This window comes from Solanum verrucosum, unplaced genomic scaffold, assembly GCF_900185275.1.
Source record: "Solanum verrucosum unplaced genomic scaffold, falcon-dt-bn FXZP01000218.1, whole genome shotgun sequence".
NCBI classification, from domain to species: domain Eukaryota; kingdom Viridiplantae; phylum Streptophyta; class Magnoliopsida; order Solanales; family Solanaceae; genus Solanum; species Solanum verrucosum.
Genome location: NW_026020464.1, coordinates 154827 through 280118, shown reverse-complemented (window position 1 = coordinate 280118; position 125292 = coordinate 154827). Strand labels below are relative to the sequence as shown.

The 125292-nt window shown below is 30.7% G+C and overlaps 6 protein-coding genes and 3 pseudogenes across 7 annotated transcripts; 6 read left to right on the top strand and 3 right to left on the bottom strand.

The window, feature by feature from the left end:
• Positions 1-5744: 5744 nt before the first annotated feature.
• LOC125808830 (sesquiterpene synthase 14b-like) lies at positions 5745-8801 on the bottom strand. The gene is given in 8 exon segments (XM_049488494.1): positions 5745-6084; positions 6175-6363; positions 6366-6425; positions 6540-6678; positions 6835-7053; positions 7143-7515; positions 7737-8016; positions 8712-8801. Coding segments are annotated over 8 exon segments (1650 nt in total). The 3' UTR covers positions 5745-5784.
• A 20739-nt stretch (positions 8802-29540) lies between these two features.
• LOC125808836 (UDP-glycosyltransferase 75C1-like) lies at positions 29541-31056 on the top strand. The gene has a single exon (XM_049488502.1). The coding sequence runs from the start codon at positions 29591-29593 to the stop codon at positions 30989-30991; it is 1401 nt and encodes a 466-aa protein (XP_049344459.1). The 5' UTR covers positions 29541-29590; the 3' UTR covers positions 30992-31056.
• Positions 31057-31934: 878 nt separating this feature from the next.
• On the top strand, positions 31935-33173 carry LOC125808676 (UDP-glycosyltransferase 75C1-like; annotated as a pseudogene).
• Positions 33174-40338: 7165 nt separating this feature from the next.
• LOC125808835 (UDP-glycosyltransferase 75C1) lies at positions 40339-79979 on the top strand. Of its 2 annotated transcripts, XM_049488501.1 has the most exons (2): positions 40339-41596; positions 79615-79979. In XM_049488501.1, the coding sequence occupies exons 1-2, from the start codon at positions 40471-40473 to the stop codon at positions 79896-79898; spliced, it is 1410 nt and encodes a 469-aa protein (XP_049344458.1). In that variant the 5' UTR covers positions 40339-40470; the 3' UTR covers positions 79899-79979. The 2 variants fall into 2 exon arrangements, with proteins under 2 accessions (XP_049344458.1, XP_049344457.1); XM_049488500.1 differs by lacking the exon at positions 40339-41596 and having other exon boundaries at positions 78368-79979.
• LOC125808837 (UDP-glycosyltransferase 75C1-like) lies at positions 62355-63766 on the top strand (annotated as a pseudogene).
• Positions 79980-93217: 13238 nt separating the features above from the next.
• On the bottom strand, positions 93218-94304 carry LOC125808839 (crocetin glucosyltransferase, chloroplastic-like; annotated as a pseudogene).
• Positions 94305-99843: 5539 nt separating this feature from the next.
• LOC125808675 (sesquiterpene synthase 14b-like) lies at positions 99844-103178 on the top strand. The gene is made up of 7 exons (XM_049488336.1): positions 99844-99984; positions 100697-100973; positions 101076-101448; positions 101592-101810; positions 101959-102100; positions 102413-102661; positions 102873-103178. The coding sequence occupies exons 1-7, from the start codon at positions 99859-99861 to the stop codon at positions 103176-103178; spliced, it is 1692 nt and encodes a 563-aa protein (XP_049344293.1). The 5' UTR covers positions 99844-99858.
• Positions 103179-104532: 1354 nt separating this feature from the next.
• LOC125808826 (uncharacterized) lies at positions 104533-108440 on the top strand. The gene is made up of 7 exons (XM_049488489.1): positions 104533-105063; positions 105575-105677; positions 105794-106287; positions 106404-106509; positions 106601-107829; positions 108003-108107; positions 108241-108440. The coding sequence occupies exons 1-7, from the start codon at positions 104533-104535 to the stop codon at positions 108376-108378; spliced, it is 2706 nt and encodes a 901-aa protein (XP_049344446.1). The 3' UTR covers positions 108379-108440.
• Positions 108441-109393: 953 nt separating this feature from the next.
• On the bottom strand, positions 109394-111677 carry LOC125808840 (xyloglucan endotransglucosylase protein 1-like). The gene is made up of 3 exons (XM_049488503.1): positions 111302-111677; positions 110293-110486; positions 109394-109928 (listed from the first exon to the last, which is right to left on the bottom strand). Exons 1-3 carry the CDS (start codon positions 111566-111568, stop codon positions 109565-109567), a joined length of 825 nt encoding a protein of 274 aa, XP_049344460.1. The 5' UTR covers positions 111569-111677; the 3' UTR covers positions 109394-109564.
• Between the last annotated feature and the right edge of the window lie 13615 nt (positions 111678-125292).

Sequence of the window (125292 nt, the reverse complement as noted above, 5' to 3'; positions counted from 1 at the left end):
TTTGGTTGAATGACATTTAGTTGTTCATTTGAATTGGTTGAGTCTGGCTCGCAGGAGTTCTTAGGGTAAAGGGAAGGGAGTTCATGTTTGCAGTTTGCCTTTTCTGTTGAGCTAAAAAGGGGAGTCTTGTCATTTTCCTTAAGATTTGGTAGCATTTTAGATATGGAGTTGATAGGGATAGTTAATTGTAAATGTTGTACTAGGAATATTTTGGTTTCTATACTTTGAACTTTCTGTGGCTTTTTCCATAAATGAGGGGGGTGGGGGCTATGTTTAGTAGGGGGTCCCTACTTGGAAAGTTTAGAGGTAGAGAGGTATTGCCGTCGATATCCATATTTGTTATTTTATTTTTAATTATACAGTTGTTATTTGTTGTGGAGTGTATTTTGTCCACATAGTTAGGAGTGGACAGTGAGGGATTTACCTTGGATAAGTGGACATAATTTATTGTTCATTTCCATAGGGGTATTAGGGGGCGTGTAGGTTACTGTGTCTACCGCCATACTGTTTGTTTGTTTGGGGATAAAGTTATTAGGGTTTTCTTTCTATTGTTTATTATTTATTAATGTCGTATTGGTGACGTTAGTTCTTGTGACGTATAAGGATTTGTTATTTTGGTTAAGCACGGATCGAGCCCCCATTGGGTCATCCATAAAATCCCCTGAAGTATTGGCCTTCTGCTTCTGAGTTCGAGACTCATCTGCTGCATCAACATTTTTCATAGGAGTATTTTGGGGGACCCATGCTAAGTTATTCGGTAGACTCTTTTTGTACTTGAATATTTTTTATTCGAGATACTTACCTATGCTTGCTTCGAACAATTTAACGCTTATACCTGGGTCAGCTCCATCACTTTCCTCTATAGCTCGCTTTAATTGCCTGTGTCGTTTCTGGAATTTGACTATTTGCCACTGCTCCTCTGTATCGTCCATCGTGGTGTTAGCTGTTTTTGTCATTGACGTCGATGTTCCCTCACACTGCTCTTGATGAGTTCCTGCCCTTCCAACTTGTTTTGCCATAGAGGTTTCACAGTATAATCCATTATGCCTAGTACTCCACATTTACTACAGAAGATATCCGACCCTTCATATATGATGGGTTGTTTGTGGTTTCCTATGTATATGGCTTTTTTAACTGGAACACCTATTGCTACTTCAATGCATATGCGTGCATATCGACCCCTCAGTGTTTCGGACGTGCACACGTCTGTTTTGACTAGTTTGCCTACTTTGGCCAGGACGGTGTGGTTGTAGAACTCTGTTGGAAGCTCTGGGAGTCTTATCCATATGGCATAAACGTTTTCTTTCGCTTCAGATGCGACAAAATTTGGTTGCCACCTCTTTACCGATAAAAAATATCCGTTGATGAACCATTGTCCGTTTTGGAGGGTACGTTGCAAGTTCTCCTCTTTGAGGAATTTAACTATGTAGTAGTCGTACCCTAGATTGATTAGAACAATTTCCTCAGTGGTCTTCCAGAGTAAGGCTAACTTCTTCTTGAGGTATTGGTGGTTTATTTCTTTCCCAAGTAGTTTGATGATTATGGAGAAAGCCCATGGTCTGTAGATCCTCCTTTTTTTCTTCTTCTGATAGCACGATGTTGTCCTCAAGATGGCGTGCTCCTCCTACTCCCAGCTTATTTTGCTCTGTTTCGTCTAGGAGCATGTCGACTGTGCAATTTGGTTCATTGTGGGATAATCCGTCTTGAGCTGGGTATGGTGCCACCAAAATGTTCTTGAAAGTCGGTCTGATTACCTCCGTTTGTTCCGAGTTTGTTGGGCCGCCTTCGTCCGGCGATGCAGGTGGATTGAGTTCCGTAACTATCACTCATTAGTTAGTTTGAGAAATACACATTGGACCTTTAATTTTCATCCACTTGGTTTTATTTATGCTGACACATTTTTTTAATCATTATTATCCGAGGACCAAAATATGGTAAGATTTAGTAATATCAAATCCAATTATTCAATCTCTACTTATATTTAAAACCTTCACTTTATGTCATGAAAGTTTGTTTTGATTGATGGTCAAATTTCAGTTGCAAAATGAGTATTAAAAATTTTCTCATCATTTTATAAACTTCATATTTCTAGCAAACTATATAATTACATATAATGAAATATCCTAAATTTTGAGTAACTTTCTCATCTCGTTCTCATGCTTCTATTATTGACTTGCATGGTTTGAAAAATTAAAAGAGAAATAGTGTAGTTTCTTAAGTTCCTTTAATTAACTGATTTCAACATGAAGTTATCTACATTTTTTCCGTGTTTCAAATAAAAAAAGGAAAAAGGAAAAAGGAAAAAGGAAAAGTAGGCAAGAGTTTATACAATCTACAACAACAAAAATTATTAAATCGTTTAAATAAAACACAATGACCTTAAAATAGGTGGCCTCAAATTTTTGACCCCTACTTGTTCGAAGGACAAAACTTTAAGTTTAAAAGTCAAAATTTAGTGAACTTGAAGTTTCGCCTATGGGACAAGTGAAATCAAAAGTTCAAAATCCCGTAAACCAATCAAGTAATTAATATAGTCCGAAGATCATCAAAAAGGAGATGTGACAAATTTAATTTTATCCCTCTTTTTTCATGAACAAAATTTCGAATTTAACATGTTTTAACTTTCAACATTCAAAAATTAATTATACGCTACATCAAATTTACCGCCAAGCCTATCTTACAAGACATATATAAGTATGTGTGCATAACATACCGTGAGTTGAAGAGTGTAAGAGAGGAAATAGTCTCCCCAAACACTTGAATGATAGTTTGCCAATAGACGTGTGTAGTAGTATCAACCATTGCTTATTGATTCTTAATTTTTTTCTTTTTCTCTCTAAAATGTTTTAATTATTGCAATTTGATATTTACTGCTATATTTAGTGAGGTATTTTATAGTGCAATTAGGACGATAAGTGTCAAAGTGATAAATATCATGCACTACAATAAAAATAATTTTTAGTGGTAATAAATATACACGAGTGCTATCGACATTAATTAATTTATCATTAGATCCAAAGTCGCTATAGGCTTTAAGAATAGTTACAAAAAGTGTTAATTGATTGCCACTAAAAATACATATTTAATGATAATTAAATTATTGACTTATCGTTGTTAATTAATTGTCACTAAAGATCATTTTTTATGTAGCGCTGGAAGTTATCCAAATGACTTTAGGAGTTTAGTACTTTTCCTGTCTCAAATTATTTGTTGTGGTTTTTAAAATTAATCATCCTTTTAAAAGTTCATGTATTTTCTCTCTCATTTTACCATTAGCAATATTTTTGAAATTTACAAATATCTAAATTATGGAATGATACATATTCTAAATCTCCTTACTAAAATTTTTGACTCCAATTATATTCGTTCATGTATTTTCTCTCTCATTTTACCCTTAGCAATATTTTTTAAATTTATAAATATCTAAATTATGGAATGATACATATTCTAAATCTCCTTACTAAATTTTTTTACTCCAATTATATTCGTGAATTAATCAATGTAAACATAAAATAAAAGTTCCGTGTCAAGCATAAAAATTATATTTATAGGATCTTATCATTACAATCATAGAATTAATGCGACAAATTCTCTTTCGAATCTTAGACTTTTCTAAAGCATTGGACATGTCACATGAGTGCAGATATTATTGAATATAATCATGAATTTATTGTTGGTATATACACCAATATTTTATGAGACTATATAAAAGGTAATATATTCCCTTCAAGAGTTATCATATTGTTCATGAGTTCATGAAGTTAATTATTACTTAAATGTAAAATCTTCATACATAATTGAACCAACCAAGAATCAAAAGAAGCTACAATAATGGAGGTATAGGTGTGTGCAAAATGAATGAAACAATTATTACATGTTTTCATAGAGGTAATTGTTAATGACAACTACATGTTAACACGTTTTATGAATGGTATATAAAACCTTAACAACAGTGAATTTAATATCTGTAAAAACTTTAATGTACATATTTATTTCCGCTAAAAGTTGTTTTTTTATAGTATATCGTACGTTTAATATATGTATTAAAAAAAAGTTTAACCTTATATATACCATGTAATTTATCGACAAATGAGGTTCATTGCTTCTAGCTCCTAGATCCTTCCATGTACTATAGTCTTTTGATTTATTGGCCACTATGTACACATCCTATTCCAACAGGGAACCTATGATTTGCGTTCATTCACTGCTGCAACAATTTATAACGTTTTATAGTTCAATTTGCACTTAATATTTACATGTCTTAGACCACTACATGCACGGATCATATACTCTTATCTCTATGTTTCAATTTATTTATCTTACTTTTTTTTAAAAAAAAAAAAATCTTTTTTGGATAATTTTTTAAATTTTAGTTGTCTACATGACATGACATATATTATCAAATATTAGTAGAGAGATTTTGACAAACAAATTGAAACGAATGGAGTAATATATTATCAAGTATTAGTAGAAAGAATCACTCTAATACAAGCAACAATCACTTTGAAATGCATGTAGGCATCAACACGATTATCCTGATCATATATTGACACGTTCAACAAGCATCATGGTAATCACGTCTTTAAGAAACTTTGTGGAGTCTGTAAAATCATCACCTTGGAAAATATCTACGAGGCGTGCAAACTTCATAGCAAGTTTGAGGACAGACGTTGGTACTTCAATATAAATAGAATAGAGGAATTCTGTGTTTATTTCCTTCCATGCATTTGTGATTTTTCTTCGTGCCTCAACATATGCCTCTAACTTCGAAGCTTTATATTCTTTCATGTATGTAGCATTCTACGAATGAAGTCGTATGGTGTCTTTGTTGTTCCGTCTACACCAAAGATTGAATTCAATTAGTTATATATATATGTGTGTGTGTGTTCCTACGTACTAAGTTCTAAACCCCACCCTTTCTCCTTTGATTTCATGGTTAAAGTCTTACCATGACTCTGTGAGAGGACGAATCAAAATTTGAAGTTTATATATATATTTTTAATGATTGTATATTTTAGATAGATATACTATATAGACTTGACATGAATAATATTACTATCTAAAGTATTGAGCTCGTGCTGGCACATGACATGGATCTTTTCACTTATATTTTTCTTTTAATAAAAATTGCAATGTTGTCGTATTGAATCCTCTTTCTTTGATTTCAATTTTTGCCACTCAGAGGTGGAGTTCTAGTTATAATTATGAATTTGGCCGAACTCAATAGTTTTCGTCTAAATTTTGTATTTGTACTAAAAATTATTGAATGTATACACTTTATTACTTTGAAATTCACGAATTTTCAAAGAACGAAATCCTAAATTCGTAAGCTTTAGAGACTTTGGATATATTTGTTACGATATATACCTTCAAAAAGCCCAAAACATTTTTCTCAAAGGACTAACAAAGTATGGGAGATTTAAAATTTCCTTTTAGGAAAAATGAAACACCAAATTTATGGTAAATATGTAACCCCTCCTTCAAGAAAAATAAAAATCAAATATGGTAAAAACAAATCAAAATAAACACCTAACAATAACACCAGGTAATATATAGAACATAAAAACTTGAATTGATTGATACAATAATCCAACTACTAGGAGTGACATATCCTAGTTTCAATACAAACTACAATATGAATGAAAATACAACACACAAAAAGTCGAGAACTCATGCAAACATCGATAGAATTATATATAAAGCAACCCCCCCACACACACACATTATTTCATCAACCACTTAGAAATGTTGAAACCATTAATCACAATTTGATGAATGATACGATTATCCACATGATGTACTATTGACAGAGTCAACAAATAACAAGGTTATTGTGTCTTTAAGGAAGTTTTGTGAATCCGTAAAATCATCCTCTTGGAGAATATCTACGATGCGTGAAAGATTTAAGGCAGGTTCGAGAACAAACGTTGGTACTTGAGTAGCATGTAAATAATCAGTGTTTATATCTTTCCATGCATTTGCAATTTGCCTTCGAGCCTCAACATATGCCTCTTGTTTTGAAGCTCTATATTCTTTCATGTAACATTCAATGAATGAAGCTCCATGTTCTCTTTGTTGTTCATGCTACATCAAATACAGTATGACATTTAAATTAAATGTCTATTTTTATAAATTCAAACAATATAATATGTTAGCGTATTTATATATACTTACTTCATGTCCAATAATATCGTCCTTTAATCGATTGATTAGTGATGAAGCTGGAGCGACCAAAGACTCATTTATCATCCATTCGAAAGTCTCGTTGGGTATAAATTCCCCCGCAACAATCAAACAAGTAATCAAAATCATTTGATTGGAAACAGTTATAGTAGCGTTTCTCTTATATTCCTCACATTTTGGAGTATAATGCCATCTTTCAACCATTCTGCTTCCTTAAGATAGCTTTTGATCCACTTATTCATCTAAAATAAATAAATAAATATATATCAGAAGCGTTGTTTCTAAAATAAATGATATCGATTTATGATTTAACTGATTAATGGAGCCAAGTTATATTCATAGCAAACTTAGCTTACCTCAATTTTTGCATAGTAGACATAGTGTGCTTTACCATCTTTGGTCAATTCTTCTTCCATTTCATCAAAATAATCTAAAAGGACTTGATAAAGAGGTCTCATATAGGACGATATCAAATCCATAGCGCTAATGTCACATCTGTACATACATAAATAATGAGTCCGAAGCTGAAACGGTAATTTTTTCCCTCAAACAAACATAAACGGTATATAAAAAAAAAAATTAAACCAAAAGTTTTACTCAACGTAACAACGTTGTACATTTAATTATTAATTAAATTTATATAAGTTTTACCTCTCAACTGCGTCGGTGTAAGGCACAAGTTCGTCGTAAGTTGCATAAGCATCATATAGATCATCAGTAATTGTAATGATAACGATTAATTTTGTTAACGTTCTTCTTGCACGTTTGTATTGTGGCCCAAAATACACCCCTGTTGCCCAAAAATAATATTCCACTAGTTTGTCTCTTGCATATGGATATTTGTTTGAATGATCAAGATCTTTCCACCACCTATATATGTATATTATACGTATAATATATCATACGAAGAATATATATACATATGACTATGATTAATTAAAGAGGATACATATATTTACCTTGTTAGTTCACTAAGCTCTCTTTGGTGCATTTTTTGCAAAATGTGGAAATCCAATTTTGCAAATTTCAAAAGCAAATCATCATGCGATTCAATATTTTCGTAAATACGTATGTATTTACGAGCTACCACTCTTGGTACATTTGTATGAATGGGCTGGAACAAGGCTTCACTAACCTGGGCCTTGCGTGAATTGTCAAATTTAGGGCTCATGGACTTGAGATGAGCAACGGTAAAAGATAGAGCTTCTTCAAGAATTTCATCTCCGTGTACTCTTAGATGTGTTGCTTCGTATAAACTTAATAAGCCTTGAACATCTTTAGTAAGAGTTTCCTTGAATTTTCCATCGTCATTGATAAATTTTTTGAACACATCTGATTAATTATTGTCATAGTTAGATATTCAACAACTTTTTCGAGATATATACATAAGTTTTAACTTATAAGCCTCATCTAAGTACTATAAATATTATATTTTGAATTCGTAAAGATTAAATTCTAAATTCATCTCGTTAAACATTTTACTTTTGACCATAAAGGAATTAGTAATCAACATCAATAAGCTGCATAGGATAATTAGAGAAGAGATACGATACCAGAAGTCATGTAATGCCTTTGTCGTCTCACTAGTCTAAAACGAAGAGCAATAACGCAAAGATCATCATTGTTATCTTCATTTTTATTTTGTTCAAATTCATCAAAAATATTCTGAATGGATGTTTTGATTTCGTTTTCGAAATGATATGCCACTCCCAATCGTTGGATGGTGTCAATCAAGACAAGTTTTTGTGTACTATTATCAGGAGTTTCCACTAACATTTGCCTGACTTTTTCTTTCAATTCTTCAAGTTCAAGTTTCTCTTGGCTACTAATTTCCTGCACAGTGCCGGCTCTACAGCTTTGAGAAAAACGCAACTGCCTTAGGCCCCAAAATTTGAGGGGCCTCATTTTTTAAAAATACAATAGGTTATACATATTTTTTAAAAAAATATCACGTATAATTTGTAGAAAATATAATTTTTTCATAAAAGAGCAAGGAAATAATAGAAGTTTGATAAATTATGAATACTATGTCTCAAGAAAGATTAAATAATTGGCTATAATAAACTTCATAAAAAATATATATTCGAATTTAAAGCCTCCATTCGGATTTTGTTTTAGGCCACCGATTTATTAGAGCCGCCCCTGTTCCTGCACCAAATGTTAAGTGTTATTATTGTTCTACTATAGCAACAAGTGCAATAAAACAACAACAATATAGTTGGTATAACTCTATAGGTGGGATTAGAAGAAGGTAGAGTGCATCTTACCTCTACCTCGTGGAGGTACAACCGTACATGTACTATTTCAGTAGTAAAAATGACATATCATATAATAGGAACATGGAACAATAACAATAATTAAACAATATGATAACCAAAGCACATAAAATATCGAGAGGTAATAGAAATTGTAGGACGAGAAATTATGAAAATAATGCTAGCTACTACTGATCATGATATGAACAAAGAAACAAATACGATATATCAAATTTATCACCAAGCCTATCTCACAGAAAAAACGAAACATACCGTGAGTTGAGGAGTGTAGGAAAGGAAATAATCTCCCCAAACACTTGAATGATAATTTACCAATGGACGTGTGATAGTAGTATCAGCCATTGCTTATTTTTTTTCTTTCTCTCTCTAAAATGCTTTAATTATTACAATTTGAGATATGTTGCTATATTTGGTGAGGTATTTTATAGGGATTTAATTTGGCTCGACATCATTATCGTTCATTTTTTTCATGTTTTTATTTGGACGGAGACATGTTTTAAATTTAAATCAATAATTGAGATTTATTTTAATAAAATAAAGATACGTTTCAACTACGACTAAGATAATAAATTACTTCCATATACTTATTAATAAAATATATTTTAAGCCCACAATTTTAGTTGCACGTGATACTTTCGATAAATATATTAATAACTTTTCTTACTTGCCTTTAGTGAAAAAAAATATCATACTTCCAAATTTAGAGTAATTTTTTCTTCAGTCGAACAGGTAAGGTAAATAATGTAACAATCAAATACTTGAATATTTGAAAAAATAAATATTAATATAATAAAGAATAATTTGTACTTATAGTGCTGCTTTAAAAAGAAAAAAAGAATAAATTTAGTGATTAGAATTGCGGGATTTTCTTATATTTTGGGAGTAATTATATAAAATTTCTAATATCTTAATCATGTTAAAGGCTTTTCTTTCATTTATTAAATCTCAATCCTTGATTTAAATCTATAACATGTGTATCTTATCCAAATAAATACTTGAAAAAAATGAAGAAAAAGAAAATAGAGAGGAGCAAAATCCTTTTTGGATTCAGGACCCGTTTGGTAGGAGGTATTAATTAAAATAGTCCATGGATTAAAATTTAGTCCAACAAAAATATTATTTGGTTACTTTATTTAACCTAATCCATGGTTTAGTTATACCTCATACAAGGTCTTATCTAATCCTTAGAAAAGGGAGGGATAAGTAATCCAAGGTTTAACAATCCTTAGATAAGACCCCTAAATGACTAAACTATCCCCAAATCTTTTTTCCTAATTTTTTTTTTGTAATTTAATGTTTTTTATTTATTTATATGAGAATATTTATAAATATTCTTTTAAATTCTCCAAATTCGTTCCATGTGATTTGATGATTTCACAAATTAATATTTTTTTTCTCCATGTTTGATTTGTTATATTGGGTTGGTTCTTTCGTTTTTTTAAAATGTAGTTCGTCAATTGACCACTTGAGCTATTTTTTTTTAAAAAAAAGCTTTGTGTATTTGAACAATTTAAGTAGCCTTAAATCTATGTTAAGTTCAAGGTATTTGACCAACAAAAAAATTAGAAATATACCGTGCTATCAAGGATCTCTATGGTGGCAAATCACACCTCAAAATTAATAATAATTTTTTAAATATATTTTAGTATTTAACTTGACAAATTAAATGAAATATAAAATCTCATAATAACTCAATGGTATAATAGGAAAGAAACTTTTTCTAGAATTTTAAACCAAACATAAGATTAAATGGGAAACAACGAACCAAACACTTGATAAAAAATAATCCATGCATTACTAATCCCTGCATTATTAATCCATGCATTAGTAATCTCTGCGTTATGCATCTTTGTACCAAACGACCCCTAATAGTTATCCAAATGACTCTCCGACTTTAGTGGTTCTTCCGTCTCAAGTTATATGTCATGAATTTTTAAAAGTAGTCGTTTATTTTAGAAGTTTAAATAAAATTAATTATTTTCTCTCTCATTTTACCCTTAGTAATATTTTTGAAATTTACAAACATCTAAATTATGGAGAGATGATACATACTTTAAATCTCTTTAGTGAAAATTTAACATTGAATCTATCTGTGAATTGCTCGGTGTGATCCCATAAAATTAGAGTTTCGTGTCAAACATAAAAATTGAATTTATAGGATCATATAATTACAATCATAGAAATGTAGTACAAACCTTTTATCCAAACATCTTGACTTTCTTATGTGAAGCATTGGACATGAATCATGAATATTGAGTATACTAGGGAATTTGGCCGTGCTTCGCGCAATTAAGAAATATATATATAAATTTATTTTAAAAAATAATTATGATACAAGAAATAAAAAATCAATTATAGAAATAAGAAAACTGATGAAATCACAATACAATTTTTTTTGTAGAATTAGAGCTAGAGTGAATTACATTTTATTATCAAATATTTTTCAAAATTAAAAGACTAATTTATTAAGAAAAAAAATTCATATATTATTATGTTAATACATAAAATTCGGATAAACATATTTAAGGACTTGATTTTTTTTCTTATTTTTGTCAAATGATAAATTTACTATCCGACGAATCTTCCTTTAATTCCAAAAAATAAATGATGAAACTAAAAATAGGAGGAAAAAGAGATAAATATTTCTATTTCATTTCTTCTTTGATATTTGATTCTTTCTTTGTCCTTGTTTTTTCTCTTATTCATCATCGTTTAAATAATTATTTTTCTCTATTTTTTAATATCATCTAAATAAAACTCTATTGCTAATTTTTCGTATATATCTTATATTATTCTGGTAATTCTTTAGAAGTAGAAGAAATGAACAAATTTAAATGGTTCTTCACCATAAGAAATACCTCAGAATTGCGTATTTCAATACTTAATATGCATTTCTTTTGAGCCATGAGTAATAAAAGTAAGTAAAAAGAGAAAAATAATAACACTTTGTCAAGCTCTTAATCACAAAAACAAAGATGATAAAAAATCAGATAATCAATGTAATTATTTTTGAGCTTTTCTCAGGCACCCCTTCTATCCATATCCAAGAGCCTTTTCATGGAGTCAAACTAAAGTATAAATATGATACTACAACAATAAAATAGAATATCACTATTTTAAATATGAAATATAAATAATAATCTTGAGTAGGAATCTAATGAAACAAAAAATAAGAATTTATATAGACAAAATTGAAGAAATTAATATCATAAGGTACCTTAAATTTTGAAATTAAATAGTTGGGGGTTATGAATATGAAAATTTTAAAAAAAGAGTTAATAATATTAATTAAAGTAAAAGTTCAATTAGGTATAAGTTATGGAGATAAGAATTTTAAAATAAATAAAAGAAGGAAAAAATAAAATAATGAAGACAAAAAAAAAACTCATGTACTATTCAACATTTGTTGGGTGTTTAAGTTTTATTAGGAAAACAATCAAATAAACTTCTTCTCCTTTTGTGTTCAACAAATTAAATTGAAAGAGGAAAAAAATACAATAAAAAAAGAGAAAAATATCTTGAAATATTAAAGTGGTAAATATTGACACTTTTAATTTTTTGTAACAAAGAATAATAATGAGTGTAAATAATTTTTCAGACATTTAAGTATAACAATAAATAGAGGAGTAGTAGTTGATATATTTATTTTTTGTATAATAATAAGTAAGTAGAAAAATATGGAAAATTGTCAAAAAATTGAGGAAAAAGGATAAATAGAATCTTTGGCCAAAGAGAGGTGCAACTTCACTTCTCTAACATTTAGCTTGTATTATATATAGATTTTTAAGTACAACAATATGTAATAGCTAAGAGAAATGTACCATAGCTAATATAATATACCTTTCAAGCATGGCAAAATTTTAGAATATTGAAATCAAAACAATACATTAATGAATCTTTAAAATATTGATAACATTCAAACTTTATACTAATATGATCATCTCTCTTTTTGATGATCTTGTACTAAATTAATGTGAACATCTCTTTATAATGAATCTTTAAAGTTTGAAGAATATATCTTTGATCTTCATCAAAGTGAAGAACATATCATGTCACTATCTTTTCTATGATTTCTTATGGAAACGAAGAAGATAATTTATTTATTTTTCTTAAAAAAGAGAAAAAAAACTACACTATTAGAAAGAAAGAATGAGAAAAAAAACTACACTAATAGAAAGAAAAAATGAGAAAAAAACTATACTAATGGAAAGAAAGAATGAGAAAATGAAAAATGAATATTGAACATCTCCATGGGTAATTGTAATTTATAGATTTGATAATCCATAAGAATAAGTTGAAGAGACATGTTATTTAAATAGAGAATATGAATAGATAGATGTTTTTTGTAACTCATTAGATATAATTAGAATAGTAAATATGATTTTTTTAATTTAATAAATAAAATATTTAATGAATTTTTTTTAAAAAAATCTCGATAAAAGGAGAATTAATATAAATATGAATGGAGGCCATAGAGGGATGCCACATCATATTTTCTATGTTTCTCCTTTATATTATTATTTTACTATATAAGAAGAGGGAATAAGTATTCACCATAAGTCAACATGTGTTCCAATAAGAAGAGGGAATAACCAATATATTTTTTTACTATATAAGAAGAGGGAATAAGTATTCACCACAAGTCAACATGTGTTCCAATAAGAAGAGAGAATAACCAATATATTTATAAAAAAAAATGACATATAAAATAAAATGGAGAGAGTATTGATTTTTCAAAATGGAAAAGGACAAAACACATATAAAATTAAAAGACATATAAAAAAAAGTTGGTTTAACTCTCAAACATAAAAAGTAACATATGTTATTAAAAACTTTAATAAAAAGTACTATAATTTACAATAAATAATAACTTAAAATATCTACAAGACAACAAAAAAAAGACTAATTTTTGTACTGCTTCTGTCACATAAATTAGGATTGGGATGATTTTAAAATTTTAATTTTGGTTATACATTATAAAATAGCCGAAAAATTGAATGATATATATACTTTTTTAAATAATCGAATGAATTACTATATAAGAAGAGGGAATAAGTATTCACCACAAGTCAACATTTGTTCCAATAAGAAGAGGGAATAACCAATATATTTATAAAAAGAAATGACATATAAAATAAAATGGAGAGAGTATTGGTTTTTCAAAATGGAAAAGGACAAAACACATATAAAATTAAAAGACATATAAAAAAAGTTGGTTTAACTCTCAAACATAAAAAGTAACATATGTTATTAAAAACTTTAATAAAAAGTACTATAATTTACAATAAATAATAACTTAAAATATCTACAAGACAACAAAAAAAAGACTAATTTTTGTACTGCTTCTGTCACATAAATTAGGATTGGGATGATTTTAAAATTTTAATTTTGGTTATACATTATAAAATAGCCGAAAAATTGAATGATATAATTTTTTTTAAAATAACCGAATGAATCGTCCTATCGATAACCCTAATGTTACTTCTACTCTGTTTATTTTTACTTAAATTTAGAAAGATATGCTTCATTTCTACCCTCAACCTTATCGCTACATTTATTTGCTATTTAAAATTGAAATTAAAAAGGAAAATGACAAATAAGTTTCTGTATTAGCTCACTTATGAGCAAAATATATTATAACAATCTTTACTAATTTTATAACAATACATAAACTATACTCCCTCCATCCCATATTAGATGGGCACTTCCAACTTTACACGGTGATTAAGAAATCATTAATACATTGGAAGACTTCACCATTTTACCCTTTGTTTATATCAATGCACATTGAAATGAGTTACAAAAAATACACATACAATATAGGAATGGTCATATTAATTGTAGGGGTAAAATGGAAAAGAATTAATTAATTCTATCCTAATTTAATAAGTGCTCAAATAATATGAAAAAAATATTTTTAGTAAGATTCTCATCTAATATGGGACGGAGAGACAATATAACTTTATTAATGTTGGGCCCGAGCAGCGCCCGAGCTTTCTTTACTAGTATATATAGATTATTGAATGACACTCATGAATGAGTATAATAATATTGAATGACATGACTCATGAATGAATATATAATTGAAGGAAAAAGGCATAATTTTTTTTATGAACTTGTATCGAAAACTCAGTTATATATTTAAATTATCATTACAATTTATCACATATATGTACTATTTAAAAGTTAATTTAATATTATTCCGATACATGTAACATCACTCTCACAGTATGTGGTGTATTACACTCGCCGCCATATCATTGATATCGTTATGTGATAAATTATAATTTTATATCTTTAATGTTTTTTTTATTAATTATCTCTATTTTTATTAACTACAGTTTACCGGAGGGAGGTTTTCCGATGTTTCGTTGTCTCACACTTAGTGGTTTGTGATGAAAAATAAAGAATTGTGATGAAAAATAAAGAATGAACAAGAAGAGGATAATGGATGAGGTGTGAAGAAGAAACGTGGGGTTGGGGTGAAAGGAGGATTTTGATTTTTTAATTTTTTTTTTTAACTTTAATTTTTATTTGACGCACTTATTTTTATTTTCTTGTCACATCAGTTGTAGTAAAGATGTATAACAAATCACCATAATATTTTAAGTATGTAACTGACTTTTCGAGACAAAGATATATGTATCTTTCCTCATTATTGAATGAAACGACTAATGAATGAATATATTATTGAATGGCATGATTCATGAATGAGTATATTATTGAATGGCATGACTTATGAATGAGTATATTATTGATTCTAATGAGTTCATATGCTGGCGAGGAAATACATAAAATCACCCTCAAACTTGTTCACAAAATTCACTTTAGCATCGTAACTTTACAGGTGTTTAAACACCCCCTTAAAGAAATATCAGGTGAATTAAATAACACCTTATACATACAATACCAATTTCGTGGTTGGGAGGTGATATACACGATCTCCACATCAGCACCACCTCAGTGACACGTTGACAACAGGTGAAAAAAATAGTTTTAATTTCTTTTTTCTTTTTCCATGTCATTTTTTGTTTTTAGTTTTCATTTTTTTTCTTTTTTCATATATTTTTGTTCTCTTTTTCACTGTGTACTCATCTTCTTCGTTCCATCTTCTCCATTACAAGCCTAGGATAGAAAACTAACACACACAACATATTTCTAATAAATTGACGAATATTGTGTGTCAAATAGAGAAACAGAGCGATACATATATTATCATCATTGAAGCTGGAATTGCTAGAGCTTCGACGGCAACAGTCGGCGACCGCTTCAACGGCAAGTGCCGGAGTCATTTTTATTATATTAGGCTCAAAATTGATAGATCTGAAGGTTTTCAGACCATTTACCGTGGTTGTCGAAAAAATGAAAACACATAAAAAGAAAAAAAATAGAAAAAATGGAAGAAAGTCGAGGAAACGAGTATGGCCAGCGTTTTGTCCAAGTCGCCGGCGTGGTGAATTTTTTTGACGAGATTGGGTGATTTCACGGCACTTGATCTCTTATGGAGCAGTAATGAACGAGGAAAAAAGGGGTGGCGGTGATGTCCTTCATGATTGAGCAACATTGAATTTGTTAGCCCATAATTTCCATCAAGAATTTTTTTCGTCGAGGGAATAGAGACGGTTAACAATTTGAGAGAGAGGATATGAAACAAGGAGTAGTTGAAGTAGACAAAGTGGGATCCACTTGTTTTTCTTTTTAATTTTTTTTCCTCTTTACGCGCCTAAAACTTTTTAATTTGTCACGTCAGCCATTAAGGTGAAATTTAATTCACTTACAAGTAATTTAAGGGGGTATTTAAATGCACGTAAAGTTATAGTGCTAAAGTAAGTTTTGGTGACAAGTTTGAGGGGGATTTTATGTATTTCCTCTATGCTGGCTGGCAAGTATCTAAATGTCAAATCTGCTCACATAATTAGACCACCCAATAATAGAGGCATAGGCGTGTTCAAATGCAACTATCTTATCTTTAATATGTGTATTTAAAATAATATTTAATTCTATATATACTATATAATTTATCGATAAATAGGGGTATATATGTACACAACACCCTTCAAGTAATCTATATATATATATATATATATATAGGAGAGGTGAAAACGCTTACGTGTCAGCACCATAAAAAATAACATTTATTAATTCTTAAAATTAATTAAAATCAAAAGAAAAGAAAAAGAACGGAAAACTGAAAATAATGGAAACATTTTCCACTCATCCAAATAATAATACATATTTAGATTAATTAATAAATAGTTATTAGTTATCATTTAATATTCACAATTTTTTATTTTTAAAAAATCAATATTAATAATTGTTTTTATTGATCTCAAATGAAATTTAAGAAAGGTGGGTTGTGCAAGAGAGAAATATGGGGAGTTGTTATAAACTAAATTATATTTTAAATAATTAGTTAAAAATGATTTCAAAAATAATATATATATATATATATATAAAATTTTAAAAAATATATAATACCAAGCCAAAATAAAAGAAACTACATCATTAGGTTTTAAAAAATAATACAAAATAATTGTCAAATAAAATTGCCAAAACATGTGTATTCTGTTTTTGCCAAAACATGTGTATTCCGTTTTCAGATTTTTTTAAAATCATAAACTTATTAATAAAAAAACTAACTTTAACTTCAGCTACTACAACATGTAGCCAGGGGTGTGCATTCGGTTTTTCGGTTTGGTTTTGCACTATTTAATTTGGATTTTTTGATTTTTGGTTTTGTAAAAGTGTAACCCAATCCGATCTAAAATAAATTTGGTTTGGTTTGGTTTTCCTCTATTCGATTCGGCTTTTTTCGGTTTGGTTATTCGGTTATGTCAATAATTAATAACATAACCAAAGTAATAATATGTAATCTCTTAAATATACTTTCTAATATAAATCATAAGTAAAACTATAAGTATACCTATTATAGATGTTCAAACATCAAATATAAATGTAATCATCATCAAAGGCAATAACCAAAAAAGGACAAAAGTGGTTAACTCCAACTTAATTCTAAACCTAAGCATTATATATATATATATATATATATATATATATAAAATCGGTTTTTTTGGATCTTTATTTTTTTAAATCTGAAACCAAACCAGAAAACCAAACAAAGTAATTTATTAATCCAAAACCAATCCGAAAAAACAAAAAACCAATCCAAATAAAAATTCGGTTTGATTATTCGGTTTAATCCGAATAGTGCACACCCCTAGTTCAAATGCAACTATCTTACCTTTAATATGTGTATCTAAAACAATATTTAATTCTATATATACCGTATAATTTAATGATAAATAGGACAATATATGTACACAAAACCCTTCAAGTAATCTATATCTATATATATATATAATAGGAGAGGTGAAAACGCTTACGTGTCAGCACCAGAAAAAACAACATTTATTAATTCTTAAAATTAATTAAAATCAAAAGAAAAGAAAAAGAACGGAAAACTGAAAATAATGGAAACATTTTCCATTCATCCAAATACTAATACATATTTAGATTAATTAATAAATAGTTATTAGTTATCATTTAATATTCACATTTTTTTATTTTTAAAAAATCAATATTAATAATTGTTTTTATTGATGTCAAATGAAATTTAAGATAGGTGGGTTGTGCAACGAGAGAAATATGGGGAGTTGTTATAAATTGAATTATATTTTAAATAATTAGTTAAAAATGATTTCAAAAATAATATATATATATATAAAATTTTAAAAAATATATAATACCAAGCCAAAATAAAAGAAACTACATCATTAGGTTTTAAAAAATAATACAAAATAATTGTCAAATAAAATTGCCAAAAACATGTGTATTCTGTTTTTGCCAAAACATGTGTATTCCGTTTTCGGATTTTTTTAAAATCATAAACTTATTAATAAAAAACTAACTTTAACTTCAGCTACTAGTCGGGGTGCGCATTCGGTTTTTCGGTTTGGTTTTGCACTATTCAATTTGGATTTTTTTATTTTTGGTTTTGTAAAAGTGTAACCCAATCCGATCTAAAATAAATTTGGTTTGGTTTGGTTTTCCTCTATTCGGTTCGGCTTTTTTCGGTTTGGTTATTCGGTTATGTCAATAATTAATAACATAACCAAAGTAATAATATGTAACTCTTAAATATACTTTCTAATATAAACATAAGTAAAACTTAAAACACAATACTTATAAGTATACCTATTATAGATGTTCAAACAATAAATCTAAATGTAATCATCATCAAAATGCAATAACCAAAAAAGGACAAAAGTGGTTAACTCCAACTTAATTCTAAACCTAAGCATTATATATATATATATATATATAATCATTATTTTTTTGTTTTTATTTTTTTAAATCTGAAACCAAACCAGAAAACCAAACAAAGTAATTTATTAATCCAAAACCAATTTGAAAAGACAAAAAACCAATCCAAATAAATATTCGGTTTGATTTGGTTTGGTTATTCGGTTTAATCCGAATAGTGCACACCCCTAGTTCAAATGCAACTATCTTACCTTTAATATGTGTATCTAAAACAATATTTAATTTTGTATATACCGTATAATTTATCGATAAATAGGGCTATATATGTACACAACACCCTTCAAGTAATCTATATATATATATATATAATAGGAGAGGTGAAAACGCTTACGTGTCAGCACCAGAAAAAACAACATTTATTAATTCTTAAAATTAATTACAATCAAAAGAAAAGAAAAAGAACGGAAAACTGAAAATAATGGAAACATTTTCCATTCATCCAAATAATAATACATATTTAGATTAGTTAATAAATAGTTATTAGTTATCATTTAATATTCACAATTTTTTATTTTAAAAAAATCAATAGTAATAATTGTTTTTATTGATCTCAAATGAAATTTAAGATAGGTAGGTTGTGCAACAAGAGAAATATGGGGAGTTGTTATAAACTGAATTATATTTTAAATAATTAGTTAAAAATGATTTAAAAAATAATGTGTATATATATATATATATATATATATATATATATATATATATATATAATATTTTAAAAGAAATATAATACCAAACCAAAATAAAAGAAACTACATCATTACGTTTTAAAAAATAATACAAAATAATTGTCAAATAAAATAGCCAAAACATGTGTATTCTGTTTTTGCCAAAAGATGTGTATTCCGTTTTCAGAATTTTTTAAAATCATAAACTTATTAATAAAAAACTAACTTTAACTTCAGCTACTACAACACGTAGCCCACTTTCCTCTCCCCACGTCAATTAATTTGCAGACTTTTAACTGTTTAAATTTATCAATAAAACAACAAAAATTAATCAAACTTTTAAATTAAAAAAATTGATTTTTTTTTTTTTTGAAATAAGGTGGTTACAATTTAGTTTATCAATCTCAACATTAAATATATATCCTGACCGTCCACATTTGTGGAGAAGTAGACGAGAGAACAAGAGAGAAAATAGCAAAAAATGAAGTGCAATCGAAACAGTATTCTTATACGGAATTAAGAGAAGAAAGACTTATTTCATGGTACTATCAAACGAGCGGCATATATTGATGAAATTGCTTGAGTTAGATTTAAATACTATGAGTTTCAGATTATTTGCGAGACTTATGAAGGTTGTGATAGAAAATTCATCCGAGCATACCGTAAAAAATAAGTGATTATTCTAATAGTCACTTGAATTTTGTACGTCTAAGTTCTGAGTATATCAAGACAGTCGATTGACTTTCTCACTCCTTCTGTTTGGTATTGCTATTATAGCTAAAGGTAATTGGATTTTTTTTAAAGTTTTTGTTTTTGCTTAAAATAATGGCTACTCTTTTTCTTTGTTCTTTGAATAAGTGATAAATAATTTATGATGATTTCACAATGAATTGACTCTATTTGATGAAACTTAATATCTGATTGATTTGTTTTTCATGTTTTTGCAGGGATAAATTCATTGGATAATTTATATTGGCATGGCACAGATTATATCCCATCTTAAAATCATGCAATAAATTAAGAAAAAAAAATCATTTTTTTGAAAGATATTCTAAAGGTGCTAAATTTTATTTGTCCATCTTGCAATTTTCCCCAACCAGATATTCAAGCTATTGAAGAAAAACGAGAAGAAGAGACTGATTTGCAGAGATAAAATCTCTATTTTTCTACGTATATTTCTATTCAAGAGCTGGTGCATTTATACAGACTAAAACTTGGAGCGCAATCCACTAATCTAGCATACTCTCTAACTGACTGAATAATAATCTAACAAACTCTCTAACTTTGACTCTCTACTATCTAACAAACTCTTTAACTTGACTAAACAAATAAAATGCTGAAAAGAAAAATATATACAAGCTGCAAATACTGTTCTGCCCTTGGCACAAATTAAGTAAATCCACTTTTTTGAATATGTGCTTGAGATTCTGTTGGAGGTGAAGATTTTCCGGCAACACCCCCTTCAAGTTGGAGGTCCCGGAGCTGATACCCAACTTGCCTAACAAATGCCGATGTAAAGGTCCAGATAAAACTTTCGTAAAAATGTCGGCTATCTGTGAAGAGGAAGGCACAAATAAGAGGGAAATCAAACCATCCAAAAGCTTCTCACGGACAAAGTGACAATCAAACTCGATATGCTTAGTTCTCTCGTGAAAAACTGGACTTTTGGCGATATGAGTGGCCGCTTGATTGTCACAATGGAGAGGAATAGGCAACAATGGTGGAGCAGATAGATCTTGAAGAAGATGCACAATCCAAGCAATTTCAGTTACCAGTCGACGCATTGAACGATACTCCGCCTCTGCGGAGGAAAGAGATACAACTGGTTGCTTCTTTGATTTCCACGAGATGGGAGATCCACCTAAACTCAAAAAGAAACCACTGACTGACCGACGAGATTCAGGGCATGTAGCCCAATCGGAGTTGCAATAAGCAAGAATTTGAAATGAGGAAGCAGGAGACATGAACAAACCAATCCCGGGGTCATGACAAAGATATCGCAAAGTATGTAGTGTTGCTTGGTAGTGCCTAGAACATGGCGATTGCATAAATTCACTGAGAGATTGTACAGCAAATGAGAGATTTGGCGATAAAAAATTCAACTTTCCAGTCAGTCGACGATAAATAGTAGGATCTGAAAGGGGAGGACCGCAGGTGGAAGTGAGTTTAAGAGTTGGATCCAAAGGAGAAGAGGCAGGTCTGGCATCCAAGCAATCAAATTCAGCCAACAAGTCCAAAGTAAACTGGCGTTGTGTGATAAGCAGGCCTCTTTTATGACGAATCAGTTCCCATCCCAAAAAATATAATTAAAAACTTGTTTGTTAAGAAGATTTAAGATCCTGTAACCTTTCTGCCCAAATGGATAGCCAAGAAAAACACCAGGTATGGGTCTAGGATCCAACTTATCCCTTTGTCGAGGAAGTGAAGAAGCAAAACAAAGGCATCCAAAACATCTTAGCAACTCATAATTAGGTTGCCGACCAAAAAGAATATGATAAGGAGATCTGTTATGAAGAATTTTGGAAGGGAACCTATTGATCAAATAGGTAGCAGTCAATAAAGCATCACCCCAATACCTCTTAGGTGCATGAGACTGAAATAAAAGTGCCCGATAAGTCTCTAAAATATGTCGATGTTTGCGCTCTACAAAACCATTTTGTTGTGGAGTTCCTAGACATGAAGTTTGATGAATAATACCTTGAGAAGAAAAAAATTCCTTAGGAACATTTCCAGTCCCTAATTCAAAAGCATTGTTCGACCTTATTATCTTGACCTTGGTAGAAAATTGTCTTTCTACGAGAGATAGGAATGTTTGGAGTGTAGGAAAAGCACTAGATTTGGTATTGAGAAGAAAAGTTCAAGTACTCCTAGAAAAATCATCCACAATTGTAAGGAAATATTTTTCACCTTTATAGGTTGGTGTATGACATGGTCCCCAAGTATCTATATGAATTAACTCAAAACAATGCTTATAGGAGGTTGAACTAATAGGAAATGGTAGCTTAGTTTGCCTAGCCAAAAGACATAGTACAGGGCAAATCTTTTTGAGTTGCAATCTTAACAGGAAGCCCTTTAATGTATTTCATAGCATGAAAAGGTAGACAATGCCACAATTGCTCTAACTCAGAAACGTTAAAAACTGAAACTGTTTCATTGATATCAACTATTTCATTACAAACAGAATTCTGAGACTTAGAGCTAAAAACTCTTGGAAGAACAGAATAGGAAAAGAAAAAGATTTCAAATAACTTGATTGCGGAAAATCAATAAAAGAAGACATTGGTGCACTGGATTTGTCAGATTTGTCTTGTAGTAGGCAAGGTTTATCTTTCAACAGGTAGAGATCAGTAGAAGCATCACCAAATGCCTGACCCTTCATCAATGAAGGGGCATGTATATAACACCCAATTTTAGTAAAAGTCAGACCACAATTGAATTGCTCACATAATTTCTTGACTGAAAGTAAATTGTGCCGAAATATAGGAACAAAGAGTACATTATGAAGCACAATTTGAGATGTAATATAGATCTTTCCTATCTTATGGACTGGAAATTTATATGAATTAGGGAGATGGACCATTACAAGTGTCTTAAGAACAATAACATCGTGTAACAAGGATTTATCAAAAGTCATATGTTGTGTAGCCCCTGAATCAATGATCCATGAGTTATTTGGAGTTTTGGAACAAAAAAAGGAAAAACATTGGTAGTCAGTATTCATACCAGCCAGGTTTGCAGTTGCATTTGGTTCAGAAATTGAAGCATTTGAACTACCTCCATGTACGTTGGAATTAACTTCCTGCATAGACTGAAACAACTGAATTAGATTGTCACATTGTTCTTTTGAAAAACTCTGATTATTAACTAGGTCAGACAAAGCATTTCCTCCTGCTCCATTAATGAATGACTCACTGGATTCTGCAATATGGACTTGTTGATGTTCATAGCTCCCTCGATTTCGTTTGTTGATATTGAAATGTGATGGATACCCGACCAATTTATAGCATTGTTCCTTCTCATGTCCAAACTTCTTACAATAACTTCTCCTTTTATATTTTGAAATATATTCTTGAGTAATACAGATCTGGAATGGGTGACAATACAGATGACAGTACAGATCCAAAAGCTTCTAACACAGGTATAGAAGATCCCAACAAGATTGATGTATCCCATCCTTATTATCTTTCTGCTTCTGATGTACCAGGTATGCATCTTGTAAACGCCATATTTGATGGATCCAGTTATGGTAACTGGAAAAGAGGAATCCTAATTTCCTTGTCTGCAAAGAACAAGTTAAGGTTCATAAATGGATCTTGTCCAGCACCACTGAAAGGTTCAAACATGCTAAAGCAATGGATTCGTTGCAACGATATGGTTATTTCTTGGCTACTCAATTCTCTCAGTACAGAAATAGCTGAGAGTGTGATATACTCTCAGACTGCATCGGATCTTTGGAATGAGCTTGAAGAGAGGTATGGTCAAGCTGATATGTAAACTGTTAGTATTAGAGAAAGGGATAGTTTGATTTTAATAATATTTTTCTAACAAAATATTTTAATATACACAAAAGCTTAACCAAATAATTCATAAATTATATACAGTATAATAAAAAAATCGTATCGTAATATGTATATTATATATAAAAAAAATAAACAATAATGAAATAAAAGTAGAAGAAATATCAAATGATAATATTTATTTTAATTAATCATTTTTAAAAAATAATAGTGTAAAAAAGTCATGTTGTGGGTGATACAAATGAGGCACAACTAAAGAATGTCAAGTAACATAATAAATTTTTGAAAGAAAACATGAATAATTTTTTCATACAATATTGCGCCTATGTGTCAGAATCAAGAAAAAATAGTATTTAAAAAAAAAAATTGTATTTGAAAATAAATAAATAATACACATGTGTGTGTAAACTTACGCAACAATTTATATGTATATATATATATTACCTTAAAAGCATGAACTCCTAACTTGAATGTTAAATTACTATAGGTTGTGACTTTTTCGATGAATTTTGACTTTTTTTAAAGGATTGTGATTTTTCGATGAGTTGTGACTTTTCAAAAGAGTTGTGACTTTTCCAAATAGTTGTGACTTTTTCAAAGGGTTGTAACTTCTTGAAAATGTCATGACTTTTCACGTAAGACACAAAAATACTAGCTCATACTACCCTTTGTTGACTACAAATAGAGGGGCTTCCTCTCATTTTTCAACCACAATTTTTTTTATCTTCTATTCTTCTTCTTCTTCTTGAATTTTAAAAATTTCGTGTGATTTATTGTCGTTGAGTGAGTTCAAAGTTTAGCGGAATATGAGGTACCAATATTCTAATGAAGTAAAATTTTCTATCGTAAGAGGGTATATTCCTTAACCTCGGGTACGTGAGGAAAATAATTCTGATGATATAATATATATTTTTTTCTTTGTATATACAGTAGTATGTAATTTTTCAATATATGAAGTTAACATGATGTAGTCTAAATTTATTTGTTTTTGTTAACAATTTCTTTTGTGATGTAGATAGATGCTTCTGAATATCTTTTTTAAAATCATTAAGCTTCTCAAGATTTAGAGAATTGTCACGATTTATTTTTTGATGCTCAAGACAAAAGAACAACTTTAATTATCAATGCTACTTATGTGATTTAGATTGTCAGGTTGTTTGCTTCAAAATAATTATTACTCTATAAACATTCCCCTTTTTATTTTATTGATTTATTGTTCCTTAATATTTAAGTATTTTCGACGAAGAAAAGTTTATATGACTTGTAATAACGCCAGTTTAAGTTTGTATTAGTTTAATTTTTATTTTAGTCTAAATTCTTTTGCTTTTGTTAACAATTTCTCTTCTGATGTAGATATATGCTTTTGAATATCTTTTTCGAAAATTATTCAACTTCTCAAGAGTTAGAGAATTGTCACGATTTATTTTTCGGATGCCCAAGATAAGAGAATGACATTATTTATCAATGCTACTTATGTGATTTAGATCGTCAGGAAGTTTGCTTCAAAATAATTATTACTATATAAACATTGCTTTTTTGTGTTACTAATTTACTATTTCTTAATATTTCAATATTTTCAACGAATAAAAGTTCATATGACTTATAATAACGTCAGTTGAAGTTTTTATTTGTTTAATTTTTATTGTAGTATAAATTCATATATCTCTAACTTAGGTTGTGATTTTTTCGATTAGTTGTGACTTTTCTGATAAGTTGTGACTTTTTTCAAAGGGTTGTGATTTTTCAATGAGTTGTGACTTTTCCAAAGAGTTGTTACCTTTCCAAATAGTTGTGACATTTCCAAAGGATTGTGACTTCTTGTAAAAGTCTTGACTTTTTAGATAAGACACAAAAAATGCTTGCTCATACTACCCTTTGTTGACTATAAATAGAGGGGCGCTCTCATTTTTCAACCACAATTGTTTTTAATCTTCTACTCTTCTTCTTTGTCTTGCATTTTAATAAATTTCGTCTGATTTATTGTCGTTGAGTGAGTTCGAAGTTTAGCGGAATATGAGGTACCATGTATGAATAAGAGATATATATGATGATCCACATTGAACATTCACAAAAGAATCAGAAATATTATTTTATGCAAAGCTTATTATTAAAATCTTCGCTTAAATTTTCTAAATTGATAATCACGTGCGTGTCAAAAAAACTAGTATATATATATATATATATATATATATATATATGCGTGTGTGTAAACTTACGCAGCAGTAACTATGATAAAAAATTAATTTTTTTTTATTAAAAATAATCCTACGAAAAGATTTAAGGAAGACAAAAAATATTTAAATTAAATTTCAAAATAGAAATGCTAATTTATTGTAGTTTTCAAGGTTAAAATAAAACATTTAAACTTTGAAATTATAAAAAATAAAAATAAAAAACACACGGAAGTTCTACATCTAAAATTTAGTTTTTGAGCCTAACTATCTCTCTCTCTCTCTATATATATAGTGCCTATGTGTCAGCGCCAGAAAAGCAGTATTTTTAAAAAATAAAAAATTGTATTTGAAAAAAAAAAACAAATACACGTGTATTGGTAGTTAATTATTTCCAAATTAGTACGATCATTTTAAAAATAAATAAATAAATAAATATATATATATATATATATATATATATATATATATATATATATATATATATTGTGTGTGTGTGTAAACTTACACATTAGTAACTACCATAAAATTTCGACTAAGAAAAGATTTTTTTAAAAAAACAGAAATATTTAAATTAAATTTCAAAATAGAAATGCTAATTTATTTGTGGTTTTCAAGTTTAAAGTAAAACATTTAAACTTTGAAAAGATAAAAAAAAAAAAAAAAAAAAAAACACACGGAAGTTATGCATCTGAAACTTAGTTTTTAAGCATAATTTTGTGGAACTATCAAGTATTATCCTTTTAAATATCTTAATTTAAAAATTATATATATATATATATATATATATATATATATATATATAATAAATTACTATTTTATTTTTAAATGATTTTAAAAATATAAGATCAACTATTTGTAATTATGTTAAATTCAAAATTAAACTATTAAATTTATTAGTTAAAGAATTACTTAAAATTAACGTGATATAATCATTTTATAATTTTTAAAATTTATATAAGATAATAATTAAAAACATTAATTATGTGAATCTGAAAAATAAAAATTGTTTCACAAGCAAAAAGTGAGTGTGATTTTTAATTTTGAAATAAAAAAATTGAAAATTTTAAGGAACAATTTCAACACTTGAGAATTTTAAGGAACAATATCAATTAGTGGAGAATTTTAAGGAATAGTTTCAAATTTAAAATTAATATAAACTCTAAAAATAAAAATTACAAACATAATTTTCTTAATAATAATAACAACAACAACAACAATAATAACAATAACAATAAATAACAGTATTATTATTAATTAATAATCTATATAAAATATTTATATAGATTATTGGAAATTACCAATAATTTTCAGACTTTTAAAAAAAAATAGTTTATTAATTAAAAAAACTAAGAAATTACAAATCAACTAAATGCACGTAGTCTACTCTCCCATTTCTCTCCCACTTCATGTAAACTTTATTTATTAATTAATTTGTAGATTTTCAAATCTTTTAAGCTTATCAATAAAAATAATAATTTTAACTTCTTTTTTTTTGTTATATAAAGATAAGATGAGTGCTAAAAAGGTTGCAACATGCTTTGTAAATTATATTTAGATTTTAGCTAAAAGTAGAGACAAAGTTTTTAATACTAGATTTTAGATTGATCTATGAATTTGTAAATCTAATTAGTTAGCACAAATTTCAATTGAACACACATCAGATATGCTATATATTCATCTTCATTATACTAGAAGAAAGAGAAATTGTTAGAATAACGTTTATTGTCTTTGAAGAACATACACTTATAGCACATAAATTAGTGTAAAATTTTGTTAGCATTAATTGTATATGTAAAATTGAAACGCTATTTTTTTATTATACATGCACTTTTGTTACCCAATAATAATTTGTTTTAGTTATTTCTAAATTTTAAAAAATATTATATTTTAAACATCCGCGTACAAATATTAATAGAAAGAAGCACCCTACTTTAAACAATGATCACTTGGAAATGCATTTAGGCATCAACATGATTATCCTGATCATATATTGACACATTCAACAAGCATCATGATAATCATGTCTTTAAAGAGCCTATCGAATCCGTATACTCATTCCCTTGGAAAATATCTACGAGGCGTGCAAAATTCATGGCAAGTTTGAGGACATACGTTGGTACTTCAGTATGACTAGAATAGAGGAATTTTGTGTTCATGTCCTTCCATGCATTTGAGATTTTCCTTCATGCCTCAGCATATGCCTCTGCCTTCGAAGCTTCATATTCTTTTATGTAGCATTCTATGAATGAAGTTGTATGGTGTGATCTTTGTTGTTCTGTCTACACCAAAGATAGAATCCAATTAATTATCTAATTTGATTTTCACTACTAATTGCCTCTAATAAACTTATTTAGCATTAATTTTCGCTAAAAAACATTTTTAGTAAAGTGATATATATTTTAATATTACTACATAAGGGCATCGGTATGATATCTACCTGTAATTTTCCTTATAATATTAGATTGTAATTTTGAAAGGATTTAAGCTTATATAGGTTGAAATCTATAAATTTTATATAGCAAGTAAATTTAACCGATTATAGCATGTTGCCCTTTTATTTTACAAATTACCATGCATGTAAGTCTTTTTACGAAGATTACTAAAATTACATAAATACACAACTTAAGATATCATAATCTCTAAAATTCCCTATCATTTAAAAAATTACAAAATCCCCTCTCGAATACATCCCTATCATTTGCAAGGTATCAGACAACCAAGGAATGTATTCGAGAACAAAGAAAAATCCGAGATTTTTGTAATTGAGAAAACTTCTGAAATATAATGTGATTAGCCTCCAAATGTATGAGATTTCTGTACGTTATACTTCAATGTTACATATATTTCATGATCCAAATTTGAATCCAAGAGCCAAAAGTTAGGGTCACATGAAGACCAAGAAGAGGGCCAAAATTTCAGTCCAAAGTGTGTTGAATTCTCACCTAATAAGCCCAATTATGAGATGAAGTCGCATATTGATTAATAGTTTTCTAGATAGGAATATTGACTGTATACAATAATCTACAATGTAAACGTTTTTATAAAACTATACCGAATATGTTATTATTACCTTTTCTAGTATTAATTGATAGTAGGTACTTCCTCTCTCCCTCTTTTGCTATTTTTTCTTTTAAATTCGAAACATTGAGCATAATCTATACAACTTTTTCATGGCTATCATTGTCTAAAAGGATATAAAATGATTTAACATATTTCTTGGTAACTTCTTGTTGTTTAATTCTACAAGAATTCTTATCCTATATGAATTATTGGCTACACTTCTTTGAAATAATCGATGAATTAATTTTATTATATAATGCATTTTGTCACCATAAACGTCATCAATCGGTCACATTTCAATAATTTTCTCTTATATAAACTCTCATTAATTAAAACCTTACATTCTACCATAAATTAATTAGTAAAATTATATCTTACACCAAAGAATTATGGAGAACTTGAAGAATGATTGTCATGTTCTTCTTGTAACATTTCCAGGTCAAGGTCATATTAATCCATCTCTTCAATTTGCCAAAAAATTAGTTAATTTAGGAATAAAAGTCACTTTTTCCACTAGCCTAACAGCTTTTAATCGTATTTCCAAGCTTCCAAATATTGAAGGATTAAGCTTTACTCCTTTTTCTGATGGCTATGATGGAAAATTTAAAGGATCGCTAGATGAGTTCGAGTCATTTTATTCTTCCCTAGTAAGTCATGGTTCTAAATTCGTGGCTCAAATCATAGAATCTAGGGTGGTTGAGGGCCGCCCTTTCAAACGTGTCATTTACACAACCCTTATGGCATGGGTTGGTATAGTGGCTAAGGGCATTAATATCCCGTCTACATTTTTTTGGATCCAACCCGCCACGGTCTTGGACATTTATTATTATTGCTTCACTGACTATGCTGATTGTTTCAAGAATTGTTCTCAGGATCAAGTTGTAAATCTTCCAGGATTACCTCGACTAAGTCCTCGTGATTTTCCCTCATTTGTGTTCACCGATGTGAATTCTAAGTATGGTTGGGGAGTTAAGTCTATCATAGACCAAATTGAGTTATTGAATAGTGAAGAAAATCCAAGAGTACTCGTGAACACTTTTGATGATTTGGAATTTGATGCTTTGAGGGCATTGAAGAATTTAACTATGGTTGGAATTGGTCCTTCAATTCCTTCAGCTTTTCTTGATGGAAATGATCCTTTAGATAAGTCTTTTGGAGCTGATTTAAGATGGAGTTCGGAAAATTACATGGATTGGTTGGATACAATAACTAAAGAATCGGTTATTTACATAGCATTTGGTAGTTACTCTGAGATATCAAGTCAATTGATGGAGGAAATAGGTCAAGGATTGGTAAAATGTGGAAGGCCATTTTTGTGGGTGATTAGGGAAGAAAAAGAAGGGGGATATCCGGAGGAAAAATTGACTTGTAAAGAGGAACTAGAAAAACAAGGGAAAATCGTGCGTTGGTGCTCGCAAGTGGAAGTGTTACAACACCCGTCTTTAGGTTGTTTTTTGACTCACTGTGGATGGAATTCGACTTTAGAGAGCCTATCTTCTGGAATGCCGATCGTGGCGTGTCCGTTGTGGACCGATCAAGGTTGCAATGCTAAGCTCATTCAAGATGTTTGGAAGATTGGCGTCAGAGTGAATTCCAATGAAGAAGGTGTCGTCGAAAGAGATGAGTTCAAGAGGTGTATAGATATCGTGATGGAAGATGGAGAAAAAAGGGAGGAGCTTAAGAAGAATGCCAAGAAATGGAAGGATTTGGCTAAGGAAGCTATGAAGGAAAATGGTTCATCAAATGTAAATCTCAAAGCTTATGTTAATGAGATTTTACTCGTTTATTAAAGACAGTTCGATGCACAAAAGTTCAAAATTCCCATTCATGCAAAATCCGAATCATTATAAAAAAAAAATACGTATCGTTCTTATCTTGTAATACCTTAGCCTATATATGTTACATGTATTACGTACGCATAATTATTTAAATAATTATGCAAATTAAAGAGTAATTAAGCATCATATTTTGGTTAATGACATTAGTTAAGTTTTAGTTGTTGTTTGTATTTGAATTGTTAGTACTTTGAGAATGATGGACACGTGATAAAGTCCGTAGAAATGTGTTAGGTATAATGCCAGATTCAAGTAATTTTTTATCAAAAAAATAAATAAAATACACATTGATGTGTTAGGTATAATGCCAGATTCAAGTAATTTTTTATCAAAAAAATAAATAAAATACACATTGATTAATTAATTAGTGACAAAAAGTAAAGGCTTAGAATTCTCCTGAAACAAGATAAATGGCTCGGATGGTAAATATTCTTTACCTTCAATTCTAATATTGTGAAGTTCGAGTCACTAAAAAATCAAAAAAGGTGAAAACTTTTAAGGAGTAATAAAAAAATATTACTACCTGAATACTTATCTTTTACAAATTGAGGGGCAACCTTTTATTTTTTTATGAATAAACAATATATAAATTGAATTAGTACAGGATGATGTTGTCATCACAAATGTCATCAATTACTATGTTCAAATATTTTTTATCTTATATATAAACTCCAAAACCATACACATACCAAATGCAAAACACTTCATTAGCATCAATAGAAAAATTCTCTCTTTTCCCTACCAAAAAATGGAAAATCTGAAGAATGAAAAATCTCATGTTCTTATTGTAATATTTTCAGGTCAAGGTCATATTAATCCATCTCTTCAACTATCTAAACGATTAATTAGTTTAGGCATTAAAGTTACTTTATCTACAAGTTTATTAGCTTTTAATAAAATAAAAACACTTCCAAATATTAAAGGATTAAGCTTTGCTCCTTTCTCTGATGGCTATGATGGCAATTTCAAAGGCTCATTTAATGAGTTTCATTCATATTATTCTTCTATAAAGTCTCATGGGTCATAATTTATTTTCAGTTTAATTAAATCAAATGCAAAAAATAGTACTCCTTTTACACATATTATCTACAATGTTATTATGGAATGGGCTGGTTTAGTAGCAAAAGAATTACATATTCCATCTACATTATTTTGGATCCAACCAGCCACAGTTTTTGATATTTATTATTATAGATATACAGATTATTCTGATTATTTCAAGAATTGTGATTCTAAGGATAAAATAATAGAGTTACCAGGATTGCCCCCACTTAGTCCAATTGATTTTCCTTCTTTTGTGTTTGATGATGTGGAGTGTAACAATTGGGCAGCTGAGTCTATTAAAAGGCAAATTGATATATTGAATAGTGAAGAAAATCCAAAAATTCTTGTGAATACTTTTGATGATTTGGAATTTGATGCTTTGAGGATTTTGAAGAATGTGACTATATATGATTGGAATTGGGCCTTCAATTCCATCAATTTTTCTTTATGATAATTCTTTTCGAGCTGATATGATTGAGATTAGTTCAAAGAATTATATGACTTGGTTGGATATAATGACAAAAGGATTAGTTATTTATGTAGCATTTGGTAGTTACACTGGGCATCAAGTCAATTGATGGAGGAGATTGGTCAAGCGTTGAACAAATTGGGAAGACCATTTTTGTGGGTGACTAGAGAAGGACAAATTGAGGAAAAGTTGACTTGCAAAGATGAATTAGAAAAGCAGGGAAAGTTAGTGAGTTGGTGCTCACAAGTGGAAGTTTTGAAACACCCTTCTGTTGGTTGCTTTCTGACTCATTGTGGGTGGAATTCCACTCTAGAGAGCATAGCTTCTGGAGTGCCCATCGTGGCATGTCCAATTTGGAACGATCAACTTTGTAACGCGAAGCTTGTTCAAGATGTTTGGAAGAATGGCGTCAGAGTAGATACTGGTGATGGAGGTATTGTTGAAAGAGATGAGTTTGAGAGGTGTATAGAGATCGTGATGGGAAGTGGTGATGACGGGGGGAAATTGAGAAAGAATGCCAAGAAATGGAGCGACTTAGCTAAAGAAGCTATGAAGAAAAATGGTTCATCAGTTGTGAATCTCAAGACTTATGCTAATGAATTTTTACTTGCTGGTAGTTGGTAAAACAAATAAAAATAAATAAAAATCAAGTATTTTTTTATTAAATAAAATCAAGTGTTTTATTTTTCTGTTTATATAATAGAATGGTCTATTTTCATCTAGAGAGTGAATAATGTCACTCAATCGATGACGTTATTATATTTTTTTAAGAAAATGGTGATTTTGAAGGTAAAGATTGAGAAGTAAGGGATAACTTACTTTATCCTCCGTTTTATTTTTTGTATAAAAATATTTTTATAATTGAAACGTAATTAAAAAAGTATCCTACTCGTTAGTGAAACTAACATAAAATTAAGAGCATTTATCTATTCTTTGAAGGAGGGGGGAATTAAAAATTTCAAAATTTTAACTTCGCTCACGTGAATAATGTGTGTGTTACTGTATGTGTGTTGTTGGTGTAACATTTTTTGGTTTTTACGTTGGTTTAATATATTCATCTTTATTCATATGGTCACACCTACTCTTTGTCACTTTAGCCGATATTCCAATGCCCAAAGTAATACCAATTAACTTGAATGACGTATTGAAAACCCTCTTAAATTAGGTGTGAATTATTAGTTTTATCTTCGAATTATTGACAATTTAAAAAATTTCTTTACTCAACTAACTGAACTTAAATATACCTCAATCTTGCATCATGAGTGAAATACATTCCTAAATTCTTGCCAAGTATAAGAGTGTTTTCAATACTTCTTTCGGCTTTTTATCAAGAGTCACATGCTCCTATAAGAGTGTGAAACCACTTGTTATGTCATGTGATTGGTCGGGAGTGATCGGACGTGTATCTAAATTTAGTTAGTCAAGTAGATGAGTGTTTTTAAGGCTATCAATAGTTTAGGAACGAAATTAATAATTTATACATAATTTGTTCAATACTTCTGTCAATTAACTTATATTTATTTGTTTGATATGATAAAAAAAATTGGTGAGCGAAAATGTATATAATCTTTTTTGGAAAATATATTTTAATTAATTAATAATAATAATAATAGCCTATCGAAAACTGTTTCGACCTAATTATTCTTTAGCATTAAAGATGATGAGAATTAAATATTGTTGAAGTGAATAGTATGAAGTTAATACTATTCTCATTAATTTTAATAACTTCTGTGTCTTATTTTTTAACTTCTAATATGACAAGGAAAGTACATCAATTGTGCACTTCCTTTCACATGCGGTTTTAATTTTTTTTTTATATATATATATATATATGAATCTCCTTTTTTAATAATGAGTGACCGTGAAATTCGAGTAATATATAATTACTAGTGAACTTATCCGCGCTTCGCGCGGTTCCATTAATGTAATAAAGGCGTACAATTTTAACCCTTTCATTTTGATTATTTTCTTAAGATTTCAAGTTATAAATGTAATTTTACAAATTTAGAAATTTGGTTTTTTAAAAAAAAATATTTTTGCTTGATCATATTCTCATTACCATGAAAATAACATATTTTGTTGTATTAATGTTTTTTTGAGATCTTCTATTTTCCTTTTTGTTATGTTTCTTGATTATCTACCCTTCTTTGTGTATCTTTTTTCTCATATTGTTTTTCACTAAAATAATCTTTTCTCGTGTAATCTCATTCTTCTTTGTATTTATCTTAATATTATTTTTCGATTATCCTTTATTTCTACTCTTATTTGCATTTCTTTACCCCTGTTTAATTATTCAATTCCTCTAAAATCTATAACTATTTCCTCTTTCCTAAAATAATCAAAATATTGTATCAATAATTGCACCTACGAATTTACTCTGTTATTTTAAAAAATTATTCTTAATAAGGATATAAGCATTTTTATTGTTGTTATTAAAAAAATGACTAACTCACTTTAGAATCGAAACTCAAACAAGGCGAGGTTATGAAGGAGTCTATAAAGGTAACCTCAATGGTCGTCTTATTGTGAAAATGGTTATAAATTCGAGTAAGTAAGCAAATAAAAAAGAATTTATGGACGAAGCAAAACTTTCCATGTTAACATATTGTTGCCCCATTGAGATTTTATTTAATGGCCGAGAAAGAGTTCTTGTTTTCGAATTTATGCCCAATGGAATGACATTTTTGTGGTACTTTATGTGTTATTTTAAAATGCCATAAATTTGTATATTAAATAATTGAGAGTTATGACAATGGATGATTTGAATATTATTATAAATACTATTAAGAGCAGAATTTATGAAGATGAACCTGTGTGAGCTAGCTCACGGAGATAACATTTTACAATAAAAGAAAAGTCAACAAAAACAAAGAGAAAGAAAAAAATAGATAAATAATTAAGATCATTGTCCATAGAAATGTGGCAACTCTACCATTTCTATTACCACACTTTGTCCGAGTAAATATATCACATACAAATTTTCAATAAATTTAATTCGTAGTGAATATAGAAACAATAAACTATCAACACAGATATATGTATTAGATTGCAGCACGAATTTTAATACCCATTACAATGAAAAGCGAAAGTACATACGTATGTTCATGATTCTTTAATTATTTCTCATATAAATCTGCTTGACAATGTGACAAATATTGCAGTTACACAATAATATAACTCACTTGAGTAACATATATTTGAACTTGAATAAGAAAAATATATTAAAATGATAACATTTTTTCTGAAAAAAATGGTTATGTAATTGCTTAAGGATCAAGAATAGGAGTCAACTTCTCTACACTATTTAGGTACATACTTGTGGATCATAAAGGACTGTACTTCCTTTATAAATCAAATAGAAGACACTACTTAATTGTAGATACTTTATAATGCAGAAACTATTTAAACATATAAATATTCGATAGCATGAAAATAGAAGTGCTAGATTTACTATACGAGATGATGTTTATGAGAAATATGCACACAAATATATATAAAGAATAAATAAGAAATATTGTCAATTATGACCTAATATTTTTTTACTCCTCCCTAGTAGTATCCATCCTTTTTGCTATGAGAAATACACACAAATATAAAGAATAAATAAGAAATATTGTCAATTATGACCTAATATTTTTTTACTCCTCCCTAGTAGTACCCATTCTTTTTGCTATGTTGTGACTCAACTCTCAACCTTTGAATTGAAAGTGAGAGTGTTTACACATGGATACATGCATAAATCTATTATTCGATTTTCTATCCTTTTATTTTCCTTATAATTGTATTTCCTTTCTTACCTCTCCTCCTCAGTCCTCAGTCACCCATCATTTACACTCACCAAATGCAACATATACGTCCAAAAGTACTACTGGGAGAGAAAAAAGAGAAGGATCTCAAGTACAGAAAGAAATTCTCTAAAAAATTAGCCTTTTATAAAAAAGGATAATCTTGAAAAAAAATGTAAAGTAAAATAACATGAAACAATTATGACACAACGAATTAGTAAATGTAAAAGCCAAATTATAAGAAAATAAAAGAAGAAGATACCTTTGGCATGTATCTTAGTACGTACACTATATGAGTTTGAAATATAAGACCAAAACCTATTTTGGTACTCCTTTTTATAACCTGTCAAACGGTTAGAAGAAGAGGAGAAGGTGTATGAAAGGATGGTTTTTTCATCTCCCATTTATTTGATTTAAATGTGTTTTAATTCTAATAGATGTCTCAAACAGAACGTGTTTCCTCACTAACTGCTCCATTAGAAATTTTCAGTTTTGTTTCTTCATTAATTGATTAATGCATTTAGAAATAAGATAAATAAAAAAACAAACATAAAAAGTTAAAAAAAAAAGAAGGGAAAATAGATAAATAGGAATGGAGGTCATAGAGAGGTGCCACATCACCCCCTCTATGATCCTCCTTTATATATATATATGATTCTTATACTATATATATTGAAGTATATGTTATCTCATCAAAGAACTTAACTACGTGTCGTATATGTTATCTCATCAAAGAACTTAACTACTCCCTCTATCCACAATTGTTTGTCAGGGTAAGGTCATGCACATCCCTTAAGAAAAATTTAATACAAGGTGTAATTTGACTAATGTAACCCTACTATATCAAGAATACCAAAAGTCCACATAACTTTTCAATTGAACTACACAATCATTAAGGGCAGAATTGGAAAAAAGTGACTAATTATTTCTTGATTGTTTAAATTGACAATTAATCTTGGACATATATTTTTAGTATATCTGCCAAACAATTGTGGACGGAGGGAGTATGCTATTAAAAAGAACATATTTTATTGATTTAATTATATTTTCAAATAATATTATGTTTAAGTTTTTGATTTATTATTTTGGTAACAACTAAATTCCTATTCATTACTTTTTGTAATTTGCTCAAAATAAATCTTGCTCTAATATAATAATACACAAATTATTTATAAGTATAAATTACACTAAACACACCATATAACAAATTTGATGGAGAAACACATGCAGATGACATTGAAGTACGACCTCCTTTATCACGATGAATATATTAACTTTACACGGCACTACGTACGTACCTTTTACAACTGCGACAAATTCACAAGTTGCAAAATTAAACAAATTATTATTCCTCATTAAAATATTCTTTGAAATACTTTAAAAATCAATAAATTTTTTAAGTTTTTGATATAAAATTTAAATACTTAAAAACTTACTTGAATTTTAAAATTCGATAAGTATCACATCAATTAAGATGAAAGAAACAACCACTTAAAAGTTGAAAATTTGACATCAACTAAGATGAAAGAAACAACCACTTAAAAGTTGAAAATTTGACTAATGAAGTAATTACTTGGAAGCTGAAAATTCTCTTGAATATTCCCACATCATCTTGTCAACCTCGAAGAGCAACTTTGTAATTAGTGGTATAAAATACTATTTACTTCATTCCATATTAATTAAATTTTTGAGGTATTTTTCATTTTTCAAATTAATTTAATTGTTCAGTTTTCAAGATTACTTTTAGAGTGTTCTTCTAATTTTACCCTTCATTTGGATTTTCAATGTGATGACTTCAATAAATTTGACAATAATTAATAAGGGTAAAAATGGAAAACTATGTTCAATTTATGTATTAATCTATTTTTCTTAAGGGTGTGAAACACCGCAAAAATTCAACTAATATGGATTGGAGGGAGTATAAGATAATGCATTTATTTTATTAAAAATAAATAAAATGACAGCTATTTACGTTACCCAGAAAAGAACAAATTGGCTTTAGTCAGCACAGACGTCGTTAATCTAATTATTAGTAAATACAAAAATAAAAATACATACTCCAATCAAGTAGTGCTATATATATACACACACTATTGGCCATGCAAACGCAAATCATGTAACAAAAATAAAATAAAATAGAATTCTCTTCCTTTACTTTTGAACCATATAAAGATAGATTTAGAACTTAAATTTTTAATTGATAATATTTACATATTAAATAAATTTCGTAAGATAAATATAAATATATAAAATCGATTTGAATAATGCTATTCAAGTCATAGTGGCAAGATTGAAGTAAAAGAAAAAAAAAATTGCATTTTATTTTATTTAGTTTTTAAATTTAGTTCATTTTTTAGCTCAAATTATATCCAAATTAAATTAAAATTTACAGTGTCAATAACTAAAATATAAAGTTTTTTTTAAAAAAAAAGAGAGAACATTATATATATTGATGATCCATAGCATTTAATGCCATAAAATTTCCGTTAATAAAAGAAAGAGAACAACATTCCATGTGGTGGTCAATACATATTCAGTATATCATGTGACAATTATTAATGACGAATTTAAAATTTAAATGTTATAAATTTGAAACTAATTTATTATATTGGATAAATGTATAAGTACCCCCAGCCTATGTTCGAAATTCCTGAGACACACCTAACCTTTACTAAGGTCCTATTACTCCCCGAACTTATTTTTTAATTAATTTTCTACCCCTTTTGGCCTACGTGGCACTATCCTTGAAGAAATTGTCAACACGCGCTGAGCCCACAAGATAGTGCCACGTAGGCCGAAAAGGGATAGAAAATTATATAAAAAATAAGTTTGGGGGGTAATAGGACCTTAATAAAGGTTAGGTGTGTCTCAGGGATTTTGGGCATAGGCTAGGGGGGTACTTATGCATTTTCCCTATTATATTTTTAAAGTTACAAATCCATAATTACTAGTATATTTATTACAATTTGAATAATATTTTATATATAAATTAATTTTTTACGTTAAAAATATTAGATTCAGATGAACTCGATACTATAACGTTAGATCTGCCCGTGATAGATGCATCAAAATCCATGCCCAACTTCAATCTCTACATTGTATCTGGCTATCCTAGATTAGGCAGTAGCTTGGCAGGAGTTTTTATTTTTATAATAATTGAATTAAAAAAATAATAATAACAGAAACATATCCAAGACAACTCATGTCATGCATGACAAATTCTGAAATTGGGCTTACTGGCTACTGCATGAAAGGTATGGCTCACTAACAAATATAAAATACTATTGCCCAAAACGATTATGATGGAGTGGTGAGATTATTCTATTTTTAGTTAGAGATCTCGAATTTTAATTTTAGATATGGAGAAAATTTTGTTAGGAATATTACTCCCAAATGAGCTTTGCATTGCACGATTCGAATTTAGGCGAAACTCCAGCGGTGAGAAATTACCAAACACAATACATACAATAGTAGAATTTATTTATTTTCTTGCGTCAATTTGTTTTTCTTTTTTTAGACCGTTTGATGAAAATGTCTTTTTTCCTTTTTGGTAATTATTTAATTTTCAATTTTTCACTTGATATATTTAAGATTAGAGAATTAAAGAACGTTTTAGTACATATATTTAATTTAAGATTTTAAAACTTAACGGTCTTATTTTCTTTTGTAAATTACGTATCAAATTAAAATTGGTTAAATAAATAAAAACAAAATATTTGTTTTGCAAGTAAGATAAATAGTCACTCTCTGCTGTCCATCTGGTGTTTTTTATAGTATTAAATAAATTAAAAGAAAGAAACAAAAAGGAAGTACCGGCAAAATTTGTCTTCTCATCAATTTCGTCACCTCAAACGTCATATGACATGCATGTGTTTAAATTTGGTCCTCAAACATGTTACTCAAACGTAAGAATGTACATGATACGATAGATATTGAAATTTTTAATATCGTAATATGCTCACCCCTACAAACTCCTTACATATATCCCTCTAACTATCATCATATATACCACACAATAATTAAGAGTCTTACAAGTCAAACATTTCTCTCACACAATATTAAAGTCTACTTTCATTCATTTGACCTCGAACTTTGAACTTTGAACTTAGTTCTATTTTAAGTTTGTGAGTGTAAAAATGGTGCAACCCCATGTCCTCTTGGTGACATTTCCCGCACAAGGTCATATCAATCCATCTCTTCAATTTGCCAAGAGGCTAATCAAAATGGGCATTGAGGTGACATTCACCACTAGCGTTTTCGCCCATCGTCGTATGGCGAAAATCGCGGCTTCAAACGCACCCAAGGGCTTAAACTTGGCGGCATTCTCTGACGGATTTGATGATGGTTTCAAGTCTAACGTGGATGATTCTAAACGTTACATGTCGGAGATAAGAAGTCGTGGGTCCCAAACATTAAGGGATATCATTCTGAAGAGTTCAGACATGACGTCCCTCGTCTACACTCTTCTGCTACCTTGGGCAGCTGAGGTAGCGCGTGAACTCCACATCCCATCTGCGTTACTATGGATTCAACCAGCAACTGTGCTAGACATATACTACTATTACTTCAATGGCTATGAGGATGAAATGAAGTGTAGCTCAAATGATCCAAATTGGAGTATCCAATTACCAAGGCTTCCATTACTAAAAAGCCAAGATCTTCCATCCTTTTTAGTTTCATCTGGCTCAAAAGATGATAAGTATAGTTTTGCTCTACCAACATTTAAAGAGCAACTAGACACATTAGATGGTGAAGAAAATCCAAAGGTACTTGTGAATACATTTGATGCATTAGAGCTAGAGCCACTCAAAGCTATTGAAAAATACAATTTAATTGGAATTGGACCATTGATTCCTTCATCATTCTTGGGTGGAAAAGATTCATTGGAATCTTCATTTGGTGGTGATCTTTTTCAAAAGTCAAATGATGACTACATGGAATGGTTAAACACAAAGCCTAAATCATCAATTGTTTATATCTCATTTGGGAGTCTATTGAATTTATCAAGAAACCAAAAGGAGGAGATTGCAAAAGGGTTGATAGAGATTAAAAGGCCATTCTTATGGGTAATAAGAGATCAAGAAAATATAAAAGAAGTAGAAAAAGAAGAAGAGAAATTAAGTTGCATGATGGAATTAGAGAAGCAAGGGAAAATAGTACCATGGTGTTCACAACTTGAAGTCTTAACACATCCATCTTTAGGATGTTTTGTCTCGCACTGTGGATGGAATTCGACTCTGGAGAGCCTGTTGTCAGGCGTACCTGTTGTGGCATTTCCTCATTGGACAGATCAAGGGACTAATGCAAAGTTGATTGAAGATGTTTGGAAGACAGGTGTCAGGATGAGAGTGAATGAAGATGGCGTGGTTGAGAGTGAAGAGATTAAAAGGTGCATAGAAATTGTAATGGATGGTGGAGAAAAAGGAGAAGAAATGAGAAAGAATGCACAAAAATGGAAAGAATTGGCAAGAGAAGCTGTGAAAGAAGGTGGATCTTCAGAAATGAATCTAAAAGCTTTTGTTCAAGAAGTTGGCAAAAGTTGTTGAAAAATTAAATTTCTTGATGAGAAATTGTTTTCCTAATTGTAATTTTCTTTTTCTTTTTTTCACAATAAAATTTAGAGTTCTATACATTGACCACGTAAAAGAATTATTATAATTTACTTTTCATTATAAGTAAACTTACTTCACCTAGAAAATATGGCATGCAATCAGTCGGGCTCACCCTAAATTCAAAATTTTCAATGCAGAATATGAATTTACGTGAAAAAATGAAAAAAAAAATACAAGAAATAATAGATATGACTTCTAAATCTTTTTAAAATAAGTTGGTTAGATACTTAAAACTTGAATCTATAGATTTTAAATTCTGAATATATGTTTCTACTTATTATAAATTATAATCGATTAAATTACGGAAATAAATTCTATGCGTTAATTGTGTCAAAAGATTACACCATCAAGTTGATCACTTTAAATGCAACTATAAGTAATTCCTTATGCAAATATTAATCAAAATAGGATGAAATCTTCTGTGTAAGAATTCTTTTACACCGTCAACATACATAAAATTATATCTTAAATCAAATCTATGTTTTAATTTTTGTCATTTTCATATATTAGTAAATAAAGACTATGCCAGGTACAATTCAAATTATTTTTTATCAATCTGTCCATTGAGTCAAAATATGAAACCTTGTGATGTGAAAATTATTAAATTTTATTGAATCTTTTGTTGTTATAGTTCTTTTCTCACTAGGTTTTGGATGACTTATGGATTACTATATTTCCTGTTTTTATTAATTAATATTACGGATTACTTGAGGTGAGTGTCTATCGAGAATAACTTCTCTATCTTCATTATGTAGGGATAAGACAACGTGTACACCACTCTTTTCAAACATGACTTGTGAAATGACATTGAATATATTGTTATTGTTATTATTGTAGTTTAATATAGCACATGTTTATTATTTAATCAAATTGAAATAATATAAATAGTGTATGTAGTTTAATTAATTAAAGGCACATTTTTTTATATTGAAATATCAGTACAACACTTTTGTTCAATTTCATGTAATTTAAAGAATGTTTAATTGTATATTCCATTTTATTAATAAGAAAATATTTTCTTTTCTTACATAAAAACATGATGTTTGAGCTGACGAATTGCACTCAACTGCATGGTATAACACTAAATTATTGAATCATACAAATTTATTCTTACATCATGTACTAGTAACAACTATGGAGAAGTAAGATGAATATTCTTTTAAAATATTAAAATAGAGAATATAAAACTGCCACAAGTTTTGTTGTAATTTTAAATGTGTCATAGAATAATGTTGGAATTTGAAATTTACTAATTATAAAAAGAGACATCTTTTAAAGATAAATTAAAAAGAAATATACTTAGATTGAAACGATGAGAGTAATAAATATATGTGGCCATAGATTCCAAATACTTTTATTTAAAATTTATAAAGCAGGAGTTGAAGATTTTTCTTATTCGAAACTTGAAAGACAAAACCCACAACTTATATAGCTTATGAGAGTTTATTTCAAAAATGGTGAATACCAAAGAGGAAGCTCACTACAACAAATGTGATATTTAGCTACAAAATTATTAGGTACGACACAAAATTCGTCACTAATTATTCATTTTTTGTGACAAATATTTCATTTCGTGTTTAAATGTATGAGCTATATTTTTTAGTGACAAAACATATAATTTCGTAGCAAAGTTTTGTTCACTAAAGTTTTCCACCAAAAAATAATTTGGCACCACTTATAAAGTATCATTAGCGACGAATTTTAAGTTATTAGTGACACATTATATTGTCTCTAATAAAGCATTCAATTTGTGACAAATGTTTGTTTGTCTTAAAATAGTTATAATTTTGAATATGGAAAAGTTTCGTCACAAAAAATAACTTGTTACAATAGTGACAAATTGGAGTTCGTAGTTAAACTGTGTAAGTTTTAGCCACAAAATTTTCTACTTATTTGTGACCTTAGTTTTTGTCACTAATAAACAAGTAATTAATGACGATTATTTTAGTGTCTCTAATCAACATGTGATTTATTGACGATCATTGTTTTGTCACAAAATATGAAATATTTAAATAGTGACGATTTGTAGCCGAATAATTAACTATTTGCTACGAAAAAAAACATAGATAAAAATAAAGTTATATTTGCTACACTTGTTTATGATTACAACACTACAAAAAAAATGGTTAATAACAACACACATTTAGCGATGAGTTGAGAAGCTTGTCCTTAAATGTACCCTTTTAGATACATGTTTTTATTGTGGTTATTAATTCTTTGTTTTTTTAAACTCAAGGAAGGCAATATGTTCCTTAAATTGATTTAAAAAAATCTAGTCCCTAATATTGTCTGTGGGGTCACTTATAAAAGATGAAAGGTAAAAACAAATAAAAATAGGAAAAAAAATTCATAAATAGCCATTATAATAAACATAATTTGGCTCCTTAGCTATAATTTGCATATTTACTGGTTGTAGCTATAGTTGAAGCTGCTATGGCGACCTCGTGTTTATAATTTACACCTAGTTTGTATAATTTATGAGTACATTTGATAATTCACGTGTATTTATATAATTGAGTTATTTTCGTCCGTATTTGTATAAACTGGTTAGTATCAATTGCTTTATATTTATTTTTGTATGAATTATTTCTTATTGATTAAATCGATTGATAATTGTAGTTTTAGTGGAATAAGTGTTTGTATAAATGAGTTATTTCCATATGTGATTGTATATACAGAGTAGTAACAACTTATTTGTACTTATATATTTTGTATAAGTATAATTATGTTGGTAGACTTTTTTACTTATATATTTTGCATAAGTAGATGTAACACCTCGCTATTTGAAAGAACTAGAAAAAGCTAGAATTAGAAAGAGTTGTTTTTGAAAAGAATGAAAATCTGGAAAATTTTCTTAAGTTATGTTAAGTTTGAGTTTTTGTTCAACTTTGAACGACCACAACTCTTAGCTCAGGATGAGTTAGGTGTGCTCACAGATATCGTAGGAAAGATCTTGGAATATCTTTCCAACGCCGCCGAGTTTACTCAATTCCGAGTCTGTATGAGTGAGATATTCCCATTTGAAGTTGGGCTGTTCAAATAAGGAAAGTCTAATCCGGATTTTAGAAGGGCATTATGGTCTTTTCCATACCCCATGACTTAATTTCATTTTTGGGTAATTAATTGGGGTCTAAACTTATAGGATTCAGTTTATGCTTTTACAATATTGAGTTAGGGTTTTAGAGAAGAGAAAAGAGGACAAAAAGCAAGAATCGTCAAGTTCCTCAAGAATTGCTTGTGGATTTCGTCAAGGGGTGATCCCTACGAGGTATATGAGATCACATAGCTTTGGGTTAGTTCACCCAGGCGCCAATCATGATTTATATCAGCGAATATAAGTTCTTGAAAGCTTAGAAATTGAGTTTTTGATGGGTTTGTTGAATAACTATTGAATTCTTGATTTGTTGAAATTATTGAGGAGTTGTTTGATCTGAATCCATGATTTTTAGGTGTGAATTCGATTAGAATCTTTCATATATTGATGGTATAGTTGATTCTATGTGTTTGGGGAAAGAACTAAGTTGAAACAGGAGGTTTAAAGATGAAAAACGAAGAAGAAAAGTCGGAGGGCACCTGGGCAAGGGCATGAGGTGCTGCCCCTCTCAGAGCCCCAATAAGGGGCTGCTGAAGTTTGGGCTTTGGGGTGCCGCGCCAGCCAGAGTGCCCCACTCCAGCCTTCGAAGTTTTAATGCTGGCGCCCCACACCTCTCAGAGCGCCAGGGATGCCAGTTCTTCCCATTTTTCCCCCATCCTTCCGTACTAGTTCCTTAGCAACGTACCTATGTTTTCTAGTTGATTCCAACACTCTAAGGTACGTCTAAACAACATGAAATCATACATAAACATGAGATCATTAACCTTGAATTCATAATCCAATTCAAGGAAAGTTAAGATCAAAGTCAAGAGAAGTAAGAGTCAAGTCAAGAGAAGTTCTTAAAGTTTTCCAAAAGTCTCTTCCAAATGTTTTAACTTTGCTTTAAGACTTAAAGTGTCACGACCTAAAAAGGGATGTGATGGCACTTGCCTTATCCCACCAAGACAAGTTAGCCTAAAACCCCAAATAATAAGATAAATGCGGAAGTAAAAAATAAGGATGAAAGTTTTACACTAATACTAAAGCGGAATAATATGTCAACTTAATTAAATGCCCAAAACCTAGTTGTCACGTGCACACGCCTCTAATGTATTATAATGGATTTGAAAGAAAAACACAAGTCTCAAATGATATTGTTTCTAAAGCAGAACAAAATCATAAATAGGAGTAAGAGGGTCCGCTGAGATGACAGACAACTACCTCACAAATCTCCTTAGGAAGCCTCGGAAAAGAAAAAAAATGTAAAGTATCACAAAGATCCAGGCTTGTAACCTACAAAAATTGTAGAAACAAGGGGTGAGTACCAAACCACACGGTACTCAACAAGTAAAATTCTAAACACAAGTTAAGGGAATAGAATATAGGTACTTCTTACACTCAACCGAACCTACATAACTATAACCTGCATAAAACCAGCCTAACCTAACAGTTCACAATTTACAAGCACATATTGTCACGCCTCGAGCCTACACCCTGGATGTGGCCGGCACTCGGAGACCATCGCTGGACCTAAGCGGACCCTTGTCCTGGCTTACTTAACCTAGCGGAAGACTTAACTCAACAGAATAAACTCAATGCAATAGTTTAAATGATAACATATTAGCCAAAATGACAACTTATGTCTCAAAACAAAGTATTTGCAAATACATAAATGAGAAACTCAATACTAACTGTCTATGAAGCCTCTATAATACTGAGATAGATGTTGGGACAAACCCTACAACATCCTAATAAAGCAAAACTAGTAAAGCAAAATAACAGAGTCCTCTAGAATGCAAGGAGGCTCACCACTGACTTTGGAGTGCTCAACTGGATCAACGGCGTGCTGGATGTTGATCCTGGTTACCTGTGTCTGCATCATAATAAGATACAGGCCAACTGGCATCAGTACATTGAATGTACGAGTATGCGAGTTGGAAAGCTAAACAACAACTTAAGCTTGAAAGGAGTACAAATGAACACTTACCTTGGCTCTGTTTAACTCATGAACAATTGAACTCAATATAAAGCAATAAGACACATGCAATATATATAAAGCTTGTATCACGGCAAAGTATAGGATGGTCCTCGGGCAACGTGAGGTAAAACGTTGTATCACCACTAGGGCTCATAGTGGTGATTGTCGATTAAAGAGTCTCCCACTAAAGTTATATTACTTTTATATAAGTAAAGTTGAGTTGTTATTGTTTTATCTTTAACAAAGCTAAGTTGTTTACATTGTTTCACAAGCTTTATATATTGCATGTGTCTTATTGCTTTATATATTGAGTTCAGTTATTCATGAGTTGAACAGAGCCAAGGTAAGAGTTCCTTTGTATTCTTTTCAATCTTGAGTGGTGGTTTAGCTTTCCAGCTCACATACTCGTACATTCAATGTACTGATGTCAGTTGGCCTGCATCTTATTATAATGCAGACACAGGTACCCAGGGCCAGCATCCGGTTCACCGTTGATCCAGTTGAGTACTTCAGAGTCAGTGGTGAGCCTCTTTGCATTCCGGAGGACTCAGTTATTTTGTTCTCTCAAGTTTTGTTTAATGAGGATGTCGTGGGGCCTGTCCCAGCATCCCTCTCAGTATTTTAGAGGCTTCATAGACAGTCAGTCAGTTGGTTTAGAGTCTCTCATCTATGTATATATGTAAATATTCTATTATTGAGACTCGAGTTGCCTTTTTGACCAGATGTTATTTTAAGCAGGTTGTTTTAAAAACCTTGCATTGCTTTGAGTTATTCCGCTGAGTTAAGAAAGTCAGGCCAAGGGTTCGCTTGGGGGCCAACGATGGTCTTCGAGTGCCAGTCACGTCCAGGGTGTAGGCTTGGGGCGTGACAACCACTTCTAAATGGGGGTCATCATCGGTGAACAACAAATTGAGACCCATCTTAACACTCCCCCGCATCCAGATTTCAACTGGAGCATGAACACTTCTAAATGGGGATCATCATCGGTGAACAACAAATTGGGACCCCGCACGTCCAGATCTCAACTGGAGCGTGAACACTTCTAAATGGGGGCTCATTATCGGTGAACAACAAATTAGGATGTGCCTAGCTAGCTTTGATACCATTTAAAATATATGACATGGGTCTAACTCAACCCTAAATGATAGCTCATGAGGGGAGGTTTGTCCAAGTCCATATAAGGAGACCAAATTTCCATCCCTCTACCGACATGGGACATCTTAACAATTTGATTTCAATTTTTGCTATTTAGGGACAAAGTGCTACGTTTTATCATTGATTTAATCGAACTAAGGAGTAATTTTTATCTATATTTTCTATTTGTACTAAGAAATTGTTAACTTTCAAGAACCAAAATCTTTTAAACCATAAGCTTTAGAGACTTTGCCTCTGTTGCTTACTATGTATGTATACCTTCAAGAGAAGCACGACATTTTCCTCCAATAGAAAGATTATCAAAACATGTGAAATTAGAAATAAGGAAGAACCTATATTTATGGTTAATATATGTTGTCCTTCCTTCAAGAGAGGAAAATCAAATATGATAAAAAAAAATAAAAATTAGAACAAACAATAACATCAGATAATAGTACACAAAAACTCGAATTGTTTCTTGTTCAATAAAATTATCACGCTGTAAATCAACAAAACTCAAAGTTATGTCTCTTTCACCTTCAAGTTTACCTACTATTATAGCATGGCATACATATCATTTCAAAATGAAAATAAACCAGCTACAATACAACTTCATATGTTATTGTTACATTTTATTAAAAGAAAATATGAGTGCAAAGACAACACACCCCCTACCCACCCACCCCAAACACACATAATTGCTTCATATATTATTGTTACATTTTATTAAAAGAAAATATGAGTGCAAAGACAACACACCCCCTACCCACCCACCCCAAACACACATGATTGCAGTAATCACTTATAAATATTGGAACCATTATTGTTTGCTTAAAACGTACACTCAATGAATAGTTCGATTATCCACATGATGTACTATTGATAGAACCAACAAACAACAAGGTGATTGTGTCTTTAAGGAAGTTTCTTGAATCTGTAAAATCATCCTCTTGGAGGATATTTACGAGGCGTGAAAGATTTAAGGCAGGTTCGAGGACAAACGTTGGTACTTGGATAGCATGTAAATAATCAGTGTTTATATCTTTCCATGCATTTGCAATTTGCCTTTGAGCCTCAACATATGCCTCTTGTTTTGAAGCTCCATATTCTTTCATGTAACATTCAATGAATGAAGGTCCATGTTCCCTTTGTTGTTCGTGCTGCATGCATCAAATACAATTCAGTATGACGTTTAAATTAAACATCTATTTTTATAAGTTCAAACTATATATATAATACGTTGGTGTATATACTATATATATATATATATATATATATATATATATATATATATATATACTTACTTCATGGACGAATTTATATCCAACGAGACTTTCGAATGGATGATAAATGAGTCTTTGATCGCACCAGCTACATTACTAATCAATAGATTAAAGGACGATATTATTGGACATGAAGTAAGTATGTATATATATATATATATATATATATATATATATACTTACTTCATGGACGAATTTATATCCAACGAGACTTTCGAATGGATGATAAATGAGTCTTTGATCGCTCCAGCTACATTACTAATCAATAGATTAAAGGACGATATTATTGGACATGAAGTAAGTATATATATATATACTTACTTCATGTCCAATAATATCGTCCTTTAATCTATTGATTAGTAATGTAGCTGGAGCGATCAAAGACTCATTTATCATCCATTCGAAAGTCTCGTTGGATATAAATTCGTCCGCAACAGTCAAACAAGTAGTCAAAAGCAATTGAACGGCAACAGTTAGAGTAGCGTTTTTCTTATATTCCTCGCATTTTGGAATAATATCATCTCTCAACCATTCCGCTTCCTTAAGATAACTTCTGATCCACTTATTTATCTAAATAAATAAATAAATATATTGATTAGAAGCATTAAATATTTGTAATCATCAGTGATATCTATCTCCGGTTTAACTGATTGATGGGACCACTTACCTCAATTTTTGCATAGTAGACATAGTCTGTTTTACTATCTTTGGTCAATTCTTTTTCCATTTCATCAAAGTAATCTAAAAAGACTTGCTAAAGTGGTCTCATATAGGAGGATATCGAATCCATAGCACTAATATCACATCTGCACATGCATAAATTTATAACACATATTTCTTACTCAAAATGTAACAACATTATATTGTAAAGAGTTAAAGTAATTAAGTTTTACCTCTCGACTGCATCGGTGTAAGGCACAAGTTCGTCATAAGTTGCATAAGCATCATAGAGATCATCAGTGATGGTAATGATAACCATTATTTTTGTTATCGTCCTTCTTGCATGTCCATATTGAGGCCCAAAAGACATCCCCATTGCCCAAAAATAACATTCCACCAATTTGTCTCTTGCATATGGATATTTGTTTTCATGATCCAAATTCTTCCACCACCTATATATGTATATAATATTTATAATATATCACACAATGTGCGTGTGAGTGTCTATATATATATATATATATATATATATATGTATGTGTGTGTGTGAGAGAGAGAGATTAATTAAAGACGATATATGCATAAATTTATATACCTTGTAAGTTCACTAAGCTCTCTTTGGTGCATCTTTTGCAAAATGTGGAAGTCCAATTTTGCAAATTTCGAAAGCAAATCATCATGTGATTCAATGGTCTCATAAATACGTATGTATTTACGAGCTACCACTCTTGGTACATTTGTATGAATGGGCTGGATCAAGGCTTCACTAACTTGGGCCTTGAGTGGGTTGTCCAATTTAGGGCCCATGGACTTGAGATGAGTGATGGTAAAAGTTAGAGCTTCTTCAAGAATTTCTTCTCCGTGTACTCTTAGATGTGCTGCTTCGTATAAACTTAATAAGCCTGGAACATCTTTAGTAAGAGTTTCCTTGAATTTTCCGTCGTCGCTGGTGAATTTTTTTGAACACATCTGATTAATTGTAGTCATAGTTAGATATTAAACAACCTTTTTGGAGATATATACTAAAGTTTTAACTTATAAGCCTCATATAACTACTATAAATATTATATTTTTCAATTTATAAAAAAATTGAATTCATAAAGATTAAATTCTGAATTCATCTCGTCAATATTTTACTTTTGACCAGAAAGGAATTAGTAATCAACATTGATAAGCTACAGAGGATAATTAGAGAGATACGATACCAGAAGACATGTAATGCCTTTGTCGTCTCACTAGTCTAAAACGAAGAGCAACAACGCAAAGATCATAGTCGTTATCTTCATTTTTATTTTGTTTGGATTCATCAAAAATATTATGAATGGATGTTTTGATTTCGTTTTCGAAATGATATGCCACTCCCAATCGTTGGATTGTATCAATCAAGACAAGTTTTTGTGTACTATTATCAGGAGTTTCCACTAACATTTGCCTGACTTTTTCTTTCAATTCTTCAAGTTCAACTTTTTCTTGGCTACTAATTTCCTGCACCAAATGTTTAATGTTATTATATATTGTTCTACTACCTATAAATAGCAACAAATGCAATACAATAATAATAATATAATCAGTATATTTCTATAGGTGAGATTAAAAGAAGGTAGAGTGCATCTTACCTCTACCTCGTGGAGGTACAACCGTACATGTACTATTTCAGTAGTAAAAATGACATATCATATAATAGAAACATGGAACAATAACAATAATTAAACAATACAATAATCAAAGCACATAAAATTATGAGAGGTAATAGAAATCGTAGGACGAGAAATTATGAAAATATTGCTAGCTACTAGCTACTACTGATCATGATATGAACAAAAAAACAAATACGATATATCAAACTTATCACCAAGCCTATCTCACATAAAAGCGGAAAATACTGTGAGTTGAGGAGTGTAGGAAAGGAAATAATCTCCCCAAACACTTGAATGATAATTTGCCAATGGACGTGTGATAGTAGGATCAACCATTGCTTATAATTGATTCTTAATTTTTTTTTCTTTCTCTCTCTAAAATGCTTTAATTATTACAATTTGAGATATGTTGCTATATTTGGTGAGGTATTTTATAGGGATTTGGCTCAACATCATTATCGTTCTCTTTATTTTTTTAATTATCAATGGACGTGTGATAGTAGGATCAACTAGGGGTGTGCATTCGGTTTTCCAATTTGGTTTTGCACTATTCGGTTTGGATTTTTTGGTTTTTGATTTTATAAAAATGTAATCCAATCCGATCCAAAATCAATTTGGTTTGGTTTTCCTCTATTCGGTTCGATTTTTTTCGATTTGGTTATTTAGTTATGTCAATAATTAATAACATAACCAAAGTAATAATATTTAATTCCTTAAATATACTTTCTAATATAAATCATAAGTAAAACTTAAAACACAATACTTATAAGTATTATAGATGTAATTCAAACATAAAATATAAACGTAATCATCATGAAAGGCAATAACCAAAAAGGGACAAAAGTGGTTAACTCCAACTTAATTCTAAACCTAAACATTATATATATATATATATATATATATATAATAATCATTTTTTTTTTGTTTTTTGATTTTTATTTTTTAAAATCCGAAACCAAACCAAAAAACCAAATAAAGTAATTTATTAATCCAAAACCAATCCGAAAAACCAAAAAATCAATCCAAATAAAAATTCGATTTGACTTGGTTTAAGTAAACGGGCGTAGCAGTTCTTCTTTCAAGCTCAAAATAGGTTGTCTATTGCTACATCTCCTTCCTGATACCCCCCGGGAATCACATCTCATCAAGCCTAGAATCCAATCTCACTCACTTATTCACTTATGATGATATTTTGAGTTTGAAAGACAGAGCAGAGCTCGGAAGTAATGCTTTCTTCTCCTATGATATTTCTAGGTGCCATACCAATTTCGACCCCGATCTGTCTACGCATTGAATGAATTCCATTAATTCGGGTATAAGGCCTTATTCGGTTTAATCCGAATAGTGCACACCCCTAGGATCAACCATTGCTTATAATGGATTCTTAATTTTTTTTTCTTTCTCTCTCTAAAATGCTTTAATTATTACAATTTGAGATATGAGAGAGAAAATATTTAATTTTATTTAAACTTCTAAAATAAACAACTACTTTTAAAAATTTACGAAATATAACTTGAGATAGAAAGACCACTAAAGTCGGAGAGTCATTTGGAAAGAATTAAAATCTTGAAATTTGCTAAGTGAGGAAAAGTGAGTTTTTGGCCAACTTCAAACGACCATAACTCCTATCTCAGGACAATTTAGGTATAATTCCAGATATGGTTGGAAAGCCCTTGGAATGATATTTTCAACGCTGTCAAGTTTGTGCGATTCCGAGTTCGTATGAGCAAGTTATCCCCTTTGGAAATTAGGCTGTTGGATTAAGGAAATGTCTGAAACCGGGATTTTAAAGGGTATTTTAGTCTTTTCACTACCCTATTATTTTAATCTGATTTTAGGAGTTTAATATGGGTCAATTCAGAACTTAGTAAGTTTTAGAATTTGGAATTTCACGCTAGGGCTAAGGAGAAAGGAGAAGATAAAAGAAGAAGAAGAAAAGGGCAAGATTCGCCAAGATCGCTCTAGTTTGATCGTTGTTTCGCCAAGGATTTACTTCGATCAGGTATGTGAGGCTCTCATAACGTTGGGATCGTTCTCCCACGTCCCAAGCATATAAATTTCAGTTTGGATTCGTCCTAAAAGTGTTTGAATGTTGATGATCTTGATGCCTATTCTTGAATTCATATATTGTTCTTGAATTTGCTTGAGTTGGGAAGTTTCTAAGTTCGTTACGTCGCATTATAGAGTCGTTTCGAGTTAGGTTCTTAGGTACATTTGCTGGGTATCTGTTCTAAAAGTAATTTAAGAAAAAGAACCGAGTTTAGCCGAATTGGGACTGGAAAACGAAGAAGAGTGCTTGCGTGTCGCGCTTCTGGTCCCAGATTTTGAAAATTTCTACTTCGCGTCGCGGAGCTGACACGAGGTGTTCTGCCTCAAAAGATGATTTTGAAACCAAAATTTAATTATGCCTCCGCGTCGTGGACTCTCCTTCGTATTTCGATGTTCGGTCTTTTCTCATGTTTAGCTATCTAAAATCATTCCTAAACAACATGAGATCTTTCCAATCACAAATCTTAATCCTTGAATCCATAATTCAATTCAAGGATCAGTTAAGAGTCAACGTCAAGAGAAGTCAAGAGTCAAGATAAGATAAGTTCTTAAAGTTTTCAAAACGACTTTCACAAATGTTTTAACTTTGTTTTAAGACTTAAGTTTTGAGTTCAGTAAAGAGTAAAATTGAAGTTCTTTTCTTCAAAGAAACATATGGGGACTAAGTATTCCCAAAGAGATTTAAAATGTTTTACACATTTAATATGAACGAAAACTGAGATTTCCAGAGGGCCTTCGGGCTAGTTTTCAGAAAAGAGCAATAGCTTTCTAAATGAAGCAAGCAGGGAAACTGAGATTTCCAAGATAGCCTTTGAGCTAAGTTTTGAGCACTAATCTCAAATCACAGAAGAAGTGTGTTTTTAAACATAAAGAGCTAGTATATTTTTGGGAGTAGTATTAAGCACTGATGGGAAGAGTCCATACAACTATCAGCCCCCTTAAACCATGTAGCCATCATGAGTAGAAAAGGGTCATACTTTTTAGATGAACCCTTTCCGAAGTAGACTTGTAGATCCATTAGGCAGTTCAGGTCTTATACCTTTGGCCGGGTATAGGAGTGCTGGCAGCATGAGGAAGATCGTTGTATCATCACTATAGCTCTTAAGTGATGGTTGTCGGTTAGAGAAACTCCCACAAAAGTATTGTATTTTTATATACATCAATTTATTTGTATTTTTACATACATCTCATAGTTATTTGTATCTTTGCATACATACAGAGTTGATAGCATGTTTTCAAACAACTTTTCTTTATATTGCACTTGCTTTTAAATTGTTTTATATTGAAATGAGTTCAGTCAGGTTGAGTTGAGTTGAGCCAGGTAAGTTCTTCAGTTTCTCTCATATTCTTTCTAGCCTATGTTGTTTTAGCATTCCAACTCACATACTCGTACATTCAATGTACTGATGCCAATTGGCCTGTATCGTATTATGATGCAGATACAGGTAATCAGGATCAGCATCCAGCGCCTCGTTGATCAGGTTCAGCACTCAGAGTCAGTTGGTGAGCCTCCTTGCATTCCGGAGGATCCATTTCATTGCTTTCTAGTTTAGTTCATTAGGATGTTGTGGGGCATGTCCCGACATACATCTCAGTTGTTTAGAGGTTTCATAGACAGATAGACAGTCATTTAGTCAATTCAGTTATCTTTACTTTTCATTTCATATGTTAAAGACTTGAGTTTGCCTTCATTGCCAATTGAATGCTCATTTATAACATTCTAGTTGCTTCATGAATGTGTATGTGATGAGTTAAGTCTTCCGTTGAGTTAAGTAAGTCAGGCCAAGGGTTCACTCGGGGCCAGCAATGGTCTTCGAGTGCTAATCCCGCCCAGGGTGTAGGCTCGGGGAGTGACAGTGATCCTATAAATTCATTTTTTATGTTTGACACGAAACTCTAATTTTATGGGATCACACCGAGTAATTCACAGGCAGATTCAATGTTAAATTTTCACTAAAGAGATTTAAAGTATGTATCATCTCTCCATAATTTAGATATTTGTAAATTTCAAAAATATTACAAAGGGTAAAATGAAAGAGAAAATAATTAATTTTATTTAAACTTCTAAAATAAACGACTACTTTTAAAAATTCACAACATATAACTTGAGACGAAAAGACCACTAAAGTCTGGAAAAAAAGGTAAGGTCTTACTTTCCTTTGCCACTCAAGTGTACGGCATCTGCCGTGCTTAGGCCCCTTCTTCCCTTACCTAATGAAAGAGTCCACCACCTGCAAGAGGATAGCAAGTTCCAAATTATGTCTCGGTAGGACATGTATTTCTGGAGAGTCATTTGGATAACTATGGGTATTTATGACTTGACCCTTCATAATCTGAAGAGTCATTTGGATAACTATTAGGGTATTTATGACTTGACCCTTCATAATCCCAAGAGTCATTTGGATAACTATTAGGGGTCGTTTGGTGTGAGGGATAATACCAAATAATCTCGGGATTAAATTATAGTACCGCTTATTTTGTTGTTTGGTTGGCAAGTTCGGGATAACTTATCCCGGGATTAATAATTAATACCGGGATAAGTTATCCCTCTCTTGGGGTGGTATAGTAATCCCGGGATAAGTTATCCCGGGATAAAATAGGTAAATGACAAAAATGTCTCTTTCAACCCTTTTGTTATATTACTTTTTACATTAATGAAGGGCATTTTTGTAAACAAATAAATTGTTCTTAAAATTTATTATTTTGAATACAACAAACCAAACACTCAATAAAAAATAATCTCAACACAACTTATCCCATCATAACTAATCCCAACATAACTTATCCCAACATAATTTATCCCATCATAACTCATTTTCAAACCAAACAACCCCTTAGGGTATTTATGACTTGACCCTTCATAATCCCAAGAATCCAAAAAGAATTTTGCTCCTCTCTATTTTCTTTTTCTTCATTTTTTTCAAGTATTTATTTGGATAAGATACACATGTTAAATCAATAATTGAGATTTATCTTTCCCTTTAATAATTTTTTGGCAAATTGAAGGGAGACAAAATAGCATGCGTCTTTCCCCATTATTGAATGAAACGACTAATGAATGAGTATATTATTGACTCTAATGAGTTCATATGCTGGCAGGCAAGTATCTAAATGTGAGATCTGCTCACATAATCAGACCAACCAATAATAGAGGCATAGGCGTGTTCAAAATGAGTGAAACAATTCAACAAAAAGCCTACAGATTTCCACAAATAGCAGTACACCTCATAATTTTCCTAATATGCAACTATCTTACATTTAATATATGTATCTAAAACAAAATTTAACCATATATACTGTGTAATTTATCAATAAATAGGGCTATATATGTACACAACACCCTTTCAGGTAATTGGTACAAATACTAATAGAAAGAAGCACCCTACTTAAAGCAGTGATCACTTTGAAATAGATGTAGGCATCAACACGATTATCCTGATCATATATTAACACGTTCAAAAAGTATCATGGTAATCATGTCTTTAAAGAACTTTATCGAATCTGTATACTCATTCCCTTGGAAAATATCTATTTAGTGATGTATATTTTTATACTAGATCGGTGATAGCCCGTGCTTAGCACGGGCCCAACATTCTTGAATTTTGATTCAACAATTAACTAAATTATTGATTTTCTTGCATCATTATAAGAACTTTGACTAATAAAAATGTTAATAACTATCATCACCGAATTCAAAACAGTAGAAAAAAGAAGTGGACATAACTATTCTCCTAAATCAGCAAAAGAGAAAAGGGAAAATGTTGAGAACTATTTTGAGGTACACAACAAACACATAGGCATAATAATACAACATTAGTTTACAGAGAAAATAAAAAAGGTCTTTTTTATATTATTAAGGTTTACAAGTATGCTTTGGAAGATATGATAAATCAAGTGTAGGCTCATTGAGCCTCTTTTCCAATACATCTAGAAAGAAATGAATCCAGAGTCACCATGGAATGACATAGATCTGCAGCTCTTGTTTCTCCTCCATTTTCCTTTTTGTTTCCTCTGCTGAGCCATAAAGTTAGGCAGAGCACTTGAATCTGTTCCAAAACTTTCTTCAATAGGTCAAAATGAGTAACATATGTATGAAAAGTTTGAGCAAAAATTATCAGTTCAATTTAATCCTCCCCCCACCCACAATATAGAAAAAGAGATAACCTTTGAATTTCCAGATAAACAAAGATTTCCGTAATCGAAAACAAAAAAATCAAAATCAAGCCAAAACTAATAATTAATGTCAATACCTTTTCCTCCTCAAGCTTCTTGATATCATCATTATCTCCAAAATAGGTGGAAATTCAAATGTTTCATATGAAACTCGTACATTTCAGCACATATAACTTGGAGCAAAAATAAAAAAGTAGCTTTAGTTCATTTACAGATATCACCACTAAAGCTCCTGAAAAGAGTTTGGAGGAGAAAATAACATCAATTTTATAGTATATGTATGTATATGCGTGTGTGTCTTTTAGTTTATACTGTTAAATATGTAGCCGAATCAAAGTTTTTCTGTCTTTTTTTTTTTATTGCAGGACTCGTGTCAGGGTCAATGACCTTTATGCTTTTCATTTTCAAAAACTTAAATCATACATGCAAATCAAAAAAATATATATATATTTTCTAAGATCATTTTTTGACAATGCAGTGTTCATCCATCAGTCTATCGCCCTCAAATTAAGGATTTGTATCAATTTTAAAAGCGAGTACTCTATTTAATTGAACTAATAGAAATGGAATGTAAACTACACTAACCTTGTTGTGTCGTGCATAGTCTTCCTTTTGCAATAGAGTACCATTCTGAAAATTCATTTCTAGTCCTTTTTTTCATGTAGATGGTAAAATTATAATTACCTTTGTAAACAGATTAAGTTAGTGTGATGCTGACTTAGCAAAACAGACATACCTCTATCTGAAGTAATCAGTGGGAGTGGAAAATACTTTTCTGTTGCATCATATCTACTTGATATTAGTCTCAGTATTCAGACAAACAATATTTAGACACATCGAACTTATTAGATTAGTCAAAATTTCCCAATTTCCCTGCCTCACCTACTTCAAAGATAGAGGTGCAAGCAGTTGTTTTGTAGCTGCGGAAGTATGCATGTCCTGCAAAATAGTAGGAGAGAAAGTAGTGTAAATGGTAGTAAATAAATTTATGTACAAAAGTATATCTATATATACACAAGCGACATTATGTGAATTTTTTTTTCCGACTTTTATCTAGCTAACAAACGATTAAAAGTTGGAAGCACACTTTGATTTTCATATGACTCTCAACTTCAGACGAAGACGCTGTATCATTTGACTGTTGCAAGACTCACCGCCTTTATGATTCAACTCTTTTAGCTCGCTGTTGTGATAGAATTTACCTGCGACATTTATACATATCTAGCATGACATAACATGTTTCTATGGTACACCATTGTTCGTTTATGATTCCAAGCTCGTGGACCGCAATGCTTTATTTCTTCCTGCATATGAGCAAACTGCATCTTCTGGAGTGTACCCATCCTTGCTAGATGCAAGACCATGGGTATCCTGGCGACTTATGCATTCAGAAGGGATATCGTCAGATACTTGTACAGTGAAATGCAAATCACTATCATATCTGAAAACCAAAGAATCCCCAGTTTCAAGGCAGTGATATTTAACAAATGAAACCCATCCATTGTGGAAGATTAAATCATCATCTTGCTGTATTAAGTCCACAGGCCAAGAATTTCCACTGGCATCCACCAAAATTGTTGTTCCGGAAGCCCTTCCTTCCATATGTTTAATGAATTTTGGTGGAATTTTCTGCAATATAGAAATCAAAGCAATTACTGTAAGCTTTGCAAGAGTTGATAATATAAAGTTCTTCAGTAGAGAGTAATTTTCAATTTCGTGTAAGGGCCCGTTTGGCAATGCGATATGGTATTCATGATATGGAATCATGATATGGTATCATGATATGAAATCATGAGATGAAATTGAAGGTTTGTTTGGACATGCGATATGGAATTTTAGAAAAACGTTGATTCCATCTCACAACAAACGCCTACTAAGAAGCTGCCATGATTTGGTTTATTGTAAAAGTTCTACTTTGACAAATTGGCCTGGCAGCATCAAATTGCAATTGAACATACATATTGTTTGATAATACTAACAAGTAGAAAATACGCAATGGACTGATAGAGAAGTATGTTACACATAAAATGTGGATAAAAATAAGAAAATCAAAGTTATTCAATTGCTTTGGCATATTATCGAACACCTTAAAGTCATTACTTATCTTTGTAGAATCACCTAACAATACATGCAAATAAACAGAGAGAAGAACATACCATCAATCATCATCGCACTATGAATAGGAAAAGCACAGATTTCCAACACTGAAAGTGGGAAATACAAATACCCTGCAAGCCATCAAATATGAAAAAGATGAGATTATATATTTAAATATGAGAAGTATAAGATTATATATTGGAAACAACACAATATTGAAAACAGAAAACCCACCAGAAATTAACAACAGTTGAATGTGAAAGATTCTGTAGCTATAAGGAACTACAGAAAAATAACAAAAACTAAAGAATTTACCGGAAGAAAGAAGGCTTACCTTGCATAAGCATAAGTGAAAGTTTCACATTCTTCTGAGTTCCTCAGCCAACATCAGTCGATGTAATATCACATTTAAGATAGACGTCCCCATCTAATCTACAAACGTCGATCAACCAAATCAATCAAAAAAAAAAAGAAGAGTGCATGAATCCATTAAACAGGGGTCTATGTTCATGAAAGAGGGTTTCACACTATTTGATTTGATTCTTAACTAAAGGTGCATGTCAAATTAAATAGTCAATAGTGCCTTAAACATGACATCTTAACCATTTTTTAATTCTTCTTGAACATAATTTCTTCTGTATAAGTTATATCTGAGTCATATTTGAAAGATTACCAATTCACAAATTTGAATCATTTTATCAAATTGAGCCCATCTCACAACTGATAAAAAAAAAATTAGCACAATTGATCAATCAGTAGTACACAAAAGAAATAAAAATAAATAGTACCCAAAAGAAATAACAAACAACTCATTATTATCATCTAGATGTATTCAAATCAATGGCCTTTTCTTCTTAACCCTAATTTTGAACCAAGGAAATAGAAATAATCTGAGAAACATAAACCAAGGAAATAGAAATAATATGAGAAACATAATAAAATAAAGTGTGAAATAATCAGCTTTAACTAGTAGAACATTTGTCAAAAGATGAAAACATATATGGCACTAATGAGTTATGTACTTCTTTAACCTTAGTGTCATCTCTGTTGTGAATTTTTTGTTCCTTCCTTTTAAGACTCTGACACTGCCACGACATTCCGTCGTTTTTGTTGGAAAACACGTGTTTATCAACATATTGTACATGTCTTTCTAATGTAGAGGGGCAAGTACCAATTTACCCCTAAATCAATTCACAAATCTTAGACCAACTTTAAGTACAATTTAAATTGCTTTACGTACAAACACATATTCCAGTGTTCGTCCTCCCAACTGTCCCTTATTAATAAGGGTAATTATTACATAAGGTCTCTGCTCTGATCCCATGTTAAATTAGGTCTTAGACCTAACTCACACCCCAAAATCTAGCTCAAATGGAGGAGAATTGTCCAAGTCTTATAATGAGTCCACCCATCTCATTAATCATTAATGTGGGACTTTTGTCATTCGTTAACACTGATACATCCCTATCATTTGCAAGGTATCGAACAACCAAGGAATGTATCTGAGAGTAATGAAAATCCAAGATTTTTGTAATTGAAAAAACTTTTGAGATAAGATGTAATTAGCCCCAAATATATGGGGTTCATATATATATATTTCATGATCCAAATTTGAATCCAAGAGCCAAAAGTTAGGGTCACGTAAAGACCAAGAAGAGGGCCAAAATTTCAGTCCAAAGTGTGTTGAATTCTCAACCAACCAAGGGCTGAAAATCACAGCACTATATATAAGCCCAATATGAGATGAAGTCACATGGGTTTTTGGTGCAAATTTGCCAATTCTCCTCTTATTGTTGTTAAGCTAATTTTAGGAAGAAGTTTGTTATTATTTTTAAATGTTCTCCTAGTTTAATAGTTTTATAGATAGGAATAATGATTGTATACAATAATTTACCCCTTTTAAACACATTTGTAAAATTATACAGAATATATTATTATCTTTCACTATTCGTGTCTAAATATTAATTGACAGTGGGTACTTCCCCTCTCCCTCTTTTGCTATTTTTTTTTTAATTTTAAATTCGAAACATTGAGCATAATCTATACAACTTTTTCATGGCTATCATTGTCTAAAAGGATATAAAATGTTTTTAACATATTTCTTGGTAACTTCTTGTTGTTTAATTCTACAAGAATTTTTATCCTATATGAATTATTGGCTACATTTCTTTGAAATAATCGATGAATTAATTTTATTATATAATGCATTTTGTCACCATAAACGTCATCAATGGTCACATTTCAATAATTTTCTCTTATATAAGCTCTCATTAGTTAAAACCTTACGTTCTACCATAGATTAATTAATAAAATTCTATCTTACACAAAAGAATTATGGAAAACTTGAAGAATGATTGTCATGTTCTTCTTGTAACATTTCCAGGTCAAGGTCATATTAATCCATCTCTTCAGTTTGCCAAAAAATTAGTTAATTTAGGAATAAAAGTCACTTTTTCCACTAGCCTAACAGCTTTTAATCGTATTTCCAAGCTTCCAAATATCGAAGGATTAAGCTTTACTCCTTTTTATGATGGCTATGATGGAAAATTTAAAGGATCACTAGATGAAATCGAGTCATTTTATTCTTCCCTAGTAAGTCATGGTTCTGAATTCGTAACTCAAATCATAGAATCTAGGGCGGCTGAGGGCCGCCCTTTCAAACGTGTCATTTACACAACCCTTATGGCATGGGTTGGTATAGTGGCTAAGGGCATTAATATCCCATCTACATTTTTTTGGATTCAACCCGCCACGGTCTTGGACATTTATTATTATTGCTTCACTGACTATGCTGATTGTTTTAAGAATTGTTCTGAAGATCAAGTTGTAGATCTTCCAGGATTACCTCGACTAAGTCCTCGTGATTTTCCCTCGTTTGTGTTCACCGATGTGAATTCTAAGTATGGTTGGGAGTTAAGTCTATCATAGACCAAATTGAGTTATTGAATAGTGAAGAAAATCCAAGAGTACTTGTGAACACTTTTGATGATTTGGAATTTGATGCTTTGAGGGCATTGAGGAATTTAACTATGGTTGGAATTGGTCCTTCAATTCCTTCAGCTTTTCTTGATGGAAATGATCCTTTAGATAAGTCATTCAGAGCTGATTTAAGATGGAGTTCGGAAAATTACATGGATTGGTTGGATACAATGACTAAAGAATCTGTTATTTACATAGCATTTGGTAGTTACTCTGAGATATCAAGTCAATTGATGGAGGAGATAGGTCAAGGATTGATAAAATGTGGAAGACCATTTTTGTGGGTGATTAGGGAAGAAAAAGAAGGGGGATATCCAGAGGAAAAATTGACTTGTAAAGAGGAACTAGAAAAACAAGAGAAAATCGTGCGTTGGTGCTCGCAAGTGGAAGTGTTACAACACCCGTCTTTAGGTTGTTTTTTGACTCACTGTGGATGGAATTCGACTTTAGAGAGCCTATCTTTTGGCATGCCGATCGTGGCGTGTCCGTTGTGGACCGATCAAGGTTGCAACGCTAAGCTCATTCAAGATGTTTGGAAGATTGGTGTCAGAGTGAATGCCAGTGAAGAAGGTGTCGTCGAAAGAGATGAGTTCAAGAGGTGTATGGATATCGTGATGGAACATGGAGAGAAAAGGGAGGAGCTTAAGAAGAATGCCAAGAAATGGAAGGATTTGGCCAAGGAAGCTATGAAGGAAAATGGTTCATCAAATGTAAATCTCAAAGCTTATGTTAATGAGATTTTACTCGGTCATTAAAGACAGTTTGATGCACAAAAGTTCAAAAATCCCCATTCATGCAAAGTCTGAATCATTATAAAAAAATAAAAATAAATAAATACGTATCGTTCTTTTCTTGTAACACCTTAGCCTATTTATGTTACACGTATTACGTACGCATAATTATTTAAACAATTATGTAAATTAAAGAGTAATTAAGCATCGTATTTAGGTTAATGACATTAGTTAAGTTTTAGTTTTTGTTTGTATTTGAATTGTTAGTACTTTGAGAATGATGGACACGTGATAAAGTCCGTAGAAATGTGTTAGGTATAATGCCAGATTCAAGTAATTTTTTTATCAAAAAATAAAATAAAATACACGTTGATGTGTTAGGAATAATGCCAGATTCAAGTAATTTTTTATCAAAAAAATAAATAAAATACACAATGATTAATTAATTAGTGACAAAAAGTAAAGGCTTAGAATTCTCATGAAACAAGATTAATGGCTCGGATGGTAAGTATCCTTTACCTTCAATTCTAATATTGTGAAGTTTGAGTCACTAAAAAACAAAAAAGGCGAAAACTCCTAAGGAGTAATAAAAAAATATTAAAATTCTTCCGATTCCAATCCATATTACCTGAAGTCTTATCTTTTACAAATTGAGGGGCTACCTTTTTTTTATGAAAAAACAATATATAAATTGAATCAGTGAAGAAAATCCAAAAATTCTGGTGAATACCTTTGATGATTTGGAATTTGATGCTTTGAGGATTTTGAAGAATGTGACTATGATTGGAATTGGGCCTTCAATTCCATCAATTTTTCTTGATGATAATTCTTTTCGAGCTGATATGATTGAGATTAGTTCAAAAAACTATATGAATTGGTTGGATTTAATGACAAAAGGATCAGTTATTTACGTAGCATTTGGTAGTTACATTGAGACATCAAGTCAATTGATGGAGGAGATTGGTCAAGGGTTGTTGAAATGTGGAAGACCATTTTTGTGGGTGACTAGAGAAGGACCAAATGAGGAAAAGTTGACTTGCAAAGATGAATTGGAAAAGCAGGGAAAGTTAGTGAGTTGGTGCTCACAAGTGGAAGTTTTGAAACACCCTTCTGTTGGTTGCTTTCTGACTCATTGTGGGTGGAATTCCACTCTAGAGAGCATAGCTTCTGGGGTGCCCATCGTTGCATGTCCAATTTGGAACGATCAACTTTGTAACGCGAAGCTCATTCAAGATGTCTGGAAGAATGGCGTTAGGGTAAATACCAGTGACAGAGGTATTGCTAAAAGAGATGAGTTTGAGAGGTGTATAGAGATCGTGATGGGAAGCGGCAAAGAAGGGGAAAAATTGAAAAGGAATGCCAAGAAATGGAGCGATTTATCTAAGAAAGCTATGAAGGAAAATGGTTCATCAACTGTGAATCTCAAGACTTATGCTTATGAATTTTTACTTGGTGGTAGTTAGTTTAAATAAATAAAAATAAAAATCAAGTGTTTTATTTTTCTTGTCCATATAATAGAAAGGTCTATTATATTTTTCATGTAGAGAGTGAATAATGTGACTCAACCGATGACCTTACTATACTTTTAAAAAAAAATGGTGATTTTGAAGGTAAAGATTGAGAAGTAAGGCATAATGTACTTTATCCTCAGTTTAATTTTTTGTTCAAAACTATTTTTATCGTTGAAACGTAATTCAAAAATATCCTAATCGTTAGTTAAATTAACATAAAATTAAGAGCATTTATCTATACTTTGAAGGAGGTGAAAATTAAAAAATTCAAAATTTTAACTCCGCTCACGCGAAGAATGTGTCTGTTGTTGGTGAAACATTTTTTGGTGTTTAGTGAGGTAGAAAACAAAGAATTTACCATGGTTTAATATATTCATCTTTATTCATATGGCCACACCTACTCTTTGTCACTTTAGCAGATTTTCCAATGCCCAAAGTAATACGAATTAACTTGAGAGACGTATTGAAAACACTCTTAAACTAGATGTGAATTATTAATTTTATTTCTAAACTATTGACAGTCTAAAAACATTTCTTTACTTGACTACTTGAACTTAAATATGCCCTAGTCTTGCATCATGAGTGAAATACATTCCTAAATTCTTGTCAAGTATAAGAGTGTTTTCAATACTTCTTTCGGCTTTTAATCAAGAGTCACATGCTCCTACAAGAGTGTGAAATCACTTGTTATGTCATGTGACAAATCGAGAGTGATCGGAGGTGTATCTAAGTTTAGTTAGTCAAGTAGAGGAGTGTTTTTAAGGCTGTCAATAGTTTAGGAACGAAATTAATAATTTGCGTCAAATACAAAATTTGTTCAATACTTCTCTCAATTAACTTATAAAAAAAATTGGTGAGCAAAAATATATATAATCTTTTTTAAAAAATATATTTTAATTAATAATAAGGCTTAAGTCATATGCGGCCCCTTAAAGTTGTCCGCATAATTCGTTTAAACACCTCAACTAAGGCTTGTACCTATTGAACACCTATGCCCCTTAAAATTGATACCTATTTGACATTTTTTTTACAATCAACCAAAAATATAAGATGTGTGTACTACACTCGTTGTGACGTGGCAATGACATGGAAAATTGATGAATTAAATGATGACATGTGGCGTTGGAGTCAAAAAAATTATTTAAAAAATGAAATTATAATTTCTATATTATTTTAATCTATTTAACTAACTAAAAAAAAATTAAAAAGAATTTTTAAAAAAAGCCCACCCATCCACCCACCCGCGGCAAACCCTCATTTTTCTTTGTGTAACTTACAGAAATAGTTATAGTTTTAGGGTTATTAGATTGAAATAGCTATAAGTATCATATTTAAAAAAAAATAGCTACACTTTGTGTTACAAAATGGCTATATCCATATATATATGTTGTTTTTTCTTTTAATACAAAAATACATTCTAATTAATTTCCCACTAAATAAGGTAAATTAGTTAATGTAACTGACAAGGCTTTTTTCCAGCCCTTAAACCCACAAATTTGGCACTTTAAATATGTAACTAACCACTACCTTTTAGGATTCTTATCCGTTTAAAAATAAAAATTATGTTTGCTCTTTCTTCTTCAATTGACGCCTAAGAAAAATACAATTCAATGGCTACCATCACAGTTTTGATTCAGCATTCCGAAAAATGGAGCGAAGAGAATTGCTATGTAGAATATAGCATTGACAGGATACTAGTGTTGAAGGAAAATGCTTCGTATTCTGTTTTATGGCGGTATGTATATTAATGAAAGGTTAATTTTTTGTGAGAAAAATAATATTTCTGATATTCAGTTGATTATGTATTCATTTATTTAAGTATTTAATGTATGTATACTTTCATATAGAATGTATAAATGAAACTACGTATTGATTCTAGGTTGTCCCGTCAATTGATTACATTTATTCAGTAAGTGATGAAGGGAAGACTTATATCGTATGCTTGGAAAAGAAGACTTGCAATTGCAACAGGTTTCAAGTTGACGGAATATCGTGCGCACATGCATGGAGGGTGTTGAAAAAAAAAATCTTCCAGATGAATATTGTTCAGACTTTTACAAGCCAGAAACAATATTGAAAACATATGAAGTGCATGTGTATCCTCTCCCTGACAAAAGTGAATGGAATATACCTGAACACATTGCTACTGAAGTTGTTTTGCCACCAAAATACAAGCGACATCCGGGAAGGCCAAAGAAGCAACGGGAGAAGTCATTTAGTGAGTTGAGTAAAAGGAAGGGTACGAATTCTTGTAATACATGTGGATAACGTGGTCATAATAGGCAGTTCATGTCGAACTGCAACACGGAATGCATAGGACCTGATACATCCCACTATTGAAGTGTTCTTTTACTTAATTATCGTTATGTCGAATAAATGAATAATTTTTTTCTTATTTGCCTTTTGAAATATTTGTTTCTTTGTTTGCTTGCTTAAATTATAAATTAACTTGAATATTATCTCAATACTCAATTTGATACTATTAATATGTATTGACACATCCAAACTACTGATAATACGTGAATATAGTTATACTTGATAATATGTTGGTGAATACATATATAAAACAATTATATTAGTGAAAAATTTGATTAATAGAACACACAACCTATAAAAATACAAAAGGAACAATGTTCTTTGTATACGCTTACATATTACTTACTTTAAAAACATAGAATAATGTAATTACTACCAATTTATTGTATGTTTATCACTTTTAAGAATGTAAGTATTCAAATTTCTTTAAGCAATAACTGACGATAAATAAATATAGTAATACTTGTGTATATTTTGATATGAAAAAGACTCTAGCATACATTTATACTATTGAATATGTTGATAAAAAAAACACACACAACTGAACAAATTGATTATCTAAAGTAGATATATATCCAAGTGTATATGTTTTCAGATGAACTTTACATTTATACAGACATATATCCATCTCTTCCTACCATTACATTGAATGAAATAACCCCAACAAAAAATTGCAACATGATCATATATAAATAGAAGAGTTGATAATGTTTGACAAAAAATAAAAATATTAGTTTTAACCATAAGCATTAAATAGAAGTTCAAAATGATAATTAGGATAAGAAACTAATTGATCCTAACAAGTTGACTATTATCGATTCTTGTGGGTGGCCTGATCATTCTGGGTGGTGCCTCATTCTCACTAATAGCACCTTCTTCCATCTTCTTCGCTGTATATTCCCACAATAGTGCGCCATACGTATCTGATGTGGTATAACTTAGAATCAAGAGATTGAACTGGAATACCTTCACCCTCACTTAGGTACTCTGCAAATGCTAGCAAATATATCCCACAATCCCTGATAAATGAGGAAAATAAATTACTTATTAAATAGGATACTGTTTTTTTAAAAAAGTATATTAAGAGAATGACAACATTTACTACAATCATATTCTTCAAAAAATAAAATGACAATATAACTCTAAATACACTAGAAGGTATTCAAAAATGTAAAGGTATTCAAAAACAATAGAAGGTATTCAAAATGTAATGGTATGCAATTTTTGATGGGCAAAGAATCTGTGATTTTGTGGGTCCTACTAGGAAATGAAGTTGATTTAGGAGTAATAGAATTGATTTGGGGATAAAGATTTTGAATTAGGGATAATCAAAGAAGGTTGAAAAAGTGAAAATAGGGAAGAGAAAGCGTGAAAAGTGGGAAAAAGTAAATTTTCTGGGTGTGAATTATATTTTGCTATTTATTAATTAAATATATCCATAAATTATAAATAAAATATAGTGTAGCTATATTATTTAATATAATATGTAGTTTGACATTTTCTGTAGTTTTTCCTTTTTCTTTCCAGTTCTAAACTGTAACATCCCAACACACAATTCCTCCCTCAATCTATTTTTCAATTGTAATCTTCTTCTCTCCAACTGGTTTTTGTACGAGGAACATGAATAATGTTTCGCCGAGAAATTACGAATTCCTATCACAATGGCCAGAAAAAATGGTGTTACTGAAATATTTTTCCGAATTACATAACTGATATTTCATAGATTTGAAGAACTCTTCATTTTTATAAATATCAATTTTACTTCATTAATGTGAATGTTTATTGGTGGATTACATTGACATAAGTTTAGGTCGAGATCGAATTTGTTGGAAAAAATAAAATTTGACCAGAAACTACCGTTCTTAGATTTGATTTTTCTTTTGTTTGGAAAGATAACAAAAAATTATACTAGTTTAAAAAATGATCAAATCACTAGCTTTTAGAAGAGAAGTGAGGATGGCGGCGACGTCACCGGAAATGGGTAGTGTTGGAAAAAGGGTTATGGCTAAAGAAGAAAGAAAAAGAAAGAGATTTAAAAAAAAAATTAGCTAAAAATTGCCCCTTCACGTGATGTATGTGTTTGCATTCTCTTTGTCATGTCAACGAAAAGTGTTCAATAGATACTCATTTTGAACAATAAAAGTGTTCAATAGGTACAAACCTTAGTTGAGGTGTTTAAATGAATTATGCGGACAACTTTAAGGGGCTGCAAATGACTTAAGCCTAATAATAATGATAATAATGATAATGATGACAATGATAATAATGATAATAATAATACGGAAAATATAATTGGCAAGACAGATTTTTGGCACGAAATGACACGAGCAACAAAAATCAGGTATTTTCGTAATTTAGGTGAAAAGTTAAGGGCGTTTGGGTAAATTCATTTATTTCGTGTACCTAAATTATCCTCAAAAGTAAAACCACTTTTAATACTTTTAAAATCACAACTGTTTAAAACTTAAACCACTTCTGAAAAGTCCAAGTTGTAATTATTATTTATTTCACACTGCCCAAGAAATTTTTATTTAATTTCATACTTTATTGAACTTTTTCATTTTTTTTGGGTAAGGTTTACTTCTATTTCTACCAAGTTAGGGTCTCCATACGTTGTCATTTTAAATAGTGTTTTTTTGTTTCCTTTTCGTTCATAATTTTAATTTGGAATAATAAATCAACAACAAATCCGAGTTGATTAAACTACCTTTGTTCAAATATATTTGTTTTTTGTCAATTTTTTTCTTCATTCACAAGAACCCTATATTTAAATATATCAATCTTCTATATATTGTAGTTGGCAAGAATGTGCAAATTTGACCATTTGACTTAGTGGTAGTTTATACCGTAAATACAAATGGTTGAACATTGAAATATTCCAATGAAGAGTGAGAGAGTAAATACATTTTCTTTCGTAAATATAAACGAATGATATTGTACCGCAAATGGTTAAAGGTTACACGATTAGTCTATAGGTCACGAGTTCGAATCCAGGTTAGCCCCCCACGTTTTTGTTTTTTTTTTTTTAATTTTTTTTGAGGCTTTTAGGATTTAAAAAATTTTAAATTTTAACTTTTATTGTTAAATAACATTGTAGAAGTTTATATTTGCTTTGTTTTCGCAAAAATTGTAGATTTTTCATTAGTATAAGTCGAATATTATTAAATACATCGTTTAATTGACTATTCTGACTAGTCGATTCCATTTTGTTAAAATTATATAAATCCAACAACAAAATAAATTCTTGATCAACAAATTAAAATAAGAACGGATGAGAGTGAAGAGTGAAGTTGAAGGAGATATAAGAGAGAGAGTAAATAATTATTAAAATGTCAAAGGTGGTTTTCTTTTGGAGGGAAATACAAGTGGTTTTGGAGCCAAAGGGACATTTTCGTCATTTATCCGTGTCTTGACAATTCGTGTCAAAATTCTGTCTTGCCAATTAGCAGTGCTCATAATAATAATAATAATAATAATAATGATGATGACGATGATGATAATAATGATGATGATGATGATAATAATAAGAATATTAATAACAATAACAATAATAATAATAATAATAATAATAATAATAATAATAATAATAATAATAATAATAATAATAATAATAATAATATAATAATAATAATAATAATAATAATAATAATAATAATAAATAATAATAATAATAATAATAATAATAATAATAATAATAATAATAATAATAATAATAATAATAATAATAATAATAAAATAATAATAATAATAATAATAATAATAATAATAATAATAATAATAATAATAATAATAATAATAATAATATAATAATAATAATAATAATAATAATAATAATAATAATAATAATAATAATAATAATAATAATAATAATAATAATAATAATAATAATAATAATAATAATAATAATAATAATAATAATAATAATAATAAAATAATAATAATAATAATAATAATAATAATAATAATAATAATAATAATAATAATAATAATAATAATAATAATAATAATAATAATAATAATAATAATAATAATAATAATAATAATAATAATAATAAATAATAATAATAATAATAATAATATAATAATAATAATAATAATAATAATAATAATAATAATAATAATAAAATAATAATAATAATAATAATAATAAATAATAATAATAATAATAATAATAATAATAATAATAAATAATAATAATAATAATAATAATAATAATAATAATAATAATAATAATAATAATAATAATAATAATAATAATAATAATAATAATAATAATAATAATAATAATTAATAATAATAATAATAATAATAATAATAATAATAATAATAATAATAATAATATAATAATAATAATAATATAATAATAATATAATAATAAATAATAATAATAAATAATAATAATAATAATAATAATAATAATATAATAATAATAATAATAATAATAATAATAATAATAATAATAATAATAATAATAATAATTAATAATAATAATAATAATAATAATAATAATAATAATAAATAATAATAATAATAATAATAATAATAATAATAATATATAATAATAAATAATAATAATAATAATAATAATAAAATAATAATAATAATAATAATAATATAATAATAATAATAATAATAATAATAATAAAAAAAAAAAAAAAAAAAAAAAAAAAAAAAAAAAATAATAATAATAATAATAATAATAATAATATAATAATAATAATAAATAATAATAATAAAATAATAATAATAATAATAATAATAATATAATAATAATAATAAATAATATAATAAAAATAATAATAATAACAACAACAACATAGCCTATCGAAAACTATTTCGACTATTAAATATTGTTGAAGTGAATAGTATGAAGTTAATACTATTCTCATTAATTTTTATAATTTCTGTGTCTTATTTTTTAACTTCTAATATGACAAGGAAAGTACATCAATTGTACACTTCCTTTCACATGCGGGTTTATATATATATATATATATATAACAACTTTTTTTAATAATGAGTGACCGTGAAATTTGAGTAATATATTATTATTCTTGTACTATATATATTGAAGTATATGTTATCTCATCAAAGAACTTAACTACATGTTGTAGATGTTATCTCATCAAAGAACTTAACCATATGTCGTATATGTTATCTCATCAAAGAACTTAATTACGCTATTAAAAAGAACATATTTTATTGATTTAATTATATTTTCAAATAATACTATGTTTTAAGTGTTTGATATATATATTATTTTGGTAACAATTAAATTCGTAGTGGTTACTTTTTAAATATGCTCAGAATAAATCTTGCTCTGATATAATAATACATAAATTATTTATAAATATAAATTACACTAAACACACCATATATTACTATGTATTAGAAGAGTCTAGGATTTACTACCAAAAGTGGGCCCCATCTCCTTCCACTTAAATAATATTTTTCAACCTTATCATGGTAAAAGTTGAATTTATTATCCTTTTCATTTAATTTTATATGATATTATTTTTTCTATAAAATCATTATATATGTTTTAATAATTTAAATTTCAAAGACATTATAATTTAACTTTAAAGATTTTATTTTATCAAAATCTTGTACATTGAAATATATAGTTATGAATTTAAAATATTTTTAAAATCATATAAAAATTTCAATAACTTCTCAAATTCCATAATATAACACTTAAATACTACATATTATATATTAATTACTATACTATAAATGACTTAAATACTCCATATTATCTATTACAATAATTAACAATTATTTGACACTTTAAATTCTATCAATGCCATATAAATTAGGATAAAAAACCTAACATATAATATTTAAATATATTTTAAAATAATATAAGTAATACTATACATTACAATAATTAACAGCTTAATTATTTAAAACTTATATAAAAAATTTAATTGAGTCTCTAAATTCTATTGGTACCACATAAAATAGATTATATAATAAACATATATTGTTTGAAATTGACAAAAAAGAAACAATAAATTACAATAATTAATAAAAAAAAACTCCACTCCAAAAAACCTATCAATTAACAACATATATTGTTTGAAATTGACGAAAAAGAAACTATAAATTACAATAATTAACAAAATAAATCTCTCGGCTCCAACAAATCTATCAATTAATGCCACATAAATTGAGACATGGCAAATAACATATAGTATTAAAAAATTAGGTTCAAAATGTACTAAAAAATACAATAATTAACAACTTAATATATTAAAGAGACATAAAAAAGGGTTAATATTTTAAATTCTGCATGTGCCACATAAATTAGAACAAATAGAGTAATAAATATTACTTTCAAAATTATGTTAAAAAAAGTACTACAAATCACAATAGCTAACAATTTAAAATATTTTTAAAATCATATAAAAATTTCAATAACTTCTCAAATTCCATAATATGACATAAATTTTAAAAAAAAGTGTTATAAATCATAATAAATAGTACAATATTTAAACTACTTTAAAAGCATTATAAATTGTAATAAATAATACAACAATTTAAATTACTTAAAATTTAACGACTTAAAAATATTTTTTTAAATGTATTAAAATTTTGGTTAATTGTCAAAACTTTACATGTGCCACATAAATTGGGACATGGACAGTCACACATATTTTTTTTAAAAAATTACATTAAAAGTATTCTATCAATTAACAATATATATTGTTTGAAATTGACGAAAAAGAAACTATAAATTACAATAATTAACAAAATAAATCTCTTGACTCCAACAAATCTATCAATTAATGCCACATAAATTGGGACATGGCAAATAACAGATATTATTACAAATTTAGGTTCAAAATGTACTATAAAATACAATAATTAACAACTTAATATATTAAAGAGACATATAGAAAATGGTTAATATTTGAAATTCTGCATGTGCCACATAAATTAGAACAAATACAGTAATAAATATTATTTTCAAAATTATATTAAAAAAAAGTACTACAAATCACAATAGCTAACAATTTAAAATATTTTTAAAATCATATAAAAATTTCAATAACTTCTCAAATTCCATAATATAACACTTAAATACTACATATTATATATTAATTATACTATACTATAAATGACTTAAATACTCCATATTATCTATTACAATAATTAACAATTATTTGACACTTTAAATTCTATCAATGCCATATAAATTAGGATAAAAAACCTAACATATAATATTTAAATATATTTAAAAATACTATAAGTAATACTATACATTACAATAATTAACAGCTTAATTATTTAAAACTTATATACAAAATTTAATTGAGTCTCTAAATTCTATTGGTACCACATAAAATGGATTATATGATAAACATATATTGTTTGAAATTGACGAAAAAGAAACAATAAATTACAATAATTAATAAAAAAAATAGTCGACGAAATTGACGAAAAAACAAATTATAAATTAAAATAATTAACAAAATAAATCTCTCGACTCCAACAAATCTATCAATTAATGCCACATAAATTGGGACATGGCAAATAACATATATTATTAAAAAATTAGGTTCAAAATGTACTATAAAATACAATAATTAACAACTTAATATATTAAAGAGACATATAAAAAAGGGTTAATATTTGAAATTCTGCATGTGCCACATAAATTAGAACAAATAGATTAATAAATATTATTTTCAAAATTATGTTAAAAAAAGTACTACAAATCACAATAGCTAACAATTTAAAATATTTTTAAAATCATATAAAAATTTCAATAACTTCTCAAATTCCATAATATGACATAAATTTTTAAAAAAAAGTGTTATAAATCATAATAAATTGTACAATATTTTAACTACTTTAAAAGTATTATAAATTGTAATAAATAATACAACAATTTAAATTACTTATTACTTAAAATTTAACGACTTAAAAATCTTTTTTTAAATGTATTAAAATTTTGGTTAATTGTCAAAACTTTACATGTGCCACATAAATTGGGACATGGAGAGTCACACATATTTTTTTAAAAAAATTACATTAAAAGTATTCTATCAATTAACAACATATATTGTTTGAAATTGACGGAAAAAAAAATATAAATTACAATAATTAACAAAATAAATCTCTCGACTCCAACAAATCTATCAATTAATGTCACATAAATTGGGACATGGCAAATAACATATATTATTAAAAATTTAGGTTCAAAATATACAATAAAATACAATAATTAACAACTTAATATATTAAAGAGACATATAAAAAATGCTTAATATTTAAAATTCTGCGTGTGCCACATAAATTAGAACAAACAGAGTAATAAATATTTTTTTCTAAATTATGTTAAAAAAAAGTACTACAAATCACAATAGCTAAAAATTTAAAATATTTTTAAAAATCAGATAAAAATTTCAATAACTTCTCAAATTCCATAATATGACATAAATTAAAAATAAAAATATATATATATTTGGGCCCCGTGCTGGCACGGGGTCCTGTATCTAGTATATATAACAAATTTGATCGAGAAATACATGCAGATGAAATTGAACTACGACCTCCTTTATCACGATTAATATGTTAACTTTACACGGCACTACGTAATACGTACCTTTTACAACTGTGACAAATTGACAAGTTGCAAAATGAAACAAATTAATATAATATTCATCATTAAAATATTCTAAGAAATACTTTAAAAATCAATAATTACAAAAATCATTATCTTTAGTTTCAATTTATGCGATATAGTTCAAATTTTAAAAGTTAAGTTGTTTAATTTTGATCGTAATGAAAATATAAGTTTTTTATATAAAATTTAAATATTTAAAAACTGCGTAAAACGTATTAAAAATTATAATAATGCATAATTCAAAATGTTTTTAAAAGTTGAAAATTTGACTAATGAAGTAATTACTTGGAAGCTGAAAATTCTCTTGAATATTCCAACATCATCTTGTCAACCTCGAATAGCAACTTTGTAATTAGTGGTATAAAATACTAAGTATAAGATAATGCATTTATTTATTTTTGAAAAATAAAACGACTGCTATTTACGTTACCAAGAAAAAAACAAATTGGCTTTAGTCAGCGCAGACGTCGTTAATCTAATTATTAGTAAATACAAAATAAAACTACATACTCCAATCAAGTACTAGTACTATATATACACACTATTGGCCCATGCAAACGTAAATCATATAACAAAAAATAAATAAAAAAAATTCTCTTCCTTTACTTTTGAACCATATAAAGATAGATTTAGAACTTAAATTTTTAATTGATAATATTTACATATTAAATAAATTTCGTAAGATAAATATAAATATATAAAATCGATTTGAATAATGCTATTCAAGTCATAGTGGCAAGATTGAAGTAAAAGAAAAAAAAAATTGCATTTTATTTTATTTAGTTTTTAAATTTAGTTCATTTTTTAGCTCAAATTATATCCAAATTAAATTAAAATTTACAGTGTCAATAACTAAAATATAAAGTTTTTTTTTTAAAAAAAGAGAGAACATTATATATATTGATGATCCATAGCATTTAATGCCATAAAATTTCCGTTAATAAAAGAAAGAGAACAACATTCCATGTGGTGGTCAATACATATTCAGTATATCATGTGACAATTATTAATGACGAATTTAAAATTTAAATGTTATAAATTTGAAACTAATTTATTATATTTTTAAAGTTACAAATCTATAATTACTAGTATGTTTATTACAATTTGAATAATATTTTATATATAAATTAATTTCTTACATTAAAAATAAAAGATTTAGATGAATTCAATAATATGACGTTAGATCAGCCCGTGATAGATGCATCAAAATTCATGCCCAGCTATAATCTCTACATTGTATCTGGCTATCCTAGATTAGGCAGTAGCTTGCTTGCCAGAAATTTTTATTTTTATAATAATTGAATTAAAAAAATAATAATAACAGAAACATATCCAAGACAACTCATGTCATGCATGACAAATTCTGAAATTGGGCTTACTGGCTACAGCATGAAAGGTATGGCTCACTAACAAATATAAAATACTAGTGCCCACAATGATTGCTATGGAGTAGTGAGATTACTTTGTCTTTAATTAGAGGTCTCGATTTTCAATTTTAGATATGGAGAAAATTTTATTAGGAATATCACTTTTAAATGAGCTTTGCATTGCACGATTCGAATTTAGGTAAAATTCCAGCGATGAGAAATTACCAAACACAATACATACAATAGTAGAATTTATTTATTTTCTTGCGTCAATTTGTTTTTCTTTTTTTAGACCGTTTGATAGAAATGTTTTTTTTCCTTTTTGGTAGTTATTTAATTTTCTATTTTTCACGTGATATATTTAAGATTAGAGAATTAAAGAACGTTTTAGTACATATATTTAATTTAAAATTTTAAAACTTAAAAGTCTTATTTTCTTTTATACATTACGTATCAAATTAAAATTAGTTAAATAAATAAAAACAAAATATTTGTTTTGCAAGTAAGATAAATAGTCACTCTCTGCGCTGTCCATTTGGTGTTTTTTATAGTATAAAATAAATTAAAAGAAAGAAACAAAAAGGAAGTACCGGCAAAATTTGTCTTCTCATCAATTTCGTCACCTCAAACGTCATATGACATGCATGTGTTTAAATTTGGTCCTCAAACATGTTACTCAAACATAGGAATGGACATGATACGATAGATTTGAAATTTTCAATATCGTAACATGCTCACCCCTTCAAACTCCTTATATATATCCCTCTAACTATCATCATATATACCACACAATAATTAAGAGTCTTACAAGTCAAAGATTTCTCTCACACAATACTAATTAAGTCTACTTTCCTTCATTTGACCTCGAACTTTGAACTTAGATTCTATTTTTAAGTTTGTGAGTGTAAAAATGGTGCAACCCCATGTCCTCTTGGTGACATTTCCCGCACAAGGTCATATCAATCCATCTCTTCAATTTGCCAAGAGGCTAATCAAAATGGGCATTGAGGTGACATTCACCACTAGCGTTTTCGCCCATCGTCGTATGGCGAAAACCGCGGCTTCTGCCGCACCCAAGGGCTTAAACTTGGCGGCATTCTCTGACGGATTTGATGATGGTTTCAAGTCGAACGTGGATGATTCTAAACGTTACATGGCGGAGATAAGAAGTCGTGGGTCCCAAACATTAAGGGATATCATTCTGAAGAGTTCAGAGGAGGGACGTCCTGTCACATCCCTTGTCTACACTCTTCTGCTACCTTGGGCAGCTGAGGTAGCACGTGATCTCCACATCCCATCCGCGTTACTATGGATTCAACCAGCTACTGTGCTAGACATATACTACTATTACTTCAATGGCTATGAGGATGAAATGAAGTGTAGCTCAAATGATCCAAATTTGAGTATCCAATTACCAAGGCTTCCATTACTAAAAAGCCAAGATCTTCCATCATTTTTAGTTTCATCTAGCTCAAAAGATGATAAGTATAGTTTTGCTCTACCAACATTTAAAGAGCAACTAGACACATTAGATGGTGAAGAAAATCCAAAGGTACTTGTGAATACATTTGATGCATTAGAGCTAGAGCCACTCAAAGCTATTGAAAAATACAATTTAATTGGAATTGGACCATTGATTCCTTCATCATTCTTGGGTGGAAAAGATTCATTGGAATCTTCATTTGGTGGTGATCTTTTTCAAAAGTCAAATGATGACTACATGGAATGGTTAAACATAAAGCCTAAATCATCAATTGTTTATATCTCATTTGGGAGTCTATTGAATTTATCAAGAAACCAAAAGGAGGAGATAGCAAAAGGGTTGATAGAGATTAAAAGGCCATTCTTATGGGTAATAAGAGATCAAGAAAATATAAAAGAAGTAGAAAAAGAAGAAGAGAAATTAAGTTGCATGATGGAATTAGAGAAGCAAGGGAAAATAATACCATGGTGTTCACAACTTGAAGTCTTAACACATCCATCTTTAGGATGTTTTGTCTCGCACTGTGGATGGAATTCGACTCTAGAGAGCCTGTCGTCAGGCGTACCTGTGGTGGCATTTCCTCATTGGACAGATCAAGGGACTAATGCAAAGTTGATTGAAGATGTTTGGAAGACAGGTGTCAGGATGAGAGTGAATGAAGATGGTGTGGTTGAGAGTGAAGAGATAAAAAGGTGCATAGAAATTGTTATGGATGGTCAAGAAAAAGGAGAAGAAATGAGAAAGAATGCACAAAAATGGAAAGAATTGGCAAGAGAAGCTGTGAAAGAAGGTGGATCTTCAGAAGTGAATCTAAAAGCTTTTGTTCAAGAAGTTGGCAAAAGTTGTTGAAAAATTAAATTTCTTGATGAGAAGTTGTTTTCCTAATTGTAATTTTCTTTTTTTTTTCACAATAAAATTAAGAGTTATATACATTGACCACGTAAAAGAATTATTATAATTTACTTTTCTTTATAAGTAAACTTACTTAACTTAGAAAATATGGCATGCAACCAGTCGGGCTCACCCTAAATTCAAAATTTTCAATGCAGAATATGAATTTACATGAAGAAATGAAAAAAAAATACAAGAAATAATAGCTATGACTTCTAAATCTTTTTAAAATAAGTTGGTTAGTGTCACACCCCGAGCCTATACCCTGGGCGGGACTGGCACTCGAGAACCAGTGTTGGCCCAAGCGAACCCTTTGCCTAGCTTACTCAGCAGAAGACTTAACAAGATAAACTCATACAAACTTAGAATGTTATAAAGAAAACATTCAACTAGGCAATAAGGCAAACTCAAGTCTCAACATCAGATAATGAAATTAAAAGACTAAGGAACTAACATTTGACTGTCTATGAAGCCTCTAAACAACTGAGATGGATGTCGGGACAAGACCCACGACGTCCTAATAAACTAATAATAAAACTGAAAGCAATAAAAGGGGTCCTCCGAAAAGCAGAGAGGCTCACCACAAGACTCTGAGTGCTCAACTGGATCAACGATTCGCTGGATCCAGGTCCTGGTTACATGTGCCTGCATCATAATAAGATGCACGCCAAATGGCATCAATACATTGAATGTACGAGTATGCAAGGGGAATTCTAAAATAAGACATAAGCTTGAAAGGAACTGAAGAACTTACCTGGCTCAACTCAACTCAAAACAACTGAACCCATTTCAATATAAAGCAGTTTAAAACAAGTGCAATATAAAGAAAAGTTGTTTAAAACATGATGTCAACTCTGTGTGTATGCAAAGATACATATAACTCTAAAATGTATGTAAAAATACAAACAAACTGTGTATATAAGAATATAATTACTTCTGTGGGAGTTGCTCTAACCAACAACCATCACTTAAGAGCTATTGTGATGATACAACGTTTTGCCTCACACTGCCAGGGCCTTCCTATACCTTGCCGAGGGTATAGAACCTGAACTACTAAGTGGATCCACTAGTCTATGCTAAAAAGCACTAAAGGAATCATCTGAAAAGTATGACCCTTTTCTACCCATGATGGCTACATGGTTTATGGGGCTGTGAGTTGTCTGAACTCTCCCCCATATCAGTGCTCAATACTACTCCCAAAAATATGATACTAGCTCTTATGTTTTAAAAACATACTTCTTTATGTGATTTGAGATAATTGCTCAAAAACTTAGCTCAAAGGCTATCGTGGAAATCAAAGTTTCCTCTCTTTCTTCATTTAGAAAGCAATTACTCTTTTTTGAAAACTAGCACAAAGGCTCTTTGGAAATCTCAGTTTCCGTTCTTATTTAAATATGAAAACATTTAAACTATTTGAGAATACATAGTCCCCATATACTTCTTTGAAGAAATGAACTTCAAATCTCTACTCTTTACTCTTTACTCTTTACTCAATTTGATCTTTAAGTCTTAAAACAAAGTTAAAAGCATTTGCAAAATACTTCTTGAAAAGACTCTAAGAACTTCCTAGACTTGGCTCTTAACTTTCCTTGAATTTGAATTTATGGATTCAAGGTTAGAATTCATGTTTCTGGATGATTTCTAAATGTTTAGAAATCATTTAAAGTAGTTAGAATCAATGTAAAGTGTTAGTACACTTTAGAAGGACTTAAATAGGCTAAACGACGAAAAATGGTGAAAAATGACAATTTGGGCGCCTCCCGGGTGCGCCGCGCCAGCCCCAACTTACTGGAGCTCCTTTCTGGCGCATTGCAGGCGCGCCGCCCCAGCCACTTTGGCACTATGGGGGCGTGATGCGCCTGGCCCTCCCCAGGTGCATCTGACGAATTTTTCAACTCGTTTTCTAATCCTAAATCATTTTAAATCGATTCCTTTTCTCAATACTTTCTTAGATTCAGATACCCAAAACATGTACACCAGAATCTAAATCGAAACAACTCTTAACATCGCTAAAACGTCTCAAGAAAACCCATCAATCACATGGAAGTTCAAGAATGAAAACAATTCAAGAACACAACTCAAGAACATCAAATTCTAACTCTTTTAGGACGAAAATCGCTGAATTAAACATGTTTGGCGCATGGGTGAATGGACCCAACTCTATGTGATCTCACATACCTCGTAGGGATCACCCCTTGACGAAATCCACGATCTTAGCTTCAAGAACTTGACGATTTCCTTGCTTCTCCTCTTCTTTTCTCTTCTCTAAAACCCTAACTCAATTTCTCCAAAGCGTAAACTGAGCAAGTTCAGTTTAGACCCCCTAAGTGATTACCAAAAACGAATTAAAATAAAAGGGTAAGGAAAAGACCAAACTACCCTTTAAAAATCTCGATTGGACATTTCCTTATTTGAACAGCCCAACTTCCAATGGGAATAACTCACTCATACGAACTCGGAATCGCGCAAACTTGGAGGCGTTGGAAAGATTATTCCAAGATCTTTCCTAAGATATCTGGAAACACAAGTAACTCATCCTGAACTAGAAGTTATGGTCGTTTGAAGTTGACCAAAAACTCAACTTTAACACACTTAACAATTTCCAGATTTTTATATACTTTCGAAAAAAATGACTATTTCCTCTTTTTAATTCCTTTCTAGTTCTTTCTAGTTACAGGGTGTTACAGTTAGATGCTTAAAACTTGAATCTATAGATTTTAAATTCTGAATATACGTTTCCACTTATTATAAATTATAATTGATTAAACTACGGACATAAATTCTATGCGTTAATTGTGTTAAAAGATTACACCATCAAGTTGATCACTTTAAATGCAACTATAAGTAATTCCTTATGCAAATATTAATCAAAATAGAATGAAATCTTCTGTGTAAGAATTCTTTTACACCGTCAACATACATAAAATTATATCTTAAATCAAATATATGTTTTAATTTTTGTCATTTTCATATATTAGTAAATAAAGACTATGCCAGGTACAATTTATTTTAATTTTTATCAATCTGTCCATTGAGTCAAAATATGAAACCTTGTGATGTGATAGATCACGGCCATGGAGAGTATAAATTTTGAGTTACAATTATTAAATTTTATTGAATCTTTTGTTGTTATAGTTCTTTTCTCATTAGGTTTTGGATGACTTATCGATTACTATATTTCCTGTTTTTATTAATTAATGTTACGTATTACTTGAAGTGAGTGTCTATCGAGAATAACTTCTCTATCTTCATTATGTAGGGATAAAACAACGTACACACCACTCTTTTCAAACATGACTTGTGAAATGACACTGAATATATTGTTATCGTTATTATTGTAGTTTAATATAGCACACGTTTATTATTTAATCAAATTGAAATAATATAAATAGTGCATGTAGTTTAATTAATTAAAGGCACATTGTTTTTATTGAAATATCAGTAGAACACTTTTGTTCAATTTCATGTAATTTAAAGAATGTTTAATTGTATTCCCTTTTATTAATAAGAAAATATTTTCTTTTCTTACATAAAAACATGATGTTTGAGCTGACGAATTGCACTCAACTACATGGTGACTAACACTAAATTATTGAATCATACAAATCTATTCTTACATCATGTACTAGTAACAACTATGGAGAAGTTAGATGAATATTCTTTTAAAATATTAAAATAGAGACTATAAAACTGCCAAAAGTTTTGTTGTAATTTTAAATGTGTCATAGAATAATGTTGGAATTTGAAAACTTACTAATTATAAAAAGAGCATTTTTTAAAGATAAATTAAAAAGAAAGTAAGTTACTTAAATTGAAACGTAGAGAGTAATAAATATATATGTGGCCATAGATTCCAAATACTTTTATTTAAAATTTATAAAGCTGGAGTTGAAGATTTTTTTTATTCGAAACTTGAAAGACAAAACCCACAACTTCTATAGCTTATGAGAGTTTATTTAAAAAATGGTGAATACCAAAGAGGAAGGTCGTTAAAATGTTTTTCAAATGTATATCAAATCATAAGACACAAGTTGTTAAATAGAGCAACCAGCAAGCTAGTCTTATACATAGAAGTCATATGTATTCATGGTTAATGGAGATTCAAACATGAAAAAAGAAGAAGTAATTAATTCTGAGGTAAGTATTTTTTTTCTATTTAGAAAGTAAGAATCTTTGTCGTTGTCGTGCCAATATGAGTAGACACTGCTTTCCTCTTTTCGGGTTCATAATTAGTATTATTGAATTTGTAGTTAAGATAATATCGTCAGTTCATTGAAAGAGAGTTCCGCTCATAAATATAATCCCTTTCAGAGAGGTTTAGTCTAGCCTTTAGGCCTTATAAAAAAAAGGAGCTTACAGGTTCATGGAATTGAGAAATATATGTCGTCCTACCGAAGCTGTATGAAATATAATGAAGGACTAGTATTCTTGTGGGAAGAAGGTACAAATCAGGCCCCTAGTCATAGAATGACGGTACCTCATAAGCCATTCTCTCCAAAGTCGGATTTCATCCACATTAAGTCAGAAAAAAAAACCAACAGAAGGGTGTTTCAGAACTTCCACTTGCGAGCACCAACTCACTATCTTCCCCTACTTTTCAAGTTCATCTTTGCAACTCAACGTTTCCTCCATCTTATTGTAACATCTCGCAAATTTAAATAGCTAGGAAGAAGCTAAGAACTTGAAATAATCATTTTTGGAAATAAGGAAAAATCTGGAAATTTGTTTAAGTTAGGAAAAATGAGTTTTTGGTCAACTTCAAATGGCCATAACTCATATCTCAAGATGAGTTAGGTATACTTCCATATATGGTTGGAAAGCAATTGGAATAATCTTTCCAATGCCACTGAGTTTGCGCGATTCCGAGTTCGTATGAGTAAGTTATGCCCTTTGGAAGTTGGGCTGCTGGAATAAGGAAAGTCCAATCCGGATTTTTGAAAGGGTAGTTTGGTCTTTTTCTTGCCCTTTTATTTTAATTCATTTTTGGTAATTACTTGGGGGTCTAAACTGAACTAAGTCAGTTTTCGCTTTTGGAAAAAGAGTTAGCGTTTTGAGAGAAGAGAAAATAAGAGGAGAAAAGAGGAGAAAGGAGAAGAACATTCAAGATTCGTCGAGATCGTTGCGTTAACTTGTGGAATTCGTCAGGGGTGATCCCTACAAGGTATGTGAGATCACATACACCCACGCGCCAATCATATTTAATTCAGCGATGTTCATCCTAAAAGAGTTAGAATTTGATGTTCTTGAGTTGTGTTCTTGAATTGTTTTCATTCTTGAACTTATATGTGATTGATGGGTTTTCTTGAGACGTTTTAGCGATGTTTTGAGTTAGATTCTAGTGTACATGTGTTGGGTATCTGGATCTAAGAAAGTATTGAGAAATGGAATCGATTTAAAATGATTTAGGATCAGAAAACGAGTTGAAAAACTCGTCAGACACACCTGGGGAGGGCCAGGCACGTCGCGCCCCCATAACGCCAGGAGGCTGGGCGGCGTGCCTGCAGTGCGCCCAAAGTGATCCCCAGAAAGTTGGGGCATGGAGCGGCGCGCCCTCGATACACTCGGATCATCATTTTTCAGCCAGTTTTTGTCATTCAGTCTGTTTAAGCCTTTCTAAAGTGTATTAACACTTCCTATTGATTCTAACTACCCTAAATGGCTTCTAAACATCTAGAAATCATCTAGAAACATGATTTACAGCCTTGAATCCATAACTTAAAATTCAAGGAAAGTTAAGAGCCAAGTCTAGGAAGATCTTAGAGTCTTTTCAAGAAATCTTTTGCAAATGATTTTAACTTTGTTTTAAGACTTAAAGTTCAAGTTGAGTAAAGAGTAAAGAATAAAGCTTGAAGTTCATTTCTTCAAAAGTATCTGGGGACTATGTATTCCCAAAGGGTTTAAAATGTTTTCACATTTAAACAAGAAAGGAAACATCGATTTCCAAAGAGCTTTCGGGCTAGTTTTCATAAAAGAGTAATCACTTTCTAAATGAAGCAAGAGGGAAAACTTTGATTTCCAAGATAGCCTTTGAGTTAAGTTTTTGAGCACTAATCTCAAATCACAAAAGAAGTATGTTTTTAAACATAAGAGCTAATATTATATTTTTGGGAGTAGTATTTAGCACCAATATGGGGGAGAGTTCAGACAACTCACAACCCTCATAAACCATTTAGCCACCATGGGTAGAAAAGGGTCATACTTTTTAGATGATTCCTTTAGTGCTTTTTTGTAACACCCCAGAAATTTTTTGAACTAAGACTTGAACCATCCTTCGTTGTGAGTAGGATTTTATCGAGGAATTAAAATTTATTAAGTGTTAAGGTCACTAGATGTAGCACCTTGAGTTCCAAAAAGAATTAAATTGGAAATAGCAAAATCTGAAATTTTGCAAGTTAAGCTAAGTATGAGTTTTGGGTTGACTTCAAACGACCATAACTCGTAGCTCAAGATGAGTTAGGTGTGCTACCAGATACCATAGGAAATATCTTTGAATTATCTTTCCAACACCACCAAGTTTACTCAGTTTCGAGTTTGTATAAGGGAGATATGTGCATTCGAAGTTGGGCTGTCTAGATAAGGAAAGTCAAAACCGGATTTTAGAGGGGTATCTTGGTTTTTTCCTTACCCAATCAGATTTAATTCATTTTTAGTACGGTTTTAAGGGTCTAATCCTATTAGTTTCAGTTTTATAATCCTAAAATATGCCTAGGGTTTTAGTTGAGAGTTCAAGAAGAGAAAAGAGGAGAGGATCAAGCATTCGTCGAGATTTTTGCGTCTTGTTGCGGATTTTTGCCATATGTTTAATCCCTAAGAGGTATGTAAGCTTCCATAGTGTTGGGTTAGTTCACCCACACATCAATCATGTTATTTTCAGCGAAATTTTATTCTTGAAGTTGAAAGATTAGAGTTCTTGATGAGTTCTTGATAGGTGTTCTTGAAGTTCATTCTAAATCTTGTTATGTTCGGGTTTTGATGATTTCTTGAGATGAAATTTAGTAATTTGAGTGTTATTTTTAGTATATTAGAGTGTAATTATGTTAGTAATCGAATCCAAGTGATTGGGGAAGAAACCGTTCAATTCTAGGTGAGTTAAGGTGAGAAAACGAGCAAAGATAGTCGTCGAAGTTTTCTGGGTTGGGGCCTGGCATATCACGCCAGCCAGAGCGCCCCAACCACTTCTCCGAATGTTAGGGGCTGGCGCCCCGCGCCACTCAGAGCGCCAGAGTCGCCTGCCCCCACCCGTTTTTCATTATTTCGTCCGTTTAAGTTCTTTCAAAGGGTACCTTTACTCCCCTTTGATTCTAAACACCTAGAAATATTTCATAACATGATCATAACATTGAATTCATAATTCAAATTTAAGGTAGAGTTAAGAGTTAAGTTTTGAGAATTCTTTCGAACATTCTAAGAAAGTCCCTTTGAGTCCTTTTGTGGAGTCTTCTACAACTTCTAGTAACTTGTTTCAAGACCCGAACAAGTGAGTATGAGGATAAGGAGAATGTATTCATGAGTCTACTTTATCATTACAAGATCCTTCATATCATGAACCATAACTCTTGAATTCATAATTCACATTCAAGAGAGAGTTAAGAGTAGAGTTCCAGAAAGTCTTTGAGTTCAATTGTGAATCCTTTGAGATCCACCATCGATTTGAGTTAAGTTTTGAGAAGTAAGTATGAGAATGAGAAGAGTCGTATACTTGAGTTCCTTATTGATATTTTGACCCTTGAGTCAAGTCGTTCATGCCCATAACTTCCGCATGAACTCCATCAGTTTAGTATATTTGAAAGAAGTAGTATCTTCAAGTTCTAAGTCTTGAGTATCTAGTTCCTAACCCTTTCGAGATTATAATCCTAATCATGGGACTATTACCTATTACCCATGAAGCCCATGAGTCGAGTTGTTCATGCCCATAATTTCGCATGAACATTATAAGTCGAACAATCTTGAGATGAAAAGTATCTTTTAGTCCTTGAGTTGAGTAGTTCATGCTCATAATTCTGCATGAACCCTCTGAGTTGAACATTCTTAAAATTAGTAGTATCATTGAAGTTCTTGAGTTCTAAGTATTTGAGTCTATCTATGGTTATTGAAAACCTTGCATTGAGTCGTTCAAGCCCATAATTTGGCGTGAACCATATTTTTAAGAAGTCTTTACAAATGTTTAAACTTTGTTTTAAGACTTAAGCTTTGAAGTTGAGTAAAGAGTAAAAGTAAAGTTCATTTTCTTTAAAATGATATATGGGAACTACGTATTTCCAAGAGTAAATGTTTTCACATTTAAAATGAGAGGAAACTGAGATTTCCAAAAGAGTTTTGAGCAAGAAAGGGAACATTGATTCTAAGAGAGCTTTTAAGCTAAGTTTTTGAGTAATTATCTCAAACCAAAGAAAGAAGTTGTTTTAAAACATATGAGCTAAGTATATTTTTGGGAGTTGTATTGAGCACCGGTATGGGGATGCGAGTTCATATTAACTCAAGTCTCCATAAACCATATAGCCATCATGGGTATTAATGGGTCCCATACCACCATCCACGCTAAAGCATCGTCCTAAGGCCACATAACGCGAACTTACCACTTATCATGCTTCATATCACAAGCCATCATGCATAACTAGTATTAATATACAACACATAAACATATTAGTCAAATAAGCCATTTCATGATCTTAAGACCACCATCTAAAGTTACCATAAGACACACCTAAGTGAGACATGAAGTGGCCGTCCATACAACCTCTTCATGCACACTTAAGTGTTCCTCAAGGCCACAATAGACAAGAACCTTTACATTTCAGTACAACATGCTAAATAGTTTATTTCCTTAATATAAGAGAGATATGCAACGTATTAAAAAGGGTGACGAGTCAACATTCTTCTTTAGAGTCATTTATGACACATTCATGCATTTAGAGGACTTTCATACAATAGCCATTAAGGCTTAGGGAACTCACTTTAGTATCTTCAAGGCCTACTTGTGCCATGTGTAGATAGCATCCCATACTACTATGTAGAACCTATCCAATGACTAGAGTGCACATCCCACATGATGGGAATAAGTATTAATTGACATAGACCATACTAGCTAGGCTTGGAATTCGGTGTCATAAAACCTTACACCGTGGAAGGTGCTCTACTTGCCAATGGTAGAACTAGGACACATCCCATGTAGGAACATGGTTTAGGGGATATCCAAATATGTTCATTGTACTCTCACCTCATACTCAGGAAGAGCTACCATCTTAACCATATCCACTCGGTGCTTAGCCTTAGTTACCATAGAGTAATTTCATCACATGTATGTACAAGAGAGGTCACCATCATTAGGTCAACCAACCCATAACACATCTACCAAGAAGGGCACCACAAGGATCTATCGATCAAGGTTCATTAAGGATAGCTCATTAACTTTCTTAGAGAGGGGTTTCTACCGTTCCCGTCCACCAACTCTAAGTCTATCATTTCACACAAGAAGAAGGCACCATCATAAGGTCTACCGCTTCAAGGATTTACATTCATTTAGGGTCCTAGGCTCATCATGAAGGGGCACCATGCTTAGGTCTACTGGTTCAAGACATACATCACATTATAGAAATCTTTCACATTCCATCATCACCACATATGAACATTAATAGAGGACATACTTCCAATCACAATACAATAACAACTTATACAAGATCACTTTGAGATCACATGAACACATTTACATTCACAACATGATTACCTATACATCATTAGATTCTCATTCAAATCCTTCACATCACATTCACATATATGATATCATGTTAACACTTCAACTTCCTCATACAATGCCTTCAAGACCATAATCAAAATACATTCAACATATAAGCACCTCCACCATAAGTGGATCACACATCAATCTATCACAATTCTATATCAATTGTACATTAACAATGAAGTTAGGTCAACTTACCCTTTTTCCAAAGCCACATTCACCACTTCTCAATTCTTCAACAATTCACAATAGATAAACATAGATAATAATAATAGAAAACAACTATTCAACTCAATCTAAGCATAATTCCATCATCATTCAATCATAAACATTCAACCCACTTCATAAGCCAAATTTAGGAAACTTGGAAAGACATGGGTTCATGGAATTTTCTTTCTTAAAACCATCAATAAACATCAATAATAGCATAAATCATCATTAAAAATCATTTAATGCAAGAACCCATGCTAAGAATCGAAATTAGGGTTTTTTGTATTTTTTAAAGAACTTTGAAATCATTTGGATTGAGCTCCTTGAAGGGAAGAATAATCAAGGATAAAGGATCCACACACCTTAACCTTCATGAATCCCACAAATTTTTGAGAAGAAAGCACTTAAAAACCTTCAACCCTAGCTTGAACTTGACCAAGCCCTTCAACGGAGTTCTAGAGAGAACCTTTTAGGAGAGAAGGGTTTTGATTTAGGGAAAAGTGAAGAATGAATTCTAAAATACCATATTAAATGTTTAATACCTTATCTAGTTATTTAGAAATAATATAAAATATACCCACTTCTTAAGTTAACTTAAAAATAATATTTACGAAAACGCCCCTTGCCCACATAGACTTACCAAATAAAACTAAGGCAAAGTCCAAGGGAGCATTTAAGGTCCTTGAAGTGATCCACTAGCCTTGGACTTTGCCTTTGGCTTTTTTAAAGCTAAGGCATATCCATAGGAGTATTCAAATGACCTAATTATATCATATATATATATAAACTAGGTTATACCCATTTAATTTAGACCAAAAAGGAAATTACGAAATTACCCATTTTTATACCTCTCTTGGATTGCCTAAATAAAACTAAGGCAATTACTAAGGGAGCTTCTAAGGGCCTTGGAATGGTCTACCATCCGGCCAAGGCGAAGTTCAAGGGAGCTTCGAAGGGCAGTGATGCCTTTCGCCTTCCCTAAACCCTCTCTTGAACTTATACTTCGTCAATTTTTTGGAAAATTTCATAATTCCAATTTATGCTAAAACTTTTAAGATTCATACGTTAGGCTCTAGTTTCACCTATCAATTTTTAGGGTCGCTACACTAATGGATTCACTAAGTGAAGGGTTCTATATGATGACAAAGTATAGGACAGTTCTGGCAGCGTGGGTAAGACATCGTATAACCACTTAGGCTCATAGTGGTGGTTGTCGGTTAGAGAAACTCCTACAGAAACTATATTACATTATTATATAAGTAAAGTTGAGTTTGTTATTGCATTTTCTTTAACGAACTAAGTTGTTTTTACTGTTTTATAAAACTTTCCATATATTGATGTGTACTATTGCTTTATATTGAGTTGAGTATCCAGAGTTGAGTACCCAGAGTCAAATATCATATCTTTGAGTTAAGTATCTAATCTCTGAGTAGAGTATCTTATCCTTGAGTACTTCTGAGTTGAGTAAGTTTGAGTATTCTTGAGTATTCCTTGAGTTGAGTAAGTTTGAGCAGAGGTAAGTATGTTTCCTTTTTATCAAGTTTCAAGCTTATGTTTATGTTTTAGAATTCCTCGTACATGCTCGTACATTCCACGTACTGAGCCATTTGTCCTACATCTTTTCATGATGCAGACACAGGTATTCAGGATCATCAATAGGAGATTTATTGATACATCCGGGAGTTCGAGTTAGCTATAGTGAGCCTCTTTGTTTCTGGAGGATTTCATTTATTCTTCAGTTTAGTCATGATGTCGTGGGTCTTGTCCCGACTTCCATCTTTATCAGTTAGAGGCTTCATAGATAGTCAATATAGTTGAGAAGTCTATATTATTCATTTATTTTATTAAATGATTTAAAGCCTTAAGTTGCCTATTTTATGGCATGTTGAATATACAATACACATTGGTTATTATTTTAGAGCAACATACAGTTTTCCAATATCAATCATCATTAGATATAAATGTCATCATCACAAGTAGATACACAACACGATTCAATGGTCCTCTCATGGAACTCATACCTAAATTGTTAGTGTACCTGTACGTGGTACCCGTTCCAAGTTAGCGTGTCGGATCATGACACTCGTTCCAATGTTTATGCCGGTACGTGACAATCGATCCCAGTTAGTGTGTCAGAATGTAATACCTGATCCATTCAACAAGCCATAATCACAATCATAAGTACATTCTCATAATCATACAATCAAGTCATGATTCATGGCATTCAATTATTCAATTTACCTCATTCACGATTAGTGTGGTCAATAATGCAACATTCACATACATACATGCATTATAATGAATCAAGTACAAACATATATCACACAACATGAAATCACAACCATAACCTACCTCGAACCCAAGCTTGAATCCCTTAAGAAACATGATTCTTCCCCTTCTAGATTCTTTCCGCTTGTTCGTAGTCTACAAACAATCATAATAATACGAGGATCAATAAACAAGACCCAATTACTCGTATTCTAATCAATAATATCAACCCTAGATCAAACCCTTGATCCCCATAACCAGATTAGGCCTTTTTCCACCATAATTTCCAGATCAAAACCCTTCCCCATCGATAATCACCCACGAATTTACATTCTACGAATCGAAATATGGATTTGGGAGTATAAACCTTACCTTTAGCCTTAAGAATGGTGAAAACGATCAAGAACTTGACTGGGGTCGTCTCCTAGCTCTCAAAGTCGAAACTTGCAGAATAAAACGATTTTAGGATTTATTTCTGACATAAATCGCAATTGTCCAGCCATAACGGACCTCATCCCACTACAGCGGCCCTGCCCTAGCGGCACTAATCCCACTCTGGCGGCTTTAATAGAAATAATGAGCAAATTTAAGAATTTCAAACCCCCATTTCACAACACACCTTCATCCCATGACACTCAGAAAATACCCGTTTACGCTAAGATTAGTTTTGGTAATTCTACTCACCCGAATTCAATTCCGTAAAGTCGCACAGATTCTTTAATATCTTAGTTATCCACTCATGCAATCACTTTGATTATTACACTTCTCATCAATTACCATATTTCACTAGACTCGCCTGACTCCGATTTCGTTCAAATCTAGACTAGGCTAGAAAATTTCAAGTTACTACTCAAAAGTTTTTCTGGTCCAATTCTTTCCCCATTGGCATTTCCCTAACGACGGAATCAGGTCATTACAATAGATACCAATTTACCCATCACTCATCCCCGAGTGATCAACTAGAAAAGACTGGCTAAAGTAAGGGTAAAGTAGTATCTGAATCATCAAATTACTGGGGATACTTGTCTCGCATGTCCGGTAAAGGAAGCTACTTAGAAACCGTTCATGCTATGCTCTCCAAAGTTGAATTCCATCCACAATGAGTCAAAAAATAACCAACAAAAGGGTGTTTAGAACATCCACTTGTGAGTACCAACTTACTATCTTCCCCTTCTTTTCAAGTTTGTCTTTGCAACTCAACTTGTCCTCCATCTTATACCCGTCTTTCCCTTTCCTAATCACCCACAAAAATGGCCTCCCACATTTCAGCAATTCGTGAGCAATCTTCTCCATCAATTGACTTGATATTTCAGAGTAACTATCAAATGCTATGTAGATAACTAATCCCTTGTCCATTGAGTTCAACCAATCCATATAATTCTTCGAACTAATCTCAATCATATTAGCTCGAAAAGTATTATCATCAAGAAATATTGAAGGAATTGAAGGCCCAATTCCCATCATAGTCACATGCTTTAAAATTTTCAAAGCATCAAAAGTGTTCACAAGAACTCTTGGATTTTTTTCACTACTCAACATTTCAATTTGTCTTTTAATAGACTTAACTGCCCAATTGGAACTCTCCACATCATCAAACACAAAAGAAGGAAAATCAATTGGACTAAGTGGGGGTAATCCTGGTAACTCTATTATTATGTCCTTGGCATCATAATTTTTGAAATAATCAGAATAGTTGTGAATCTGTATTAGTAAACATCAAAAACTGTTGCAGGTTAGATCCAAAATAATGTAGATGAGATATTAATTTTTTTGGCCACTAAACCAACCCATTCCATGATAATAGTATATATGACATGTGAAAAAGGGGTATCATTTTTTGCATTTGATTGGATCAAATTGAAAATGAATTTTGACCCGCGGGACTTTACAGAAGAATAGAACAAATGAAACTCATCAATTGAACTTAACTGGAATTTGTCATCATAGCCATCAGAGAAAGGAGCAAAGCTTAATCCTTCAACATTTGGAAGTTTTTTTATTTTACTGAAAACTGATAGGCTCGTGGTTAAAGTGACTCCAATGCCTAAATTGATTAATTGTTTGGAAAATTGGAGACGTGGATTAATTTGGCCTTGGCCTGGAAATAGTGCTATAAGAACATGAGACTTTTCATTCTTCAAATTTTTCATGTTTTTAGGCATGAACGAGAATAAGGGTTTTAGGTAGGAGAACTTTATTAATGAAAAAAGTGTTTTTGAACTGGCTTGGTTACGACTGATTAAGGTCACACATATTTATACTAGTAAATAGATGGTTCTAGATATAAAAATAAATCTAGAAAATTTATCGTATTCTTTAAATAATTACCTTAGCTATTAAGTTTTGAGATTTATATGAATATTTATTGAATAAAAAAAATCAAAAGATATTTTACTCAAACTTTCTAGAAGGTCCAGAAGTATCTGGATTTATTGTTGTTCCAAAAATAAGCTTTATTATTCAGCAAAAAATAAAACAAGAAATGCATGAATACTTTAGATTAAGTAACAAAAATAATATAATAATAGCAAGTAGTATGTTTTATTACCAGATATAACGTGTGCTGACAATTTAGAGATACAAAAACATGATATTTTTATTTTTCCAAGAATCATCATTATTATTCATTAAAAAAACGCGAGAAATACATGAGTATTTTAGTCTAAAAAAACATAATGATAGCAAGTAGTATGTTTTATTTTCAGATATAACGTGTGCTAACAAATTAGAGATACAAAAGCATGACATGTTTGTTGTTTCGAGAATTATCATTATTATTCAGTAAAAAATCAAGAAATACATGAATACTTTAGTCTAAAAAACAGAAGAAAAAGAATGATAGCAACTAGAATTTTTTATTAGTCATCTTTATCAATCAATAAAAATTGACGAAAGAAAGGCATGAGTATATAGTACTTTAAACTAAGAAACAATAAAACATAATAATAGTAAGTAGTATATTTTATTATTAGATATATCATGTGCTAACAAATTAAAGATCCAAAAGCATGACATATGTACATATTCGACTATAAATTATTATTTTTCAAAAAATAATCATAAACATGATAACGTAATTTAAAATTAGAATACAAAGGAGTAAGGACATGATGAAAAAAAATTCAACATATTTTTTCAATAAGGAGCGTAAATTTATTTTTTTATTGCCTTCAAGGGTTTATTACTTTGAAATAATCAAACAAGGAAATGTCCACTGCTCATTTTTCCTATGTAACCTAAGGAAGCAAAACATTCAAGCTATGAGTCATATTGATGTTTCACTAAACATTCAAAAGTTTTAAAAAATTTCATAATTTCTTGAACCCTTATATGTTGGGTCGATTCTTTTTCCTGTTCCAAAAACATGAAATTATAATTTAGGGTGAAAGTACTCAAGAATAGTATTTTTGTCTGCTCTGATGTTGAAATATTTGATTGTATATCTCATCTAAAAATTTTAACTTTTAGAGAAGACACGCTTTTATTTACTTAATTATAAATTCTGATACTGCTTAGTTCGAGAAAAGAAAAGATATAGAAATCGATTAAATACATTCAAATTTTTTTTTGTTGAATTAGTTTCAATTGGCGAAATAGACATGAATGCTATTATAGTTGGCATAAACTTTTCACCAACCTTAATGCATAACAAGAACAAAATCGTGTAAAAGAAATAATCATCCCTAGTGAAATGACAAGGTCCACTCACTTTGAATAATCAATCTTATTTGTCTTGTACGCTTAAAATATATTTCCCACTGATCATAATAATTTAAATTTCACCTTCACGCTCATTACAAATTTTTAGTCCTTCAAATTCATTCTTAAACATCTGCATACTTATGAAATGCAATGTAGTGTAGTTAAAGGATACTTTCAGAATTGTTTTGACAAATTATTAGGTACAATACTCATGTTCTTAATGCCTCCAACCACTGCATCTCTCCACACAAAATCTTACAACTTAACCAGTTAACCTTACCTTTCATCATGACCTATTGTCTTGTTTTTTTTTTAGTATTCTATTTTACACACATACACTCTCTCATGTTTTTTTACTCTCTAATAGTTTGAGTTTGTTGTTTGGAATTTCAAGTTAGCTCTAACATCAACATTTTCTGGATTATTGAAGACAAAATTATTTTTGAGTTAACAATTATGATTAATGCATATTGGGTTTTGGTTCAGGTATGAGGTGAAAAAAAATTCTACAATGTACTAAAGCTTGGGCTTGAAAAAACAATTTTCTTGTTTGCATGATTTCCATTGAGTTTCATTAATTAGGGTTTTGATATTGTGATTTTTCATTTACTTTGTCTCTGCTTTTTCTTTATATAATCATGACTTAGTGTTGACGGTTATATGATTTAAATATCTTTTATATCTCCTTTAATTTATTAAATTTGGCTTAATATATAGGCTAATGTCGATTTTAATGAAATTTTGATTTCTTTGGCATAAAGAAAATATACATATATAGTTTAGGAATCACTTAAACACATTCAAGATTTGTTACCGAATTAATTTCATTAGGAGAAATAGACATGAATACTTTTATAATATAATTTGCATAATGTTTTCACGAACCTTAATTATAAATAGCAAATACAAAATTGTGTACAAAATTTCATCCCTAATAAATGAACATTTCTCCATGAAATATATACCCATCTGAAAAGGATAAATAAATATAAAAAATTATTGATGCAATGTAGAGTTTAAATTGTATACATTTTCAAATTAAATAGTTTAACGTGAAAATAATAATTTTTATATTATCTTTCATATGAGACTTGTTTTTTTATTTTTTAATAGTAGCCACAAGGGTAAGATTTTTATTAATAATCAAACCAACAATATAGTCAAAGAAAAAAAAAACTAAAAGGGTTGATCCAATTAGATCAGTCCATACAAAATGTATTTGCCCCAAATATCAAAATTAGCTCAAAATCCCCCATGGAAGATAGAAAGTCATTTCTATGTACTAGATTAGGAAACTTGCAAGTCTCCTCTCTGATTATCTAGGTTTTTGCCACCCCTAGGTTTTCTTCTCTAACGAAGTGGGTATTTTGTTTGCCTCATTCCTCGTGCTTGAGTTCTAAGCGATTTTCATTTGGAGATAAATCTAGAACTTCCTTTTTCCCCTTTTTTTCCAATTGTTTCCTATTATCATTTAATAAGTTATTTTTTGTCATATTGATGAAGTTTATTTTTCTAAAATAATAATATGAATTAATTGGAAATAAATTTTGAAAAAGTATTTCCCAAACACACTCTCAGTTTGTCACGACCCGAGACTATCCTTTAGTCGTAACACGGTACGTAGAACCACAAGTGACCCAAGCTAACCAATGGTCTGGCATAACACTATGATTCATACAAATAATAATTGAAGATAACTTATGCGGAAGCTAAAGTAAGATAAATCCAAAACAACTTAATAGTCAAAATGGAATTCATTTGAACAAATCATAAAGCTAAAATTACCGTCTAAGTGTCTGAAAGCCTCTACTAAGATGAGTTGTTGGGACAAGCCTCCAACTAACTCTAACTATAATTAACATAAAAGAACAACAATAGCTCTTGTAAGACCCTTATAAAGTTTAAAGTTTAGTACATGTATTAGTAATACATGTATATCAATTATGAAAAAATTTATGCATTATTTTATGTATGGAGTAGAGTTTAGTTATTCATGTATTATTTATTTCACCTTCTATACTGCATAAAATAATGCAAAAATTCGCTCATTTATGTTATGTAGCTCGAATTGATTTTTGTCAAAATATTAAAAAACGAATGCCTTTTTATTTTGTTTGATATGTTATATGTAGTTATGATAATATTAATAATAAACAATACTTGAATAAATTATTAAATATTCTTTTTAAAAAAAACTTACAAAAAATTAAGCAGATAAGGTGATGACCCATTATATAGCCAATTTTAATCAAATCCATCTCAACTCAAGTAGCTTTTAAGTTTTAAGTATGGTTGGATAAATGTGGAGCTAGGCCAATTGTTGTTTTCCCGAATTTTATAGATTTTTTTAAAACTATATATTTGTATCTAGAAATTCATTAAATATATATAAATTTTATATTTTCAACTCATCTTTTTACACGTGAAGTCATTATAAAATTTAAAATCTATGAGTAAGTTTAAGTTTCAGATCCATTTCTAACCTAATTAAGAAATAATTCATTTATTATTTTAGCCCATTTAAATCAATTCAAATCCAGCTCTCATTTCTCACCAACAAAGAAACATCTCATTAACTCACATTCAATTGATATATAGGTACATAATTAATATTTTATTGAAGTAATTAATAGGTATATTATATTTTGTTGAAGCAATTAATAGGTACACAAAATTTTATTTAAGCAATTAATAGATACATAATATTTTATTCAGCTACAAGCTATAAGTACAGGTATTTGCAGCTCTACACAAAACACTTCAAGTAGATAATAATATTGTGTCTATTTTAATTTATTTATCTTATTTTTTATAGTCCATTTTAAAAAATGATTTATTCTTTTTTAGGACTCTTTAATTCTAATTTTCACATAATATATAACATATTTATGACCACAAGATTGAAGTACATTTTGATATAATATTCTTACGTATCTTTAGTTTCAGACAATAAAATTGAAAAATCTTCTTTATATACTGAGACTCTTTGAGTTATTGTTAAATAAAATGAGATAATCAATATAAAATGAATAGAGTATTAATAACCAAAAATATATGTAGGATTTTATTAGCTACTACTCAATAAAGAAATCTTTAATAAGAGGATCTTAATAGTTCAATTTATTGACAACTTGAATAAAAATTAAGTAAGAGAGGATTTGATTACTCATATGGTAATAAAAATCATGATTCAATTTCAAATAAGTTAAAGTTGATTATATAAAACTATTTTTTTCATTAGTTAAGATACTATTTTTTTTCCTTTAGAGCTTATACGTCTGAATATTGTTCTCTTGAGTAATCAATCTTAGTTGTATTTTGAAGGTAAGGTTCGATCCCTCTCGTGTAATTAACTATAAAAAATATCTTTAAAAAAAAATATTTAAGAGAAAATATTTTTTTTAAATAAGCTGATTTTAGAAATTTAACTAAACAGATCAATAATAATAGTAAATCCGACCTAGTAGCAGTAGCAATAACAACAACAACCATCGAATAGTAACCATCTAGTAATAGTATAGTAGTATAACCAACATGGGCTGTGGCGTAGTGGTGGGTCAGCTTCATCCTTAATCATAGGTCTCGGTTTGAACCCTAGGTATAGAGAAAATCTTGTTTGGAGCGTCATCCCCGAATGGACCTTGCAGTGCACAATTCGAATTTGATTAGAGATCTAAAGTGGACTATAAACACCGGATAGAAAACTGAAAACGAAAAAGTATTGTAGTATAGATATCACACTTTCTAAATCTGCAACTAACCAATTTGCACAATAAATACTTCACCATATGTAAGCAATAGATCTCACAAAGCTTAATTAATTGTATAGACAGAGAGGGAAAAGAGACAATGATTGTTTCTACCATCTCTTGTCATTTGAGAAATGTTCAATCAACATTTTGGGGAAATAATTCTCTATCCTATAATTCTAAATATGTAGTAATCAAAATACCACATAAATATTCACATGCCCCTCTAGGGAAAAAAGGAAGAGAGAGAAATATGAGTAAATTAAAAATGAATGTAGCAATGGTTGATTCTTCCAGCAGCAATATTAAACGTCCATTGGCAAATTTTCACTCAACTGTTTGGGGAAATTATTTCCTCTCTTACACTCTTCAACTCACGGTATGATACACAATATACTCATTTTATATTCATGTTTTTATAATTTTTCTTGTCCTCGGAGTCAGGTTTATCCAAATTCTTTAAATTGGTTGATAGAATAAAGGGTAAAAAACACATTAATATTTTTTGTTTTGTACATGTACTATCATATATACGAGTTTCCCTACATGATCTATCACCAATTATTTCTCGAAACACACTTTAACTATCAGTTGTTCATTTTTCCAACTACCTGAACGATGTTGATCTTTCAAGTAAAAAGAAAAAGGAACAACTAATAATTGAACTTAAGGTGTGTTTTGATAAATAGTTGATATAGTTCAGGTAGAAAATATGAGCACTTGATAATTTAGGTAGAAAATTCGCAAAAAACATGATATTTCAGGTGTGTTTTTGACCATTCACTTTATTTGATAAGTAAATAAAATATATTATCCAAAAAATATTTATACGTGATTTAGACAAACACTATAAGAAGATGTGGTGGGTGGAGTTTTGGGGTGGATCATATTTTTCTTCGCATAAAAAAATCATTTTTCTTATTTTTAAGAAATTTATATTTTAAAATTATTTTTTTAAGTATTTCGACTAATTAACCACTCATGAAAAAAAGTTAAAAATATTTTCCTTTTGCACCAAACACATCTTCATGTAGTGCTATTTTAGTTTTGTATCAAGGTAGTCAAATAGTAAAGCTTAATTCTTGGTGCAGGAAATTAGTGTCGAAGAAAAAATTGAACTTGAAGAGTTGAAAGAAAAAGTAAAGAAAATGCTAATTGAACTACCAAATAATTGTACACAAAAACTTGTCTTGATTGACACAATCCAACGACTGGGAGTTGCATATCATTTCAAAAATGAGATTAAGACATCCCTTCAGAATATTTTTGATGAGTCAGAACAAAGTAAAAATGAAGATGATGACGATCTTTACATTGTTGCTCTTCGTTTTCGACTAGTGAGACAACAAAGGCATTACATGTCTGCTGGTAACATTATTTCTTCTCTTATATCCTATAAGATCTCACCTTAATTTTATTTCAACATTGTATGATTCTTTAATTAATTCTTATGATGCTGAATTAAATCAGATGTGTTCAAGAAATTCACAGACCATGACGGAAAGTTCAAGAAAAATCTTACTAAAGATGTTCGGGGATTATTAAGTTTATATGAAGCATCACATCTACGAGTACACGATGAAGAGATTCTCGAAGAAGCTCTAACTTTTACCATCACTCATCTGGAGTCCATGGTCCCAAAATTGAGCAACTCACTCAAGGCCCATGTTAGTGAAGCCTTAAGCCAGCCCATTCATACAAATCTACCAAGGTTGTTAGCAAGAAAATACATAGGTATGTATGAGAAGATTGAATTGTGTAACGATTTGCTTTTGAAATTCGCGAAATTGGATTTCAATATTCTACAAAAATTGCATCAAGGAGAGCTTGGCGAGCTTACAAGGTACATACATTAATCTTATATCCTTGTCATTTATGTATATATAGTAAATGTTGAATTTTGTTGGGTTTTTTTGTGAGTTTACTTCAATCTTCATACTTTGAACATCCTTAATGAAAATTCTAATTCCATCTTTGATCATATAGGTGGTGGAAAAATTTAGACTTCGCGAAGAAATTTCCATATGCAAGAGATAGAATGGTGGAGTGTTACTTTTGGGTAGCTGGTGTGTACATTGAACCTCAACATAGTCGTGCAAGAAAAATGATGACAAAATTACTCACTACATACGTCATTATTGATGACACGTATGATGCATATGCAACTTATGATGAACTTGTGGCTTTCACAAATGCAATTGATAGGTAAAATATAAACTTATGGATTTTTTTCTCACGCGTTCAATGATGACTAGGGAAATAAAATGTGCCAAGTACATGTAACTAATATGAGATTATTTGCATAAATAAGAAATTTTAGCTTGTGACTTCAATCCAAAATCTTAACATGCAGATGTGATGACATTAGTGCCATTAATTCAGTATCACCCAATTTGAGACCTGTTTATCGAGCCCTTCTAGACCGTTATGATGAAATAGAAGAAGAATTGACCAAAGAAGATAAACTGGAATGTATCTACTATGCAAAACAAGAGGTAAGCTTCCTTAGCTTTATTTCTTTTGAATCAAAACATTAACAGTGCCATATAATATTACTTAATTAATTATGTCTTCAAAACGCTCCTTAGATGAAAGATTTGATCAAGTATGTGAAAAATCTTCATAGCGGTGAGACTTGAACCATGATCTTTGTCTGTGCTACGATACCATGAGAATTATATTGTGTGACCTGTGACCATCTCGTTCAAAAGTTCAATTTATTTATTTTAGTGAGAACACATTTTTATTTACTTAATTATGTCTTCAACAATCTCTGGTTCTACAATTATCTTTTATTCCTTTATTAGATGAAAAAAGTGGCTAGAGCATATCTCAAGGAAGCACTATGGTTAAATGATGTCTATATTCCAAAATGCGAGGAGTACATGAAAGTTGCAATTGTAAGTACTACTGTTATGATGGCTGCAACAACTTTCTTGTGTGTTATGGAGGAAAATATTACCAAAGAGACATTTGAATGGGTGATAAATCAGCCTTTGATTCTTCGAGCTTCATCAGTAATCGGCAGATTAAAGGACGATATTAATACAAATGATGTAAGTGTTGAATAATAATTTTAAATAAATAGATATGTGTTTCGATAAAATTACTGAAATTTATAATATACAATTACGTGGACCTCTATAAATAGATATGCTTCTTTTCTGTTCCTTTTTATTTATATATCTTTTCTTAATAGGGTCGAATTAGCCCACTTGAGCGACCTCTGATCCAACTCCAACATATTGAATTTTTTTTTTGCTGCAGTTCGAACAACAAAGAAGCCATGTAGCTTCATTCATTGAATGCTACATGAAAGAATACGGAGTTTCAAAGCAAGAGGCATATGTTGAGGCTCGAAAGAAACTCACTAATGCATGGAAAGACATGAATGAGGAATTCCTCACCCCTTCCGAAGTACCATTATTTGTTCTCGAACAAGTTATAAATTTTGCACGCTTGGCATATATGTTCAAAGAGGGCGATTTTATAAATACCCGAAGCGAATTTAAGGACATGATTACCTTGTTGTTTGTTGAGCCAGTCAAAGTTATGTTCGAGGATAAATGTTGAGTAAAACATGGCTCGATATCGAGTACATATATAGGAATAATTGGATGTACTTCTATATGTTAAGTTAAATGATACTCTTTCTCTGTCCCTAATTATTTGTCTATTTTTCTTTTTTTAGTTGTCGTTAATTACTTGTTCATTTTGACAAATCAAGAAAGGACAAAAATATTTTTACCTATTATAACTTTAATTAATTATTTTGAAAAATGTAGAACTTCTGGAAAATCTTAGGTTTTTAATTCATTATTTCATAATTAATAGGGGTAAAATGGAAAACTCACTATGTCAATAATTGTTTTCTTAATATGTGTGTCAATTCAAAAGTGGACAAGTAATTAGGGACAGAGGAAGTATAAATTAGATGCTCCCTCTGTCCAACAATAGTTGTCTACTATTGACTTGGCACACCACTTAAGAAACTATCAATAAAAGGATAATTTTACTATATTACCCTATGAATATAATAAATACAATGTCTTGAAAAATGTAATAGAGAAATGACTATAATTAATGATAAGGTAAATTAGGAACTAAGTGTAAAATTATTCATGGATTTCATAAATTAGAAATGTTTATCACCCTACCTAGTTAAATTGACCTTATATAGCTATTGTTTGACTATAGATTTTAATAGTGGCAGAGCCAGAAAATTGATTAAAGGTGTCCAAGAATAATGGTGTATGAGTGTCAAAATAAAATAAAATAAAAATGTGTTATTTGGGATTCAAACCCGAAACTTCTTCATTCAAATGGACACCCATTACTACTGCGCCAAAAACATATTTTTTGTCAAGGGTGTACAACTTTAAATATATATCTTTTAAATGTAGAATTTGATATATATATATACAACGTAATTTTCCGATGAAATAGACACCCTAGGATGGCTATAGCTACGCCCTTAGATTCTAAATATTCTTGACAAGCCATTATGGGTGAAGTTTTGTACGAAGTTTCATCATAAATAACCATAGCTTTTGGAAAAAATATTTGACGTTTAAAGAAACATCATGATTTATATCATAAGTTGTAATTGAAACTGACTTCTAACTCAAATAAAAACAGTATAAAATATTTATATAACTATAAATTTTTAAGGAATAAAATAGGACCGAAAATTCAGTCCAAAATGTTGCATAAAAAAGCAGCGCCTTTTGGAATCTCCTTGGACCCAAAAGAGTCCACAAATTCCCGCAATTATTTCCCGCCATATAATCTTAAAAGAAAGTTCAAATTTCCCGCCATATAATCTCTATTTTTCTCTTCCATTTTCCCAATCTTCCAAAACCCTAATACCTCACCTGAATCCTTAGCAATCCTCCGGCCGATTGCACAAAAAAAAAAAGAGTAGAAAATGCAATTGCCGATATGCCCTGATCGGAAGAGAAAGCAAAGGGGAAACAGAAACAGTTCCATTATGGAAGGTCAGTTCACTCGGAGCAAATCTCAGATCTATTTGCATTGTAACAGGTCGGGTCGAGTTCGGGCTGATTCGACCCGATTCAAGCGCTCTGAGCACCAGCTCCGGCAACTAGATCCACCTGTGAAGAAACTCAAAAGAGTACTTGTACAGAATACAGAAGTTTCTTCGGATCTCTGTGAAATGTCAAGGACACCTATTAAGGATCTTCGTGCTCGAAGGGTGTTCTCTCCAGCTGCTTCTGTTGTTATAGATAATGATGAGAATTTGAAGAAAAGTGAATCCATGTTGATCGAGGAGAAAAATGGAGTTGGGTTTGAGCTAAATGGTGATAAAGTTGATGAATGTGGGGTAAAAAAGTGTGATGAAACTGTAGGAACTGAGAGTAATGGAAATATGGGTGGTACTGGTCAAAATTCGATTGAGCTTTCTAGCGGAAATGTGTCCATTCCGAAGACTAATTCAGTAAGATATATTCTTTCGAGATTAAATTGTTATCATTGTGTCAAAGTTTGGTAGCTTAAATTTTTATGTTTATCTATGAGAAATTTGAACCAGTAGAACCAGTGATAATTTGGTTAGTGTCTACTAGAACACTGATGGTCCTTGTTAGTATAATTTAGAGTATTTATTATACTGTGACTATTTCAGGCGCTTGGCATATCTATGAATTGTTTGGTTAATCAATTAGATTGTGGAATTTTTTGTTAAATGTTTTCCATAACACTGAGAATTCTAATCTTCTTAGGATAGCATCTTTGTGTCAAAAGGGTAGTCTAGTGCACAAAACATCTCGTGTTTGCAGGATCTGTGAAAAGACGTCACCTTAAGGGATTATGATGCATCTCTGTGTCTTCTTTAAATACAAGTGTCCATCATAACAATTCATTAGTTATTTTATTGTATTGGGGAAAGTTATTGTTTGGTTGATAAATTAATTTGAGGAAGTTTCCAATTGTAATTTATTTATTTCTAGGTTGTGAGTTCGAGTTTGCGTAGGAAGGTGTTCATAGCTCCAAGCTCATATAGCTACAGAAGATTGCTGCCATATTTGATGGATGCTTCGAGAGACTATTCTGGTATATTTCTAAATTTGTTTTTTTTTTTAGTCAAAATGATGATTATGAGGATTGAACTTTTCAATGTTTTGAAGTTCTTAGAGTAATTGGAGTTAAAGCAATTCTCTTTTACATAGATGTTTCAGAAATTGAGACACGTGATACATCATCCAAGCTCAACAATCCAACTTCGAGTTATCTGAAACCTCATTTACGATCAGTGGCTAGTAATGGTTCTTCTGCAGACAAACTTGTTGGTGTGAATTCTGATGTCAGTAAGACACTAGGGAGTGTTGAAGGTCAGAAGATTGAGGTCAATGTATCATGCAACCTGCAAGATCTCAATGATGTCCCTGATGTTTTGTCCCAGACTCGGGTAGAGCCTCAAGTGTCTGCCAATGTGGAAGGACTTGATCCCGAGGCATTGGAAGAACGTGTCCAGACAACACCACCTGATGCTGACATTTTCTTAAAAGCTAAAGCGAGTGACTTGGGAGTCAGCATAGATCATAATGTGCAGCATATGGAGAAAAAAACTGCAGGTCATCCATCAGATAGTAGAAATGGCTACGTTGTGAAGAAGTCTACTTTGACTCCCCGGAAAAATGGCAGTGTTTCGAGAAACAAATTGGTAAATAACAATAAAATAACTAATTGCTATTATGAATTTCTCCAAATAAATGATGCTCATTTGCAGACAAAGTGAATGGCCCTTTTCCTCTAATTTTATATGAATTGTTTTTACAGGCTCTAAATCCTTGCTCTAGGCTGACGAAGGTGTTCAAAGCAGCAGGCTCTGTTAGCTACAGAAGATTGCTTCCATTTCTGATGGATGCTGCGAAAAATGATCCCGGTAAGTCACATTTTTCTAATCTTTTATGTACATATATTAGGTGTATTTAAAATGGATCCTTGTAGTCTGATCATGTTTTTCATGTTCCTAGGAGGTGCTTCAAGTGAAAATGGACTTCCTAAATTTCGGATGGACTTGGAGTGCAACCAACCTTTGATCTCTGCGAACATAGAAGTTCCTAGGAACAAAGAATATTCTCCCAAGAAAGATAAAATTAAAGAACAAGAGACAAAGTTATTGGAACCAAACTGCACCTCAGCTAATGACGTGGGTGATTACTTGAACACTTGTATCGCTGTGGAAGTTTCAAGTTCTGCTGCTCAATTGTTCAATGAGATGCCAAGTTCGGTGTTTCCTGATGATGATGCCAATTCCCAGACACAACTTAATGTGGAGATTACAAGAAAATCAGAAACAGAGTGTACTGATACAAGTTATACAGAAAAACCAGAACCAGACTGTCTCAATAATGTTAGTACTGGAACATATTTTTCTGGAGTACCGTCAAGCTCAAATGTAAATCCTGAAACTTCAACTGGAGAATATAATGTGTCTATCCCAAACCTCTTGCCATTCAGTCTTGAAAGTTTGCTAAGTGAATATGGAGTAGAGGATACAAAAGAAGAGCCTGTTAGTCCTGAAGGAGATCGCATGACTTTGGTGGTAGATTGCAATGAAGAAAATAGGAATTGTGGTGATCTGACTGGCAGTGTAGGAATTCATGCAAATGCTAGTGAGTCTCTAAAGAAGGAGCTTTTCCTCAAGATACCTATCAATAATGAAAGCAGCTGTGATGTTTTGCTGGTAGATAGCAATGCAGACAGTGGAGGGCTCGACACAGTTGCTTTGATCAAAGCATCTTCTTTGACTGAACCATCAGATCTTTCAGGATATGGTAATGATGGTCCTAGTAAAATCAGTGAGACCATTCAAGAAATCTCACAATCTGAGCCTATTGGTTGTCCATTAGACTGCATAGGTGTTGATGATAATCTAAACAAAAATGGATGCCTCGAACCAGCTATTTGTCTCCAGAAATCAACTCATACTGAATCATCAAATGATCTGGTTACTCATCTTGATGTTCTCAATAAAGGGATATTAAAGAGAAATCCTAGGGGATGCAGAGGTCTGTGTAACTGTCTGAACTGTGCATCATTCCGCCTGCACGCTGAGAGAGCTTTTGAATTTTCTAGAAATCAGATGCAAGACACTGAAGAAGTTTCTCTGGGATTGCTGAAGGAGTTGGCTGATATGCGGATTTTCTTGGAGAAACACCTTTCTACTGAAAACAACCTTGCTCCTATCCCACTTACTCAGGTAATGACTAGATTAACTACTTCAATAACTGTGGCTCTTTCTGTCAGTTTGTATAACACTTGTTTGGCCTTCTTTCTTTCTGTAGGAGAAAATAGATGTGTGTTCTATGTTATCCATATAATGATCTTAAAGCTTACTAAAGTATTATCTCATTTAACTTTGTTGAACTTCAGCTTGAGGTTGAAGAAGCATGTGCAAAAGCATTGGAAGCAGAACAACGAGCAAAAGAGCGCCTTAGCCAAATGAATAACGAACTCACCTATCACTGCAGAGTCCCGGTAATTTGGCTATTACTTTTTCTATTCTAACTTATATCTACTTTTATCCTGTCCAAAATAGCACTTAAATGAAAGAAGGGAGTTTGCATCTCATATTCATTTACATGTACTAATTCAACCTCATAACCTGCAGCCCTTGTACCGGCCAAGAGTGACATTTGCCACTTGTATTGAAGAAAAATCTATTGCAAAGATAGAATCATCTAGTTCAAGACCTGAGAATGAAGATATCAAAGCAGGGACAAAACGTAGCCGAAAGAAGCATGACTGAGCGTAGTTCCTTGCTTGTGTTATCAAATTTGACTTGTAGATAGATGACATTGTCCAGAAATATATTTTGTGGTTGAAGCCATAACTCTTGATTCTCCTTCTTCAGAAATGAGATTATTTTCTTCTTTTGTCATCATACTGCAAAGAGATTACTTTATATTTTCAAAATTTATCTTTCCACAACCATGCCTTAAAAGTTGATGTTTGTTGAGTTTCAACTTATACTATATATTTATATATCATCTTTGTTGCCATGACTATTATTAGGACCTAGATATATACAGAAAACATAGGAGTAATTGTCCCTGCATTCTCTGGATTGTGTGCTATCTATTACATTTATCATTAAAGGGTCTGACCAATAGTCAATGAAGTCGAGGAGAGTCATGAAAGATTTGGATTCAAGTTCTAACACAAACGAAAACCAATAGGTGATGTCTTCTCATCTACCTAGTGTTGGTGGGTGGTGTTACTCAGTACCTATGTTAGTGGGAAAAAAGTAGGTCTACTGATGGAATTAATCGAGGCGGGCAAGCTGGCCAGTGGTTGATTGAGCTTTTAGGAGCATCTAAGATAATCAATATGGAGGATAATAGCTTTAGGCATCACATTACCAACTTAAAGTTAATGGAGGCTTTCATGGCAAAGGTTGGTGAGGAAAAAGGGTTATTTTTCTATTAGGAATACTAATATTCTTGGTTTATCAAATTATTAATTAACTAGATCAGTGGTTAACCAGTAGTTTGAAATAATTGTAATTATAATAACTTCAGAATAAATCCCAAACTGCTTTCATATACTTGTCCCTTGAGCCGAGGGTCCATCCTTAACAACTATTCTACCTTCCAATTATCAAGGTAGGAGTAAAATCTGAGTACACACTATCAGTAAAATTGATCTTAACTTCATGTTTTAATGTTATTTTCCTTTGTTGTTACTAAAGGCGTCAAATGAAAAGATTAGACTGAATTTGTGCATATCAAAATGAGAAGAGATTACTAATATTAACAGTACCAAAAAGGATATCAAATAAAATAGATACAAAATAAACTACAAGCTAGCTTCAAATAACATACAAAATAAAACAAAGAAAAACATATTAATTTATTCTAGTTGGCTAACAATCTATAAAAATAAAACCACAAGCACATGAAAGAATTTCACAAAAAAAAAACTACTTAGCCCACTCAAAATCTTCTACATTCTGGTGGAAAACCTTGAGGAAACCTCTTAATATCAGTGCAATAATTATAAATCATGAAATTCTTTTGAACCCATCTAAGTCTTCTTCTGCCATTAGCATCAAGTTCTTGATTTTGCCATTTTTGATCAGAAAATTGTGATGGGCTAAAGCTTTGGGCCATATAGTTTCTATAGTAGGCTGTGAATGGGGCTTGGGCCCAATCAGTTTTTACTAGGCCTCCTCTTGTGGCCCAATCATCAGCATTCCAAAGGCTTGAGTAAATCCTCATGGGCTGATTCTTGGGAAATGGTACACCAACTGATTCAGCATTTTTGTATACTCTTATGGGTGTGTTGTCCACCAAGAATCTGAAAAAAATAAAATTAAACATGAGAAAATGTTACTAGGATGGAAATTTGTATTTTGGGTAAAGTTCAGTTACTTTAACATGACAAAGAATAACTAGCTTTGCAACTATTATTATAGGGGTTAAGTTGAAAATGATTCAACTACTTTAGTTACGCATTCAGACATGAAACAATTGATATTTGAAAAGATAAAGAATACTTTCAGAAGTTAGGATGAAATAGTGTTTAGACATGGAATTATATTTTGGTGAATAAAATTCAGTGATCATACGTGAGATCAGTCCCCTTATTTCTCCAAAGCTTATAATAAAGGTTTTTAATACTAACATATAGAGATTAATATAATGTTAAGGGATTTGCTTACATGATGTGTTGGGGTTTCCAAATGATTGAGTAGGTGTGGAAGTTCTTGGTAGGGTCAAACCAAAGGTAGAATTGTTGCTCTTTGTTACCCTTGCCTTGGGCATAAATGTTTGTGTGGAGAATATAAGGTTCACCAGTCACATTTCCCAAGAACTCAAAGTCAATTTCATCATGAGTGGGTCCTTGAGAAGATAACTGCAATAAAAAACACAATAATTAGTTAGTAAAAATGCTACTTAGATTTTATTAATTTCCAAATTGGAGTAACAAAAGGATTAGGCTCTAGGTCATCAACTATGTTGTTCGAACTTTTCAAAAGTAACAAATATATGTCGAGTACCTCACAATATAAGTATGATAGTATTTTACCAAGGTCCAAGCAATATAAGTGATCAATATATAGCATATAATTAGTAGTAATAATTTCAAGTCAACAATGTAAAAATTCTTTACAATATTAGTATTGTTTCAAAAGTGTACTTGTAACTATACTTTATCTTTCGATAAGTAAAACTTAGAATAAATTAAGATGAGTCTAATTCTATTATAAAAAAAGAAGTTGACAACTTGTAAAGTGTGACATGTAATATGCTTTGAGGAATCAAAACAAAAGGAAAAGGATTAGGGAATCAAGAAGTCATTATTATCACACATAAAAAGTTGCTTATAACATCCAAAGAAGAAAAGCTCTTGGCCACATAAAAAAAAAAATATGTCACATGAGTACCAACCAAGTTGTTACATATTTGTGGTTATTTCAACATGTAAAATTAAACAAGTTGCTTGTGAACAATATAATAACTTCCCAACTTATGAATATTAAATAAATATGACATGACTCCAAATTTCACTTTCTTAACCTACCCCAAATTTTTTCTCCAAATTGCAAATATTTTTAAAGTGCCCTTACTTGAAGACAAATACTTGGACTAAAAGTAGCTTTCACAAACATTCTTTAATGTTATAATAGATAAAGTTGAGTAACCATACATAAAATTAATTGTACTTACGTAATATGTTGTAACAGTGCCAGCAGAGTTTCCAGCAACAAGTTTGATTTGCATATCAATTCTTCCAAAGAGATGTTCTTTTTTTGATTGAAAACCAGAGCCAGAAACTTTGTCCAAAGATAAAGATAAAAGTTGACCTCCATTGAAAATCTTGGCTCTATTGCCACCCCAAGTGAAGTCAAATTCTTGAAAAAAATTTCCACCATAAGCAACCATGCAAGAACTAAGTGCTAAAATCAAGAACCCATAATGGGTAAAAGATCCCATTTTTAGCTAAAAAATTTACGTGAACTTTGAATAATGTATGATTTTTTGCTTTTGTGTGAAATGAGATTTAAAGGGAGCAAGTATTTATAGTGAGTAGAAGGAGCTTATAGCTATAAAGAAAAGGGCAAAAAGCTTGTGAACTTCTTGAGTTTTTGGGTGGGGTGGGGTGGGGTGGGGGTAGGGGGGGATGCATGGGCAACAACTGGTGCCAGCTTAGCATACATAAGAGCTGGAGCCTTTTTTGTTTTGGTATTGGATGGTTTAGAATTTTTTGGTGTTTATTAGGAATAATAAAAAAAAAAAGAAGAGACACTCCAAAGTAGTCAATGAAATAAATAAAATCACGATTCAAACTATAATAGTTCAATTGATCATAGACTTGATGTATAAAGTTACTCAACATTTGTGCGCAACGCCAGGGCAGAGCTAAGGACACAAGGGATTCATTTAAATCTCCTTCGCTGAAATTTTTTTCTCTTATATATATATATAATAAAATAGATATCAATTATATCTCCTTGACTTCTTAATATGTTTATTTTTTTATATATATAATTTAAATTTCTTAATAAAAATTTTGATTCTTTCATTATCTATGACGAGTAGTAAATACTATATATTCAATAAAATAAGCGAGATGCACATAAAAAAAGTGTGGGGGTGAGGGTTTCAAGAAGTAGAGATAAAGCTTCCAAGAATGATTCTATCATCCAAAAGAATTTGGTATGGCCTATACTATTTGCTCTATTGTATGATTGGACTAGTAAGTGGAAGCCAACCAGATCAATTGTACTGACAAAAGTATAATAACTCAAAGGGCAAGATAAGTAGATGAGTAGTACTAGTAGTATTTATTTTATTAATAAATGTACACTTTATTATTAACAAGAAGATATATACAACACTTGGTTTAATTTGTTAGCAAGTTTCTTATGACCATATTGTTGTTGATAAGACCAACAACTTTTACTACTGGCAACATCCTGTCATTTTACCCATTTGCTACTTGTTAGGAAAAAGGACAATGAATGAACAATAATTGAATTTTTTAAGATGGATAAGATAAGGTTACTTAATTGTAAATAGGCTCTCTACTTCGTTCACTTATGAAATTATGTTATTGTTGTTGTCGTAAAGAATTACTTTAGCGATGAATAACTTACTTTAGCAATGAATAGCAATGAATAACTTATTGCTTTTTTTTTTTTTTTTTTTTTTTTACCGTGGTTTCCGGGCGTCGCTTTGCGAACCCGACTAGCTGTACCCACCGGGTCCCGCTGTTTCAAGGCGGGTCCACCACGGTTAGTTCCACGGGGCCCTGGAGACGCGGCCGGTTTGTAATGCCTCCAGTGGCCCTGCTGGGGCTCGAACCGGCGACCTGAAGGACTTTGTCCCAGGCCTTTACCAGCTGAGCTACCCCTCAGGGTTATAACTTATTGCTTACTTATCAGTTAATCAAAATTCTTTTATTTTTTTTAATTGTTCAGAAAATAAGGAGAAGGTCTTTGTCATTGTCTTGTTTGTACTTTGTACAACACTATAATTATATATCTAAATCTATATGTTACATTAATTCTCCATAAACCTAGTTCAATAATTGTTCAAACAATCCAAAAATCTAACTAGGAAATAAAGGGACCTTGTTTGTAACTTTTTTGACCATTTAAAACACTTTTTATAAGTGGACAAAAAAGTAGGTCTCTATCTATATTATACAGCCTGTACTGATTTAATTTGTTCATGAATCATTAATTATTAACAGCTGTGGTGTATTTAGTTTAGACTAATTAATGTAATTAATTGAAACTTCTTGGAGGATTCATACAAAAACACTAGTAAAAATTTATAAAAATTTGCCTAATCATACATATATCTATTACTTAACCAAATACAACATGTCTAACACCTACAAGTTGATAAAATGTGAAATATACAACTACAAATGTAGATCTAATTTGAGAGAGAAGAGAGATGTGAGCTGTGAACTGATTTCCTTGATTAGAAAAACTAAACTTACAATGCATTATGTACGTACATATATACTTGACCCTACTACATTCACAACCTATCATATTCTGACACCTGTCAATAATAACAGAATTAGTTACACCTAACAATAACTAACTGCTAAGCTCTAACGGTGAATAACAACTATCAGCTAAGCTGTAACAGTGAGATCAAGTTACTCCACTATCCTCACTATCTTCAATACTCCTCCTCAAACTAGGTGTGGTGAAAACATTCAGAACACCAAGTTTGGATAATAGTGAATCATGTTGCAGTCTTCCCAAAGCTTTGGTTAAAATGTCTGCTTGTTGGTGTTGTGTTGGGATGTAGTTGGTACTGATCAACCCTTGTTGGATCTTCTCCCTAATGAAATGGCAGTCAATTTCGATGTGTTTAGTTCTCTCATGAAACACAGGGTTTGCAGCAATTTGAAGTGCTGCTTTGTTATCACAGAACACAGATACTGGTTCCTCAATCTGAATACTCAATTCTTTGAATAAGTTTGTCACCCAAACAATTTCTGCTGTTAGACAAGCCAAGCTTCTATATTCTGCTTCAGCAGAACTTCTTGAAACTGTAGCCTGTTTCTTGGATTTCCAGGAAATGAAGGAATCTCCCAACTTCAGTAAATAACCTGTCACAGATCTTCTGGTATTTGGACATGCTGCCCAGTCTGCATCACAAAAACCAGTGAGTTTCATCTTCTTCTGTGAGGACATAAGTAATCCCAATCCAGGTTGATTCTTGATGTATCTAAGAACTCTAATAGCAGCTTGCCAGTGTTGAGCTTTTGGTCTTTGCAGGAATTGACTGAGAGTTTGGACTGTGTACGCAATGTCAGGTCTGGTGATGGTTAAGTACAATAACTTGCCAATCATTCTTTGATACTGAGTAACATCCGGATGCAACTCCTCCTCACTGCCATCTGCAGATGCTGTAGTGAGCTTCACATTACATTCCAAAGGGGTGAGGGCTGTCTTTCCGGCAGTAATACCAGCTTCAACTAATAGTTCCAATGCATATTTTCGTTGGTTCATAAGAATTCCTCTTTTTGATCTGCTGAACTCTATACCGAGGAAGAATTTTAGTTCTCCTAAATCCTTAATCTTGAACCACTTATGCAAAATGTCCTTAGTGTTCTGAATTAGTTCAGCATTATTCCCAGTAATAAGAAGATCATCTACATAGACTAAAATTATAACCAAATTAGTCCCTTGCTTCTTAGTGAATAATGAATAATCCAAATGACTCTGACTATATCCAGACGTCAATAAGGCCTCAGTAAGTTTAAAATTCCATTGTCTTGAAGCTTGTTTGAGCCCATAAAGGGATTTCACAAGCTTACATACCATAGGCTGGGCATTAGCAACCTGTAGACCTTTAGGTAATTCCATGAATACCTCTTCTGTGAGATCACCTTGCAGGAAAGCATTGTAGACATCCATTTGGTATATGCACCAATTTTCTGCAGCAGCTAGTGCAATAACAGTCCTTACTGTCACCATTTTTACTACTGGAGAAAATGTTTCTTGATAATCTATCCCAGCAGTTTGACTATACCCTTTTGCGACCAATCTGGCTTTGTACCTTTCTACTTCACCATCTGCCTTATATTTGATTTTGAAAATCCATTTGCAACCAATCACAGGCTTCCCTTGTGGCCAAGGAACTAGATTCCAAGTGCCATTATCATCAAGGGCCTGCAATTCCTGCTGCATTGCTGTCATCCACTTCTCATCTTGTATAGCTTCTTCATAAGATGTTGGCTCATTTACAGCTGAAAATTTGCTCAAACATGCTTTGTATGTGGGAGATATGTGCTGATATGAAACACAATTTGACAATGAATGAGGTTTCTTCTTGCCAGTAGTGATATAATCTTGATGCCATGCTGGTGTGATTACAGTTCTACTAGACTTCCTAGTAACATTGGTGGTTGGTGGACTTTCAGGAACATTAACAGTATCATTCAATGAGTCTGCAGTGTCAGCTACTGTTATGGATGCATCAGAAACATCAGGTATATGATCAGCAACATCAGTATCTGCAGGAACTTGATCTTGTTCTGGTTCTAAAGACGGATTGATGTTTGGGAACAATGGAAGTGAATCCTCATGCATTTTCTTAAAAGGAAACACATACTCCTTAAACACCACATCCCTACTAACCATGAACTTTTTGTCAGCAATATTATAAAGGATATACCTCTTCTGGGTCAGAGAATAACCCATCATAACACAAGCAGTAGCTCTGGGAGAAAATTTGTCTCTCCTAACCAGTGTGGTAGCATAACACAGACAGCCAACAGTCCTTAAATGATCCAGCTTGGGCTTCCTTTGATGGAAAACCTCATAGGGAGATTGACCTTCCAATGTAGGAGTAGGTAACCTGTTGATTAAGTAGACAGCTACTACAACACATTCTCCCCAAAATTTAATAGGTATACCACCCTGGAACATAATACTTCTTGCTACTTCCAACACATGTCTATGTTTTCTTTCCACTACTCCATTTTGTTGAGGAGTGTGTGGACAACTGCTTTGATGAACTATGCCTAAAGTGGCAAATAATTCTTTGCATTCAAAGTTAAAAAACTCACCTCCATTATCTGATCTAACATTCTTCACATGGTGATTAAACTGAGTTTTAATCATTTGAAAGAAAGACTTCAAAACAGTAACAACATCAGATTTCAGTCTAAGCAAATATAGCCATGTAGTTCTAGAATAGTCATCAACTATGGTGAGGAAATACTTGAAACCAGAATGGGTGCTGATTCTATGTGGCCCCCAAACATCAATATGTATCAATTCAAATACAGAACTACTTCTAGTTGTGGACATAGGAAATGGCAATCTTGTTTGCTTAGCTAATGGACATACAACACAATCATTAACATGTTTATCAGTAATGAGAACTAATTTCTTCAAAATAGTAGTTGCTGGGTGACCAAATCTATTGTGCCATAACATGCCATCAACTTCATTGGTCTTTATGTGCATTAACTTTGCACTGGCTGCATTCATGTTGCTTCTATCTCCAACACCTTTATTCAACAGAAAATATAAACCTCCTGTCTCCTTACCAATCCCCTTGACTTTCCCAGTTAACAGGTCCTGAAATACACAAAACTCAGGAAAAAATCTTACTGAGCAGTGTAAATGCCTGGTTAACTGAGAAACTGAAAGTAGATTATATTTAAAGTCAGGAACCACTAAAACATCAGTTAACACATCATCACTGTCCCACCTATAACTGCCAGTATGTGTTACTGATGCAGTACCTCCATCAGGTAATTGTACATGGTTTGGATCACTTTGTTCTAATGCAACTATGTCAAACAAGTCATCTAGTGATGCTGTTATATGCTTTGTTGCACCAGTGTCTACTACCCAATGTTTAAGCTTATTACTGATAGAAGATGAGTGAACCATACCTGCTTGATTGACTGCTGGAATCACAGAATTCTCCTTGTTCAATAGCCTGAGAATTTGACCATATTGCTCCTGTGTAAATGTGGGAGGTGTTTGGCCAATTGAATCATTCTCAACAACATTAGCATTTGCCAGCTTATTAGCATTATTTCCAGACTTCTTCCTGAACTTATAATCTGGTGGATATCCAACAACACGATAGCAAGTTTCCTTAGTATGTCCCTTCAGTTTACAGACCTCACACAACAAAGTGTAGTCTCTCTTTGGCTTGTAGAGTCCTGATTGTTGGTGACCTCTATTAGCATATAAAGCAGTAGAAGTCGAGGCACATGCATCTCCTCCTGAATAAGCACCACCACTAGTGTGTGAAACAACACCTGCATCTCCTCCTGAATAAGAACCTCCACTAGTGTATTGTCTTTGATCTTTGCCAACATACAGTGCAGTAGAAATGCCCAAATCTCCTCCTGAGTATGAACCTGCTGTTACTCGTTGACTCTCGTCTGAAATGATCATCGAATATGCTTTGTTCACGGAGGGTAATGGAATCATCATGAGAATTTGACTACGTGCCTGAGTGTATGACTCATTGAGCCCCATCAAAAATGCAAACAACTTCATATATTGCAAGTGACTCGCATATACTATGGATTTGTCACAACCACATGAAGGAGGTGCTACAAGGGCATCAAATTCATCCCAAAGAAGTCTCAGTCGTGTGAAATAGGCAGAAACAGAGGAGGTACCTTGTGTGATAGTGCAAATCTCTCGATGCAACTGATAACCTCTCGATCCATCAACCTTATCGAACCTCTCCTTTAAGTCAGCCCACACAGTTGCAGCATCAGTGGCATAGATGATTCCACTCATCAATTCCTTCGAGACAGAGTTCAGAATCCATGATAACACAAATGCATTGCATTTTTCCCACTGTTCTTCCAAAGCAGTACTGTAATCACTCTTTTTGCAGGTACCAAAGACGAATCCAGCTTTGCTTTTGGCTCTGAGAGTAAGGAGCATCGATCGGCTCCACAATGAGTAATTCTCCACGCCTGTAAGCTGAATTGAAGTCAATATTGAACCTGGAGTGTCAGATTGCAGAAGATACAGAGGATGATTTCGATTTTTCTCAACCACTTCGATCGTATCAGTACTCACCATTTTTCCCCAAAATTTAGATCACAGAAAACAGAGAATTGCAGGAAGTAGATCGTTAATAACAATCAGTGAATCAACTGTGGATTCGCAGCTCTGATACCATGATAAAATGTGAAATATACAACTACAAATGTAGATCTAATTTGAGAGAGAAGAGAGATGTGAGCTGTGAACTGATTTCCTTGATTAGAAAAACTAAACTTACAATGCATTATGTACGTACATATATACTTGACCCTACTACATTCACAACCTATCATATTCTGACACCTGTCAATAATAACAGAATTAGTTACACCTAACAATAACTAACTGCTAAGCTCTAACGGTGAATAACAACTATCAGCTAAGCTGTAACAGTGAGATCAAGTTACTCCACTATCCTCACTATCTTCAATACAAGTTGGACAAGAAGTGGTGTTCTTAGTGGCAGATATATGAGCAAGTCGTTTTCTCTCATTCTACTAGTTCAACGCTCATCACGAATTTATACAATGTAAAAAGTATAGATAATTATATTATTAATAAGGAATTAAGGAAAGGGATTATAATTGATTTAGCACTAGATATTCGAAGGAGTGGAAAGAGCAGATGTGAGACGCAAGAAAAACATTAAAAATTGACATGTTGCCTTTATATTGCATAATGCACAACACCTTCTTCACACCTCATTTTTCACTTCACATAACTTTTTGTCTCCTTGATAGCTGAATTTAAAAAAAAATGTTTTCGAAGGATCATACTTGTAAGATTACATTGAATATATCATAGTAATACAATTTGAAATTTGAGCTGAATTTTCACCAAATTCTCATTTCATCTTTTCCTTTGGACCTTCTCACTCCCAAAAAAGTAGATGAAAAATTAAAATATCGAACGTTATTCTTGGACCACAAAGTTTTGAAATTCTCTTCAATGAGATAGATAATTTAATTAGGTCGTTACTACATATCATTAAATTCTTTTGGTTCCGTTGATTGAAGGCAAAATAAAACGTTACATGAGTCATAGCTGATAAATTTTTTGAACTTTAACGATAAAAGATAAAGATCTCTCACGAAGTGAACTAGCCCTTAATTTACCGTTACAGTTTCTTCTCATTATATCGAGAAAAAGAAAGAGAAATTGTTCATTTATTAATTGAGTGACCGTTTGAGCAATGAACTCTAACTGGTCAATATTTGGGTTATTATCCTCTTCATACAACAACAGTACAATGAATATAGCAAGCAAGAATATCATATCAATAATGTCATAAAATTCCAGAATTTTTTTCCCCACCTAGCTAGCTATTTACTAGCTGTCATGCAACTGACATTGCACAAAAAAAAATTTAAAGAAAAAAAAAACTTGAAGAGTGAAAGCAAAGTGTTTATCCCATCACTTTTTTTTGGTTTGTTCCAATTATTATTACTTGTTACATATCGTGAACCTTCCTCTATTAACACATACGCAAAAAAAAAAAAAAATGTAGTCAAGCATGGGTCAAAATACCTTGGTTTATAAAATTATTTTATTCCAAATGGATAAATTTTTGAAAGATTTTTATCGTTTCTAGAAAAAAGAAAATAAGAAAACTAATTGTTTCAGGATATTATACAGCCCATGTAATTTATATTTGTAAATTTTCTTCAAGTAGTTTAAGAGAGTCCATTTATATTTATAAAATTTGAAAGATGGTTTTTCAGAATAGTCGTTATACTTCTTTCACGAGCATTTCCTTTAATAAACCTCATATTCGTTTTACCTCCATCCCTATCAAACCTATATCTTGATTCACTCATCTCAGTATTTGTCTAGATTATATATAGAAATATTATTAAAATAATACGTTTACTTACATGTTGAACACAAAAAATAATAAACTAAGAAACTCATAACTTCTTTATTTTTTTTTAAAAAAACACATTTTCCTTGTAGAGAATACACCCTTAGTAAAGTTAGACAAATTTAACCACTTAAATAAAATATAAAAGTAACCAAAAAGAGAGAGATAGGAAGGAGTGCATCATTGTGAAAAAAATGATGTTTTTTTTTTCAAAAATACTATAGGTCATAATTCCCCACAAGAACTTAAAACAATTCTTTTTGGACATAATAAAAGGACAAAAAAGTACAATAAATTTAAAACGAGGCTATAAGAAATTCAATTTAAATATGAGAAAAAAAGAAAAGTGGGCCATAAAAGTATATTAAGTGGGTAAGTGCGGCCCATAAAATCAAACGAATCAAGCCCAACGCCGTCAAATCATGGACCACTTATAATAGAAAAAAAGGCACAGCATGTACTCTCTTTTAACTAATTGGCAACATATAGCCCCTTCTTATTTTTATAACAAAAAAAGGATTTTTAAAATTAAAATTGGCATATTTTGGCCCTTTTTGCCCACGTTAATATATGGGAAGTAATTTATATTTAAATTAATTATTTTTTTAAGTTAGTGGCAGCATGTTGCAGTTTATTGGGAAGTGGGACTTTGCTCACTTTTTTTTCTCCTCTTTTCTCATATGCACGTTTTCTTTGATTGGTGAATATTTATTGATAATGTAAACATTTATATCATTCTTCTTCATCCTTTTAAACAAAAGTGTGAAAAGTTGATGTTATATCTTCTCTAGAAGATTTGCATGTCTTCACTTTTTATATTGTTAAATTTTTTTTTGGTTTTTTAATTTTTCAAGTTGAAAGTTTTTATATTTGGGCGAAAATTAAGGAGATAGTAATTGATTGTGGGTATCAATTGCCATGGTTAAGAAAAATATTCCTAGAATTATTCCTAAAAAAGGAGATTCTGATTTTGATTTTGTTGAATCACCATCCAAAACTTCAAATTTTAGTCATGCAAGTTCTTCGCGGTATCCGATTCGTAGTAAGGATAATTTTAAAGGTAAACAATGTGAATTGGTTGGTGTTGTTGATAAAAAAAAATTCAGAAAAGAGTTATTTCTGTTGATGTTGCTAGAAGGAGAAGGATTATAGAAAGTGATGTATCGTCTAACTTTGAATATTTTTTACTTGTGTAATGCTGAGCATTTTAATTTCCAAGTGCAATCCTCATTTACACATTGAAGGAAGATTATGGAATGTATACAAATATTTAGTGAATGAATACACAAATATGTATACATGAATTTTTGTATACATGATTGTTCATTCAAATGTTAAAAACTCATTCATGTGATAAAAAAATATTCGATTCAGTGTATATATTTTTAGTGAATGAATACACGAATATGTATACATGAATGCATTGTATACATGATTGTTCATTCACGTGATAAAAAGCCAATCATGTGATAAAAGATAATTTAGTTAACTATTTACCTATTAATCTAATAATGAAATCCAAAGGAATTGATGAAAGTATCGACATTTAGATGGGTTGAAATTAATTTGAATCAATCAAAATCAATATTTGTTGTAATAGCCACCCCTTCTGTTGAATAAACAAAATAATTTTTACTATCGCATTCTTCGCTATGATGAATCAAAACTATCAAAGATGTCATCTATTTTTCTCTGTTTGTTGTTGAAGTGCGTTCATTTTTTTGGATACACTGATTTTGAATTGGTGAATTTCATGGAAAATGAATGACCATCTTTATCAATACAAGAGTTAAATATACCCATGAAAAAAAAACCACGTCTCCTTAATTTATGCTAATAATTAACTGCTGGTTTCATAATGGAGGGAAAAAATGCCTATTAATATGCCGAATTAATTTTAGGATAATTTGTGCTAATACTTTATTTGTCTATTTAATGCTTATTAATGTTGGGCTATATGTTGCTAATAGTTATTAGCAGTTGTCTATATATGTCATTTCCTCCTTATAATAGTATTATTTATTTTTAGAAAAATTAATTAACCCAAATGCTAAGTAATTTACCTTCCTTGTACAGTTGGTTATATTTTGCAATAAAAGGGGTCTATGCCCGACTTTAATTTTTAAAAAAAAAAAAGTAATTTACCTTCATATCAAATCCTTAACGGCCTCTGTAGAGAACACTTTTTTAGTTATGGCCCCATTAATTTATTTAATATAAATATGTAAAATATATTTTTTAAAATCATGTAAAATTTGGATCACTAGGAGTAGAAAATATTGCAAGTTGTAACCTAGTATAAAATAGAAACAAATAAATATGGCGGGTATTAGATGCTCGAGTATCTATTGACTCCAACATTTTTTATAGAAAAATGGATTAAAAAAAGAAGAAGAGGAAGTAAATAAGCACCCATTGAACAAAAGATTAGTGGATACTTTGGTTCTAACTTTAATGTTATAAGGTGTGCTGCCTGCTAGTTACGATTTCGAATCTTGTAACAACATTTTTTTATAAATTGCACCTTTTCTTATTTCAATTTTAAAAAATCATACTTTTTCTCTCTTTTAATTTTTTGATTTAGATAGTGTCATTTAGCTTTTTAACTTTTCTATTTTTAAAAACCATTTGGTGTCTTTTTCTTTATTGTAACTCGTGATTATAAGTTATTTTTGATGATGATAAATTAATTATTGTTTATCATGTACTTTTTTATTGACATGCTCAAGTTGCTATACATTTATACTCTATGATTGCTAGCAATTTTCTGTTAAAGAAAGTGAGCATCCATGAATTTCAAATTCTGAATCCGCCATTGAGTATGAATTTTTATCGGATATTGAATGAGTTAGTCAACCCGTTTCATCATCTTATTATTGTTTATGAGTGTTAACTTGATATTAAACAAAGTGATCGCCCACGAACTTTGAATGTTTTGAAAATACTCCCTTTCAAGATTATCATATTGATTTAGAGTTGCGTCTATGAAATATGCAGCTATAGAGCGTACTCAAATGCGGAACCAACTTTTGACAATTTACAATTAGTGACAGTTTAAGATAAGCAGTGACTTAAAGTAAAAAATAAATAGGAGATCTAGCTTTTATTTTTTATTTTTAAAATTTTAAAGTTGTTTCTTCTTTTTAATGATTTCAAATCACGATATGAAATCGCATGTCCAAACATGTACCTAATATGAAACAAATAATTATTGCTCCCTTTGTTCCTCTTTTCGTCATCACAATTTCCTCGTTCAATATAATGTCATACTATACATCAATAATTTATTGGATAAATTTATAAAAAAAAGTAGGAGATGAAATATAGTTATTTTAAATAGATAAAATAAATGATAAAATAGAATTATTAGATATTCTAGAAGACAGACAAAATAATAAACACTTTAACATAATTTAAAAAATATTAAAATGCTTATAGAACCTCACAAAACCAACAAGTTTAAAAAAAATACAAAGTATCCAAACATATTGAAGCTACAGAATCAATATAAGGTGTGGGATGTCAAAACAGTGTAAATATAAGCTAAAATTTTGAATTCTTTTACAATTTTAAATTAATTAATTTACATAATTAGTTTACTTGAAGATCATAGATAATCGTCTATATAGTTGACATAGATTTGTATGGGCTTGTTCATCCAACTTGGAGAAGTCAGTAGCATTATGTATATATAATTTCTCCACAATAATAACATATCGAATGTAATTCTATAAAATGGCATCTGAGAAAGTAAATGTATGTGTCAATAATTTAAAAGAAGCTATTAGTGATTATTTACTCTAGTACTTCAATGAGGGTATTTGTGGTACACTCATTATTTTCTTATATAGTTAAATTTAATTTTTAAATTTTTAATTAATTGACACTAGAACTTTGTTCATATTTTAGAATTTAAAATTAAACTACTTGAAGTTTATTAACTATCAATAAAGAAATTTAGAATAAGAACCAAGGTATTAAAATGCACTTAATGGCTTACAATTATTAACTTGAAGAATCAATCCTAAGTTATATAATAAAATACTTGACTTTATACAAACCTCAAGAAAGATTTTATGAAAGGTGTATTTAGTAATTAGACTGACTTTATTAATGACTCAACTCAAGTAAAAGCATTACAACATATATACATTTTAGAATAATATGACAACTTGACCACACTTAGGCGTGAGAATAGAGTTAATCCCAAATGATACCATTTCATTTGGTGAAATGCACAGAAGTAGAATCCATAGTTTAACTTTGATGGAGAGTGATGAATGTTGATAACCATGCGGATGGTCGAGAAAATGGAGCAAATGGAGCAGTTGTACTGTCGGTCGAAGTCAATTTAAAATTGAGACCGTAATTCAAAACTGCAACGTACGTACTCGAATGCAGAAGAAATAGCTTACTTCATATCCTAGAATTCGTCTTTTCAAGTTTAAATTTCATTTTGTATTGGTTGCAATTGTAAAGCAATTGAGATGGTAGCTCCAGTTTGTAGTCCTTTCCAATTTAGCACTAGAATGATGTTTTTCTTAATGACTTTGAGTCCTTCTACTAAGAAATACTTAGGTTCTTGCGGCATTACGTGACTCAGAGGATTGAACCACCAAATGATACCATTGGGTTTGCTGACTTACATGGGAACATGAATCCCTGGCACGATTTTGATCCTTCCCTCCCATACACCAAATATGTCATATCCCAAAGAACAACCACACGAAGGGGAAGAACAAAAAGGAAAGTGGGGGAGGGAAGGTGGATATGTGCTAGAAGACGTATCGACATTGGTCAACAAGGCTCAAGGAAGAGGTTCAAGTTCAAGTTTCTAGGAAACGGTGATGTTGAAGAAAATATTCTGGATCTTACACGAGTACTTCGGTCGGAATGTTGGATGATCTAAAAACTTGCCTACTTTGCAGACTAGAAATGATTCAAAAAAGACAAATAGTTCTAGTTCAAGGAGAAGAAACTGTAGTTCAAGATCAACAAGTTGCAAATGAGGACAATTATGTACTTCTAGAGTTCTAGTATGAACTACATTTTTTGATTGTGACATATATAGCTAAATGTTCGTTCTTCATGTTAAATCTTGTATTTGGGTTATGAGGATAATCTTGACTTGGAATTTGATTCCAAAATGTGAAAGCCTATGTACTTCTAGAGTTCTAGTATGAACTACATTTTTTGATTGTGACATATATAGCTAAATGTTCGTTCTTCATGTTAAATCTTGTATTTGGGTTATGAGGATAATCTTGACTTGGAATTTGATTCCAAAATGTGAAAGC

What these genes read in the sequence shown, in the direction of transcription:
- LOC125808675 (XM_049488336.1), top strand. Translation starts at nt 99,859, where the DNA reads ATGAGTAAATTAAAAATGAATGTAGCAATGGTTGATTCTTCCAGCAGC. An exon ending in TTCACAAATGCAATTGATAG is followed by an intron (nt 101,811 to 101,958) that starts GTAAAATATAAA and finishes CTTAACATGCAG; the next exon opens with ATGTGATGACATTAGTGCCA. An exon ending in ACGATATTAATACAAATGAT is followed by an intron (nt 102,662 to 102,872) that starts GTAAGTGTTGAA and finishes TTTTTGCTGCAG; the next exon opens with TTCGAACAACAAAGAAGCCA.
- LOC125808836 (XM_049488502.1), top strand. Translation starts at nt 29,591, where the DNA reads ATGGAGAACTTGAAGAATGATTGTCATGTTCTTCTTGTAACATTTCCA.
- LOC125808826 (XM_049488489.1), top strand. Translation starts at nt 104,533, where the DNA reads ATGCAATTGCCGATATGCCCTGATCGGAAGAGAAAGCAAAGGGGAAAC. An exon ending in GTGTTTCGAGAAACAAATTG is followed by an intron (nt 106,288 to 106,403) that starts GTAAATAACAAT and finishes TTGTTTTTACAG; the next exon opens with GCTCTAAATCCTTGCTCTAG. An exon ending in CCTATCACTGCAGAGTCCCG is followed by an intron (nt 108,108 to 108,240) that starts GTAATTTGGCTA and finishes CATAACCTGCAG; the next exon opens with CCCTTGTACCGGCCAAGAGT.
- LOC125808840 (XM_049488503.1), bottom strand. Translation starts at nt 111,568, where the DNA reads ATGGGATCTTTTACCCATTATGGGTTCTTGATTTTAGCACTTAGTTCT. An exon ending in GCACTGTTACAACATATTAC is followed by an intron (nt 110,487 to 111,301) that starts GTAAGTACAATT and finishes TTTTTATTGCAG; the next exon opens with TTATCTTCTCAAGGACCCAC. An exon ending in TGGAAACCCCAACACATCAT is followed by an intron (nt 109,929 to 110,292) that starts GTAAGCAAATCC and finishes TATTTTTTTCAG; the next exon opens with ATTCTTGGTGGACAACACAC.
- LOC125808835 (XM_049488500.1), top strand. Translation starts at nt 78,477, where the DNA reads ATGGTGCAACCCCATGTCCTCTTGGTGACATTTCCCGCACAAGGTCAT.